The sequence below is a fragment of the Trifolium pratense genome, linkage group LG2 (genome assembly GCF_020283565.1).
Source record: "Trifolium pratense cultivar HEN17-A07 linkage group LG2, ARS_RC_1.1, whole genome shotgun sequence".
NCBI lineage: Eukaryota > Viridiplantae > Streptophyta > Magnoliopsida > Fabales > Fabaceae > Trifolium > Trifolium pratense.
The window spans coordinates 4810910-4932310 of NC_060060.1; the positions used below are offsets into that span (position 1 = coordinate 4810910).

Below are 121401 nucleotides of genomic sequence, written 5' to 3' on the forward strand. Positions count from 1 at the left end.
GTCACACTGTTACATACTGGTGTGGTGGCTTGAAGCATCCAAGGTTAAATTAAATCAATATTTTTCACTAATGAATAATTAATAATTCAAAGGTGCATGCATAAGTAGAAATGTAACTGACACGGTTTTATAATTATTTTTTCGCAGTTCACACACAAAATAATGACTTAATCAATCGAGTAAAAATTAATCAATCGAGTAAAAATTACGTGAAATTTGTACCAAACAAAAAATAAAAAATTATTTAATTGTCGCAGTTTGACTATGTGTATTATTTATATAATTTAACTTTGATCATAATATTTTATTAATATATAAAAATAAACGTTAACATATAAAATATTATTCAATTTATCTGGACGGATATACTTTTCTATAATAGATAATTGAATTGATATTAATAATTAAAATTATGCATTAACATGTGTATAGTGGTAAAAAACAACACTTAAAAAGGAACTGATAAAGTACTAAATATATTTAAATTTATTATTTTCTTAATATGTGTGTACAAATCTAAAAAAACAAAAAGTTAGGGATGGAGAGAGTAATTTTTTAATATGCGTAAATAATCTTAAAACTTTACTAAAAAGAAAGTAGTCAGATGTTTGATTTTTCTAAATGATTTTGGGAATTCGAACATGTGACTACATAGATTACAACTCTAAAATCGAGTATCTAACTATCTCAAATTATTATTAGTCTTTAGATTTTGAAGATCCAATTTTCTGCTCTAAGAGCGATACACATTTATAGGCACTACACAATCCTAACCATTAATTTGATATCATATTTAAAATAAAGACTAACAAAATTAATTTTAAATAATATATTTTATAATAATTTTAAATAATATCTACCGTTGATTTAGATCAGACGGTCGAGAATAATTTACTTTCAATTTTCATATTTTGTTTGGGGGCCAAACAATAGGTAGATAAAAGAAACACATGAGAAAGTTCCCAATGGCAAATTCCAACAACAGCAGTTGAATGTTCTAACTTAGTCACATGAAAATGACATCATTAACAAAACCGCGTTTCATTATTTTTTGTCTTTGTTTCATTTAAATACACTTTCCTTAACCCTTTTCTCTCATCTTTCTCTTTTTCCAAATCCTTAATTTTTTTGTTCTTTCAATTCATTTTTAGTTCTTTCAATAATCTTCTTCTTTAGTCTAAGATATAGTGATGTTATTTCATTCAAAATCAAATCTTTTTGTGTTCATCTTTCTCTTCTTATATTCTTTCCTTCTCTTTCAAGTTAATGCTATTAGATCTCAACCCAACAAAATCATAAACAATGATTATGAAACTAAGATCAAAGTTGATAACTTTATGCAATTCAAAGAGGCCCCAGAATATAGAAATCAGCAAAAATGCAAAGTAGTTGATAGAAAATTTGATCTTGAATTTGTATGTGACCCTTCACTTGTTCATATTTCAATGACTATTGATTGGGATTATTTGAGAGGTTCTATGGCTGCAATTCATTCTGTTCTTAAACACACTTCATGTCCTAAAAATTTATTCTTTCATTTCATTGCATCAGATTCAAGATTAGAGAACAAAGATGAGTTTACTAAGATTGTTCATAGTTCTTTTCCTTCATTGAGATTCAAAGTTTATGTGTTTGAGGAAAAATTAGTGGAGAATCTAATTTCTCCTTCAATAAGACAAGCACTTGAGAATCCTTTGAATTATGCAAGAAGTTATCTAGCTGATTTACTTGAAGAATGTGTTGAAAGAGTTATATATTTAGATTCTGATGTTATAGTTGTTGATGATATTCAAGATTTATGGAAAGTTTCATTGACTGATTCAAAGGTAATTGGTGCACCAGAATATTGTCATGCAAATTTCACAAGATATTTTAGTTATGAGTTTTGGTCGAGTCACGAATTTTCTGAGACATTTAAAGGAAGAGCCAAGAGTCCTTGTTATTTCAACACAGGTGTTATGGTAATGGATTTGGTGAAATGGAGAGAAGGTGAATATACTAAGAAGATTGAGAAATGGATGGAAATTCAAAAGGAAAGAAGGGTTTATAAGCTTGGATCGTTACCGCCTTTTTTGATGGTTTTCGGTGGTGATATTGAAGCTATTGATCATAGATGGAATCAACATGGTCTTGGTGGTGATAATGTTGTTGATAGTTGTAGAAATTTGCATTCTGGTCCTGTTAGTTTGTTACATTGGAGTGGTAAAGGGAAGCCATGGAGAAGACTTGATGCTGATAGGCCTTGTTCTGTTGATTTTTTGTGGAAACCTTATGATCTTTATATGCATCATTTGGGATATGATCATTCATCATTTTAGGAAAATTTAATTTATATTTGTTGATTTTTTGTTTTGATTCATTTGTAATGAACAATTTATTCATTGAGTATATATATAGAACAACCAAAAGATTTTGTTGATAGATCTTCACAATCAATTATACTTTTACATTTTGATTCATCTTATGTCTATGTATGGTTATTAAGATGATAATTTTTACAGATGACAGTTTGCAGTTGCGGCTCGAGTTAGATTCTACTCACAATGCTACAACATTGAATTATGAGAACTATTTTTGATAGCCTAATTTTGACACTAATTACATAGATTGTTAAAGAATTAAGATTGATTTTACTTAACCATAATATTACGGTTACATTTTAATGGTTAAGATTTACTCCTCTCGTGCTCGTGCCCGTGCCCTCACATGATGGAGTCTCTGTGCACATTGAATTCTTAAAATGATGCCAGTATCCTAGGTAGATTGAGAATGACGCCCTATTTATACCAAGAGTTAGTTCAATAATAAGGGCATCGACAATGAGATTCACTAACCAGAAATGCAACTTTGCTAGATAATTGCAAGAAGTGGCTACTGTATCACTCAACTCATCATCATTGTCGAAATATTTTGAACAAGTTGGTGAATTATATCCTCCACTTATACTGACAAAGTTCAAGACACGATGTGATTCACAAAGTTGAATCAGACTCGGTGACTAATGGTAAGCAAATCTTTCAATGACAAGTTGAAATTCAGTGCTGTCAATCGAGATTCAAGAAACAAAGCGGTTTGTTCAAATTCTCCTGTGTTATAGTGCCGTAATGTTGCTAAAGCCTAAAACTGCTATTCGATAATACTTTGTACTATTAAGTAGTGTATTGCAGAACTGTGGCAGTTTGTTTAAATTCTACTACGCCATAAGGTTTCAGAGCCACTATAGTCGCTATTTGACAACACTTGGTTGATATAAGTTAAACATAAGTTGTGAGGCATTACCATATCAGGATCAAAAGAGCGAAGATTTCCAGCAAATTGTTTCGAATTCCCCTGTGATGTTCTAATTGCATCATCTCCTGCTTCTGTGCATTCAGCTCCTGAAAGAAAATGAACATTCTCACATTATGTTTGATTCTTTGAGCTGGTTCATGAGTAAAAAAAATCATTTCTTTTGATGAACACATAGACAGGCGAAAATAGAACGAGAGAAACTCCGCAGAAGCTGAAAGAAACTTAAGACAATAAGCTATCTGACCAAGGTGCGATCCTTGTTCCAAATTCCAATACACATTAAAATTTCAATTTATTCGACACATACTTCATAGGCACAAAAAGAAAATCACACATTAAAGCGAGGGAATTTTCTTACCAAGCCCTCGAGGGAATTTGTTTTGGTGAAATTCTAATTCATTTGATTATGTATCATTTTGAATGGCATGAATGCATGATCAACAGAATATGAGAAATAGAATTGTACACAATATCACATAATTTTTACACACAAAAACACAAACTTGCATTTCATCTGTCACAATCAAACATCTGACCATGTAATGTCAAGGCCACCCCATTGATTTTCAGGCACACCTAAAGCTTTCCGCAAAACCTTGGAAGCATCAACAATGTTGTTTGGACAAGGTTGATAATCATGATCTTTGTCACACCCCTTTGTGGAGTCACACTCATCAACAACTTTGGCCACCACACTTCTTCCATTTGTTGAAGTATAATTCAAATGTTGGTAGTTTTTACTGTCATGACAGTTAGGGAAGTTAGTTTAGGAGAGTTAGTTATGATTTTAATAGTTGTGTATTGTTAGTTAGTTGTTGCTTAGTGTGCAAGTAACACAATTGTATATAACTAGCAATGTAACTCTCTTTTATGTGATCAATAAGAAAACTTTCCCTTAACTTTCTCTCAATCTCTCTCAATTCTTCACTCACTTTTCTTCACCATTCTCTCTAAAACTCTAACAACTGGTATCAGTAAGCCTTAAAAGGTTCTTGGGCAAAAGATTCATCAAGATTTTCACTTTTCCATTGATTAGATCGTTGATTGAAGATGACTAGTTCATTGGAGAATCTTAACAACAGTTTTGGAGGAAAACTCCCAGTTCTTGATAGCTCAAACTGGGATTGATGGCATAAGCAAATGAAGGTTTTCTTTGGGTTTCAAGAAGTGCAAGAAGTTGTTGAAACAGGAATCCAAGATCTTGCCACAGATGCAACTGAAGCTCAAAGAATAGCACACAAAGCATTTAAGAAGAAAGGTTATAAGGCCATGTTTTTCATCCACCAATGTGTAGACTTGATCAACTTTCAGAAGATTGAAAATGCAACAACTTCAAAGGAATGCTGGGATATTTTAGTGAAAGGACATGCTGGTAATGCAAAATTGAAGCAAGTGAGACTGCAAACATTGAAGAGACAATTTGAGCTATTACAGATGGAGCCAAATGAAAAGGTTTCAGAGTATTTCAATCGAATTACGCAGCTATCAAATGCTATGAAGAGCTGTGGTGAAGTGGTGACTGATCACAACATCGTAAGTCAGATTATGCGCACTCTTTCTTACAAATTTGATACCACTGCTGTGGCTATAGCGAAGTCCAAAGATCTGTCCACAATGAAAGTGGAGGAATTGCAATGTTCACTTGAAGCTTATGAAAGATCCAAGGACAGAGGTATTGATCAAGCATTGCAAGCTCAAACATTCAAGAAAAATGGAGGAAACAAGTGGAAAGGCAAGAACAAGTACAAGAATGGAAATTCACAGTCAGATAGTTCAAAGAAGGAACAAGACAAAGGTGAATCTTCAAAGAATGGTAGCAATAACAAGGGTAAGAAGAAAATGAATAAGAAGAACATTCAATGCTATAACTGTCAAAAAAGTATGGCCATTTTGCAAGTGAATGCAGAGGGCAAAAAGTTCCAAGACAGTACAATCATGAAGAATCAAAAGCAAATATGGCAAAAAATGATAGTGGTTCAGAACAAGATCCATTACTGATGATGGCTACCACAAATGATGATCTTGACAAGCAAGAGGGCTGGTACTTGGACACATGTTGTTCTAATCACATGACAGGTCACAAAGATTGGTTAGTCAACTATGATTCTTCAAGGAAATCAACAATTAGATTTGCTGACAGTAGAACAATCAAATCAGAAGGCATTGGTTATGTGCTAATCAAGGGAAAGAATGGTAATCAAGCACGGATTACTGGTGTGTTATATGTGCCACACATGCAATCCAATCTTCTCAGCATGGGGCAATTAGTTGAAAAAGGCTTCACCGTGACCTTAGGGAACAATCAAATGAAGGTTTACAATGTGGAAAACAAACTTAAAATCAAATGAAGGCTAAGGCTACAACGAGAGTTTGTTCAAATGTAAGGGCATCGACAATGAGATTCACTAAATAATCGCGAGAAGTTGCTACTGTATCACTCAACTCATCATCAAATTCGAAATATTTTGAACAAGTTGGTGAATTATATCCTCCGCTTCTACTGACGAAGTTCGAGACATTTCAGTCACCTGTCAAGACACGATGCGATTCACAAAGTTGAATTAGACTAGGGATCTAATTGTAAGCAAATCTTTCAATGACAAGTTGAAATTCAGTGTTGTTAATCGAGATTTCGAGAAACAAAGCGGTTTGTTCAAATTCTCCTGTGCTATTCGATAATACTTTGTACTATTAAGTAGCGTATTGCAGAACAGTAGCAGTTTGTTCAAATTCTACTACACCATAAGGCTAGAGCTTGACCCCTAAGACAACCAGTCCTGCTAAAGGTGATAATAAGAAGTTTAGATTCTTAGAATAATATTTTATTTTGCTTGGTTTTCAATTTTGTTTCTTGCTAAACCGTTTCTGTCTTGTTTTGGTGAAATTCTATACAATTTGCAAATATTACTCCAATTGAAATATTGCAGTCATGTCATAAGGTGACACAGTCGAAAATGTACTGAATTTTCTTAATATATATATCAGAATGATCACACTGTTACCATGAAAACAACAAATGCACTGCACAATATACATAATATGAGAAATAAAAGTAAAAATATTCACATAATGTTTACAACACAAACATGCATTTCATCTTTTACAATCAAACATCTGACCATGTAATATCAAGGCCACCCCATTGACCTTCAGGCACACCTAAAGCTTTCCACACAGCCTTGGAAGCATCAACAATGTTGTTTGGACAAGGAGGTTGATAATCATGATCTTCATCACACCCCTTTGTCGAGTCACACTCATCGACAACCTTGGCCACCACACTTCTCCCATTCGCACTGATTTTAATGTTGTTAAGGCACCTACTTCTGTGGTTGAACCATCCGGTGGAAAGTGCAACTACTGGAGTGTCGTCGGAATGATACTGATTATCACATTCTGAAGGGCCACCTCCATCTCCACCTTTCTCGAAACTATTAATTGTGAGATATGCTTTAGTGTTAGTAGACACTGATGGTGAACATTCATAAGTTGTGTATAATTTTCCTTGAACACAACAATCAGAGTCATTTTCCTTGTTGCATTGTCCCGGTGGAGCTTTCTTTCCCCTAATTCTACCATTTGGACGACACTTTTGAGCTTCGGAATACACAAAACTTGTTAAAACAAGAGTAAACAATAAAAGAAAAGAAACATTGGGGCAAAAGCTCTTCATTTTGTCAATGCAAGTTATGTATACAACCCTATGTTTCTCTTCTTAGTTCTTCTTAGTGTTTGATGCTAAGATGGAGCTTTTAGTAGGGTATATATAGGATACATGCAAGGGGTGGGGGGAGGTTAATTTTTGGGTCAAGGTAATGAGTTTTATCCTGCCGTGTTTAATACAATTCCCTCAAACAATTAAATAAATAACTAATTGATCGCTATGTTGTTTTTATCATATTTTTTTATTGAAATCCACAACATGAAATATAATAAAGTAATATGAAACTCTTTCAAAGAACCAAATACTAGTCAAATTGTGGTTTGTCTTTGTCATAACTGGCAAACAAAGTAATGTAAAATTAATTCTTTGACCTCAAAAATGTTACAATCCGATCCTAGATGGTGGAGGTTCATCATATTATGATAAATATTTGTTGGAAGAGGTCAACCCCTTAAATAGATCTCAGTTACCTCAAGAGATTAATCTCTACAATTGTGCGCGAAGGAAACCTTAGTTTACGGAAAAAAATAATAATAAGAACAATTCTCTATTTACATCTGTTCGTGGTTGAAATGCAAGGCTATTTTTCGAGTGAAACTTCTCTCATCCCAAAAATACTTCAGATGTACGCGTCTAAGAGCCACCTGTCAAGACACATAATGCGATTCATAAAGTTGAATTAGACTCTGCACCTAAACAAATAGAAAGAAACTAACAGAAAAAGGGAGGTCTTTTGCAGTCACTTTCAATTGCAAGTTGAAATCCAGTGTTGCCAATCGCTCATCAAGAAAAATAGCTGTTATTTTAAATTATGCTATGCTATAGTGCTATAACGACGATATAACTGCTATTTGACAAAACTTTTGTACTAAATAGTGTATCGTGGAACAATATCGATTTGTTCAAAATTCAAATGGATGTTTGTGATTTTAAAATCTTTTTCACAATAATAACCTCCCAATTACTAGTAATTATTCTTTTTTCGTGTACAAAGTATCCTATTTTTCTCAATTTGAAAATGAAAAATTATGTCTCCCTTTTTCACCAAACTCCTTCAACGAAAACCAGTGTTGTCAAATATAGGCCATAGTGCATTGCGGTGGCAAATTTATTGACGACTATCATGGCCAATTTATGAAGGACGGCGGCGCCATGGCACTTTATGGAAGCTTAAAATGGATGGATATTTACTTTCTTTAATGGTCTGTCATCCACAATCAATAGTACTGATGAAAACATAGATTTGTAGCAGTTGAAATTAAACTCAAATTACTATCAGCGGCGATAACCATACCGAACCAAACATACTTGGCAAACACGTAAGAGAACATTTTATATTCTCAACTAACAATTCCAATTAGTTCCAAATTACAACACACTCGGTCAGGTTTCAATATCTTCATGATCCTCTCTTCCACCGTTCACCTCCAAAGTCTCCAAAGGCATTTCACAATCCGAACCTCTATCTCCACAGGACATTTCCAGATTCCGCATCAAGAACATCCTGTACTCTGCAATCTGCATTCCACAGTGTGTACCTAACAAAAACAACTGATTCAAAATTCATCAATTTCACACTCAAAAAATCACCAAATTTGCACAGAAAACCTGAAACCTGTCGGTAACAAAAATAGAGCAATTTAGCACTCTACAATATCCTTAATCCTCTAAAAGTTAAAAGTATTCAAAATTAACAAATTGACACCAAATTTCATAATGGATGACACAAAGAGGATGCATTTGGTGACATCTTAATATTAATTTACGATGTGCACTTAATATACAACAACAAAAATGGCGTACAGGTACAGCCAGTACTGGTAAACAGCCGATTGATTGTTCTCGTCATGGTGCCATGACTGCCATCCCAGAACCACTGCTGCCATCATTTGCCCCAGGCTGCCTATCTCTACCTCTCTAACATTGCACCATTGCGCCCCAGCATCCGTCTCCTATTCCAGATAATCTCGTATGATTTTGTGAAATTCACTCTAACCGGCCCACACCTCGCGGCCAACACCACACTTGAGGTGCCTCACCTTGACATTGATCAATAAGCCCATTTTCAGACCAGTCCCGCCTCCCTAATCAACCATTTGTACACCGGTACCCAACTTCATATTTTGGGTACCATAAAGAAAGAGCACCTTAACTTGGTGATCATATCTTTGAATAAGACTAATTCAACAAAAACATTAAAAGTTAGAGGCAACCCAAATGTTTTGAGTGCTAAATTCAGAGTTTTGGTTTATGAGTTTCCTCCAAACTCAACCACAAAAACTAATCCCTTCGAGTATCTTTGCTTCACTGACACTTCTTATGAAAGATGTGTCCGGTGTCCAACATCAACACGACACCAACACATGTAATTAATTACATTCAGTTAATTCATTTTTTCAAATTACTTCCACTTTCGACGTGTCAATGTTAGTATCGTGTCAGGTGTCTATGTTTGTGTTGGTGCTTCATAGCTCCTAATCACAAAAGACTCAAACTACTTACCACTTTGAATCACACTAGTTTCGTGCTATAAATCAATAATTTTTTTATTTCTCCAAGTACCCTCCACAACACTGAACTACAAAAACTAATCCATTCCTTTAAATATCCAAACCACAATTAACAACCACCTCTCCTAACCATGCATATAGAACTCTAGCTCCTCACCACTTAAATCTCAACAATATGATACTAAATTGATGATTCATTTTAACTCATACACCCTCAATGTAAAGACTTTTTGCAATATCATTTCATCATAACCATCATATCATTAAAAATACTCAGACTTTTATCATAACCACTTCTACACCACACAGATGATAGAAATACTCTAATTATGTCACAACCATCACATCATCAATTTAATACACCGCCAAGAAAAGGACGATGATCATTGGGACGGTGGTTGGTGAAATTCTATTTCAATTGATTATGTATCATTTTGAATGACATGAATGCATGATCAACAGAATATCTATACAATTTGCAAACATTACTCCAATTGAAAATATTGCAGTCATATCATAAGGTGACACAGTTCACATTTTAAACCCATGAAAAATGTACTGAAATTTCTTAATATATAATAGAATGATCACACTGTAACAACATATTCATAATATACATAATATGAGAAATAAAAAGGACATAATATCACATAATTTTTACAACACAAAAACACACTTAAATTTCATCTTTCACAATCAAACATCTGACCATGTAATGTCAAGGCCACCCCATTGACCCTCAGGCACACCTAAAGCTTTCCACACAGCCTTGGAAGCATCAACAATGTTGTTTGGACAAGGAGGTTGATAATCATGATCTTCATCACACCCCTTTGTCGAGTCACACTCATCAACAACCTTGGCCACCACACTTCTCCCATTCGCACTGATTTTAATGTTGTTAAGACACCTACTCTTGTGGTTGAACCATCCGGTGGAAAGTGCAACTACTGGAGTGTCGTCGGAATGATACTGATTATCACATTCTGAAGGGCCACCTCCATCTCCACCTTTCTCGAAACTATTAATTGTGAGATATGCTTTAGTGTTAGTAGACACTGATGGTGAACATTCATAAGTTGTGTATAACTTTCCTTGAACGCAACAATCAGAGTCATTTTCCTTATTGCATTGTCCCGGTGGAGCTTTCTTTCCCCTAATTCTACCATTTGGACGACACTTTTGAGCTTCGGAATACACAAAACTTGTTAAAACAAGAGTAAACAATAAAAGAAAAGAAACATTGGGGCAAAAGCTCTTCATTTTGTCAATGCAAGTTATGTATGCAACCCTATGTTTCTCCTCTTAGTTCTTCTTCTTAGTGTTTGATGCTAAGATGGAGCTTTTAGTAGGGTATATATAGGATACATATTGTTTGCATTGGCTTTGAAACAATATGCAAGGGATGGGGGGAGGTTAGTTTTTGGGTCAAAGCAAGAGTTTAATCTTGCCGTGTTTAATACAATTCCCTGTGTTGTTTTTATCATAACTAATTTTGATCTCTGTGTTGTTTTTATCATAATTTTTTATTGAAACCCACAACATGAAAGATAATAAAGTATTCAAGTTGTGGTTGTCATGTCATCATTGGAAAACAAAGTAATGTAAATTGTAAAATTATTCTTTGACAGTTTGAACTCAAAAATGTTACAATCCTAGATGGTGGTGGTACATCGTATTGTGATATTCTTAATTTGACTTATTTGAATTTATCTATCTACCATCAATAAATTGTAAGATTTCTCAAATGCGCATGAAAAAACATTTGTTAGAAAAGTTCCCCTTAAATAAATCTTAGTTACCTCGAGAGATTATTATTTGTAAATTGTACACAGAAGATACCTTGATTTACCAAAAAAGAAGAATGAGAACAATTCTCTATTTACATCTGGTATTGGTTCAAATGCAAGGCTCTTTTTCGAGTGAAACTTCTCTCATCCCAAAAACACTTCAGATTATGCGTCTAAAAAAATCATGATTTTTTAACGTCTGAATGTTTTCGAGAATCATGTGTGGATTTTAAGAAATGTCAGGTGAGTAAAGTTTCTCTCTTTTTCCATAAAAACATTATCTTTTCCAAGCAATATTATGATAATTGATACATTACCAAATTCTCAAAATGACATGCTTTAATGCTTGGTATAATGAATCAAGAGAAGTACTAAAGCAAGGATTGCACTTGATTATTCTCATTTTCAGTTTTACATTGAACTAGTGTTACAGAAAATTTAGTATAGGGATTTCGGGGGTTGGATGAGAAAAAGGGAAAGAAAAGAATATACAAGGCTTCCATCATTATTTCTCTATAAAAGTCCAACAACACAGCTTAAATGCAATCTGTTTTCCAATCCTCTTAAGTGATGACCCAATAACATACACCTGCCAATGCAAAGAACACATCAACATGATTAAACATAATTATGGACTTTACTTGCTATAAAAGAAAGCTTAGTTAACTAGTGAATCATCGATATCACAGATGAAATTATTATATACGACTCTTGCAATTTCAGGGACTAAGTTTGTGATTCATTCTTCAATTGACTTATTTGAGTTTATCTACTGGCGTATACATTTGTGAGACTGTTTCAGAGATCTTGTAGAAACAACTAAGACATGTGCATAAATTGTTTTCACCTTATTTCTATAAGCTCTCCATGAAAGTTTATGAAAATAGTTTATAGCTTATATCAAAATAATTTGACTTTATTTTATCATTTGTTATATAAATAAGTAAACATAAGCACTTATAAGAAAAGATAAACGTTTATGTTTAGCCAAATAGTTTGAATTAATTACTGCGGCAAGAATCATGCAGAACCAAGCAAAAATTCTTGTAAGGGTATGACAATGAGATTTACTGACCAGAAAAGCAACTTTGCTAGATAATCGCGAGAAGTGGCTACTGTATCACTAAACTCGTCATCACTGTCGGGGTGATAGTCTTCTACTGATTGTTCAATAAAGTTAGAGCTAGCATCATCCAGCAAGAATCTTCTCAAAATGTTTTGAACAAGTTGATGAATTATATCTTCCACTTCAACTGATGAAGGCCGAGACATTTCAGCCACCTGTCAAGACACGTTATGCGATTCACAAAGTTGAATTAGACTCCGCACCTAAACGAATAGAAATAAACTAACAGAAAAAGGGAAGTTTTTGCAGTCACTTTCAATTGCAAGTTGAAATCCAGTGTTGCCAATTGCGCATAAAAAAAAAATAGCTGTTTGTTTAAATTATGCTATAGTGCTATAACGCTGATATAACTGCTATTTGACAGGACTTTTGTACTAAATAGTGTATCGTGGAACAATAGCGATTTGTTCAAATTCCACTACGTCATAGGACTGCAACGCCGCTATTTGGCAACACTTAGTTGATATAAATTTAACAGAAGTTGAGCCATTACCACATTAGGATCGAAAGAGCGAAGATATTCCAGTAAGTTGTTCCGAATTCCCCTGTCGTGTTCTAATTGCATCATTTCCTGCTTCTGGGCATTCAGCTCCTGAAAGAAAATGATCATCGTCACATTATGTTTGACTCTTAGAGTTGGCTTTTAAATGGTCTATGAGTAATAAAATAATTTCTTTTGATGAATACTATATTGGTGAAAATATAATTGATCTTTGAACTACATAACAATAGTGGTGCCTCCTTAACATTAAGGCATTTATAGAGCATGTTAATAGCGTGTCATTAATCATTTTAGATTCTAGAGGGAAGTGATGAAAAGAACTTATAACAATTTGGAGAAGCTTAAGAAAATAAGTTGAAAATAGTTTATGGACACGGACCCTATTTGGATAAATAACTTTTATCATATAGGTTCTTATGTATAAGATACTGCTATAACAAAAGATAAAATAAAGTCAATTTGTTTTCGTATAAGATATAAACTGTTTTCATATAAGCTATAAATTGTTTTCATAAACTATTCTAGAAAGTTTATCAAAATAAGTTCAAAGCAACTTATAACACATCATAAATTGTTTCCAAAGTTATCGCAAACAGTCTAACAAGTGTTTGAGTTAGTATATAAGCCCAAATATACCAATCAAAAAGTTATTGTCACAAGCTATTCAAAAACTTGCGCAATTGTTTATGTCAAAAATTAAGTCTAACTTTCCGAATGCCTCTCCATAGTAGGGCTTTTATAGGTTTCTTTCACACATGGATAACTGCCTTGATTGTGATTCTAAAATCATTTTCACAATAATAACCTCCCAATTACTAATTATTCTTTTTCTCATAATTTTTCCTATTTTTCTCAATTTCAAAATGAAAAATCATGTCTCCCTTTCCAACGAACTCCTTCAACCAAAACCAGTGTTGTCAAATATAGGTCACAGTGCAATGCGGTGACAAATTTTTTGACGACTGTCATGGCCAATTTGTGATGGACGGTGGCACTTTATGCCGGCTTAAAATGGAGGATTTTTTGTATCAAAAAAAGAAGGAGGATTTTTACTTTCTGTAATGGTCCGTCATTCACAATCAATAGCGCTGATCAAAACATAGATTATTCAAATTACTATCGGCGGCAATAACCATACAAAACCAAACATACTTAGCAAACACAGAAGAGAACATTTAACATTCTCAACTAACAATTCACCGATTAAGCTATGATTTTTGTTCCAAATTCCAATACACGGTCAAATTTCAATTTATTTGGCACACACATAAGAAGCAAACATTTCACAAGCAAAAGTGTGATTCACCCGATACACAAACTCAAAACTCAAGCAAGGCACCTCCTTGGAATAGTAAAAACATGCATATACTCAAAACTGCAACTATTTCACAACGATAGCAACAAAAAGTTCAAAGTAAAGAAAAAAATAAAAGAATGTTTACCTCCGTCATGTTTGTCAGCTCAGATTGCAACTGCTGAATGTATTTCAGAGCCTGAGGCGGCAAATCTCCAAAGACTCCCGCGCCACTACTGGTGCTGCTGCTACAAATTTCCAAATCCTTGAATCCCAAATCAGAAACAACCTTCTCAATTTCCTCACCATCCTCTCTTTCCTCACGATCCTCTCTTCCACCGTTCACCTCCAAAGTCTCCAAAGGCGTTTCACAATCCGACCCTCTATCCCCACAGGACATTTCCAGATTCCGCGTCAAGGACATCCTGTACTCCGCATTCCACAGTGTGTACCTAACAAAAACAACAACCAATTTAAAACTTATCAATTTCACACCCAAAACCAGAAACCAGTAAGCAACAAAAATAGAACAATTTAGCACTCTACAATATCCTCTAAAATTTGAAGTATTACAAAATTAATTGTTACCCGATCTTACAAAAACGCACATAGTGACACCAAATTCATGAGTTATGACACACCAAGGGATCCATTTGGTAGCAACTGAATATTAATTTGGGGCGGCACTTACACACCACCATAAAATGGTGTCCTCGTACATAACTAGTCGGTTTCCCTTATCACGGCACCATTTCAGCACCATTGCTGCCATCATTGCCCCAGAATGCCTGGCTCTACCCCTCTAACGCTTTGCATCCCATGTCGTCGTTGCACCATTGCACTCCAACATCTTTCCCCTATTTTAGATAATCCCTCCTCTGTTTTTGTGAAATCATCTCCATCCCGCCAACGCCTCCACCTTGGCAACAACCACACTCAAGGTTCCCCACCTTGATATTGATCGAATAGACCCATTTTCCGACCAGTCCCACAACTCCATTCTCCCTAATCGACCATTTTTGTACCAGTACCCAAATACATATTTTGGGTACCGTGAAGAGAACATGAATTTGGTGATAATATCTTTGAATGAGACTAATTCAACAAAAATAAAAAAGTTAGAGGGGACCCTAATGTTTTGAATGCTAAGTTGAGAATTTTGGTTCTATCAGTCTCCTCCACAACACTCGCAGAAACTAATCTCTTCGAATATCCAAAACACAATTGACAGCACATCTCCCAAATGTTCAAACTTCTGATCACATAATACTTGAGCTGCTTACCAATTGAATCACACTAGTTTGGTGCCAAATTAAGAGTTTTCGTTTCTCAAGATATCCTCTCATAATTCAACTACAGAAATTGCAAAAACTAATCCCTTCGACATCAGAACACGATTAATGCCACATCTTCCAATTGTTTGAAATCCTAATCACATAAGACTCTAACTCCTTACAACTCGAATCACACAAGTTTGATCCTAAATTGAGAAGTTTGGTTTCTCTGATATCCTCCGCACTCAGCTACAAAAACTAACCCCTTCAGATATCCAAACCACAATTAACAACGACCTCTCCTAATCTTATATAACTCAAGCTCCTTACCACTCGTTTTAATTCATATACACCATCAATGTAAAAAGATTTCACAATATCAATTAATCACAAGCATCACATCATTAGAAATACTCAACTTTTACAATATCAATTAATCATAACTATCAAATCATCAAAAATACTCGACTTTTATCATAACCGCTTCTAAGGTCACTGTCATGAATCAAAATGACATGGGCCTAGATGAAGAAATACAAGAGAATTGGGCTCAAGAGAATGAGGAAGAAGTGTTGGGCCATCAGCCTAAAGTCAAGAGGAAGATTGTTAGGCCCAAACACTTGGATGACTTTGTGATTCCAACACTCAAGAAGGGGGGTAGAAAGTAATTAATAGCCTAGAAGGTTCTCTACTAGTGAGTCAGCTTATTCTGTTAGAATAGGTGATGTAAGAAATGCCTGAAATTGTGGAACGAACTTGGTGTATTGCGTTGGTAATCACACTATATATGTATCAATTGGCATATGAAATAAAGCAGAGAAGAATTTGGAGAAAGTTAGTTTCCTTTTATTACTAGTTTGTTGTTATCTTTCTTATTCACCACTTTATTCATTACAATTTGGTGCTTTCATTGAGCCATGGCCTCACCTCCTTCCATCAGCGATCTCGCTGCCTCCATCAATACTCTTCTTCAGTCACAACAAACATTCCAAAGCCAGGTTTCCACTTCCATTACTGCTCTAGCTACGGACGTTAACAATCTCCGTGCTCGCATGGGTCCTCCGGGCTTTCCTCCACCACATCCAGATCCACCACCGATTCACACTACCTCCATTAAATTGGATATTCCTCGGTTTGATGGAACCGATCCTCTTGGGTGGATCTTCAAGATCACTCAGTTCTTTGATTATCACCTCACTCCCGAAGAGCAGCGACTCCGTATCGCTTCCTTCTACATGGAAGGCGCTGCGTTGACATGGTTTCAGTGGATGCATCAGAACGGACAACTTCTGACGTGGGCAAATTTTCTTCATGCTCTTGAGATCCGATTTGCTCCGTCTCAGTACGAGGACCCCAAAGGTACGTTGTTCAAGCTTACTCAGACAACGACGGTAAAAGAATATCAGGCTCAGTTCGAATCTCTTGCCAATCGCATCACCGGCTTACCTCCGGCGTGTTATTTGAGCTGCTTCATCTCCGGTCTCAAACCGGCGATTCGTCGCGAGGTATTAGCCTTCCAACCCGTTACTTTGATTCAGGCCATTAGTCTTGCCAAGTTACAGGAGGAAAAACACTTGGATCGAATTCCGTCGTTGTCCAGACCTTCGCCATCTGCGACAGGTTCTTCTTCGTCGTTTAAACCCACTATGACTATCATTCCTCCGAAGCCTCAGCCGGTGGTGAAACGACTCAGTCCTGACGAATTGCAAGCACGCAGGGAGAAGGGTTTATGCTATAATTGTGATGAGACGTATCAACGAGGCCATCGTTGCAAACGTTCATTTCATATTTTGATTGTTGAACCTGATGATGTTGTTGAAGATGCATCATCGTTTCAACTTGATGGTACTCAGGTGGAATTAGAACCTGTGGTGGACCCCACCATTCAGAATACGGATCCGGATCCTGACCCGGCCCAGATTAGTCTCCATGCCTTGATGGGTCACACTATCCCACAAACACTGCGGGTCATGGGCCAGATCCACAACAGCCCAGTAGCTATCCTTATTGATAGTGGGAGTACCCACAACTTTCTACAGGATCGGGTCGCCCGTCAATTGGGCTTGAAGACTGAACAAGCCCATTCCTTCCGTGTGTTGGTTGGCAACGGTGAGGAGTTACAGTGTACTGCTATGTGTCCTCAAACAAAATTGTTATTGGGCTCTCATTTGTTTACAGTGGATCTATTTGTTCTTCCTATCAGTGGAGCTGAGTTGGTTTTGGGTGTTCAATGGCTTAAGACATTGGGCCCTGTTATTACTGATTATGAGAAGTTAACTATGAGTTTTTACAAGGAGGGACAACAAATCCAATTGACTGGGGTACCAAAAGCAAGTCCTGCTGAAGCCAACATTCACCAATTGCAGCGTCTCCTAGCCACAGACGCCATTGACACTTTTCTCCACCTTCAACTTATACAACCTGAACCACCACATAATCCACCATCCCACTCTGACCCTCGTGTGGAGCAATTGCTTCAACAATTTGCTCCTCTCTTCAACTCACCTACCCACCTTCCACCACAAAGACCAGTAGACCACAAAATACCTCTTCTCCCCAATACAAACCCTATCAATGTTCGTCCGTATCGTTACCCTCATTTCCAGAAGCGTGAAATTGAATCCCAGATCAAGGACATGCTTGCTAATGGTCTCATACAACCTAGTTCTAGTGCCTTCTCTTCCCCTGTGTTGTTGGTGCGCAAGAAGGACGGTACCTGGCGCTTCTGTGTGGATTATCGTGCTTTGAATACTCTTACTAGTAAGGACCGATTCCCTATTCCTGCAATTGATGAGCTTCTTGATGAATTGTATGGTACGCAGTGGTTTTCGAAGCTTGACTTACGCTCGGGGTACCATCAGATTCGAATGGCACAAGAGGATATTCACAAGACTGCTTTTCGCACACACCACGGGCACTATGAGTTTCTGGTAATGCCGTTCGGCTTATGCAACGCTCCCTCTACTTTTCAGTCTACTATGAATTTGATATTTGAGCCATATTTGCGTCGTTTTGTGATCGTCTTCTTTGACGATATCCTCGTTTACAGCCCTACCTTGGATAGTCATTTAGAACACTTAAAGGTTGTGTTCCAATGCTTGCTTACTCATGACTTTTGCTTAAAACAATCCAAGTGTTCATTCGCTCAATCATCTATTGATTATTTGGGTCACATAGTCTCGGCTGAAGGTGTAGGTCCAGATCCTACCAAAATTGAAGCCATGGTTAGCTGGCCAGTTCCATCCAACTTGAAGCAACTCCGTGGGTTTCTAGGTCTCACAGGATTTTATCGCAAGTTTATCTGCAAGTATGCTTCCATTGCTGCCCCTCTTACTGCTCTTTTAAAACGTGATGCTTTTATATGGACCGATGCCTCTCAACAAGCATTTGATATGCTTAAAAGGGCAATGTCTGAAGCTCCTGTTTTAAGCCTTCCCAACTTTGAGGACCAATTTATCTTAGAGACTGATGCATCCGGCATGGGAATGGGTGCGGTGTTGATCCAAAAAGGTCACCCCATATGCTATTTTAGTAAACAATTCTGCCCAAGAATGTTGGTGGCTTCTACTTATGTCAGAGAGTTGTGTGCTATTACTACAGCTGTGAAGAAATGGCGCACTTACTTGCTGGGCAATACTTTTATTATATACACGGATCAAAGAAGTTTGAGGGAACTAATGACACAAGTGATCCAAACACCAGAGCAGCAGTTTTATCTTGCTAAATTGTTGGGCTATTCTTATGAAATCATGTACAAACCTGGTCCTCAAAATCGCGTTGCAGACGCTCTTTCACGTGTCCATTGTTTAGCTATAACAGTACCACATTTGGATTTTCTGCACACACTCAAAGAACAATTGTTCCAAGATGATGAATTTCAGCAGCTCTTGACCAATGTGAAGGAAAATCCGGATGCACACATGGGCTTTGAGATTTTAGATGACTTGTTGTTCTTCAAAGGGAAACTGTTTATTCCATCTAATTCTCCTCTCAAAGTTACACTATTGGAAGAATTTCACTCTTCTACCATAGGGGGACATAGTGGAATCCATCGCACCTTTGGACGTCTACAAGAAAATGTGTTTTGGCATGGAATGCGTAATGATGTTACACAGTTTGTCAAGTCTTGTGCTATTTGTCAACAAACTAAGCCACCTACACATTCACCCTATGGGTTGCTGCAACCATTACCAATACCAGACAAAGTGTGGGAGGATATATCCCTTGATTTCGTGGTAGGGCTCCCTTCTTTCCAAACACACACAGTGGTCTTGGTGGTAGTAGACAGATTGTCGAAAGCTGCTCATTTTGGCCTTTTACCAACCCATTTCACTGCAGCTAAAGTAGCTGATCTGTTTGCAAAAATGGTGTGCAAGCTACATGGCATGCCTAGGAGCATTGTCTCGGACCGGGATCCTATTTTTCTGAGTCACTTTTGGCAAGAGTTGTTCCGCTTAAGTGGTACAAAGCTTCGTATGTCTACTGCTTACCATCCTCAAAGTGATGGACAAACGGAGAATGTCAATAAGGTGTTGCAGCAATATCTCAGATGCTTTGTTCATGACAAACCAAAGCAATGGGGTCATTACTTACACTGGGCAGAATGGCACTACAACACAGCGATACATACTTCTACAGGAATTTCACCTTATGAAGTAGTGTATGGTAGACCACCACCTACCCTTGCTGATTACGTTCCAGGTTCATCTAAGTTGCAAGCTGTGGATGCAACGCTGACAGAACGCGACATAGTAATTGAAGTATTGAAGAACAAGCTGTTGAAAGCCCAAAATACCATGAAGGAGTATGCAGATTTGAAGCGAATTCCTCATCAATTCAAAGTTGGAGACTGGGTATTTGTTAAGCTTAGGCCTTATCGCCAGAATTCGGTTTTGGGGCGCAGGTTTCACAAACTTTCAAAACGCTTTTATGGTCCTTTTAAACTAGTGCGTGCTATCGGGGAGGTAGCCTTTGAGCTGGAGTTACCCGACACTAGTAGGATCCATCCAGTGTTTCACGTCTCACAGCTGAAACCTTGCTTTGACAACACGGTGGTTCCGTTAGCATTACCACCAGAAACCGTAGATAATCAGCCTTGCATCACTCCCATTGCTATACTTGATTGGAGGACCAATGAGGAAAATGGCCAGCAGGAAGCACTTGTTCAATGGGAGGGACTTTTTCCAGAAGATGCAACTTGGGAGAACTATCAAGACCTGAAAAATTCATATCCAACATTTGACCATGAGGACATGGTCAGTCTTGATGAGCAGAGGGATGTCATGAATCAAAATGACATGGGCCTAGATGAAGAAATACAAGAGAATTGGGCTCAAGAGAATGAGGAAGAAGTGTTGGGCCATCAGCCTAAAGTCAAGAGGAAGATTGTTAGGCCCAAACACTTGGATGACTTTGTGATTCCAACACTCAAGAAGGGGGGTAGAAAGTAATTAATAGCCTAGAAGGTTCTCTACTAGTGAGTCAGCTTATTCTGTTAGAATAGGTGATGTAAGAAATGCCTGAAATTGTGGAACGAACTTGGTGTATTGCGTTGGTAATCACACTATATATGTATCAATTGGCATATGAAATAAAGCAGAGAAGAATTTGGAGAAAGTTAGTTTCCTTTTATTACTAGTTTGTTGTTATCTTTCTTATTCACCACTTTATTCATTACAGTCACACATGATTAATTCTAATGTGCTGACAGAGTAAAACTTTCTACACCTACACTGCTAGTGCATCAAAATTAAACTCTTCAATAAAATACATAAATATATACTCCCTCCGGACTTAATCATGTTTAATTCACTGAATAAATAATGTATCCGGTCTATATTAAATACAAGATACATCGGTTATTCGATGAATCTAAAAAGAAATATTCGCTTATAATTAAGGCCGGAGGGAGTAACAATATAGAAAAATGGAGTAGGTAAAGATTAAGGTAGTTACCCTGTGATGATGGAAGAAACAAGTAACCGATGAAGAGGTTGAATATCAAGATTAACAGTAACTTGAAAATGATCAGAAGGTAACAAACCAAGCATAGTAGAAATAGTTTGTTTCATAGAATCTTTAGAAATATCAGAAACACCTTTAGAGATAACGGAGTTATCAAGGGGTTTAATACGCCGAAGCATGTTAGCAATAACTGTGAAGCCTTTATTGAACGTTGATTTCCGCGTCGAAACGACGTCGTCAGCTCCTCCTCCAACTCCTCCTCCGTCTATGTGGTGGCAGCAAGTTGTGAAGAGAAAAGGACGACGGTTGTTGGGACGACGGAGGAAGAAGATAGATGGAAGAAGTGGTTGTTGTTGATGATGTGGTGTGTTGGTTATGCGTGAGAGGATGAACGGTTGAGATGAAATTGATGCTGTTACCATGTTGAATTTGATGATGATAATGGAAAATTGGAATTTGGAGATTGAAGAAGGAAGAAGAAGAAGAACACGAAGTAACGATGGAATCTATCTATTGTTACAAACAAAAAACATATCTTAGCCTTTACCTTACCTTTAAATTAGCTTATTTTTCAGTTTAGGTAAATAACTTATATTATAATATAAATTAGGTTTTACTCCTTTTTTTTTTTTTGTTGGGCCTTAGTAATCTAAAGTTCGGTTGCGAGGTAAGTAAAGTCTGACCAAGAAATTATTCCGCCCAGGAATCGAACTCGAATTCTCCCGAAATCCGTTTTTTTGGTGAAGCTTATTAACCACTTAAGTCCAATAACTTCCTTTAGTCTTGAATATAAGCGACTAAAAAAAACACATCCTTTAAGAAAGTGGAGTAAATGATTAGATAAAATAAATCATTTTTTATTTTACCCTTTATTGAACAAATTTTTAATTTTACCCTTACTTTTTGTTTTAAATTAAATTACTATTTATTATGGGTAAAAGTGAAACTAAGGGTAAAATTGGAATATTGATGATAAACATAATGATTATAGTAGCTTTTGCTTATATTTGAGAGTTCTAATTTTTTATTTTTTTTTGCTTATATATGAGACCAGAGAGAGTATGTTATTTTATAAGTTGATACTAGTGAAAATTGTATTTTTATAAGCTATTTTATCAAAAATTACATTGACAAACTTATAATATAATATATAAAAATTACATAAGCGGTTTGCATAAGCTAAAAAATAAGTTTCGTCTCGAATTTACCTAAGAACGCTTATATAAGATGACACCTATCTTTTTTTAACTTAACTAAGGGTTCGATGTACCAAAAAAATAATATTATGGGTTCGATCTTGGTTTGGACATGCAGTGACATTAGAATTTTCCTCTTATTTGAATCCTACAATGCTCAAGAGAATATTCTATACAATTGCGTTCAAATGATATTTAGTTTATGCCAAAAAAAAAATTTAGTCTAGAGTTTACAGGACGCTCTTAAATAGATTTATGAAATTATATATTAAAAACAATTTTGACTCTGTAGAATAAGTGACTTAAAGTTTCGTGTGAGCATAGTTCATACAGTAAAAATATAGCATACGCAAAATTAAAGACCAATTTGATTGTGTAATAGTCTAATAGAGTCGGTTAATTTTCGAAATATTCATAATTTCAAAGATTTAATTAAGAATGTCCTACAAAAGTTTAAGGTCTAATTTTACGTTTCCTTGTTTTATTTTCTTCTTATATTTACATTCTAAACCCTTCAAAGGCACTCTCCCACAATTAAAGAAAGTGTTTGGCATCCTCTTATATACAATTTAAATGAGTTGTTTTCGACTCTTTTTGATGAATTTAAAAAAAAAAAAAAAAAAAAACTTGCCCTTCCGAGTTATAGTTTTACATCTTTTGGTTTGATCCTCTTCTCTTGTATATATCTATCCATTCAAACGCATGAATATTTGTTGGTCAAAGTTTTGATATCCTTTTTTGTGAGTCAGTGAAAAAATTCACATATGTGCCTTTTTTTTTTAGAGTTCACATGTGCCTATTTATTCATAGATATTCTCACACACCTACAACGAGCTTCCATTTTATTAGTTTGATGTTTATTTCTTAATTTAATAATATTTTATGTGTATTATATTACCTTAATCTTAGGTTATCATGTTTCATTTTTATTATTACAATTATTATTATGATAAATTATTTTTAATATCTACTTTTTTAAGGCATATTTTTAATGTCTATTTGTCAAAAAAGGTATTCGTCCATTGATTTTACTTTGACCAAGGTATTGAATATCAATACAGAAAATTTATTGAATGATTTTTTTTTTTCAAAATAAAAATTGAATTATTATTTGACCAAAAAATTGAATTATTATATTTAGCCCTTAGAATATTTTTTTGACAAACTTGGATTTTTTTTTATATATAATAGAATTATTATTATTATTATTATTATTATTATTATTATTATTATTATTATTATTATTATTATTATTATTATTATTATTATTATTAGGAAAAGGCTAACATATGCCCTAAGGACACATTTTAAAATACTTCAAATAGAAAATTAAATATCACCACAAAAAATAGACAGTTATGAAATATATATATTTGTAACTGTGATTTTTTAAAAATGTTTTGAAAATTAATGTAATAATAATCTTGAAATTAATGATATTTTTGTTGTGTTTTTTTTAAATAGGGGAATTTTTATTAACTAATGGATCTGTACAAAAAAAAAATGGCACTAATGGACATTTACAATTATCTCACAAGATTCGAATTTGACAACTTGAAGTTATAAAGTTAACCTCTTACCACTGAACTACGATCTCTTATCATCATGTTCAATTTCATATTTTTCTTATTTAATTTATCGTAGTATTTTCGAACACAAATTTCAACATAATCTAGGTGAAAGTCTAATAAAACATTGAAACTAAAGATAAAACAAACACATGTTTGATTTATAGCTTATAAGAGCATGAAATTATATCTAGCATGACCAATAAGATCTCAAATTTTAAAGGATGACAATAACTTATCAACCAAAGAAGTATAGGAAATGAAAATGACATTAAAAGGAAACAAGAAGTACACATCTAAGGTAGGTCCATGTCCCTAAACGAAACACAAAAAATAGATTCAGGACTGGAAAATGAATATCAAATATATTCAAAAGTTGTGGCTTTGTTTAAAAGAATATTATGTCGATTAAGGGACAAATTGAGTAATAAATAAGGGCAAATATTAACGAGTGTCTTCGGGCACTTTTTAAGACCTTAAATAATAAGTTTTTTTTATATAATTTTTATAAAAATACGTAAAGTAAACGAATTGAAAATTATAGTATTTAATTTTTTTAATAATTTATTTTTTAAAAATAGAATACTTAAAGAGTATTCCAAGAACATTCATTAGCAAAATCCATAAATAATTAAACATATATAATATATTATAGTGCGACGGATGGAGGGGAGGAGATATATAGAAAGAGGGGCAAAATCACTCGTGAAATTTGGAGTGAATGAGAGTCTAATAGATCTTGTTGAGTTATTAGTAAAATGGTTTCTTAAAGATATTTTTGGTTTTACATTGGTCCCTTAAAGAAAAAAATGACCAAATAGATCTCTTAAAGAAAAAAAGGTTCCAATAGGTCCCTTAATGACATATCCGTTAATCAGTTTGGTCCCTTAAAGACATCTCCGTTAATCAGTTTGGTCCTCGAAAAAATGGACGGAAATGACCAAACTGATTAACGGATATGTCTTTAAGGGACCTATTCGAACTTTTTTTTCTTTAAGGGACCTATTCGGACCTTTTTTTCTTTAAGGGACCAATGTGAAACCAAAAATATCTTTAAGGGACTATTTTACTAATTAAGCCGATCTTGTTCTACAACTAAAGATGAACAATATAATAATGTGCTCATTCATCACATCTTACAATGGAGATGAATAAATTATTGTTTTAAGTTTGTGAATTCAAACCACGACGACATTGTTGCAAAAAATTAGATATATTCTAATAAAATTAGATTTTTGAATTCCCGAATTTAAAAATCTAATTTTTCTACAAAATAAAAATAAATTAGATTTTTGAATTCGGGAATTTAATTCAACGAAAAAGAAGTGAAGTAAGAAATGAATGTGACAAGTTTGACATGTTTATGTGAGTTGTCTCAAAATAAAAATGTCATACGTTTTTTTATTTAACGAAACTGCTATTGGGAGAACATAATGGTTCCTCTGGTGAGATCGTGTTGTTCATTGTTCTTCAACTTCAGGCGTTCCTCTTTCTGTTATGTATATCGCAAACGTTGTTCAAAGCATCCACAAAAGTTTTTTGTGGTTTATCTTTGTTTTTGGCTTCCACGGTTGGTTCATCGACTACTTGAAGGCAAGGCCATGTAATTATGACATAAACCTAGATAATCAGAGGAAGAAAATTGGTGGTGGTGATGAAGATGAGCTTACCCTAATATGAAGAAAGCTGGAATAAGGGTGATAGATGAACAATGTTATTAGCAATGTTTTTTATTGCATATTGTAGATAAACTACATTTGTTTGTCATCCCATACATTTATTTATTATTTGAACTCAAAGAGTCAATGTCCTACAAACATAAACATAATACTTCATAACAACAATCCAACATTAAATCACATGAGGCATTGAAGGAGGTCAATGATGTATTTGACGCTTTTTCGGGTCAACGGTCTCTCGGTGATGCCATTAGCTCCTGATTCATGAAACATTTGTTTATCATGATCATTGATGTTTGTTAAAATGCCCACCACCTTGCTTGGTACACCCATTGCACGCATCTGTCTCACAAACTGCATAAATAAGGCACAACCCTTTTAGTGGTAGAATTTTGTGTGTTTGTGTGATCACTATGAAAGCAATTAAGAATATTACATTAGATGAGTTATTTCTAACTAAATTTTTTTTCGTTTGAAGAAGTTGAATTAGTTCACCCAAATTAGCACCTGAGAGAATCAAACCTGAGACCTTAAGGAGGAGCATACTCTCAAGTCTCAAGCCAATACCATCAGACCAACTTAAGTGGGTTGAGTTATGTCTAACTAAATGATTGTATTAATTATCAACGTTTGCTTAAATAAAAATTTGACAACTCATTTTCCGAATTAGATTATGTTGAGTCAAATTTATCATGTTGCCGACCATAGGAATTTGATTGAGAGATAAAGGAGTATTTTGCTCATGTATGATAATAGGTGACTATATTGCTAATGAAAATCAGTGTAATTGATAATAATTCATCTCGGGTCTAGAAAGGATGCAAATTTCATATATATCGTCAATATGATGTTGTTAGTGCATAATTTTTTTTTTTTTGTGTAGTCTTTAAATCTTGGGAGTTCTCTGATCTGGTCGACCCCAAGATCCACCATCAATATGAGGTTAACTTTTTTTTTATTTAATTTGCTACCTCGGTCAACTAACTACTAATTAGTTTAAAAAGTGACATGTGGGATTAGCAAAATGGAAAAAAGGGAAAATAATTTTTTTGGTACCTCAGGTCCACTGGTACTGGACAAATCAAAATCAACAAAAATGAAATCAAATTTAGCACCAGTCAACAAAACTTGCATTGCCTCTTGAGCACCAATTGCAGACTCTGTTCGAACACCTATTGATTCAAGCATATTACGCTCCAAATGTCTAGTTGCAGTTACACCATTTACTAGCAATGCATTGATGGTATACTGAGTGCTGCTTGATTCATGCTTTTTGATTTGGATTTGCTTCTCCTCAGGATGCCTCTGTCGTTTATGTCCTATGATTCTTGCGTCCATCGTTTGATTAATTGTAGTTTCTGCACAAAAAGAAATACAAAGTAAGTAATCTATACAAAAGATCAAAATGGTGAGAATAGGAATATGATTTTTTTAAGCAAAAAAAAAAATTATAAAAAAAAGAAGTACAAAGAGTTAGGGCATAAACCTAACCAAACAACCATTGAATCAGCCCTAAAAAGGGTATTACAACAAAGATTAACAAAAATGGTAAAAAATAAAAACATAATACAATCCGGTTAATGAACTCAAATGTGTAGCAGATAAATACACACAAAAAAACAACCTCGCAAACCCAACATGGGGAACAAAACCAGATTGAAAAACAAAGTGATGTCTAAAAGGCCGCAAGCATTAAATCAAATTAGAGACGAGCCTAAATAAATTCAAATCGATCTTTTTAAAAATGACGAATGAACCGATTGTTAATACGGACAAATTCATGTACTAACATCCCCTGCGACAAATCACAACACGTGTAATAGCTCTTTCAAGCCAAACAAACTAGACCACCATGAATCAGATCTAAGACATTCGAACCACATCTAGACAAAAATAAAACAACATGGCGGCGGCAAGGTCTTGAAGAAACCACGAGCAATGGTGTCGTGTGTCTCGTAGAAGTTCACTTGGTAACGATGATCTATTACACGATACGCAAGATTCCACCATAATTTCAAACATGTTATTCTTTTACGAATATTAAAAAGAGAATATATACATATATAATCAACAGGAAACCATAATGTACAACAGTAGTAAGTAATCGAAAAATGAAAGCACAATTATACGATATTGCAATTAGCAACCTCACAAAAAGCTTGAAATTTATTAGCTTATAAAAATGTAACCGAAAATTCGCCCCTCTATCCTTAGATCTGAAAAATTGTTATCTTCAAGTAAATTCGAGGATACGCTTATATAGACAATGCCAAGAAAAAGAAAATTTAAATTATTTACATATGTAATATAATATCATTAATTTTAATTATGCAAATATTTGTCTTTTTTTGTAATATATTTTGTCAATTTTTGTTGTTGTTGATAGACGAAATGACAAAGTCGTTGAAAATTCACAAACACACAAAGTGGAATGACTGAAGTTCGAACTCAGATAATGACGTCCGACACTAGCAATTTCGGTATTTCTGCCGGTTAAGCTGGAATTCGTGAACTATTTTGTCAATTTTTTACTTATTAGGAAAAAGAATAAAAAAATCACACATTAATAAATTCATATATTTAATATACGCTAACGTGCATATTATTATTCTAAGGATTTAATTTGTAATTCATATATATTCTCAAATAAGAATTGTCATGTTACTCATGTATATAGGATTTATTTTTGGTCTGTAAATTTGGTTTTATTGGTTCCTCCAAATTTGATGTTCCGTGCGGTTTTATTTGTAGCGTCAACTAAAATCCACGAAAAATAGAAAACATTTGACGCTACATGCATATTAGCACAAGCTTTAAGTCAGTTGAGATTGTCGCATAACTTCTCACCATAACGATTTCATGAGCACACATGAGACGGTCACTAGATATTAGTGTCGGTTAATCCGTAACTTTCGAGTGTCACTATACAACATTCGCCAGTTTTGAAAATTTGTTTTTATAGTTTTGCGTCTCATGAAGCCGACACTACTACATCTATCTTAAATACTCCCTCCGTTTCAAAATGTAAGTCACTACTTACATTTTGGAACGGAGGGAGTATAAAACAGTACTCCCTCCGTGACACTTTATAAGTTAAATTATATTTTTTATCTATTAATGTATATGATCTATAATACTCCATCTTATCCTTTTTATAAGAAACATTTTATTTTTTAGGTTCATTGAATAATTAATGTATCTAGTTTATATTATAGACTAGATACATAATTTACTTAACGAACCTAAAATATTGATTGTTTAATTTCTTATAAAAATGACTGAAAGTTATATTATAGATCAAATACAGAATATACAATATTCAATGAACCTAAAATCTAAAATAAAATATATAGTGGTCAAAGTCTAAAATAAAAATAAAATAAAAAGATAGATACGGACAATTAAAAAGAAAAAGATGAAAGTTTATAGTGGTCAGAGTCTAAAATAAAATAAAAAATAGTGGTCAACATTAGTTTATGTCTTGGTGATTTAATTTAATGAAAAGTTAGCCAAAATGATTCATTTGAAGTTATTTTAGTTCCTTAAAAGAAAGTTGTACACACATACTTGAATTTTATTTGTGCTTAAATTATCAAATTTATCTCTAATTTTATTTATTTTTTGATGTCTAAATACTTTTCGTGTAGAAAAAAAAAATCAAGTTATTTTAACATTATCCGACACAATATATCTCACAACTTCAGAAATTGAACTCCTTTGTTATTGTTGTATTCACACATTCAAAGTATATATATGTGATTATTGAATCTTGATCGGACAATTTAAGAAGAATTATATTTTACTTTTTATTTTATATTTTTAAATATCAAAATTAAATCTAAACCATCCGATAATAATTAAACAACCAACAATATTTTGAATGTGTGAAAAAAATAGTATTTATAAAATACACTCATTTTAGTACAAGAAAATAAAATCGCAAAGAGGGTCGAGTTTAATAACACATGAAACTACACAAGATGTTTGATTTATAGCCCATTAGATAATGAAATTATATATAGCATGACCAATAAGATCTCAAAGATTAAAGGATGACAATAACTTATCAACCAAAGAAGTATAGGAAATGAAAATGACATTAAAAGAAAACAAGTACACATCGAATGGTAGTTCTATGTCTCTAAACAAAACACAGAAAACAAATTAAGCACTAGAAAGCCATTAAAAAAAAATCAGCACTAAAAAATTCTTAATGTGCAAACCTTAATTGTTTTAAGATATTATGCAAATAGTTTATGCAATATAAATTAAGTTTTATGTTATTTTATAAGTTCACACTAGTGAAAATTGTAATTTTATAAGCTATTTTATCATAAATTACCTTGACAAACTTATAATAATATATAAAATTTGCATAAGTTGTTTGCATAAGTTCTAAATAAGAGGAAAAAAAGTCAGGTCAAACGATACCTAAGTATGTTTTTTATGTCTGTTGACTAACTTTTTTTTTTTGAAAAAACCAAGAAAGTTTATTGACCAACTTGATTATATAATACTTTATTAATTTATTTGACTATACTCTCTAACGATATATTTTAAGAATAATTTTTATGATTCATCATTTTTACATGCATATTTATCTATGAGTCTGAATATATATTACAAGTATTATGTTTATATTTATAAAAGATAATATTCCAAGTTATTTTTATAGGATCTTAAGCCTTATAAAATATTTTTAATACATATAGTTGAATATTTAACTTTAAATATTTGAATATTATAAATTTAACAATAAAAGTAATTTATAAAAAGATGAATTTGAATTAACTTTTACTATTTTAATCAAATTATTATAAAAATCATTTTTAAAAACACAAAGAAAAAATTACTTTTTTTCTTCGAGGGGTGAGGTGCTTAAGTACTCGTGGGACAATTAGAATATGGAGATTATGGTCTCTGTTAGAGTGGAAGAGGGTGATAGAGATGAGAGAAAGAGATTATCAAAAGCATTGATTTTATTATTGACTTTGGTACAATTTATAGAGTTACAAATTGTACAATTACTTAACAAACAAGCTAACTAACTCTAACTGACATAGTTAGTTAGCAACTAATCAACAATACACAAAGTAGTTATAACTAACTGTTACAACTAACTAACATCAAATACTAACTTGCAAAGCAAGTAACAAACTCAATACAAACAGTGAAGACAAATGTGGTGATAGATGCTCCAACATCTGTTGCAGCATTGGAGGGATTGAATTGCTTTCTCAACACTCCCCTTCAATTCAATTTCTCTGTCTTCACAACGCCTAACATGCTCCTTAGCTCCTTGAACCTATCAGCCCTCAGTGGCTTGGTAAGGATATCTGCAATTTGAATTTCTGTCCTGCAATGCATCACATTCAGTTTGCCTTTGCTGACTTGGTCTCTTAGAAAGTGATACTTGGTTTCAATGTGCTTTGACCTTCCATGTGCAATGGGGTTCTTTGCCAAGCTGATTGCAGATTTATTGTCAACATTCAATCTCATAGGCTTCACATAGTTGATCTTCAATTCTTCTAGTAAGGATTCAAGCCAAACTGCTTGACAAGCTGCTTGTGCTGCTGCTACATACTCAGCCTCACAACTAGATAATGCCACTATGTTCTGCTTCTTTGAAGACCATGAGATAGGTGAATTTCTGAACCTGAACCAGTAACCTGATGTGCTCCTTCTATCATCTTTGTCTCCACACCAGTCAGAGTCTGAGAAACCTTCAAGTTCAATTTGAGTTTCACTGTTGCTTGTTGGAAAAGCTAGACCATAATCCTGTGTACCCTTCAAGTATCTTAGGATCCTTTTTGCTGCAATCAAGTGAGAAGTTTTAGGCTTACTCATGAACCTACTCACTGAGCCCACTGCATAGTTAATGTCTGGTCTTGTATTGCAGATGAACCTCAAGCTGCCAACTACCTGCTTGAACAAAGTAGCATCTACTGCTTGTTCATCTTCATTTTTTGACAATTTCAAATTTGCATCCATTGGAGTTTCAGCTGCTTTGCAATTCTCCATTTGAAATCTCTTTAATACATCTTCAATGTATTTTCTCTGATGCAATACAATACCATCTGAAGCATAGTGAAATTCTAATCCAAGGAAGTAATTGAGTTTGCCTAAGTCACTCATCTCAAACTCACTTTTCAATCTCCCCTTGAATTTCTCAATGCTAGTTGTGCTGTGACCTGTAATCAGCAAATCATCTACATACAGGCAAATGACAATAGCATCTGAGATATCACTTCCCTTCATGTATACACCAAATTCAACAGTGCACTTCACAAAACCTTCCTTTTGCAGAAATTCATCAATCCTTTTATTCCAAGCTCTTGGAGCTTGTTTAAGGCCATATAAAGCTTTGTTAAGCTTATACACTTTGTTCTTTTCTGATGCAAGTTCAAACCCAGGTGGTTGCAGTACATAAACCTCTTCTTCCAATGGACCATTGAGAAAAGCAGATTTTACATCCATATGGTATAGTGACCAATTGTATGAACTGGCTATTGCAATCACTAACCTGATAGTTTCCATTCTTGCTACTGGTGCATACACCTCAGTGTAATCAATTCCTTCTTGCTGAAGAAATCCTCTTGCAACCAACCTTGCCTTGTGTTTCACTATCTTGCCATCTGGATCCTTTTTCAATTTGAACACCCATTTCACACTAATAGCTTTTTTCTGTGGAGGTAGCTCAACCAATTTCCATGTGTGATTCTTTTCAATTGAATGGAGTTCTTCTTTCATTGCTGCATTCCACTTTGAACTTACTACAGCTTCTTTCCAGTTAATTGGCTCAGCATCTGCCATGAATGCTAAGTGTACCAAGTCACCATCTTCATTCACTGCACTATCTGAGGTGATTTCATGATCATTAAGCCTGACAGAGGGAAATTTGTTTCTAGTTGATCTCCTTGGAGCTTGAGCAGGCACTGATGATAGTTGAATTCTATCATCATCATCACTTGATGTATGCATATCTTCTTCATGATGTGTGCCCTGATTTTGATTATCTACTGGTTGATGTGTGATTGCAGCATCATTCACTCCATCTTCCAGTTGCATTGTGACTTGTTTGTTTGCTTCTGAGCTCCATTTCCATTGTGATTTTTCATCAACAATCACATCTCTGCTAATCACAACTTTCTTATTGTTGGGATTATACATTCTGTAGGCACCTGTAGCATCATATCCAATGAAAATCAGCTTTTCACTTTTATCATCTAGCTTTCTTCTTTTCTCATCTGGAATATGTCTGTAACACAGTGAACCAAAGATTCTCAAGTGTTTCACACTTGGTTTGTGACCTGTCCATAATTCCTCTGGTGTGTTATCCTTCAATCTCTTTGTAGGACACCTGTTCAACACATATGCTGCAGTGTTGACAGCTTCACCCCAATAGCACTTTGGTAAACCTTTACCCTTCAACATACATCTAGCCATATTGACCAGAGTTCTATTCCTTCTTTCTGCTAAACCATTATGTTGAGGTGTGTAGGGAGCTGTTACCTCATGAGTGATACCTTTCTGAGTACAGTAAGTTTGAAATTCCTTAGAATTGTACTCTCCACCTCCATCAGTTCTGAGTACCTTTAGCTTATTTTCACTTTGTCTTTCAGCTAGTACACAGAAATTCTTGAACATTGAAAATACTTCACTCTTTTCTTTCAGCAGATAAATCCAGACTTTTCTGGTGAATTCATCAACACAAGTCATAAAGTATCTGCTACCTCCTAGAGTTGGAACTTCAATTGGTCCACACACATCAGAATGGACTACATCAAGTGGTTGTTTTGACCTAGAGTACACTGAACTCTTAAATGAATTCCTGGGTTGCTTGCTTACAAAGCAACCTTCACACAACTTCTCTGGTGTGTGAATCAGTGGTAACCCTACAACCATCTTCTTATTACACAAGTGATTCAAACTTTTAAAGTTCAAATGTCCATACCTGTAATGCCACAGCCATTTCTCATCTTCAGTGATCAAACTTGAAAAACACTGAAATGCAGAAGCTTGAAGATTTACTCTGAATGTTCTATTCTTTGACAATGGAGCTTTCAGAATCAACTTGTTCTTAGGGTCAAATACTTCAATGCTGTGATCTTTTGTGGAATAATTGAACCCTTTCTCAAGTAACTGTCCAAGGCTCAACAGGTTGTGCTTCATAGATGGTACATACAGCACATCAGTGACAAAAGTGTGATTACCATTCTTCCTCTGAACCATCACTTTGCCTTTGCCTTCTACTGATACAGTGCTGTCATCTGCAAACTTCACTTTGCTTTTGAAGTTTTCATCAAATTCCAATAACCAATCTCTATGACCTGTCATGTGATTGGAGCATCCAGTGTCAAGGTACCATAGCTTTGAGGTATCTTTCTCTGAATTTGAAGTCACCATCATCAAAACACCATCTGAATCTGAATCATTGTGTCTTGCATGATTTGCCTCATTCTCTTGCTTCTTCTTTCCCTTGCTTCTGCACTCAGAAGCATAATGACCCCACTTATCACAACTATAACATTGAATCTTGCTCTTATCACCTTTCTTTCCACCATTCTTGGTTTTATGCTTTGAAGATTCAGATTGATCCTCCTCACCATTATGATGATTCTGATCATGACTGCCATCACTCTTTCCCTTATTCTTATTCCATTTATTCTTTCCCTTACCATTCTTGTTCCAAGAACCTCCATTCTTTGCATACAAAGCCTGATCTTGATTTGCCTTGTTATCTTTCCTTTCTTTCCTTTCTTGAAGCCTCTGTTCATGTGCCTCAAGTGAACTGTGCAGTTCATTCACAGTCATTGTGGAAAGATCTTTGGATTCTTCAATTGCTACCACTATGTGATCGAATTGAGGGTTTAATGTTCTGAGAACCTTCTCAATTACTTGCTGATCAGATACAGTTTCACCATAGTTTTTCATTGAATTAACCAAAGTCTGCAGTCTAGTAAAATACTCACCAATGGATTCCTTATCCATCATGCCTAGCAATTCATATTGCCTTCGAAGGTGTTGAAGCTTCACTTTCTTGACTTTATCTCCACCACCATGAGCATTACTGAGTATATCCCAAGCTGCCTTAGCTGTTCTAGCACCAGAAATCTTCTCAAAATTCGATGAATCTACACATTGATGAATCAAGAACAGAGCCTTACTATCTTTTTTCTTCACTTCTCTGAAAGCCGTTTGTTGAGCTTCAGTCGCATTTGCTGCAAGAGGCTCAAACCCAGTACTGATGATTTCTTCAACTTCTTGATAGGTAAAGATGACATTCATCTTCACACACCATTGATCCCAATTCTTTCCATCTAGAATCGGAAGATTTGCAGGCAAAGAATTACTGTTATTGTTCATCGTGATGAATCAATGAACAATGAAACAAGAGAGAACGAATTACTGTGTAAAGGGAATGGAATTGATCGAAAACCTAAAGGCTAACTGATACCACTTGTTAGAGTGGAAGAGGGTGATAGAGATGAGAGAAAGAGATTATCAAAAGCATTGATTTTATTATTGACTTTGGTACAATTTATAGAGTTACAAATTGTACAATTACTTAACAAACAAGCTAACTAACTCTAACTGACATAGTTAGTTAGCAACTAATCAACAATACACAAAGTAGTTATAACTAACTGTTACAACTAACTAACATCAAATACTAACTTGCAAAGCAAGTAACAAACTCAATACAAACAGTGAAGACAAATGTGGTGATAGATGCTCCAACATCTGTTGCAGCATTGGAGGGATTGAATTGCTTTCTCAACAGTCTCTAACAATAATTAAAAGAAGAACATGATAAAAAAAATAAAATTGGAAGCATGAATTTTTTTATTAAAGAAGTATTACCCATGCACATGATGTGCTAAAAGGCAACACCTAACAATATCTCTTCCTTCGATCTCTCTTTAGGCCCTCCCATATTGCCTATAGCCCTCCACTCTGACCAAATTATGCTCAAGAGGGCTTTGAATTGTAGAATCTGAAATTGAACAATTTTGGAACTTATCTAATAGGTTCCAAAATTTTCAATTTTTTTTTCTCTCTCACATTCTTCACTAACCGCTCTTCATAAAATTGCATATTTTACCTCTCTTTTTTGAATAGTAAACAAATATATATTCCTTCCGTTTCAAATTACTTGTCATTTTAGAAGAAAAAAAATTGTTACTGGCAAGACTAAAGCCAATTTCAAAAGCTTATAAACCAAATCATATGTGTTGCACTTATTTGTTTCCACAAGTTTTGCACAAAGATCTAAAAGTCCTTTTAAATTTGCAAAATTTGTGTCCTCTCGAACATAAGAATTAAAGTGGTACAATTATTTTCGTTACGACTAAAAATTGTATTTTTTTTTAAGAAACTACTTTCTCCTACTTTAATTATAATCAAATATTCACTTTTTAAACTAATTGAATAAATAATATATTTTTTTTGACATTAGTCCTCTGATTTCCGGGCGAAGGGAGTCCGATAATACAGAGTCCGGCCGCGAGGTTAGAAAAATTTGGCTAAGAATTGTTCCCACTAGGAATCGAACTCGAATTTTACCAAAAGATCTGTCCTAAAACAATAAATGATGTATTTGATGAATAATAATATAGTAAAGACCAAATCCATTGAATAAATATGAAAAAGGTTGTATCCAACTTGTACCGACGGTTGGGCTAACCAATTCCACACGATAACTACTCACATAATTTTTCTCTTTCACTGCATATATTTTTATAAAAAAAAATGAAAATCTGGTATGGCTTTAGCCACACATAGCCCCTTAGTGTGTCCGTCCCTGGTCCTAGACGAAGAAGAAAATTGCATTGCCACTGCAAAAACTCAAGAAATACGAACTACCAGAATAAGAGTTACGTTCCTGTATGTGTTCATGGACTCTTTGGAGGAGTTGTGCAAACTATGCATCTCCATTTGAAATTTCATGAAACTGGGCAAGTTTGTTGTGACAACTTCCCCAAGGGAAAGAATAAAAGAAATGGCTTCAATGCTTGCAAGGTTTTCAATACTGTTTTTCAAACAGTATCAAAGGACCAAACAGTATCAAAGGAGGACACTGATTTTCAATACTGTTTTTTTGGATTTTTTTTTTTATATATTAGTGTTTTTAATAAAAAAAATTTATAAGCAATATATATTATAAGGGAGTACAAGGGGTACTCAATCCCTTATAACTCAAAACAACTTATAATATGTTTCACATACAAACTAGGGGATTATGACATCAATCAGAAAAAGATGAAAAAGAATTGCGACCAGACCAACCACTAATTAAACCACCCAATAAATAAATTTGATGTCATCCAACAAAGACAAGCATTCGGTATAACTCCATTGAAAACCACATTATTTTTATACATCCAAATACACCAAGTAGTGGCTAACCAAATCAAGTGTCTAATCCGTGTGCCTTTTTTTGAATTAACCATTTCACCAAACAACAAGAAGTGATTCCAATCTTTTACACATGTTGGTAAACTCTTTTCTAACCATCTAGAAACTGATTCCCACACTTTTTTACTAAACATGCAACGAAAGAAAAGGTGGGAGCAATCCTCGTTATATAGAAAACAAAAAATGCAAGGTAAATTATGTGGATTAAGCTACATTGAAAATATTGCATAAAAAAAAATAACATTGAAAATATAATAGTTAAAGATAATTTGTTTTTATCGCATATTGCAGATAAACTACATTTATTTTGCATCGCATGCAATTATTTATTATTTGAACTCAAACAGTAATTGTCTTTGATACCAACATAAGCATAACATTTCAACATTACATTCATAAGATGCGTTGAAGGATTCCAATCATGTGTTGTAAGCTTTCTTGGTTGAAGGGTTTTGTAATGCAGGCATCAGCTCTTGCTTGTTGAAACATTTGCAGATTTTGATTATTAATGTAATTTTCTAACATCCCCACCATCTTGCTCCGAATCCCCATTGCACGTATCTGTCTCATCAGCTACATAAAATAAAATTACAATTCATTTTAGTTTGACATAATAAATAGGCATAACATGAACACATTTTCAACATAAAAGATTCATAACATTAATATTAACATGAAAATAAATTGTTCATTAGGAACAAAAAACAAAATAAATAAAAATTGTGAGGACGAAAAATACCATTTTTTTTAAGGATTAAAATCAAAATTCGCTGTATTTTTTAGAGATGAAAAACGTATTTAACCATTTATTTAAATAAAAGTTTGACAACTCATGTTCCAACTTTGGAGTCCAATTTATTATCTAACTATCTACAAGTGGCTATACCGAGGGACGTCTCCGAATTTTAGGAAGCTCTGTGCCAAATATAAAAGTGATCCCTTAATAAAAAAATATAATTTTTTTAAAAAAAAATTGACGATTTAAATTGCATATAATATATAAAAAAATCATTCTGATTCTTGTAAACATAAAAATTATCAATATTAAACCAATTGCATTAAATCAAATGGACAAAAAATATAAAATAATTATCTTATATAACGTCAAAAAGGAACATCCTAATCTAAGATTAAATTTTATGCAAAGATTAAAATGGACTAGAACTAACTTTATGAGTATAGATAACTAATCTATTGATACTCATGATATTTTATGAACATCAACAATATATAACTATTATTTTAGGGCCTAAAATTTAATTTATTAATATACATCTGATATTTTATAGGTATAAATAATATATAATTAATATTATAGGACCTCAAAATTTTGAGTTGAGGCCCTCAAAATTTTGACGCCCGATGTCGTCGCACATCCCGCACATGTGTGCTGGGCGCCCCTAGCTATACCATAAATATGATGACAAAAGACTATTTTGCCCATGTATGATTACATGTGAATATTGCCAACGAAAATCAGTCTAATTGATAAGAATTCATCTTAGATCTAGAAAAAATGCGAGTTTGGATTCTATCTCAGTATGATGATGTTGTTAATTAGTGCATAATATAAAAATAATTTTGTGTGTGATCTTGAAGTCTCGGTACTTTCTCTAATCTGGTCAACCCTAAGATCTATCATCAATACGAGATTAACTTTTTTATTTGATGCACCGGTCAACTACCAACTAATTACTTTGAAAAGTGCGAAAGGGAATTAGCAAAATAAAAAATAAAAAAAGAGAAATAAAGAAATTGATGGTACCTGAGGTCCATTGGTAATCGGCAAATCAAAATCAACAAATATGAAGTCAAAGTTGACACCAGTCGACAAAATTTGCATTGCTTCTTCAGCACTATTTGCAGGCTCTGTTCGAATGCCTATTGATTCAAACATATGATGCTCCAAACGCCTGGTTGGAGTGACACCATCTACTAGCAATGCAGTGATGGCATAAGGAGTGTCATTTGATTCATGCTTTATGATTCGCATTTTATGGTTCGATTACCACGAAAGACAATAAACTGATATACTAGAAAGGGGGTAGAAAATATCGTGAGGTACAATGTCGAAATTGTCTACTAAATACGTAGAAAAGAGGCCTAAACTATTACATATTTGATTGACATCATAATAATATAATAGTGACGCCCTTTATATAAAAAAAGCGTTATATAAAAAAAATACTGACACTATGGTATAATTTTATTGAAAATATACGTAAAATAATTATAATGCCAGTGCATATAACATTAATTACTTATTTTTTTATTGTATTCATCGATATATTGATGTATCTATGAATTATTTCAATCTATCTTATCTATAGATGAATTTTCTAAAAGAAAATCCACCAATTTATATTAATGATCATTAATGAATTTTCCGTTCAAGTGCAATAATTATACTTCTTTTTCTTTTTTGGTACACACGGGTTAAATAAGTTTTTTCGTTTTATAAATGTAGAGAATTAAATTCTTCAAAAAAAAATGTAGAGAATTAATATTAACTTTAGTCTCTTAAAATAAAAATGAAATGTTCTGTTTTATTTTTTGTCCTACAGAACATAATTTTGACACGCCATTAATTTTTTTTAACATAGTAACATACAAGGATTTGGATTTGACATAATGAGAAAGGTGGATGATGGGGTGAACACATTTTTTTCATCAATCTTTGGGTGTGGCATTCCTTTGTGCGAGAGGTTTCGGTGCTTATTCGATTTGGCAGAGAATATTTTAATATTTGAAAGAAGGGTTAAATATGTTCATGATTTTTTTATATTTGGCAGGGAATGTTTTTTTCATATAAATATCTCAAATTCTATTTTTAGTTCATATAAAAAATTTCATCAACTTTTGGCCACTCAAATATTTTCTGTTCATGATTTTTTGTCATACTTTTAAATCAACTCGTGTATATTATTTGAAATTTTAAATTTTTCAGCGATCACTTTTAGTATATTATAAGAACCTCTTTTGAAAAAGAGAAATTTGTTTTTAACAATAGAGGAATTAATTACAAAATGTTAAAAAACAAATCATATTTAATTATAGGCTTAAATGATCCATTCGTCCCTATAAGTTCATGAGTTTTTGATTTTCATCCCAGTATCTTTTTTTTGTTTTGAAATAGTCCCTAAATGTCAAAGTCATTTGGTTTTAGTCTTTAACGTTAAGTGTCGTTATTACAAAAATGATGATGTAACAAGCAGAGACTAACGTGACAATGTATGATGTGGCAAACGAGGATGATGTGTCAATAATGATGCCCAGTCATCCACTTAGAGAGACCAAAAATCCAAAAATAAAATTGTAGAGAGGGACCAAAACCAAAAAAACTAAATTAAACCCAAGAACATATTTTTCTTTTTTTTTCTTTCTCTAAACTCAAAAATGAACTCATATTTCTCTAAATCTAGAAATTTGTGTTGAATGTACTAAAACGATATTTTCTTCTTCTTTCTTCTCCCCAACCTAAAATTCTATAAAACTTTTTAACCATAAAAAAATTGAGTTTCCTATACACCATTTATTTTGATTTAACCAAAAGACCATATTAATTTACCAATCACCATCTTCAAAATTTGATATGAATTTTTAATCAAATAACTTTATATATTGTAAAATTTGAGTTCCATTATATCCTCACAAAAAATTCACAAACTTTTAAGATAAAATGACTCGTTTTCATTCCTTTATTTCTTTTTAATCTCTCAAATCGCATCTGATGACAGTCAATTAAAAGCGATTTCAAGTACTACTTTAGGATAGTTTTAGAGCAATTAAGGATCAAAAGCAAGCAAAAACCTATAAAAGTGAAGTTACTTGGCCAAAAAACAAGAAAAGTGGAAAAAACATAAAAAAGGGCAAAAACGGAAGAAAATACGCAAGCCACCCACGATGAGAACGATCGCAGCACAATGAAAGGCGGTGAAATAAAACGAGAAAATCTGTAACAAATCTTCATCGTGCCATGATACGATCCATCGTGACCACGATGGGACGATTCTGAACGTCATCGTGGCCATGATATGATGGATACGATGGAGTGCATGAAAAAGCCCAAATTCAGCTGAAAAACTATAAATAGAGCCTTCCTCCTTCACAATTATTCATTCAGTAAATATTGAGAGCTATTCAATATTCACCTAGGAGTTAAGGAGTAGGCAAAGAGGGCTAAGGAACTCCAAGGCTAACAAGGTTATTTTCTTTTATTGTTTTTGTAATTTATTTTTCTAGGTTAGGTCGAGTAGATGAACTCCCTTATGAATGCTTGACAAATGTAATCACGGTTCGAACAAGTTTATGCTCGACTATTATTCAGTTATTTCCAAATTTGTCTTGTTTTAATTCTCCGTTCTTAATCTTGATCAAATTAGAATGAACCCATAGGTAATTAGTAACAAACTAATACGCCCGAAAATAAATATAAATCAACCAACCTATATGAAACCATTAAATTTAGTATCTGCGAAAGATGGTAGGATTAAGAATCACACTTAGCTAATTTATGCTTGTTTAGGGTTAATCAAACAAGGTAGGCCAAGAACAAGTGACAACTTGTTAAACATTGAACTAGCCGAGGGTAAGGACGTCTCTCCTAGGTTGAACCATCGGAGGTGATTATATTATAAAAACATGGGTGAAATTTACCTAGCGGGTAACTTAGCTCTTTTCAAATTGAATAGAAATAAGAGAGGGTAACTCTAAACTTATTTTAATAGAAATTAATCCGACAGACTATAACTAATAGTGAAGAAAAGTATAACGCTGGTTACTAAGCAGGAGTAAGGAAGAGATTCAAAACACTTAACCACCTCGTGTGTCTACTCGCACACCCTTTTATTTTAACTAGGAATAAACCCGTGCGTTGCACGGGTTCGATTAAAATATATAATTAAAATATTTTTATAAATAAAAAAATAATGATTGTGATAACTATAATCACATATAGTTAAATAATATATATTATTTTAAAATATGATTATGTTTAATATTAGTATATGAGTAAAAAAAAAGGTTGTTTAGAAATATTAAATTTTTTATTATATCGTAGTTTGTTTATATTTTAATGTAATAGATCTCTTATAATATTTCATAAGTTTGAAATGATGTATCATTTTTTATTTTATTAGTGTAATCATATAAGATTTTAGTTTTCTTTATATGAGTTGCAATTTTATAGTCAAATGTCACTTTGTTTTTTATTTTTGATGTATTCCTTATTTTATTATTTTCAATAAGAGTTGGAGGCATACCTAATTATACTTGTAGACAATATTGCTCATGAGAAATGTTAAAATAAGTTTTGATTATAGAATATGATTCATATATGATGGCTTTGCCTATTTGTTCCGCGTGATCTCATTTTTTGAAAATTATGTATCAAATAGTGTATTTGCTTACTACGTTCTATGCAATTTAAGGTTCCAAATAGCTTATCTACTTACTCATCTCTCGTTCTCTTGGAGTTTATTCTCACTATTCACTTGGTGAAATTTTATTCCAACTTTATTAGTCCCAATGTTTTAGTCTATTGTTTGGTTCACATTTTTTTTTTGCTTGGTCCTTTTGTTTTTGGTTTGTTTTTCTTTTTCTTGGCGAGGTTTGTGTCTCTTCAAAATTATTGTTAGTTTTTGTCCCTCTTATTTAATATTTTCTTGAACATTTATTTTATTTTTCTTATTATATTATATAAACTCGAATATTTGTTGTTGTTAATATATAAGTTTGGACGAAGATTTTATATATTTGAATTTAGGTTTAGTTATTTGGTTAAGGTAAAGAAAGTCTTATAGATGAATTTAAGATTTAACATGTGTCATCTTCTTATTTGCTTAAAGAAATGTCATCTTATTCTTATAAATATTCCACTATTTTATTTTCAGCCGTAACGTAAACAATCTTTTAGAATATGTACTTAATTTATCCAAAAAATTATATTATTATGTAAATTAAATTAATAATTTTTTAATTATTGGTGAATTTTAGTTGTGTGTAAATATGTTTAAATATATGTGTGATTATATTTTCTAAATATATGTAAATATATTTTAACATCTACGGTTTTAATAATTTCTAAAATTTATAAGAGATATATATAACTCATTTGAAAACAATGAGGAAAATACATTTGAAAATAGAATTACATTTTTCCTTGAAACAATAAGATAGTGTAGTTGATTTACTCAAGAGTAGAGATGACTTGATGAAATTACTACAAAGAAGGTTAGAAAACACAAAAAAGAAAAAAATAAGATTACAAAATATGAGATCATGGGCAAGTAGTGATGTGTGAGTATCAATATTTATAAAGACCATTATGGTAAAACATACAGTTTTTTTTTATATATAATTATTGAAAGGAACTCCAACAATCATGAGGGTTAATTGTATAATATAATAATAATAATTTTGCAGTTATAGTTGCATCATATGAATACCTAAGGGTCAATCATAATTGTTTTTATCCCTTGTAATTAATCGTTTGATTGTTTTTTTTTTTTTGATAAGCTAATCGTTTGATTGTTGATTTAACCTCTTGCAATGTGTAATAATATATTAATATGATTTATCTTGGTTTTTTTAGAAAATTAGATTATATATATTTAATAACAATACTAAAAATTATATACACATATAAATTATATGTACATATTTTAGTGACATATGGATATATTTTTTTGGTTTTTACGTATGAATGTTTTATTGATCCATATATACGAATTAAGTTTTTTATTTGGGCAAGTATATGGATATTTAGGTTACTCTTAATTATTTAGTCATTTACGTTTTCTATTAATCCATATTTATCATTTTATATATGCCAAAATATAGTCTTTTGGAATTATGGGGGTTTCTTTTTCTATTCATGTATTAATCATTAGAGATGAAATTTAATTTGTGGAGGATAAATTTTATTTTAGATATTTTTAATAATAATTAAGAGAAGTTGATAAATTTTCAATAAAAATATGGAGTTTTTTAATAATAATTAAGAGAAGTTAGTAAATTTTCAATAAAAATATGGAGTTTTTTTAGAGGTGCCACATCATCACAATGAAGGCCTATGAGCAATTCAACCTTCCTTTTACTAGTAAAAGATAAAAGATTGCTCATTACTTTCATGTTCTTTATATTATTGTTATTTACTTTTGAATGCAAAACTATCTCAAAACCAACAAAAGCGAATGCAAATCACCTTTACTTTCTAAATTCCTAAGCAAAATTAGAAATTTTGGCACAATACTTGTGGAGAACGATAAACTTACTACTTTATTACTTGGTAGCGATTCTGTTAACTTGTAAAGCCACCATCAACATCCATTAAAACATGTTTTGCAATTTATGGATTGAGAGAAATATGACTCAATTTTTGAGTTTAGAGAAAAAAGAAGAAAAATATGTAATTGGGTTTAATTTCATTTTTTTTGGTTTTGGTCCCTCTCTGCAATTTTATTTTTGGATTTGATCCCTCTAAGTGGATGAGTGAGCATTATAATTGGCGCATCATCCTCGTTTGCCACGTCATTCGTTGTCACGTTAGTCACTTTTTGTCACGTCATCATTTTTAAAACGACACTTAACGTCATGGACTAAAACCAAAAAAATTTACACATTCATAGATTATTTTAAAACAAAAAAAATTAAGGACGAAAACCCAAAACTTACGAAATTATAAAATAAAAACTTGCTGAGAATGTGGTAATGGCTGGTGCTGGAAACCAAGTCCGTCGGCACAAATGAATATTGTTAGTTGGAACTGCCGGGGAGTGGGTCACCCGCGTGTAGTTCCTGGTCTTAAGTACCTCGTCCGGGTGTATAAGCCGGATGTTCTGTTCCTCAGTGAAACTTTATCAAATACTCGTAGAATGGAGGAGTTGCGTCATTTGTTGGGTTTTGATTCTTGTTTTGCCGTTAATCGTGAAGGTAGAGGGGGTGGTTTAGCTTTTATGTGGCGCTCTTCTTTCCATTGTTCTGTTACAAATTTCTCTTCTAATCATGTGGATGTGGAGGTAGCTGATGCAGTTAATGGTAATTGGAGGTTAACGGGCATCTATGGATTTCCTGGAAGTGGTCGAAGGAGAGACTCTTGGAATTTCTTGAAACAATTGTCACAGATTTCTAGTCTTCCTTGGTGTGTGCTTGGTGACTTTAATGATATTTTATCTCCGTCTGAGAAGAAAGGTAGGAATGACAGAGCACCTTGGCTGATCAATGGTTTTAGATCAGCTGTTTTGGAATCTGGTTTGGCAGATGTTCATATGGAGGGTTATCCCTTCACTTGGTTTAAGAGCCTCGGCACTTTTCGCGCAGTGGAGGAGAGGCTTGATAGAGCATTGGCTAATGATGCATGGTTCCATAAATTCCCTAATGCTGTTCTAGAAAATTTGCCTGCCCCAACATCTGATCACTATCCTATCCTTCTGGTTCGTGAGCCTGAGTCTCGTACTAGAAGAGCTCGGTCTCGTTTCAAGTTCGAAAATGCTTGGCTTGTTGATCCCGAGTTTAATGATTTTGTTAGCAACCGCTGGGTCTCTTATGGTGACAACCAAATTTTGCAAAAGCTGGATATGTGTGCATCTGATCTTTCTTCTTGGAGTAGAAATTATTTCAAGCGGCTGCTGCGGGACATTGATACTTGTCGAAAAAGAATTGATCGTATTCGTAGTCAAGTGACCCCTGATAATGTGAATTTATTTAATGCTTTGAGAAAGCGCATGGCTTTTTTCCTTGTTCAGGAGGATGCTTATTGGCGTCAGCGTGCAAAAACTCATTGGTTACGTGATGGTGATTTAAATACAAAGTTTTTTCATGCTGCATCTACATCTAAGCGAAAGGTAAATCGCGTTAATTCTTTGTTGGATTCTGCTGGCAACGTGGTTACAAAGGAGAATGAGTTATGTGAGATAGCTCGTGATTATTTTGTTGACATCTTCAATAAACAAAATAGCATTATTTATCCTGTCATCAACATTATTGATCACTCTATATCCTTGGAAGATAATACTATGTTGGTAGCACCTTTTACTATGGAAGAATTCAGGAATGCCATGTTCTCTATGCAACCAGATAAATGTCCAGGACCTGATGGATTTAATCCGGGTTTCTTTCAACATTTCTGGCATCTGTGTGGTCAAGACATCTTTGATGAATGTTGTAAATGGCTTACCACAGGTTCTTTCCCTTCTACACTAACTTTGACAAACATTGCTCTCATTCCTAAAGGGGATTCACAAGTATCTATCAAAGATTGGCGCCCTATCTCTCTTTGTAATGTTATCTACAAATTAGTGGCAAAAGTCTTGGCGAACAGGTTGAAGCCTATTTTAAGTAAGTGTATTTCTGATAATCAATCTGCTTTTGTCCCTGGTCGATCTATCCTGGATAATGCGATGGTAGCTATAGAGGTGGTGCACTATATGAAATCAAAGTTAAGAGGTAAAGTAGGAGACATAGCTCTTAAACTCGATATTAGCAAAGCCTATGATAGGATTGATTGGGATTATCTTCGCGGAGTTATGCTAAAGATGGGTTTCTGTACACAATGGCTAACGTGGATTATGATGTGTGTAGAAACAGTTGACTATTCCATCCTTGTGAATGACAAAGTGGCTGGGCCAATTACTCCTAGCAGAGGTCTTCGACAAGGAGATCCGCTTTCACCTTATCTTTTTATTATTTGTGCAGAAGGGCTCACAGCTCTTATCAGACAGGCAGAGGCTCGTGGTGACATACACGGCATTAAAATTTGTCGGAATGCTCCTATTGTTTCTCATTTGTTATTTGCAGATGACTGCTTCTTATTTTTCAGAGCTAATATTAATGAAGCTGAGGCAATGAAAAATATTTTAAATACTTACGAAGCAGCGTCAGGACAATCTATAAACTTTCAAAAATCAGAAATCTTTTGTAGCCGAAACGTTTCAGGTGATATCCAAAACTCTGTTGCTACGTGTCTTGGAGTACATGCTGTCCTGGGTACTGGAAAATATCTAGGATTACCTTCGATGATTGGACGTAGTAAGAAATCTATTTTCAGCTTCATTAAAGATAGAGTGTGGAAGAAGATAAACTCTTGGAGTAGCAAAACTCTTTCTAAGGCAGGGCGTGAAGTTCTCATCAAATCTGTTCTTCAGTCTATACCGACATACTTCATGAGCATTTTTACAATCCCTTCCTCGCTTTGTGATGAAATTGAAAAAATGATGAATTCTTTCTGGTGGGGTCATTCAGGTGTTCGTAATAAAAGTATTCATTGGATGTCGTGGGAAAAACTATCTATGCATAAAAGTGATGGTGGGATGGGTTTTAAAAGTCTCCCTGCATTCAATCTCGCTATGTTGGGCAAGCAAGGATGGCGAGTGATGTCCAATCCGAATATACTTATCTCCAAAATCTACAAAGCTAGATATTTTCCTCATTGTGACTTCTTTGATTCTAAGGTGGGTCATAATCCTAGTTTTGTTTGGAGAAGTATTTGCAATTCTAAATTCATTCTTAAAGCAGGTAGTCGTTGGCGGATATGAAGTGGTAAAGATATTCCTTTATTGAACGAAAATTGGTTATATGATGCTTCAGCTGTGAGCCTTCAACAAACCAATGTGCTTCTTGATGCTAGACTTACAGTGGCTGATATCATTATTCAGGATGAGAAGTGTTGGAATATGCCCCTTATAACATCAATTTTTGAGCCAAACTGTGTAACGAAAATTCTTGATACTCCTTTATATAAATCAGTGGTAGATGATATGCGTATTTGGCGTGTGGAGAAAAATGGTATGTATTCTGTTAGAAGTGCTTATCGCCTTTGTGTTCAAGAATTACTAGATACTTCGCATTTAAAGGTGAACAGTGCTTGAGTTTTGCTCTGGAAAATTAAAGTCCCTCCGCGTGTTAAAAATCTGTTGTGGCGCATATGTCGTCGATGTATTCCAACTCGTGTTAATCTTCGTAGAAGAGGAGTAAATTGTATTGATACTTGCCCTTTATGCAACGAACACGAAGAAGATAGTTACCATATATTTTTTGACTGTCCAAGTAGCAGGAATGTGTGGAGTATGTGTACCTTCTATCCAATAATAGTAGCAGCAATGCAAAATGGGTATGATGCTGCTGAATTGATATTTCACCTGCTGCAGCAAATTAATGAGGAGGATGCTTCTCTTTTGGCGTGTGTTATATGGAGTATTTGGAAGCAAAGAAATAATATTATTTGGAATGATGTTACCGACGCGCAAAATTTTGTTTTTTCACGTGCAAATATTACTCTACATGATTGGCGGGTTGTGCACACAGCTAGGACTGGTGTGAAGAACCAGCAGGTGCGACACGAGAGTAGGTGGAAAAAACCTTCTAGCGGGCGGGTGAAATGCAACATTGATGCTTCCTTTTCATCTCTAAACAATAGAGTTGGTATTGGTGTTTGTATCCGAGATGAGTTTGGCGCTTATGTGTTGGCTAAATATGAACAATTTACACCTTTATGTGATGTTCGTTTTGGTGAAGCTCTCGGTTTACTTTCAGCTCTCAATTGGGTTCACGAGTTAAACTTAGGACCAGTTGATTTTGAGCTCGACTCAAAGATAGTGGTGGATAGTTTTCATTCAAATAAGTGTGATGCTACTGAGCTCGGTGATATTATTTCACATTGTAAACAGCTATTCTCTAATTATTACAACAACTCTAGTGTTGAGTTTATTAGGCGACAAGCCAATGAGGTTGCTCATAGTTTAGCTAAGGCGGCCACATATGCAGCTAGTCCCCGTATTTTGGTTGATATACCACATTGTATTGAACACCTATTGATCAATGAAATGCTATAAGTTCATTTTCTTCAAAAAAAAAAAAAAAAATAAAATAAATTGATCATTTAAGAGTATCCAATATGCTACGAAAATTGCTTGTTTGTCCATAGTGCAAACTTTTCCAATGTCTTAGTAGAAACTTGAACACATTAAAGACTTTTCATTCATTCACACACTTCATTGATTGACAATTCCAAAGCCCTCAAACAAAATCTCACCAATTCAATCAAATCCTTCGCAACACACTCATCAAAACTTGATTTTGAAGATTCCACTTCAAAGTCCCTAAATGGGTTTCAATTTTCATCCCCTTTTTCATCAATCACCATAGATCCTTACTATCTAACCTAAAAAAATCGCTTTTTTTTCATCCCAATTGGAAAAAATCACTTTTTTTCCCATCCCAATTGAAAAAAAGCACTTTTTTTCATCACCATAGATCATGCCTTCTTCATCAAGGCGTAGTGGAAATTGGGCACAATCGGTTCTTCCATCTTCAAATCCAAAATCAAAGATACCCAGAAAAGGAAAAAGAAGAACATTGCTTAAAGATTTCATTTTTTCAAATTTCTTCATCATTGGGTTATTGATTTCACTGTTTTTGTTCATTATAATTCTTCTCCGTTATGGTGTTCCAAAACCCATAACAAGCCATTTCAGAAACCGTTCACCACGTTTCAGAAAAGCTTTTACAAGGAAACCACTTTTTGGTGAAATTGGTAACCGTAGTACTACACTTTTTGGTGGTTCTGCTACTGTTGATTTAACCACAAAAGGTTTATATGATAAGATTGAGTTTTTAGATGTTGATGGTGGTGCTTGGAAACAAGGTTGGAGTGTTACTTATAGAGGGAATGAATGGGATAATGAGAAGTTGAAGGTTTTTGTTGTTCCTCATTCACATAATGATCCTGGTTGGAAGCTTACTGTTGAGGAGTATTATGATAGACAATCTAGACATATACTTGATACCATTGTTGAAACTCTTCATAAGGTGAAATTTTGATTATTTTTGTGTTTTGTAGCTTTTTATGTTTATTGCTGTTTGCTCTTTGAAGTACTGATATGACACTGATATTGGCACGTAGATACTGATAATAATTTAAGAAAATGGAAGTAACTGAATGTAACCATATATGTTGGTGTCTGTGTTGGTGTGGACACCAGACAACTTGTCTTCAATTCGAAGTGTCAGTGCTACATGAGTATATATGGCTTGCTTGATTTATTTAGGACTTCACGAATTATGACATGATTTTGTGGATAAGCTTACATACATAGATATCACATACTTTAAGTTAACCAAAAATCATAATTAATCAGTGATCCTATCTCAGTGATCTACCTATAACTTTTTTCTTGAACCAAATGAAGTGATGAGGCAATGCGAAAAAGTGAAGTGAAGTGAAGAGTGTGTGTGTGTGTAACTCGCATTGCTTTATTTTTTGTGAATAAGTTGGAGTGGATGAGTTAGGGCCCGTTTGGATTAGCTTATTTTTGAGCTTATGCAAACTTGAGCTTATGCAAACAACTTATGCAATATAAATTATGTTTTATACTATTTTATAAGTTCACACTAGTGAGAATTGTATTTTTATAAGCTATTTTATCCTAAACTACCTTGACAAACTTATAATAATACATAAAAATTGCATAAGCTATTTGCATAAGCTAATCCAAACGGGCCTTTAATTTATGTTGCTGGATTGTGACTTGTCACTTGTGTAAGTGGAAAATGGTTGCAGACTTGCAGTTCTATGTTACAAAAGTTAATTTGTTGTTTCAAGCCACAGGATAGATAGGGGGTATTGTCTGAGATAACAAAAGTAGTAGATAACTACATGTTAAAAGTAAATATTGTTCTTTTTCTTATTAATGTAACCATGTTTAAATGTTACATTATAAGATATTTAAAAGCTCCACTACAATGAAGAAAATATTGATTGTAGACCAGGCCTGTCAGTTCCATCATTAGCTTTTATATTTATTATTTCCTGTCACAAGTTTGAGGGTAACTTGAGTTATGGTTTTTGACTATCCGACTTGGACAATTAGGATTCTCGCCGGAAGTTCATATGGGAAGAGATGTCATACTTAGAGAGATGGTGGAGAGATCCTAGTACTACAGATGTCATGAAGGACACATTCATCAATTTAGTGCAAAATGGGCAGCTAGAAATTGTTGGAGGCGGCTGGGTGATGAATGATGAGGTAATGTGATGTTGATCGTACGACTCTTATCTTGTTTTGTTACATTCTTTTTGAAATTTAAGCAGCTTCTAGTTTTCTATCCTGTTAATGAAGTGCATGTTTGAGAAACATGGCTGTGCCTCAGGAATAAGAATAATTAATTATGTCTAAACATGAACATCATCAAAGCTTTACTGCTAATGAAGCTGACAAAATCTCCAATTTATGTATGGAAATTTGACTTTTAAATTATTTTCTCCTTGTTGCAGGCCAATTCCCATTATTATGCTATAATTGAACAGGTATGCTGAATGCTTCATCTATCCTTCAAATTGTATATACTATTTTTGTGTTTGGCTGTTTTGTTACAATATTTTACACCGATAATTATTTCACTAGCAAGGACAGTCTAAATATGTATAGGTTTTCTTAATAACTTGTATCATTATGCCTGATATTTGGTGGCTTATTGTTGAATTGTGAATAAGATCACTTTCATGATTTCTTTGCTATTCAGTAAAACTACTGAGGAACACAATATGTCTTTAAGCTTGTGTATGTGGTAATGCACTCAGTAATAGATCATTTGACTTTTGAAGGGGTAGTTATTTTACCATGTTTAAATTAGTATTGTCAAATAGCGACTGTAGCGCCCAGCGTTGTCAATCACGGAAAATAGCGTTTTATTAAAATTCTGGTACGCAACAGTGCTATAGCGCCGCTATTTGACAATACTCTGTACTAAACATGTCGCGGAACAATAGTGGTTTGTTCAAATTTCGCTATGTTATGGCATTATTGCGCTGCTATTTAATAATATTGATAACACTGTAGCGTAGCATAATTTGGACAAATTGCTATTGTTGCGATACACAATTTAGTATAAATTGTTGTCAAATTGCGGCAACAGCGGCGCTATAGCACTTTAGTGTAGCTTGAACCAACCACTATTTTCCACAATCCTAAAGGTTGACAACACTGGTTTAAACCTGGCATGACATGTGATTTCATATTTTCATGTTCATACTGGATATGATCATTTTTTCACTTTAGATTTGTATACTATTTTGTGATGGTCTTAATCATATGGAATTCATGTATCAGATTGCAGAAGGAAATATGTGGTTGAATGACACCATTGGGTTTGTTCCTAGAAATAATTGGGCCATTGATCCATTTGGTTATTCATCTACCATGGCATATCTTCTACGTCGTATGGGTTTTGACAACATGCTTATCCAGAGGACTCACTATGAGCTAAAGAAGGAACTTGCATGGCATAAGAATTTAGAATACGTATGGCGTCAAAGCTGGGATGCAGAGGAGACCACAGATATCTTCGTCCATATGATGCCTTTTTATTCTTATGATATACCTCATACATGTGGCCCTGAGCCTGCTATCTGTTGTCAGTTTGACTTTGCACGCATGCAGGGCTTTGCTTATGAACAATGTCCGTGGGGACAATATCCTGTGGAGACCACTCTGGAAAATGTTCATGAAAGGGCACTCAAGTTACTGGATCAATACAAGAAAAAATCTACTTTGTACCGAACAAACACTCTTCTTGTTCCACTTGGAGATGATTTTCGCTATATTAATGTTGAAGAAGCTGAAGCGCAGTTCAGAAATTACCAAATGTTGTTTGATTATATCAATTCAAACCCCAGTTTGAATACGGAGGCAAAGTTCGGTACTTTAGAAGATTACTTTCTAATGCTTCGAGAGGAAGCCGAAAGAATAAATTATTCATCTCCTGGTGAAGTTGGATCTGGTCTAATTGAAGGTTTTCCTTCCCTGTCTGGTGACTTTTTTACTTATGCTGACCGTCAACAAGATTACTGGAGTGGTTATTATGTTTCACGGCCTTTCTTTAAGGCTGTTGATAGGGTACTGGAGCAGACACTTCGAGCAACAGAAATGATGGTAGCTCTAACACTTGGTTTCTGTCATAGAGCACACTGTGAGAAGTTTGCAATGGCGTTTTCGTATAAGTTGACTGCTGCTAGAAGGAACTTGGCACTTTTTCAGCATCACGATGGAGTAACTGGTACTGCAAAAGATCATGTGGTTATGGACTACGGAACTCGAATGCATACCTCGTTACAGGACTTGCAAATTTTTATGTCTAAGGGAATCGAGGCACTTCTTGGAATCCGCTATGATAAATTAGATCAAAGTCCTTCTCAGTATGAGCCGGCAATAGTTAGATCTAAATATGATGCTCAGCCTGTGCATAAAGTTCTTAGTATCCGTGACAGTTATTACCATTCAGTTGTGTTTTTTAATCCTTTAGAGCAAACCAGAGAAGAAGTTGTGATGGTTGTCGTTGACCGTCCTGACATTACTGTTGTTGACTCTAACATGAGTTGTGTTCAAAGCCAAATTTCTCCTGAGTTGCGATATCACAATAGCAACATCTTTACAGGGAAGCACCGTGTTTACTGGAAAGTTTCGGTTCCTGCAATGGGGTTGGAAACATATTATATTGCCAATGGTTTCGTCGATTGTGAAAACGCCAAGCCTGCAAAGTTGAAACTTTTCTCCAAGGCTAGTTCAGTCACCTGTCCTTCACAATATTCTTGTGGAAAAATTGAAGGTGATGTTACTGAAATTGAGAATCAGCATCAAAAACTAACTTTCGATGTAAGATATGGTTTGTTGCAGAAGATAACAGCAAAAAATAGCTCCCCGAATATTGTAGATGAAGAAATCGGGTTGTATGCCAGTTCCGGTGGGGCATACTTGTTTAAGCCGAGTGGTGAAGCTCAGCCAATTATTGAAGGAGATGGATTGTTGCTGATCTCAGAGGGCCCTTTGGTGAAGGAAGTATACTCTTATCCGAAGACGGCTTGGGATAAATCCCCAATTTCTCACAGCACCCGAATATATAGTGGTGAGAGTGCAGTCCAAGGGCTTGTCATTGAAAAGGAATATCATGTTGAGCTCACTGATCATCATTTCAATGATAAGGAGTTGATAGTTAGATATAAAACTGATATTGACAGCAAAAAGGTGTTTTATTCTGATTTAAATGGATTTCAGATGAGCCGAAGAGAAACTTACAATAAGATTCCTTTACAAGGCAATTACTACCCTATGCCATCTCTTGCATTCATACAAGGATCCAACGGTCGACGGTTTTCTGTCCATTCTCGACAATCGTTGGGTGTGGCAAGCCTTCAAAGTGGATGGTTAGAGATAATGCTTGACCGCCGTTTGGTAAGAGATGACGGCCGTGGTTTAGGCCAAGGAGTGATGGATAACCGTGTAATGAATGTTGTCTTCCACTTAACAGTCGAATCCAATATTTCCACCACATCAAATTCGGTTTCAAGCTCTTTCCCTCTTAACCCTTCCCTCTTATCACACCGTGTTGGCTCTCACTTGAACTATCCATTACATGCATTCATTTCCAAGAAGTCGCAGGACTTGTCGGTGAAGCCACCGCCGAGATCGTTTTCTCCTCTTGCTGCTCCCTTGCCATGTGATCTCCATATAGTGAACTTTAAGGTTCCCAAGCCTTTAAAGTTTTTGCAGCAACCATCTGAAGGTTCTAGATTTGTTCTGATTTTGCACCGGCTACATTATGATTCTTCGTACTGCCGGAAGGGAAGGTCGTCACAATGCACTAGACTAGCCGATGACCCCGTGAATCTGTTCAGCATGTTCAAGGATCTTACTGTCTTCAAAGCAAAAGCAACTTCATTGAATCTTCTCCATGAAGATCCTGAAGTAATAGGGTTCACAGAACAGTTTGCTGAATTTGCACAAGAGGGGCATGTTTCCATATCTCCAATGGAAATACAAGCTTACCGGTTGGAGATGCGGACGCAACAATAGATTTTGCTTGTTGCATAATTGTTCCTGCTGATCGATGCTGAACCTCAACGAAACATAAATTTTGTTACTCCCACATTAATGGTAGGAATGAAATTATTTCTTGGACTTAATTATCTAAACACTTAAGTTTAAGATGGTGCAGGTAAAGAGAATGTAAGGAAACATCCATGCAAAAAGTGTTGTTAACAATCTTCGATGGGGAAGCATTGCACGATAATTTTGTAGATTGATGTTATGAGGACATGGATGAGACTGTAGGTTCTGCGGCACGGCTTCTTGTTTGTTTAGTATGTTTTTGTAGCATTTTGATTACTTTTTCTGAACTAGAGTTGAAAGATGAGTTTTGTTTTATTGACTTATAATTTTATATTGTATAACAAGTTTCTTAGAGGCTAGTGATACATTCATGTACATATTTAATACCTCTATTTGTGCAAAGGAGTTTGTTCTTCTTTGAATGTGGAATCAACAATTTGCAAAACTAATGCTTATCATGGCAGTGTATTTTTTTATTTTATTTTAAATGAACTCCCTAAAATAGCCGAAGTTTCTCCTATTTATAAGAAAACAAGAAATTTCAAGTAACCGTCTTCGATCTTTGCATGTTTGCCATGTCACAATCATGAAATTACAAGAAATACTGAAGGAGTAATTTTTTTATGTGTGGCTTATAAATTATGCTGGATAGGGATTAGCATATTGGTATTGCATGTGGAGTTACTGAACTTGTTTCTTGTGGTAAAATAGTCTCAGAAGGGTTCATTTAATTTTACTCGACCGGTCGATCGGATACATGAACTAAATATCGGCATTGTAAGTTGAATTTGTATAACAGTTAAAAAAGTAACCACAAGGGTTGAACATATACTACTAAACAACTTGTGTTTTTAAGAAAAATGTTATATTTTAGTAAGATAAAAAAAAATTATGTAGTAAAACAGACATGATTAGTTTAATTGCCTAAGTTTAGTAATTCAGTGTCATTAAAGTTGATTGCTGCAATTATGTGCAACAACTTAAATGTGAAAAAAAAAAATGGTTAGTTACTTAAATGTGAAAAAAAATGGTTAGTTTTTTAAAAAAGAATTCATAGTATTAACTCTTTAATCAGATCGTTTGAATATAACACTGTAAAAAAAATGAACCACAACCTCTTAAGTATATGGTTCATAGTTTGTCAAAAAAAAAGTATATGGTTCATAGTTTGAATTTCATATTAAACGTCATAATTAGACTTCTTTTTTGCTTAATTACTGTCATTTTAGAATACCAATGAAAATATAAATGAATTTATTAAGAATTCAGGTCCAGCATATTTTGACAACATAAGATTGAAGTAACAACACAAGGAATTATAGAATTCACCCACAAAAAAAGGTTTGATTTGCACTTAAATAATTGACTTTATTGGTTCAGTTGTGAACAATAAACAAAATTAGAAGGATAGATAAATAATACATTGGAATATTCATACATAAACCAAAAATTCTTGCCACATTCTGTGATGGTGTATTAGAAGTGAGTAATGGCTTTTACTTTAATTTATCATCACTCCTATAAGAAACCAAATTCTAGATAGAAATGAGAAAACCAATATGGTACAAGCCTCTTCTATTGATGAGTGGCTAGTAAAAATCTCATTTCTCATGCATGATTATAAGATGATTTCTTCTTGCACACTGACATTAAGAGTCTTGTGAGGAAGAACAATGCTGTTTACCACCACTATCTCATCTTCAACAGTCACAGCTTCTCCTATAGTTATTAATATTATAAGAAAAGAGGAACTAAGGTCAATACCAACAATTGCAACTAGACAACAATTTTGAGAACCAGTAATACTCCCTCCGGTCCTTATTGTGAAAAAGTTTTCTTTTTAGATTCGGTGTTTGATGTATCTGGTTCATATTCATAATATGGACTAGATACATCAAATATTAAATGAACCTAAAAAGCAAACTTTTTCTTATCATAGGACTAGAGGGAGTAATATGGAACAAAGAGTGAATAGGCAAATTGGTCCTAGTCCCGAAATAGTGTATTATTCAACATAGTCCCTAAGTGAATTTTTTGCCGTTAGAGGCTACGATACGGCACGATAAAATTGACATGTCACATTACACGTTGATCTCACATAAGTGCATACTCACCATAGGAAAATTAGTCTCCTGTATGGTGTCATTGATGTGGTATCGACGTGGAGGAACCACATATTCAGTTAACGTGCCACATCAGCCTCTAAAGGTAAAAGTAACAAAGACTATTTTGACCGACATTTTACAATTTCAAGAATGTCTTTGCAAATTCACTAAACTGGCCGATGCTTATAATTTCAATGACCAATTTGCCTATTAGCTCAATATACAAAAAGGTAAATAAGCAGGGAAGAATGTCTACCTAGGATGGTTATGCCAAGCTTTGCATTGTAATCACCATCAGCCTATAAACCACTCAAATTAATACATATAGTCAGCAACAGTAAGTTTGAATTGTTAAAACCAACCACAAAGAATTGAAGAAACTTCATTTTTTTCTGTCTTTATCATTAGTTCATAAAATGCGAAGAACTTGCCTGTACACGTGACCATCTTCCGAGCGACGACTTCCATCCAACAATAGAATTTATGACTACTGCATTTTCCTGTCAGAAAAAAATGTTTTGTTAATATTTTGACAATATCACACATGACACATCTCAAGAATCCACTTCCATACCTTAATTTCAACATCGTCCAAGATTATACAACTGATTAACCTAACACCGGCACCGACACGAACATTTGCTGAGATAGAAACATTTGGACCAATCTGTTCAAAAAAGAAAACATTTTATAATTCATGCAGAAATATTCAGATCCATATAACCAGAAAAATTGGTTTTCTCCACCAATTTTTACTTTAGTTTTACTTACAGCCAATATCTATAAATGCAATATGTTTTGTTCACCTAAACTTCTTATGATCCTCTAAAACTAAATCCTGCCATCATCAATTGTCAATGAAACTTCCCAATCTACCAGTAATTATCATTGCATTTGCACTCATAAAATGTTTTATTTGTACCGATGCCATTGCCATCAGCACTTCACTTCAGTAGGTTATTACTATTAGGCCGTTTGTCACAGCTTATAAAAAGTGATTTTGGCATTCAATAATTTAGATATTTGTTTTTTAGAGCTTTTTAAGAAACGCAGAAGCTATTATGTGTCTGTTTACCATAATCAAAATAAGTTTTAAAAAAATGATCTATCAAAAAATAATTTTCAAGAGAAGCTACTTCAAAACAGCTTCTGATTCGAAGCGGTATTTAGTTTTTTTTCTTCAGATTCTCGTTTTTCCAAAAGATGTAACAAACTGATGAAAGTTGTAACAAACAAGTCCTATAACATTCTCTAAAGTAGGTTACAACAGAAAAAGATATACATGCACTTTTGCAAATGGATGAATGGAACTACCTTTGCAGATGGATGAACTTTGGCAGATGGATGAATATATACATCACCAACAATTTTAGCATTCTTTTTACCATCTCCACTGGCCAAAAGATGCGGGGAAGTATACCGGAATTGAGCAAGATACAATTCCGAGCATTTCAAAGACAGTCTGTTCATGCAAAGTGTATACCATAAGTAAAATCATATAACAGTCCAACATTAAAGTTTAAAGCAGTGTTAAGAACTTAAGATACTATAAGTAACCTTACCCTGGAGTTTTAATTTGCTCCCAGAAATCATTTGTCTCATATGTATACAATTTCTTCTTTCCAGCTAGAGGTGATAGAATATCTTGATCAAGTCTTACAAAATCTTTAGGAAGAGTCCTAAAGTAAAAAATATCTACATCAGCAGTTGAAGATGTACAGTTTTCAAAGGGACAAAAAAAAATTGAAATGCATAAAGTATGAATGCTTTTAAGTGAATGCGAGATGGTCAGGACTTTCATTGAATCGTCAGGAAGTAGAGGAATGAAGAGTAACAGAAATCAGATTTGTATTATACATTATACCGAGGAACATTATTTTAATCTCTATAAGAGAAAGTAACGTGTAGAGACTCTTTCATGTTCAGAGTTGTCTATCGTGGATAGAGGAAAATTGTAGTTTGTTCAAATTCCGCTACACTACAGTGATATAGCCTTGTTGTAGCCTCTATTTGACGCCATAGTAATATAGCAACGCTATAGCTGGCTATTTGACAACACTGCTCACGTTTCAAACTCAAGAGTCAACATGAACTCATGGATTCTCCATAGACTTGACTTGTTGTGAAGTTTTAAGAGCTTACATAATACAAAAATAAAGGTTAAAACAACTAACATAGTATCCAAATACAATGTAATACCATGTGCATAGTAAATAGGCAACACTCTAATTAAGACAAAGCAAACCACATAACGAACTGTAAACTATTACAAGAACAAACTAGAACAAACTAAAGATTTCAACTCATTTTGATTGTGTTTGTTGACCTCGTTGGCATAATGGATTCATTGCAAACTTGCAACATTGGAATGTTCATGTTTTCTGGTTTATGACTTCTAAACTAGGAGCTACGGGGTTGAGACTCGATACAGCATCATTCAACTCCTTTGCATCGGTTCCCATAGGAATGGGTGGATGCTCTCATGGAGTCGGGTGGGGTGTTAAAACTACGAGTTTGATGTTTCGTGCACTGTGGTGCATTATCATTTTGCTGCATTTAGGGTTTTCTAAAGAGCACTAAACTATAATCATTTATGCTGTTGATTCATCCAGTCATCCTCAAACTCACAATTCGATGTATGTCTATGAGTCTATGCTTAGTCTACCCAAGTTTACACAGAACAGATTTCGTAAGCAAGTCAACTCGATTTCGACAACTAGAGTCATTAACTTGTACAGTTAACAGTTGTAGGAGTTAACTCGAGAGTTTGACATCCATGCACATTTATACCAATATGCTAGGAACATGTATTCATATATGCCATTGAAAAACTTTCATGAACGTTTCTAAAGAAATTTTTAAAAAAGTGACATTTAATCAACCTCGTTGCAGATTGGAGAGCTTCAAAGCTGGAAAGACGTCGCATATTAGCTGTGGTACAGTCAACATAATCAAGTCAATTTTCAACGGCGCAAGTTTATTATGAATAGAAAACAACATAAGCAAAAGCATGTAGATTTTCTAGCTCTCAGATATTCATGTCATAGATACATGAAAAAAAGGTCATGTTATATATCATCAAATTTAAGGCAAAGAATTTAAAACATAACTATTTAACCAGTTTACTATGTAGAGATTCTTATTGTCAAACTCAAACATGATGCATCACATGTGTTCTTCCCTGATTAAAGATGCAGAACTCGTTAGTCATTACGAAATCAGGGAAGGGCTTGGTTCGTGCTATTTGTTTCAATCAGTATCTGTTTTAACTTCAATCATAGGCAGTAAGAATATAAATTGCAAGTTGTAAAAGAAAGAATCGAATAAGGAGCTGTACAAAAAAAACATGCAGTGTCACGTGGACGAGTGTGATAGTGAAGTGAAACAAGAATGAAACTGTGTTCCGTGCCATGCTTATTGTTTAAAATTCTAACACGTTGAAGACAAGTTAAAGAGACGAACCTCTTCCTTCTCGGTTCACAGAAACATCTTCAATGGCGGTAAAAATATCAGGTGTGAAAATGTATACACCGCAATTTATCAAATCACTGACCTGCATATGGTAAATGGTTATTCTTCACCTCTAGGTATAGTCAGAAGCAAAAGAGAAACAAACCAAACAGATACTCACAAATGTCTCGGGTTTCTCAGTATAATGCAGCAACTCATGAGTTTCTGGATCAGCCACCAACTCGCCAAATTGGTTAGCAGATTCAGCTGAAACCTATACAAAACACCCAAGAACCCCGGAAGGAGCATGAAAAAATGGTTTCCATCAACAAACTAGGATGCTCTATAAGGTGACATAAGGTAGTATCTATCACTGTTGTAAATCACCGATGACAGAAAATGGCGGGTTGTTCAATTTCCGCTACACAATAGTGCTATAGCGCGTCAACAACTATTATTTGACAACATTTGGTACCAAATCACGTATCACAGAACAATAGCGATTTTTTCAAATTCCACTACACGACAATGCTTCTATTTAACAACACTGCTATCTATGTGAAGTCAAAAAACACCACTATCTATGTTTGTGTGCGTGTGAATAATTAAATGCACATAAATATACGAATTATTTTTATGCACCAACCTTGATTACCAACATTGTCCCCATTCCACCATACTTTATATGAGCATCTGCAAAAACACAAACAAAATATTTTTCAGTAGCGTCATGCTTTTGAAAAACTACCGTCAGTGACTTAATAGCAATTAGCAACATACTTACCAAGCATGGATGGTAGTGGAAAACTACAACAAACGTCACAATTTAGCAGAAAGATATGTGACTGCAATAAACAAATGTAACCTATCTGTTAGAACATAGACATGTAAACATTGAAAAGCCGTGATAAAAGCAGTGTTCCTAACTGGACTGTCTTCCATGATAATATCTCTGAAGTAGTAAAGACCACCTGCTGAGCCATGTGGTTTATCCTCCTTCAAATATCTAGATTGATATCAGTAACACACTATGGTTAGGTCCAGCATTTAACAAAGCATGCAAACATACATTTTTATTGTCATCATTATTAAAGCTCTCAGAGTAATGCAGTGATCACCTTACTGGTAATTTCAGCTCATTCGAAATTGAAGAGACGTATAGAGCGAAGTCTCGCTCCTCATGGAATCCAACAAGATATATTTGAGCCAAATTTGGTATCTGTACAATAAAAAAACCATATCTTTTAGGTTATAATAACTTATATCATCACCCCTCCTTTAAATCAGTATCTTTTAGGTTATAACCATATGCTTGCTTTGCAAACATTAAGGTCCATATATGAATGACAATATTAAGGTCCATGCTTTCTTTACAAACATAAAAAATCACAACCGTTCAACTTTACGAAAGGGTCAACAACCATTTTGGTCCCTGAATGTGTAAGGTGCTGTCATTATAGTCCCTAAATGTATCAAAATTGCAAATATATCCCTAGTGTGTTTTTTGTTTGTAAATTGTAATGTCATGGACTAAATTGATCATCGAAAAATACATTCGAGGACCAAAATAACTAGCAAAAGAAACATTCAAGGACTGAAATGGCTAACTAACAACACATTTGAGGATGTGTTTTCAATTTTGATACATGTAGGGACCAAAATGGCAGTTTACCCATTTTATGAACTGAAAATAATAAAATACCTATAAGGACTAACATACTTAACAACTGTGAGAAAAAACAGCATCGACAATTATCAATCACAGGTCGTAAAAGATAGCATTTTGTGCAAATTCCACTACACAGTAGTACTAATACTATAGCACAACTAATAGACGCTGTTTGACAACCTTTTGTACTACATTCTACATAACATATCACAGAAAAATGTGGATTGTTCAAATTACACGACAGTATAGCCGCCGTTTAACAACACTGGTAAGAATTACATATTTAACCCTATATTTTCAATGTAATCAGATCAGTATTATAAATTTATACGCATAAAGTATGCAAGTCAACATTGAAATTGAAACTCCCATTTAGTGTTCTCAATGCAATCAAGAACATTATGAATGATAATTGAGAAGAAAAAGAAGCATACCCTTTTACAAGCAGAAATTGGATGATGAACCATTGGTTGTCCAGCCAAAGGAAAAAGGGGTTTTGGAGTATTGAATGAAAGAGGTCGAAATCTAGTACCTGCAAAATCAATTCAACAAAAATGATGAATACCCAAAATCTTAAATTTGAAAAAGAATTGAAATTTGATGAGAAAATAAGCAAAGAAACGAAATACCTTTGGTGGGTCCACCCACCATAATCACAGCAACAACCTTTTCTGAACTATCCATTGATAAAGCACAGATCTTTGAACTCAAAATTGAAACTTGACAACAATGTTTGATTGAATTGTAGTGTTTGAGATTCAACAAGGTTTTTTGTTAAATAATAAGGTTATTGGTTCCAAGACAAAGTTTCATGTGATGTGTAGTGTTGTGTGTGCTTTTTGTGTCGTCCTAACTTAAGATGCACGGTTGGTTGCAGTGAGTGACAGAAGCAAGATGAGATACCTAGTATATGCTGATTGCATAAATCTAGAATAGGAGAGTAAAAGTAAAAATTGTAACAAAAAAAAAATTCTAAAAAATAATATAGTATTCAATAAAGTGGACTTTTTATATGCAATTTGTGTTTGTATGCAAAATACTTTATTATTTTATCATCATAATATTATTTTAAATTTTTAAAAGATAAACAATTGAATTGATTTTTAAGAGTTCAGTTAGATTAAAAGAAATTACTATGTTCGTAGTTAAAATCTCGATTTAAAACGTAAAATTTATAAACTTTATATTTTTAGGTCAGTATTTTGAATTAAATTGCAGATAATTTTTTTATGTTTTATTTATAAAATCGTAGCTTGAAACAATTTTAAACAATTTAATGCATTTTAAAATGGTGTAAAATAGTTGGTTTCTACACTTTAGTACGAGATTTCACCTGTTTTTTTTTTTTTTTCTTTCAAATTTTTATTTTTGACGCTTTCTTTCAAATTTTAAAAAGCTTATTTTTTGGAGGTTACTTTGATGATTTGGTGGGCAATTTATATAGTTTGATTCAAATGTATGAATATTACATATTTTCAGTTGATAGAGATATCACATTATATATACAGCAAACAATGTTCGATCTCCAGACTCCCCACTTATTCACTTTAAAAAGTTAGAACTTCTAAGTTCTAACTACTAGAATACTTGATCAAAAAAGTGCATATGTGTCGTGTATATAAATTTAATATTATTTTAGTAAGAGGTTTTTATATTTAGATTTTACCTCGAAAAAACAAGTCAAGATAAAATCTGGATAATCTTGCTTCTGTTGTTAAATAATTTATTTATTTTGTGGTGTAATGGTGAAAATTTCACTATTTAAAATGAATGAGAATTTTTTGTCAAAAAAGAAAAATAATGAATGAGAATTTTAGAGTTCACTAGTAGAAAAATGACTTTTGGTTTGGAGATACCACTACCGGTATGTGAATACCAGTAGTGAAATACATTTGACCAAAGGATTCCACTACTGATATTTTTAAAACGGTAGTGGAAAGTTCAGAGACAAGGGATTTCACTACCGGCTTTGCTAAATCCGTAGTGGAAAGTAGACACGGTGGCAATGTCGTAATTACGTACAAATTTGTTTTAATTATCTTCCACTACCGATCTAGGATTCACCGGTAGTGGAATCCTAATAGTGTTATTATTTTTTTCATATTCCCACTTTTCACTACCGATCTAGGATTCACCGGTAGTGGAATCCTAATAGTGTTATTATATTTTTCATATTGTCATTTTCATTCCCAATTTTCGTACGCGTTCAATCTCCCTCCCACTGCAAACTCTCCATTCTCAATCGTCCCAAGTCCTTCCAAATCGTCCCAAGTTCTTCAAATCAAACACTCCAATTTCCCAATCATTCTCCAATCTCTCCATTCTCCATTCTCCATTCTCCAATCTCTCCAATTTCATTCGGTTTCATTCTCCAAACCCTAGAATGCTTGAATCGCCTCCAAATTTCTTCGTTTTTATTCGGTAAAGGTATGAATAAATCAAACTTCCTCCAAATTGCATTCGTTTTCATTTTCATTCATTTTCATTCTTGTTCATTCGTTTTCATTCGCTTGGGTTTTCATTCGTTTTCATTCACGTCGTTTTCGTGGGTCTGTGATGTTCATTTCTGTGTGGGTCTGTGTTTTTTTGTGTGGGTTTTCATTCTTCTTCTGCTTGATGGCTTGATGATGAGAATGTCAATATAAAAATACAAATTTGCATGAGATTTGGAAGTCTGTGTAGGTCTGTGTAGGTCACTTTAGCATGAGATTTAATGAAAAGTAAAAAGATATATGGTCATTTCTGTTTATGATATTTATTTTGCTGCTATTTTGATTATTTTTTACTTCATAGATGATATGTAATGTTTTAAACCAAGCCATGTTTTGCTGCTATTTTGCTGCTATTATATCAGATTTTATTGTTGAAGCTAAACTCCAAATAGGCAAGAAAATTCAAATAACCAAGCCATGTTTTAATGTCAAAGTGTGATTCAAAATTCGTTATGTTGCTGCACATGAGGGTGTTAGGTATAAGCAAGTATATAGAAGTCACTCATGTTAACCTTGTGCTTAATATATTCAAGGTATATAGAAGTCACTCAAGTTATAGTGCTTAATATATTCAAGGTTGGCTAAGGAGTGAAAATATGGAGTTAGAATAATGCTTAATATCTCTGCCATATAATATACTTACTCAAGGTGACCAAGTTTGATGTAGTTAGAATAGTAAGGGAAAATATGGAGATGGTCAAGAGGGTTTTGGTATGAGCCTAAGATAGCTGAGTAGTGTCTCTCCAAATACCCTTCAGCTTCACCACATAGCCTTATAAGATGGGATCTTTTTTCTTGCAAATACCCTTCAGCTTCGGCTTCAAGAAAACATACAACTTGGCCATGGGCAGGGGTCAATATTTATGGCCAATTGTATAAACATACAACTTGTTTTGATATTAACTAAGTTGTATAAACATATTTATAAAATTATCAATGCTTGTGCTGTGCAGGGGTTGCTGTGTTAGGCGGTGATTGCTGCTCCTGCGTTAGGCGGTGATTGCTGCTCCTGCGTGTTGCTTGTGCTGTGCAGGGGCTGGTGTTGCTCTTTTTTGGTGTTGTCATCTTTGTTTGAAGTTAGAAGGTTCAATCACGGTCTCATCTACAGGTACCGATTCTATTTCAAAACATAGAAGCTATAGGCTATGAATTTTTATTAAAATAGAATGCATAATCTAGTCATTCTGTTATAGGCTATGAATTTTTATTAAAATAGGGCGAGAGAATGTTTCGCAATAGTAACAACCTAGTCATTCCTTTAACTTAGAATGCATAAATTTCGAAACGTAGGTATGGACCGTAGTTGGATGAGAGCTAATCGATTAAGTACTGAGTACAGACATGGAGTGATGGAATTTCTACAGTTTGCGGAAAGTAATGCTGAACTAGAACGTCCTCCTCCTGAATTTCCTCCACTTTTTCTATGTCCGTGTATAAATTGTGCAAATAAAGAACCAAAACGTACTAAGAAAGAAATCATGAATCATCTAATTTGTGACGGGATTTGTCAAAATTATACACAATGGATATGGCACGGTGAAGTAGTTGCAACGCCAAGTGTGTCCCATAGAGAAAGTGGTAGTGTGGATATCGATGATCGACTGGAAGACATGATGCGTGATATTGGAGAAGATTCGTTTAAGAGGGCGCATGTGTATGAAACTTTATGCAGTGACAAGGATGAACCATTGTATCCGGGATGCACAAATTTTACCCGTTTGTCTGCGGTGTTAAAATTGTTTAATTTGAAAGCAAAAAATGGGTGGACCGACAAAAGTTTCACTGAATTGCTTGAATTGTTGATACAAATGCTTCCAGAAGGTAATGTAATGCCAAATCGTTATTACGAGGCGAAAAAAGTATTGTGTCCAATGGGTTTGGAGTATGAAAAGATACATGCATGCCCTAATGATTGTATATTATACCGAAAAGAGTTTGTAAACTATAATCATTGTCCGACATGTAAGGCGTCTCGCTACAAAAAGAAAGATGGTGATTCTAGTGATGATGAGGTGACCAAAACGGGTCCTCCCGCGAAAGTCGTATGGTACCTACCAATAATTTCAAGGTTCAAGAGATTGTTTGCTAATGCAAATGACGCAAAGAATCTTAGATGGCATGCAGAAGAGAGAAAATGTGATGGCCAAATTCGCCATGTAGCTGATTCTTTGCAATGGAAGAAAATTGACTCTTTGTTTCCAAATTTAGGAATTGGTATTTTAGGATTGGTATTTTAGGAATTGGTATTTTAGGACTGTTTATCAGGTGATGGAATTGGTATTTTAGGATGTGCATACTGTTCTAGAGTTTTGATTTTTCATATTAATATGCAGGCACAGGAAGCTACAAAAAAACGAAAAAAAAAAAAAAAAAAAAAACTAACATACCACTACTGATATTTATAACAATCAGTAGTGAAAACTAACATACCACTACGGGTATTTGTAATTACCCGTAGTGGAATCCTCAATTCTAAAAAAAAAAATGGAATAGCATACATACCACTACCGGTATTTACAAATACCGGTAGTGGAATCCCAGATTCTAAAAAAAAAAAAAATGAAAACCATACATACCACTACCGGTATTTGTAAATACCGGTAGTGGAATCCCAGACTCTAAAAAAAAAAAAATGAAAACTATACATACCACTACCGGTATTTACAAATACCGGTAGTGGAATCCCAGACTCTAAAAAAAAAAAAATGAAAACCATACATACCACTACGGATATTGAAAATACCCGTAGTGGAATCTCATACATACCACTACCGGTATTTGTAAAAACCGTCGTGGAATCCTCATAAATTTAATTAATAATACAGTAGAAACCTGACATACCACGACGGGTATAAAAAGACCCGTCGTGGAAAGTATTGACTTACAACGACGAGTGTGTTTACTACCGGCCGCGGCCAGTAGTGGAATCCCTATTTGGCCGGTAGTGGAATCCCCTTTCTGCACTAGTGGTTGGAACTCTTAACTTCTAAATATTAAAATATGTCCCTACTAAGTTAGGCTAACGTAAATCACGCTTAAATAGTATTACTCTCATATTATGTGTTTCATTTACAATATTTACTTCATGGAACAATCAGAAGAAGAAGGAAAATAGACTATCTGATAAAGAGTTGCAACTAATTTACTGGAAACATAAATAAAAAGCATAAAGAAAGCATCTAGGATTGTAACATTTTTGAGGTCAAAGAATTAATTTTACATTACTTTGTTTGCCAGTGATGACAAAGACAAACCACAACTTGACTAGTATTTGGTTCTTTGAAAGAGTTTAATATTACTTTATTATATTTCATGTTGTGGATTTCAATAAAAAAATATGATAAAAACAACATACAGATCAATTAGTTATTTATTTACTTGTTTGAGGGAATTGTATTAACCACGGCAGAATAAAACTCATTACCTTGACCCAAAAACTAACCTCCCCCCACCCCTTGCATGTATCCTATATATACCCTACTAAAAGCTCCATCTTAGCATCAAACACTAAGAAGAAGAACTAAGAGGAGAGACATAGGGTTGCATACATAACTTGCATTGACAAAATGAAGAGCTTTTGCCCCAATGTTTCTTTTCTTTTATTGTTTACTCTTGTTTTAACAAGTTTTGTGTATTCCGAAGCTCAAAAATGTCGTCCAAATGGTAGAATTAGGGGAAAGAAAGCTCCACCGGGACAATGCAATAAGGAAAATGACTCTGATTGTTGCGTTCAAGGAAAATTATACACAACTTATGAATGTTCACCATCAGTGTCTACTAACACTAAAGCATATCTCACAATTAATAGTTTCGAGAAAGGTGGAGATGGAGGTGGCCCTTCAGAATGCGATAATCAATATCATTCCGACGATACTCCAGTAGTTGCACTTTCCACTGGATGGTTCAACCACAGGAGTAGGTGTCTTAACAACATTAAAATCAGTGCGAATGGGAAAAGTGTGGTGGCTAAGGTTGTTGATGAGTGTGATTCCACAAAGGGGTGTGATGAAGATCATGATTATCAACCTCCTTGTCCTAACAACATTGTTGATGCTTCCAAGGCTGTGTGGAAAGCTTTAGGTGTTCCTGAAAATCAATGGGGTGGCCTTGACATTACATGGTCAGATGTTTGATTGTAATAGATGAAATGCATGTTTGTGTTTTTGTGTTGTAAAAATTATGTGGTATTGTATACTTTTATTTCTCATATTATGTATATTATACATATGTTGTTACTTGTGTGATCATTCTGTTATATTTTAAGAAAATTCAGTACATTTTGAACTGTGTCACCCTATGACATGACTGCAATATTTCAATTGGAGTAATGTTTTCAAATTGTATAGACATTCATGCCATTCAAAATGACACATAATCAAATGCAATAGAATTTCACTAAAACAAGACAGAAACGGTTTAAATTAGAAACAAAATTGAAAACCAATCAATAAAGTATAATTCTAAGAATCTAAACTTCTTATTATCAGCTTTAGCAGCTCCGGCAGTTGCTTGACCCTTAAGACGACCAGACCTCTCGGCCAATGCGACCAACCTTCTGTCCTTTTGGAGTGTTGTGGCTGTGAAGAATGAATAGTAGAGCAGTTACTTGTCAAACAAGTAACTGTCACAAGCTGTTAGTTTCTCATTGCTTTAGCTTACAACCATTTCTGTTAGAGGTTGTTAGAGTTAGTTATGTCTTAATCATTGTATAAATACTAATATATGCACTTGATGTAACTTGAACTAGTAAAATTCGATTAAGCTCACATAGGCTTATTCTGTGCCTATTACTTGTTCCCAAATTTCCTTGCTTCTGCATTCACTATGACCTTATCTTCTTCTTTTACTCATAGTCTCAGCATTCATCTATGCCCTTCCATGGAGTCTCAGCAACATTGTTTACAGTGGCTAAGCCGAAGGAATTTGGTGGACTAGGCATGCGTAAATTGGATGTCACAACAATAAATTCGCTAAATCATTGAGGTTTATTAGGGTACGTTTTTCAGTACTCCCGTAAACCATCACGCTAATAAGACTAGTTTTTTATTAATAGTTTTCTTATAGTAATTTTTTAGTAATAATTAAAAAACTGAATCTCTAAATAAAATATGCTGATCTTTTTTTTTTTTTTATAAGCAATAAAATATGCTGATTGAAAAGAAACACAAATTGTCCTAGCTGGCAATCCGCAACTCAACAAAATCAACCAATAAGAAACAAGCACACGGATCACAATTAATATTTCTTATTAAAAAAATGATCATGACCGTTGATGTATTCAATTTCAAAGTCCACGATCTTTCAATCTCTCTCATCCCAAATTCAACCGACCTAATCATAATTAATCCACTCATATATAAACACTTCTATTCATTCTTATTCCTCATTCCTCATTAGAGTTTCTTCCTTGCAATAACACTTGGAAAACCTAATTAATCTTCTTCTCAGCTTTCTCTATTCTCCGATTCCGATTCAATGGCTCGTACTAAGCAAACTGCTCGCAGATCCACTGGTGGCAAGGCTCCAAGGAAGCAAATTGCCACCATGGCTGCTAGGAAATCTGCTCCTACTACTGGTGGAGTCAAGAAGCCACATCGTTATCGTCCTGGAACCGTTGCTCTTCGTGAGATTCGTAAATACCAGAAGACTACTGAACTTTTGATCCGTAAGCTTCCTTTCCAGCGTCTTGTTCGTGAGATTGCTCAAGATTTCAAGACTGATCTGCGATTCCAGAGCCATGCTGTTCTTGCTCTTCAGGAAGCTGCTGAGGCTTATTTGGTTGGATTGTTTGAGGACACCAATTTGTGCGCAATTCATGCTAAGAGGGTGACGATCATGCAGAAGGATGTTCAACTTGCACGCCGTATTCGTGGTGAACGTGCTTAGGGTTAAGGATTCATATGGATATATATTACTATTTTAGGATTATATGATTTAGGGTTTATTTCAATTCAATGTTTTCTTATATGCGTTCTATAGTTTTGAACCATTATTTAGATGATGATATCTACCTGTTTAAAATTTTCATGGCTCTTCATTTTTACGTCAATATGTGAAGTTTCTTTATTTTTCCATATTTTACTATTCTAGCTGCATATAAAACATACCTAGATAGTGATGATGTTAATCTTAGGATTCAGAGTCCAACAAAGATTACATAGTCAAACTTGATCTTGTTTGGTTAATTGATTTCATGTGAAGAATCAACAATTGTGTTGGTTGGTCTTCTTTGTAGACTTACACCTAGAGCAATTATAAACTCAAACATTTGGAGTCGGTCAAAAAGTAAGACATCACTTAAATCCTCTCATCTTAGACGCACCAACAAAAAAAAAATATTTTTCGTTAAATTTTATAAACAAAAATATCTATTTACTATTAAAAAAAAGTGTTTTTGACTAAATTATATTTTTGATAATTAGTAGACACTCCGGTCTCTTAGTTAAAAATAACAAGTAAGACCAAAGTCTCGGTCGTCTAGTGTTTATAAATAAGACAGCAATGTTGATTGTATACGTAGAAAATTTTAGAAGCCAAGACATAACCATTTAGCCTCTTCTCAATTTTCTTTTCAATTTCACACATTATCACAACAACTCAATCATCAATTCTTCTTTATAGTTTCAACCTTCAAACATGAAAAAACTTGATCTTGTTTATTTAGTTGATTTCATGAGAAGAATCAACAATTGTGTTGGTTGGTCTTCTTTGTAGACTCACCAAAGAGTAATAAGCTCCACTTTGTCCTTTAGCCAACAAAGATGAATGTGTTCCTTTCTCAACAATACTTCCTTTATCCAAAACAGCAATCAAATCACAATTTTGTATAGTACTCAACCTATGAGCCACAACTACACTTGTCCTTCCAATCATAACTCTTTCTAAAGCATCTTGCACTATTTTTTCTGATTGACTATCAAGTGCACTTGTTGCTTCATCCAAAAGCAACACCTCTGGATTCTTCAATATAGCCCTAGCTATTGCAATTCTTTGTTTTTGACCACCACTAAGTTGAACTCCTCTTTCACCACACAATGTTTCATAACCTTCTTTTAAGCTTGATATGAAATCATGAGCATTTGCAGCTTTTGATGCCTCAATAATCTCACTCTCATCAACTTTATCATCATAAGCTCCATATGCAATATTCTCCCTTATGGTACCACCAAACAATGTTGGCTCTTGACTCACAAGTGCAATATGTTTCCTTAATGACCTTAGATTATATGACTTTATGTCTCTACCATCAATTGTCACTGTCCCTTTAAAAGGATCATAGAATCTCTCAATTAGTCCTATGATTGTTGATTTTCCAGAACCACTTTCCCCGACCAAAGCCGTGGATTTTCCGGCATCAATTTTAATTGAGAATCCTTGAAAGATCATCATATTAGGTCTAGCAGGATATGCAAAATGTACATCATGAAGTTCAATTTTTCCTATTAGATTTTCAACCTTGTAACCTTCTAAATCATCTGGCTCAATTTTCGTTGACCTATCGAGGATTGCGAAAACTGACCCAACGGCATCGGAACCTTTAGCAAGATCATTAGTCATGCTACCAGCAACATCAGCAATAACTTTTCCAGTGCTAACAAAAATCATTAAAGTCTCAAATAATGCTTTTTTTGTTATATAACCATGTGACACAAGATATCCACCATACCAAAAGTGTAAGGCCCTAGTACAAAAATTGAGGCTTTGGAAACAAGCAAGCCCAATACCTGCAAACCAAGATTGTCTAATGTTTTCATGACTTGGGCCTTGTTGAGCATTTTCAAGCATTTTGAGGATTCTATTTTGTGATGAAAAAGATGTGATGGTTCTTAGATTTGAAACAGCTTCTGCAGATATTTTGCTACTATCATCTTGAGCCTTAATTGCTTTACTTGATAAGTTATTAAGAAGGACTCTTCTTGTGTAGAAACAAAATATGTTAATTGGTTGAACTGCTATCATAACAATGGATAATCTCCATGCAATGATTAGACCCATTGTGAATGTTGTTACCACTGCTGATATAGTTTGTATCATTAGTGACAATCTATCACCCACCAAAGATCTTACCTGTATGATCAATTTGAAAAAGAAAAGCAGAAGTTACAAAAATAGATAATGCACAAAGTATATATACATAGGATTACATTTTTGTTTACTCATAAAGATGGTTGCTCTTTGACCCCTAAATTGATCAGAATCCCCCTCATGTCCCCCTATCCATCTACCGGGAGATATCTCCAGGCAGGGTCGTCTCCGAGTTTTAGGAGACTCTGTGCAAAATATAAAAGTGGCCCCTTAATAAAAAAAATTGGCGATTTAAATTGCATATAATATAAAAAAAAATCATTCTTATTCTTGCGAACATATAAATTATTAATATTAAGCCAGTTGCATTAAATCAAATGGGACAAGAAATACAAAATAATTATCTTTGTATATAACGTAAAAAAAGGAACATCCTAATCTAAGATTTAATTTTATGCAAAGATTAAAATGGACTAGAACTATATTTACGAGTATATGATATTTTATGAACATTAACAATATATAACTATTATTTTAGGACATAAAAATTAATCTATCAATATACATTTGATATTTTATAGGTATAAATAATATATAAGTAATATTATAGGACCTCAAAATTTTAAGGACCTATTTTGAGTTGAGGCCCTCGAAATTTTGAGGCCCGATGCTGTCGCACACCCTGCACATGTGTGCAGGCCGCCACTGTCTCCAGGTAGTGCAAATCTTACCCGGAGGTATCTTCCGCTAGTGCAAATCCTACCGGAGACATCTCCATATCACGATAGTGCAAATCTTACGAGGAAATATCTTATAGTTGTGTGTTATATAGTGTGAGCAATTAAGGAGTGCCAAGAGCAACTATCATAATAAATGCACATAGGAGTATTTTTTTTTTAATATATATAATACATGGAAGTAGATTAATTTCTTGTTTTTTTTTGTCAAAGAAATAGATTAATTTCTATTCACTGGCGATATAAAACTTTTTACCCATGCACTCAATTGACACTTTGGTAGGTTAGTTTTTAAAATGTTGGTGATATTTAAATGGATGCATGTGTAAAAATATGTTGGTGATATTCTAAAAAATTTATTTGAAATTTTATTTAAAATTCATTTTATATGTGAATCTTAGTATATAGATTTTATACTAACATGAAATTTAAAAAGAAAATAAAAATTGAGGAGAACATACCACATTGGCTTCTTTGGCAAGTCTAGAGCAAATAGCACCTGTAGAATTTTGATCCTCATCAAACCACCCAATTTCAAAAGTGAGTATTTTGTAAAAAATTCTTTCTCTAACCCTCTTAGTCAAATACTCTCCCATGTAAGCAAAGCTATAATGTTGAAGCACATTAAAAATCATTGAGGACAAAGCTAACCCTAGAAAACAAAATGCATATATCCTAATTTCTTTCTTTATCTCATCATGGTCATTTAGAAAATAAACTCCAGCAACTGACCCTATCACAAATGCGGATATAGGTTGAACCGCACCAAATAAAACCGCATTCAAACACCCTAAACACGCTTGCTTCCACTCCGGCACATTCATTTCCATCAACCTTCGAAACGAAGGAACCTCTACCTTCTTCACCTTATTATTAGTACTACTATTATTTTTATCAACTACAACAACATTATTAACAACATCTTCAACAACATTGTTATAACGAACATTATCATCATCAGCACGACCACAACTACCACCACGTGTCATTGAGTTGAAAGAGCTAGAACGACTCACGAGTCTACCACTACTCGTGTTTTGCATGTGATCTCTACTCAATATAGACGAAGTGTTGTCATTTTGGTCATTTTTGTTTTTTTGGAGATGAACAAGGGATGTGTAAAGAGAATTGGCATTTTGCATTAGGCTTTCGTGCGATCCTGATTCCACGATCTTACCATTTTGAACGACTGCAATGATGTCAGCATTTTGGATGGTGGATAAGCGGTGAGCAATGATGATGGTGGTGCATCCAACCGCGGCTTTGTCTAAAGCTTCTTGGACTACTCGTTCGGATTCAGAATCGAGTGCACTTGTTGCTTCGTCTAGCAAAAGAATTTTCGGCATTTTTATTATGGCTCTTGCAATTGCAATCCTTTGCTTTTGTCCCCCTGACATTTGAATTCCCCTCTCCCCAACCTGTAGTACAACATACAATTAACATCTTAATTTTAACTTAACACAATTCTGTGATTTAGAAGAATTAGTTTGATTCATATATGTAATTGATGTAGAAGAATTCCCCTCTCCATTCATATCTGGATCACACGGATCTTTAGTGAATGCATTTAAGTCTAGTAAAAAAAAAACACATTTTTAATATTTTTGTACATATATTTTTTTTATATGTACTAGTTTAAATTACAAAATATATATGTAGTTATGTTTTTTTCTTTGACAGAATATATGTAGTTATGTTATGTACTACCTTTATCAGGTTTCTGAGCGAACCATCCATCATTTATATTTGCGCATCAAGTCCCATAGTATTTTTTTTCTTTTTGACTTACCTAACTTAATCAAGTCCCATAGTGTTAAGCGCGATAGAGTGTGTTAAGAGTCTCACATCGATTACGAGATAGCTTGAATATATGTTTATAAATGAGGATATTTTTCACTTTACACTTTAATTTTTGTAGGATTGAATTTGACCGATTCTTATACTTATTTTTTTAGTACATAAAAATGGTGCGCAGAGGCCAAACTTAGAAATAATTTTCTAACAAGTTGGAAATAGATGTCATGTGGTGATAATTTCATCTAAATTGGTCAAGAGATATGTTGGCCATGAATGAAATTTTTGTCTCCTAAAAGTCATCATTTGCGGTGAATTAGAAGGGAAAAGATAAGGTGATTCATTTATATGTACGTGGACAATTTTAGTCAAAAATAAAAATAAAAATTATAATGTACGTGGACCACCAAAATATTAGTAAATTTGTTTTTAGATTGATCTAGATAATAAGATATTTGAGTCCTTTAAAATAAATAGTATGAGATTAATTTTAGACATGCATAAAACTATTCATGCCATTACTACTTGATATGTTTTGTGATTGATTCTGTTAGCATCTAATATATTTTAATTTTTATAGTAGCATCTCCAATGAAAATTCCTAATTAGTTGCTTAACTATTTTAAAAAGTATCTTATTGAGTTTTATTATTAGAGCATACTGCATAGACATAAAGTTGTGATGACAACATGCAAATTACACTTCCTTATAGTCTATAGAATTATATATAAAGAATATATGAACAATCGTTACTTTTTGGAGTACAAATATAAAGAATTCCAAGCCCATTTTAACTTATTTTATAGTAGTATATACCATTGGATTGGAGTATATACATGTTCCTTTTTGTACCAAAAGAAAAAGAAACATGTTCTTTTTTTTGGACTAAAAAGGTAGAAATTATGTTGATTAAGTGGTTAAAGTTGATGTAATATTATATGATATGATACCACTAGCCAAAAGTTGAACAATAATAACTTTATCTTTTGGGTAAAGATAAAATAATCGTATTATCTATAAGCATAATACTTTTACCCTTTAATTACTTTAGGGGGCACTAGTTAAGGATACTAATTATAGTAAAATTATATCAAAACTTGTGTAGTCAATGTTTGTAAAGTATAAAAAGTGTCATTTCCAATGCAAAAATTGTTTTTTTTGTATCCTTAACTAGTGCCCGGGGGCACTAGTTAGCATGACCCTACTTTATAATAGAATAGTTAGTTCCACTCATTTTTGGCCATTAGCATAATGACAAAAGTAATTAGCACTAATACCAATAGTAAGTTGGTCCAATGGTGATTGATACTAGACTTGGTAGGGAAGACCACAGTTCGATCTTGCGCAATTGCGATCAGGAGGGGTTGTAATCACTTGATGCCATAACTCACCACGAACTAAATTAGACGGTCCAGTGTGCCCCGGTGGTGAAAATAAATAAAAAACAAAGAAAGTAATTAGCACTAATTACCTGAGTATCATATCCTTGTGGCAACAATGAAATGAAATTATGAGCATTAGAAGCTTTGGCAGCATCAACAGTTTCTTCATATGTTGCATCCTCTCTTCCAAAAAGTATATTCTCCTTAATACTTGTTGCAAATAAAGCAGGTTCTTGACTCACTAATCCCATTTGAGATCTAAGCCATTTAAGTTGCAACTTATGAATAGCAACTCCATCAACAAGAATTTCTCCACCAATTGGATCATAAAATCTTTGCAAAAGTGATACAACTGTTGATTTTCCTGAACCACTTCCTCCTACTAATGCCACTGTTTTTCCTGATGGAACTTTTAAGCTAAAATCATTTAAGATTACACTTTCTGGTCTTGATGGATACACAAATTCAACATGGTTGAACTCAACTTCTCCTGTTACATTCTCTAGAATTTCACCTTCCATGTTTTCTGAATCTATCTTCGGAACTCTTTTTATCACTTCCATTATTCTTTCTCCTGCAACACTTGCTTCTGAAAAGTACCTCACATTTGATAAACCAGTTCCTAAAGCCCTGTCACACAAGGAAAAAAAAATTTAAGCGCAAAGTTTTAAATCGTGATCATGTTAAAATCCTTGATATTGTCGAGAATTGCAGTCAAATACAACTCACGAGGACATGAATATGGTCGTGGAAAATTAAAAGCCATGATGACACGACAACAATTGTGACCGTGTACCATTTTTCAAAACATTGTTTAAACCTTAAGTTACAAAGTACGAAACTTTTGACCTACTAGTATTGGAAAAACTTGAATGAGTAACATAAATTAGAGACGAAAAAAATAACCGGTCTGCAAACATGACATCTCTTGCATTTACAGACTAGCTTCATTTTTTTTCGTCTCTAATTTTCCGTTGCTGATTCAACTTTTTTAAAGTATGAATTAAATGGAATGGGATAAAGGGTATTAGTGTAATTACAATCCACCAAGTGCTAATAATGCTCCAACTGCAAATACATTACCACCTTTAGCACCATGATACATAACCATTCTGCTTCCATAATAGCATATTAAAGACCACATAGCATAAACAACACCATTGCTTCCTAAGGCTAAGCCTTTAGCCAAACCTTGTTTCAATCCCAACTTCACTGATCCTTCTAAAGCATTAGAAAAAGCAGCCATGGTTTTGCTTTCTCCTACAAAGGAATAAACAGTTCTTATTGAAGATATTGTTTGTTCTGCTATTGTACCAGCTTGATTGTACTCATCTCTAATCTTTCTAGCTAACCTCATCAATGTTCTCTTATACATGTAACCAGGAACCACTAGTAGAACCACAAAAGGGATTCCAACAATTGCTAATCTCCATAACAATGCTAATGCCACTATGTAGCTCCCAATGAACATTGATGCATTCATCAAAAAATTTGGAACCTACATAGTTTTCAAGTTAGAAGAAATTAACTAATTGTTAATGTTACAAATTTAATTATATAAACTTTAGTATGAAATAGACACTTTGAAAGAATACTTTAATGTGAAGCAGGTCTACGAAAGTATAGTTCTGGACAAAAACACAGACCATTGTTTTTGCCCCCAGAAACACGTGGTTTTTTAGAAATGCGGGGTGGGAAAAGTGTTGTGGAGTCTGAAGAAGCTCGGGAGAAACATCGGGTCAAATGTTAGAGAACCAAGTTCTCGTTCCCCACCAAGCTGAACCACAGCTCTGATACCACTTGTTAGGGAGTCCGGGCATGGGCGGATCTACAGCCGGGCCAGCCTGGGCACTTGCCCAAGCTCTGGCACTGAGTCCGGGGGAAGCTCAAGAGAAACATCAGGTCAAATGCTTCAGGACCATAAGAGAGGACGACACCACTTCTCCACCCAAAACCTTAAGGCATTTAGGTTAACGAGTCACCCTCTTATAAATTCAATATTCTTCCTATTTATAGTTGATGTAGAACTTAATCATTCACATTTAAATCCAACGACGAAACTCTCCTAAAGAATAAAGAATAGTCACATAGATCTTATACTTTTATAACCTATTTAATCAAAGTATGGTCTTATTTAACCTGACCTATTTTTATCCTATATGAATGAAAATCAAAATTAATATAAAGTAAAATGAATTATATTTAATTTTTGATACCTTGTCACTAAGAACATCTTGAATTACTAGGCTGTCACTAGAGACACTAGTGATGACTTCTGAAGTGCTTGTAACATGCAAATCAAAGTATGCTACTTCCTGTCTTAGAACTGCTTTTAAGTACCTAACTCTCATTCTTGTAGCTTGTCTTTCAGCTGTTCTTGTCCAACAATAACCCTCTAAAGAGGGTGCAATGTTAATACTTTTGTATCATATATCATACATGTTGTGAATTCGTCTTAAAATCACACCAATAAAAGAACTTGATGTGTGGAGCAATAGAACGGCAACCAATAATTAAGTGGAATAAACAATAATAATAACCGATAAACAAGATAAAGGAGAAGAAAGAACACAATATTTGTTTACCCAGTTCAGTCCAATAATGACCTAGTCTGGGGGAGAGAGCAGCCCCTCCGTTCCACTATATCAAAGAGTAACGCTACAAAGAAATTCCCAATTGGGTTACAAGAATTAATCCTAATTCTACCCAAAACCCGAATCTCTTCCCGTGGCCAAGAGACTCAATTTGATAAGTGTTTCCCAAGGTGTAATCAATCCCCTTTGCCCAACCCTAGAGTTATACCAAGAGACAACCCCTCTTGTTTCTCTCTAAAACCCTAGCCTTGTGTCGGCGGCAAATCCTAATTGAAAACCCTACATTGTTGCTCCTTTTCTCTCTCAATTTTTCTATGAATAAAACACTCCCTATTTATAGAAAAATATATGCCAAAAAATTAGTAACAAATCTATTTTAAAATAAAACAAATCCAAGTCAAAGTGGCCTCCAAGGAAATATATTTTTTTTTCACAAAAATATATTTTTCCACAAAAAATATATTCTTTCACAAAATATATTTTTTCCAACTTTTTGTTACCGAGATTTCAAGGCATATCCAACAATTCTCCACCTTGCCTTTAAATCGATGGTGATCCCATATCAACCACCGTGCTGCTCTCTCCATCTTGAATCTTCTATTCAAGATCACCGGATTGTACCTCCCTCTTCATCCTCGGAATGCCTTCCGCTCTCATGAAGATCTTGCATCCACTACCATAGGATTTTAGGTAGTCCCACAAGATTCACCGCACCCTCTTCAGACTCCGAACTGGTCAAGTCCGTACCTCCCTGAAGAAACGCTTGCTCCCAACTATCATCGGAATTTTAGATAGCTTAACAAGCTCCACCATCCCTCTTCAGCCCCCGGATTGTGCCTTTTCCGTCCTCCTGAAGAATCGCTTGCCTCCGACTATCCATGGGATTTTGCGATAGCCCTACAAGCCTTCACCACTCTTCGACCCCGGAATGCCTTCCGTACTCTCGAAGTTTTGCTTGGCTCCAAACCAACCTTGGAATTTTAGGCGGTTCCACAAGCTGCAACATCAAACTCTCCTTGTATCCAACTACCTCCAGCAGTCTCACAAGTTACCAAGTTTGATCACTGTTGCTTTCAATTGCCTCCCTGAAGATCCTCTCAAGGTCTTGCACTTCTTCAGCCACAATTGAAACATAACTCACAAGGTCTTCATGGTCATCCCCCTTTGGTTCAACAATACCACTCTCCTCCCTATCTCCGATTAGATAGCCAAGAGCTAATGTTGACTGTCTACCACTATTGGAAGACTTCACCTCAAACTGAGTTTCCACCAAAGTATACCCACCATGATTTCCACCTTGTAACACGCAAGACCTATTCAACTCCTCTGAAACTTACTTCAAGCTATTGTTAGTCTCCAACAATTCCAGTTCAGTTCAACACCTAGTAAACCTTGTTCACTAGTCCAACTAAACTCATGTCACTAACAGGTCCACCCAAAGTCCCACAACTCAACTACATTATGAGAGTCACCACTAGTTATAGATGCATGACCAACTGTCTTTGCATCAAAGTTCAGAAACATACCTCACATCGTGTAAAGAAAATCACGATTGTCAAACTTCGTAAGACAAACTGAACCCATACCTTGAACTTCAAGCTTTCCGTCTTCAAGATGAACAACTCCACCTTCAACTAGCTCTAGAGCCTCAAAGTATTCATTCTTTGACCACACGTGATAGGAGCATTCAACGTCCATGACTCAACACTCCACCGAATCTCAACTTCCACTAACACCTCTGCATCCTCATAATAAAGTTGTTGTTTCAGAAGTAACCTGAGTATTATTACCACCGCCTCTCCAGGCCGACCGTCTTCACCATCTCCATTAACTTTTTATCTTCGAGGCACTGGGTAACAACACTCCATGTTTTACCCATCATCCCGAACATTAAAATTGCTTCCATCTTCACTTTCCACAATTCCAAATTGCTTTTGGAAAGTCCCTCGATATCCGACTTAGAACCCATGGTGCTCACTTCAAATTGTTCCGATTGCCCCACGGTGGGCGCCAATTGTTGTGAATTCGTCTTAAAATCACACCAATAAAAGAACTTGATGTGTGGAGCAATAGAACGGCAACCAATAATTAAGTGGAATAAACAATAATAATAACCGATAAACAAGATAAAGGAGAAGAAAGAACACAATATTTGTTTACCCAGTTCAGTCCAATAATGACCTAGTCTGGGGGAGAGAGCAGCCCCTCCGTTCCACTATATCAAAGAGTAACGCTACAAAGAAATTCCCAATTGGGTTACAAGAATTAATCCTAATTCTACCCAAAACCCGAATCTCTTCCCGTGGCCAAGAGACTCAATTTGATAAGTGTTTCCCAAGGTGTAATCAATCCCCTTTGCCCAACCCTAGAGTTATACCAAGAGACAACCCCTCTTGTTTCTCTCTAAAACCCTAGCCTTGTGTCGGCGGCAAATCCTAATTGAAAACCCTACATTGTTGCTCCTTTTCTCTCTCAATTTTTCTATGAATAAAACACTCCCTATTTATAGAAAAATATATGCCAAAAAATTAGTAACAAATCTATTTTAAAATAAAACAAATCTAAGTCAAAGTGGCCTCCAAGGAAATATATTTTTTTTTCACAAAAATATATTTTTCCACAAAAAATATATTCTTTCACAAAATATATTTTTTCCAACTTTTTGTTACCGAGATTTCAAGGCATATCCAACAATACACATATACTAGTAGAAATTAAAAGAGAAGTAAAAACCAAAAATAGTGACAAAATTAAAATTCACCTAGGAAGCAAGCAAAAAAGGAGGCAGCAGCCACATATAACACAAAAACTGCATTCTGCATATATAAAGTCAAACCAAATAAGTTATGTGTGAAGAGGAAATCTTGAAGAAATTTTTATAGAATTTATGTGATTAAAAGGTCACAATTTTTCCTATTATGCCCTTAACTATTTATTATTCTCTCTTCTTTCAATTCTTCAATTTATTTTTTCCATACCATAAATGAAGGATAATTTTGTAAATCAACTCATAATCTCTCTTTTCCATATAACATTAATTACCTTTCTTAATATGTGTAAAAGTGTCAAAGCGACATATATTGTGATACGAAGGAGTACAATTATACAATTTTATTGAAATCTTTTAGCCCCATATAATTTAGAAAAATGTTAACACATATCCATAATATCGTAATTTTGTCTCAAAATTAAGTTGTATAATTAATTTCTTAAAAGCACCAAAACTGCTTTTTTAATGGAAAAATATTTTTACTTTTAATACATACTTTTAGACACAAATTAGTATGCATTAATTGGCTACCCAAAAAATATTTTTTTAATAGAATGAATTAGTATATTTTATAAATTTATAGGTACCTCAATAATATATTTAGCTATCACAAATGTGTTTGTTTGTGAAAAAATAGTAGAAATAGAAAAAGTTAAAATCCGTAAAAAAAAAATAAAATTAAATGATATTCACTTGTTTGATAATGTATTTTATTTTAACACTTTCGGAATCCTAAACAACTATAAACAGAACTTTGTTAATAATAAAAATTCTAACAACACTCAAAATATATTATGGGTTAAATATGTTTTTGGTCCCTATAGTCTTTTTTCCTTCCTACTTTTATGTATAGATTGTTCTGATTTGTTCTTCTATATTTTTTTTTATGGTTTTTTTTAGTGAATTTACAAGGAAAGATATAAAACTTGTAACGTGGTTAAAAGTAGTAAGGATAAAATAATAACTTTGGTGGTAATCGATTTTAATATATTAGTAATAGATACTAGTTGAAGCAAGTTTTATTTAGCCACACTAAAAAACTTTTCTAATCCGACACTACTTAATTGTAATTACATATTAAATAATACTTTATTCGGTTTTTTTTACAAGGAACACTTTGAAAAATTGATTATTTTTATAAGAAATTTTGGTAAATTTTCAAATGTTTCAAATGTTTAATTTCACTTATGTCCTTATTTATTTTGGAAAATTGATCATTTTTATAAGTAAGTTAGTTGAATTAAGAGTAATTAAATAACGGTATATATAAAATAAATTTAAATTTATAACGGTATTAAATGAAAATAACTATATACAATATGTTTTCTTGGTATATGTAATTTTTTCAAAATGTTTCTTATATAAAAGATTAGAGTTAGTAAATAGGGTAAACTAAGAGCATCCACAATGGAGATACTCATTTTTGAGTACTTAACTGACCCCACGTGTACATATCACTTATTTATAATTTTTTAATAATAGTACCTAATAAGTACCCAATCCCTCCAACCCAAATCTCTTAAAAAGTTCTAAATAAGTCCCACCAATAACACATTCCATCAATAACTATACATCATTATAAATGGGACCCACAAAAACAAAATAGGTACCACTTCTTCTTATTGTAGAACCAGTACCTATTAGGTACTCTTTGTGTTTTGCTCCAATGGGAGTACCTATTAAGTACTGGTACTTAAAAAAATAAGTACCCACCATTGGAGATGGTCTAAGACCATCTCCAATGGTGTAGTACCTATTAGGTACTCATGGTACTTATTAGGTACTACCATTGGAGCACAACACATTTTAGTACTTAATAGGTATCAATTCTAATATAAGAACTCTCTCTCTCTCTTCTTTTTATGGGACCCACTTTATTTAATATATTCATAAAATAAAAAAATCACAATTTTTAAATTGGCATAAAAATTTAATGTCAACCATATATAGACGTTGGTAGTCATTGTTTGTTTCTTTTTACTGTTGGAAAAAAAATAAATACTCCTATCATATAAATTATCATTTTATTAATTATTTTAAATTATTTTTTAATTATGTAATCCTTAAAATTTGGCAATATTATTTTAAATTAAATTTCGAATTTTAATTATTTTTTCGAATTATAAAAAAAATAGTCCATACTAATTTTGTAATTTTATCATTAATTCAATCAATTTATATTATAAAATAGATAATTAAATATATTGTAATGATGTGAAGTTATTGATGGGACTCATTTTAGAACTTTTTAAGAAATGTTCCATTGGAGGGGTTGTGTACCTATTAGGTACTATTATTAAAAAAATAATAAATTGATGATGTGTCCATGTGGGACCATTTAAGTACTAAAAAATGGAGTGCTCCATTGTGGATGCTCTGATTATACTTTAATATCTCAACAAAGTGTGACTATAGTTAAAGCGAAAATCAAAGTGTCACTCTAGTTTAAAAAAGTAAAAGAGAAAATTAAAATTGGGAACCTTATCGATGTCGTGGACAAAATTGCTACTTGTTGGTCCAGAAAAGCCACCAATAGAGTTCATAACTTTGCTTGTGATAAACAACACCAAAGGGATCATTATGCCATCACCAATAGCCCCAAACAAACCAAAAACCATGAAAAACCAATCTAGAACATCAGCATGCATGAAAATGGACTTAAAAGAGCCATTTTTCACTTTCTTCTTCTTAGCCATGAAATCATTTTTTTGATCACCGACACCCATAATTGCCACAATAAGTACCCCCTTTTTTCTTTTCCTTTTCTTTTTATGATAAGAAAGAAAACAAGCAAGTAGTACACTATATATTTGTGACTTGGTCCATATCGATCTAGCTTTTATAATGGTCTTCTTTGTTATTCAAAGTTGTAAAGCTTTTGTGGGAATTTATATAGGGAAAGATAGAGGGGGATGGAGTGTGTAGGGTGGTGGGGACAACAAAACAAGACAAGGGGTACAAGGGTAATTTGGTTCAAGTGATTGGAGTGGGAACGGGTTCTCTCCCGTGAGAATCCAAAATGAGAGATTAATGTGTGTATCCTCACTCTGTATAATTTTTTAAATAATTAAAATAAGATGTGATAGAAAAAATGAATGGATGAGATTTCAATGGAGGGTAATGTCATGGGAGACAATCCCCTCCCGATTGGAGTGGCTTATGTAATGCTTTCCCAGTCTGCCAATATAGAGGAAAGACAAGCACTAAAATCTCTTTTATAGGTGGATGAGTATATGTTAAATATGTTTGGATCTTAATAGTCTCGAAGCCTAAGTAATGTGAAACTTTAAATAAACTTCAACAACATAACTACACATTCAACGGTATATTGGGAATTTAGGATGATTAACATGATTTTTTAGTCTTTGTTTTTGTTTGATAAGCAAAATAGCAAATATCAACAAAGAAAAACATAGAACAAACTTTTAAGATCCTACACAGATTTTGTTCTTATAATATTTGATGAGAGAGAAAATGTAGAGAAGGTGAGGGAGGTTCTTTACTCTTTTTTTTTTATTTTTATTTTTATTTTTTTTATTTTTAAATTTGATATTCAATTTAAGGATGGACTAATTTTAGAAGACCAATTTTGCCGCTACTTGCAAAGAGGGGTTCTTTATTCTAACTTTTAAGTCTTGTTGCTTATTCATTTTCTAAATTTCTTTTATATATATAAATATTTGATTTGTAACAAAATGAAGTATTTGATAACGCAAAAGTGTATCCATGTTAAGTCATTTTAAGAAAAAAATTTATATAAAATTATAAGTCACTTTACATTACCAATGAAACATTTAAAACAATCTTTCTTATTATACCCTTAACTATTTATTACTCTGTATTCTTTTAATTCTCCCATTTATCTTTCCTATATCATTAATGAAGAACAATTTTGTAAACTAACTCATAATTTATCTTCTCCTTACAACATTAACTAAATTTCTTAATTTGTATGATTTGACCAAAATGACTTACATTGTGGTACATAATGAGTATATATAATAGTTAAGGGTCCTTTTTTATTTATATAATCATTGTATTTACTACTCCCTCCGGTCCTTTTTATAAGGAACACTTAGGGCAAACAATTTGGTCCTTTTTATAAAAAACTTTGACCAATTTTCAAATGTTTTAAATGTTCAATTTCACTTATGCCTTTATTTTTTATGAGAGAGAATTTAAAAATAAGTAAGTTAGTTGAATAAAGAGTAATTAAATAAGGGTATGCATGGAATAAATTTAAATTTATAAGAGTATTAAATGAAAATAACTATGTTAAATGTGTTTCATTGGTCTGTGTGATTTTTTCAAAGTGTTCCTTATTAAAAGGACCAAAGGAAGTATTTTCATCATTCTAATCGGAACTTAGCCTCTTTATTCTCTCTATATTTTCTCTTTCTACATAAATCTCTATTGTTAATAACGATATTAAAGAAAAGAACTTAGTTGATGCGTAAAGAACTTAGTTGACTTAGAGATTTTGTTTTCCGCTGTTTTTTTGAATTGGTAAAGTACTATTTGTACTTATCCGACAATTGTTGATCGAAGTTTTGTTTCATTTTTTTATATCAATATATTCATATTTTGCTTGGCTGTTCAAAGTTCAAACAAAGAAAAACATATGCAAGCTTTGTGTGGTACAACGGATTCCATTCTTGCCTCCTTGGTCAAAATCTAAATAGGTCGGCTTCTATTCACATCATTTTTATCATTTTTTATTTATTTATATTCTCGTTTTATATAAATCTCTGACGTTAACATGATATCAAAGAATTTGATTGATATGTAAGATTTGTGTTGTGCGATTTTCATCCTTGGTCACAATCTAAATAGGTCGACTTCTTTATTGATGTTGTGGATATATTGTTGGAGAAGATTCAGATCCTAATCTAAATAGGTCGATTTCTTTGCCGATGATGTGGATGTGTTGTTTTATCTTTACTTGTTTCTCATTGGTTAGTCAACATATGAAGCTTGAAATGTTGAATCATTATTATGCCATATCTTGCATCATTGAATGATTTGCGTTGTGTTTGCCAAAAAATGGGTCCACCCACATCTTTTTGGCAACAAAATAAATTGGTGAAGATGTATTTGCAATGCATTATTAGAACTTGTTTGCAATGTATATAATTTTGATTATTCACACAATTGAGTTTATACAAAGTGTGGTAAATGGCCTCTTATAGCCTTTAGAAGTTACAACTCCAATGCTAAGTAATTTGATCAAATTGTAGTGTCGTACTATAGGGTGTGCTTAATTACCTAATTAGATCAATTAAGATACCCTTAATGGCTTAAGGAAATCAAGTTGGGCAACTGATGGCTGTGCCTAAATCTTGGTCTTATCAAATACTACTACTATTTAAAAGTCAACATTGGTAGCCATTCTTCTAGACATGCTTTGATTTGTTTAATTTACATTTAAGATATTGTGTGTTCTAAGTGTAAGTTTTTCACAATTTATTTTTAAAAAGATTTTTTTATAAAGTGAAAAGAGCGAATATTATATATAAATTATTCTTAAACCCGTTAAAGAATATAAATTTTTTAAATGTATGAGAATGTAAAACAAAATAATCTATAAGAATATCTTCTTCTTTTTCTTTGCATCCCAAGAACTTTTTATTGAATAAAAGCCCCACTTCTTAAAATAAAAAAAACAGCAAATAAGCATTTGTTTTTCTTTTTTCTGCTACTCACCATCTTGCTCGATGGACTATCTCAGAACCTAATTGTTATTGGGCTTATAACTTTCCTTTGTGTATTATGAGCTATATCCAAAAAGATATTGAGGGTGTATCTTAATTTTGCTTCTTTAAAAAGAAAAGAAAATGGTAGTCTATAATTTAGTGTAGTACAAAGTTAATTAACAAATATATACTGATTAAAGTCATAAAATATTATTTAACCAAAAAAAGAAGTCATAAATATTATTAATTCAAAATGGGCTCTTTCAAGAGTTAGCTTTAGGTCCATATAATGGTTGGACCAGCCTTATAAGTAATCAATAGTAAAGCCAAGTTCTGAAGAAAAATATTTGGATAATTACTCTTCCCCCCACCCCCCTATATCTTTTATCCCCTCCAAACCAAGGCAAAAATAATTCGGGGAATAAATCCCGAAGTGGGTTTTTTAGTGCATTTTTTGCGTCACAAAAAGAAATGTGGGGCCGGTTGAGTAATTATCATTTTTAAAATTTAAAAGAAAAAACTTATTTTAAAAATTCTAAAAGAGATTAACTTTAATAAAACATGATAGATATTTTTTATACTATTAATACAAGTAAATAAGCTAACATATATAACTTACGTAAATAAATAAATTTTTATGTATCATTTTATTAAAGTAATTTATGAAAAAAAAACTTATGATAATATATTATCGATAACAAGAACTTATGAATTAACATAAAAATTTATTTATTTATATAAACTATTTTTCACAAACTAAAAAATAAATTAATCTATACGAGCCCTAAGAATAAATGAACCGGGCGGTAAAATGTAAATCACTAACACAAGAAAAATCTAAACAAAACTCTAACTAAAAATAAAAACAAAATAGGAATAAACTAAAATAAAATAAAATAAAATAAAGCCGAAAAAAAAAACTCTCCTCTTGTGATTGACGAATTTTTTTATGGATTCAACATAAGGAAGTAAAGAAAATTTCCCATCATCTACAGATGATTGAGTTTTGATTGCTATTGTCTTTTCTTTATTACTTTTGTTGTGAATTTGATTAAAATCACATGAATGAAAAATTTGATGTGTGGAACAAATAAATCAAGCAATTAAAATTAAGTGGAATAGAGATAATAATAATCCATAAGAAAGATAATCAGGCGAAGGAGAGAAAGAGAACAAGAAGAACACACAATAGTTTGTTTATCTAGTTCTATCCAAAAATTACCTACTCTGGACGAGAGAGCATCTCTCCATTAATAAAGTAACCTTACACAAGATTCCTAAAAGTGGGTTATAAGAATTAGCCTTCAAACCTAATTCTACCATTTTCTCGAATCTCTTCCCGTGGCCAAAAGACTCAATTTGATATAGTGTTTCCCAAGCCGAATCAAGGATAATTCATCCAACCTCTAGTAGAATTGTACCAAGAGAAATCCCCTTTTGTTTCTCTTTAAAATCATAATCTTTGTGGTGACAAATCTTAGTCCTCTCTTACTTCACTCTTATTTATCTAAGAATAAAACAACCTCTATTTATGGAAAAATATATGTCTTTAAAGTAGAAACCAATATGCTTTAAAAAGAAACAAAATCCAAGTCACAAACAAACAAACAAAATACAGTGCTGAAACCAACAAATGTGCACGTGATTGCGCCGTGTGCCTGAGCTAATGCGCCGCACGCCCATGACAGTCCTACACTGCTAATTCTGATATGACCTTTTGGAAAGCTGAGATTTCAAGGCATACTCAACAACATTGCTTTTAAATTGATGGTGATGTCAACTTCCAATCAACCATCTTGCTACGATCTCTTCGTCTTGAACTTCTATTCAGGACAACAGATTAAGATTAAGTCCAAGTCTCATTTGAACTTTGATCTTGACACCAACTTCCACTCTCTTCCAACAACCATTTCTAAACCCACAAGCTTCCCGGTTTGATTCTTCCTCTTGCATCCAACTGCCTTTCGTAGTCCCACAAGATTTATCTTCATCTGCAACCCTCGGAATGCCTCTCGCCCTCTAGCTCCACAAGCTGTTTCACCGTAACATCTTGTAACCCTTTGAGAATCCTTTTTTTTTTGAAGAAGCTAAATTAGCTCACTCAAATTGGCACCACAGAGAATCAAACCTGAGATGTTAAGGAGGAAGACACTCTCAGGTCTCAAGTCAATACCACCAGACCAACCCATAGTGGATTACCGTTTGAGAATCCTTTTGTAACGTTACTCTCTTTGATAGTGGAACGGATGATTGCTCTCTCCCCTAGTCGCAGGTCATCTTGGACCGAACTGAATAAATAATATTGTTCGTTTTTCTCTTATTCTTTTTCCTCTTTCATTTGTTTATTTTGTTTGGATTATTATTATCACTATTCCTCTTAATTTTAGTTGTCACTCTTTCGCTGCACACATCAAATTATTGGTGTGACCAGAAATTCACAACACTTTAATCGATAAAGAAAATTATTCTATTATAAAGATAATCTAATGCCTTATTAATTCAATTTTAAATACGATATATTCAATTTTGATGAGGATAGCTAAGAAACTGATCTCTTTCTTAATTAGTAAAAAACAACTAACTCAACAATTCACAGCAACAATTGCTAAATTTTATCAACATTCTCATGTAGTATATGAGTATTACTTTGAGGGATGTAGTATAGTTTTAACGAAAAAACAAAAATTTGACAAGGAGAGAAAATTAAAACAAATATCTCTTAATTTGAAATATTCCAACATGCTTTCAGCATTATTAGGAGATATTATAGTATAAAAACATTCATTGATCACTATCACCGTTCATCAAATTAAACAAAGTTTTGTGTAATTAGTACACTAAAATTGTGATGACCCTAAATCTTTATTGTGCCAAGAAGCCAAAGAACAATTATATGAGATATTCTATGATTCTTGATTTGTCAACATATCTATCTACTTTGATCATGCCAACTTGAATTTTGTGAATCCAAGAGGAGTGAATTCTTCCAACATTGTTTAAGGTACACATATTATATCTTTATTTTAACTTATAACAATCATTATTACAATTTCTTTAGTTAATTCACATTTCATAATAATAATTTCATCATTTCACATGTGTTTCTACACCTTATAAAAGATTAAATAAACAAGCTCATAATTAATTTGATTAGTGTGATGATGAGCATTGTGCAACACTTTTGTAAAAGAAAAAAAGTTATTATATGTATTTCAATTTTTGTTCTTTCCTTCTTCTTTTCTTAATTAATCTTTGAAATGTGGAGATATAAAGTGTTTATGATTTTCATGGAAAGATAGTGATGTAGATTTTTCAAGCATGGATACCCTTATACCAAAACTTTAGTGGTCAATGTTGGCATCAATCATACATACAAAGATGGTAGAATCAATCTATAGATTCTGATCCCTTTGAAAGAAAAAAAAAGATCCTATAAATTTAAAGAAAAATTCCAAAATGAGAACCTCCTTTTTGTTCTTGTTTAGTGGAAATTAAAGTTGTTGTAGCCATGAATTCCTTTATGAACATATATATCTTGATAAGACTCTTCACAATTATTTGATAAAAATCTTACTAGGAAGGCATCACTTTCTGTCCTCAAAAGCCTTCCCATTACACATTCCATTCATGTTGTTTTGCTTTGCTTAATAAGATATTACTTTGCTTCCTCTATCACTCTTTGCATCTTTAATGCCATTGTTAATGGCTAGAATTAGCCCAAACATAAGGCCAAACCATGCCATTACATTAGGTCCTCACCCCACTGCACTTATTGGAAAAAAAAATCCAAATCCCACATATATTAAAAATAATGTTTGAAATAAGTTTATAAAAAAATGACATTATTAATCTTACAAATCGATTTTGTAAGAACTAATTAAGATTAACATAAAATTTAATATGATAACAGAGTCTATGAATTCATCCCACCTAATTAAGTTTAAATTTGACTCAAAAAATATATATAATACTATATTGGAGTTTATCAATCAATGTCGTTGAGCACGATTATATTTACACATTAATTAAATCCCATAAAAAACCAAAATCCCATATAAAAAAAGAAAGATAAGATTTAAAATTAGTTTATAAAGAGTGGCACGTTGACAACTGTTGGACCATAAAGGGGAGACTCATATGATTGAATCAACACATTGGACATTAGACAACTTTACAATTGACTTTTGACACCACACTTTCACTCGAAACTTTAAGACATTAGGTTTATGGGTCATTTCACTTATAAAGTGTACTTAACTCTTCCAACTAGTGTGAACAATTGATATATCTCAACATCTCCTCTCATGTGTGAGAGTCCCTTCGTGTCCACAATCCATCAACACTAACTTATTGCTCTCCCAATCGGGCTCTGTTCGACCGTGAGAGAGAACCTTACTGGATTGAATCAACACATTGACATCCAAAATCACACTTTCATCCAAAACCTTAAAACATTAAATTTATGGACTCTCTCAGTTATAAAGTATCCCACCTTTATGACCTTGTCAACATTTTGATACTAATAAAAATTGCACATATGAGTTTCTTTCCTCTGCATTTAGTTCTCTCACGAAACATGTTATGTCCATATATGCATGGTATGATGTAAGATAATTTTGTTTCCTTTTTATGATTGTTTACTTTGTGTGTAGATAACACTACTCAAAGATTAAATGCACCATATATATAAATAAAGTATTTGCTTGTATACAATAGTATAGTTAGGAAAGAAAAAAAAGTTTGGATGATGCTTCTTTCTCTTTTATTTTTTGTTTTTTGTTTTTAAAGTTCTTTCTCTTTTATTTTGAATACACCTTTTGCTTTATAAAAATAAAAAAGAAGAAGCAATAGGACTAGTTGCGTAATTTTGTTTGTTGCTAATATGACATTATCAATTGGTTATAGGACTAGTCATTGTGTATCAAAAAAATGGGAAAATATGAAAATGGAAAACCATGTCATATACGTGTAGTTTAGGTATATATTCTATATTCTATAATTTGGTTGTAGTACGTGCATAAAGTGTAAATGGCGTGGAAGTAATAAAAAGCTAAGTAGTGATATGAATTTGGATAATTACAAGAATGTGTGATTTCATGTAGCCACGTTTTACGAATGTGAGTTTAAAATTGGCTTAGGAGAAAGGTGGATACAAATGAAATATAATTTTATGCAGTCACAAAGTATTGTAGTTTTGGATTTTGACGATTGAAAGAAAATTTAGAAGGTTGAAATTATTTTGAATATATATAAAATTAGCAAATGAACAATTCAATCATAAAGTTGATTCTAGTAGAGAGTATAAGGGATACTCCAAGTTTAATGAAGTGATGGACAAGATGGATTCCGTCTTTTTTTAACGGCGGTGTATATATGTTGGTGTTCCTGATCTTTGATACACTGAATGTTAATTGATCTGTTGAGATCTATAGGTTCATGGAGTTAGGTTTGTCTTCACTAACGTTCATCTATATCCATTTTCTTCATTAGATTCAAAATGACTCTGATATCCGTATTACTCTCTAGGGTTGACGCGAGACTGTTTGACTCAAAAGAGTTTTGAATGCTTGTTGTAATTTATCATATGTGAGTAGGATGACCTAATCATGTTAGCAGCCATGTAAGTGGACACATGGAAGAGTTATAACATATGTGGCAAACACTTACATTCATGATATTTAAAGAGAATATAAATAATTTTTTAAATAAAATATATATTTTATGATTAAATAAGTTTTTGGCCTTTAAAAATAAAACAATTTTTATTTTTTTTATAGAGAAATAAATTTTAATTTTAATTCCAAAATAAAAATGGAATATTTCTGTCTTCCCAAAATTGATGGTCGCTATCAAACGTTAGTTGGTTTAGTGGTGATTGACACTGAATTTAGTAGAGAGAATCACAATTCGATCCTCGTAACTACAATTGAGAGGGGACTTGAATCACTCATTCAAAATTGATTTATAAATTCCGACTGAAAGAATCTGAGAAATTTTTATTGCAGAAGAGTCGGACCCCTCATGATCACATTCCCTCAGAGTGTGACCTAAAACATGTACTTAGTGACCTTATCTTTGGGGCAAAAAGTAGAAAATATCAACTTAGTGACCTTACCTTTGCTCAAATACTCCCTCCGGTCCTTTTTATAAGAAACACTTTGGAATTTTTATTTGGTCCTTTTTATAAGAAACACTTTGACACAATTTCATTTGTACCCTTATTAAATACAATCAAATAATTCATTATAATGCTAGTGCATTAATTAGAGAAGTCTATTTCTCATGCTAGTCAAAGGTTAGTTTTGGAATATAACATAAAATGTTAGAATCATTAATGAGAAAATTTACCTTCCTTGGTCTGTGTGATTTTGTCAAAGTGTTTCTTATAATAAGGACCGGAGGGAGTAGTAGAAAACATCAACTATACACGTGGTAGTGGTAGGTTTAATATGCACATATTATGTCACCCACTATATATAACTCCCCACTTCAACTTCTTGTTATCATATAATCAATCAAAGTGGTATACATCTCACTGAAGCACCAACCTTAAAAAGAAAGTACACAAAGAAACCGTGATAATTTGTTCATTGGGTAGTTAGATAAAATATCAATTAAAATGTTACATTTATACTCATGATCATATATTTCTAATGTTTATTTATCTTCCCACATACTATCTTTCTAAGTATGTGTTCATGTTGTGATTGCTTGTGGAAATTGTGTGTCTGCGTGTGTTGCATGTTTGCCCGCAAGGGTTAGGTTGCCATGTCTTGCTCCTATAGTTGTAACGACAAAAAAGAATAAAATTAAAATAACGATAAAAGTTAGAGAAAAAAATAAAATTATTCATTAAATTTAGTATCTTTAACACTTAGTGATAAACAAAAAAAAACCATTAGGTTTGATTTAGTGGTGAAAAATTTGAATATTATGCATGAAGCCTTAGTTTCGATATCATTGCCAACATTGTAAACCAAAAAAACACTTAGTGATAAAATTAGAGATAAATTTTGCATTTTTTTGGTTTCTAAATTTTCATCTATATTTCAAAAAAAAAAATTATAATGACGATCACACGTTCAAACCTTGACAAAGAAGAAAAAAAATTAATCTATTAAGTTATTAATATTTCTATTAAAAAAAATATAGTGGTGGATCTTACTTCTTATTTTAATAGTTTAAAGTTTCTGCGAAAAAATTATTAAAAAATTATTATATATAATACAAAAAAAATGTATTTGTTTACTTATTTATTTACATTACGTGAAGTACAAAATCTCATTTTTCAATTTAAACATTATAAATACTCTACTACAAAAAATAGTCTCATAAAAACAAATCATGTCAATTATATCAAGGGTGTGATTGGAAAATAAAGGTATATTATATCTTAAATTTCTAAAATATCCAATGTTTTTGAAACATAATATAAACAATAGAACTATCAAAGTTTGGAATTTATTATTAAATAAAAAATCCAAAATTTTGGAATGCAGATAGTAGATGAATTGATCATATAGTATTGTGACTGGTCAACTCCAAAACTAGTTAAAAAAACATTAAAGATTGGATTAGAAAGGGATTTATTTTTGGCTAAACAAAGAGGGTCAAAAGCCAAAACAGGATTAGAAAGGCAATTTACTTGTGGTAAAAGGACAAAACATAAAGTTGATAATGGACACTACGATAGCACAAAGGCAACAACACCGAATCTTAATTAATTTATTTTTTATAGCTTGACCCATGCATTTTAATTTCCATTAAAAATTGCTTCAATATTTTAATTTCCATCTTAATTAATTTATCTTTATTTTATTAATAAAAGAAAAAAAATACATATACATAAACTGGGGAGACATAAACCTAACTCAATGAATCCACACGTATCGTATCATAGGACAATAAAACAAATCAACGGCAAAAATGGACCAAACGACCATAATAAATTGAGACATTTGATTATAATGAAACTCCAAAGTTTAGCAAACACGGTTCCTAATCGATCGATCTCTCCATGCGTAACTCAATTCTTCACATGATATTACCATGCAAGAGCATAAATCCAATTTCCAAACACATGAAATATACACATTCATACAATGTACACATGAAATATGAAAACATATGGATTCAAGTTCTTAACATTTATGTAATTATTACGCAACTCATTAATCTTAAATTTAGAAATGATTGACTTACGAACTCTAAATGGATGGCAATATAACCATGATTTATTCATCATACAAATAAACCATATTACGAGAATTAAAAAAAGTTGATATATTATAGTATTTGCGATTAAGAGAAGAGATAAAATTATTTCTTCTTCACATCATAATATTTATTGTTAGCTACAAAAGAAAAATATATGTCAGGTATTGTATTATGACTTAAGAGACAGAGATATTAATATCTCTAATGTTGTTCACAAATTCTAACTTAATCATTAATCAGTTAAAATGTCAAAAAATTTAGGTCAGTCCTGTGATTAAAATTTGAACTCCGACTTTTCTATTTATGCGTGTGTCAATTTATTATCGTTATTTCATCTATTTATAAAAAAATTATTATATTTTGAACATTACATTGAGATAAGTAGAATAAATCCGAATTCTTTAATTTGCCGTAATAATAGCACGCAGTCAATCTCGCTCATTAACTTGACAATCAGACGACTCAAAGTACATATTTTTTAAATCATCAAATTTAAACGATTTTAGTTAACGATTTAAATCAAACTGTCGAGATCAGTAACTGCGTGACACATGAATCTTGTTTCCAAGTGGAACAATATGTGGCAATCGACCTGTGTCAAGCATGCAATGGTACGTGTCTAAATGAGGCACAACTTTAGAGAGCTGATAGGTTTCACAGAATCCACATGATGCAATTCACATCTTTGAGTAACGCAATAATTATTATACAACCTACCATTTCTCAAACAGAAAGTGTCCTCTAATTAAGTACTGATCGTTAGTTGATTCAGTGGTAATTAACGTTGAACTTAGTAGGTAGAATTACGGTTTGATTCCCTGCAACTGTGATAAAAAGGACTGAAATCATTTAATGTCAGAACTAACTTCCAAACCAGATTAAACGGCCCAATAGACATAATACTAGTAGAAACAAAAAAGGAAAGAAAATAAAGTGTCCTCTAACTTTTTCATATTTATCTTATGACTAAGTAATCATAATCATAATAATAACAACAAAGTTAAAATTTAATAATAAAGCATTATCTTTATTTTTGTAACAGAAATGCATTTGTAACATATTTTTGGTCATGCTTTTTGGTATGTCATACAAAGTGAAAGTCTAGTGTTCCATTATGGTTGCTAAAGACAAATCATTCTTGCTATATATGTACTATACAATTTCTAATGCAATTTAAAGCCTAAACTTAAGGACTCAAATAAATTTGAAACAGAGTTGGTACTATTGGTATCTTCACAATAATTTGGTGAATATACCTCCTATATATTTTGTATAGTACCTTAAAAAAACCAAAACATAATCAATTGTGTTTTTGATTCTCTCTTTGCTTTGGCTCATTTAGTAAGTAAATTTCATATATAGTTCAGATTTGGATATTGATTGCTTCATTTTTCTAGAAGCATTTTGTGACTACTCATAATGGCTGGACAGAAAACCAAGAGGCTCAACAATTCATGCATTCTACTCATAGGTAAATTCTTTTGTGTATTTTTTATATAAGTTTATGTTTATCTTTGTAGTTGCATTTTCATGTTTCAACCTTATTATGGCTCAAGATTGAGCATAATGGTTTTTGTATTATTAAAGAATATATGCCTGGATGAGAAAAGGGAAGTATCATCATATTCATAAGTCACATAAATGATCTTGTCCTGTCTTTAACTTTATCTTAGTTTCTTTCTTAGATCTTGTCCTGTCTTTAACACAATGAGCCTCCATAGTCTTGCATAGGAATGTTTCCGCAAGTACAATCTCAATTACGATATTATGGTTTTTTATGTCTCTGCATCCTCAAACCGCTATTGAACGAATAAAGAATGTCTGCAGTTGAATTCAACCGTAAGACCCTGCAGTAAGGATTTTGCCTAAATGCAGGACGCTATAGTTGAATTCAACTGCAGATAATCTTAATCCTTATTAAATATGTGTCAGACTCATTTAGCTGCAATTCTCCTCAATATCTACACTCACAACACAACCGACTTTTATCGCGGTTTAAAGCCATAGAAGAGAGTCAAAGTCAAGAATCCAACCAAGATTCTATTGTTTTTTCATGCCCAATATTTTATCATAGGGGTAAAAATTAAATTTTTACATGTTTTTGGTGCACTTTGACAGCCATTGCAGGTATAGAGAGGTTTGCATTCAAAGGGGTAGCTTCAAATTTAGTAACTTATCTAACTGATGTTGTGGACTTAAGCAACTCATCTGCAGCAAAAATGGTTAATAGTTGGGTTGGTTTCACATCCATAATGCCATTGTTAGTGGCGCCTATTGCTGATGCTTATTGGGCTAAATATTCTACCATAATGTTATCATCTTTTCTCTATGTTATGGTGAGTCACCTTCCACAAATATATATACTTTCCCCCTTATAGAGATATAGTGAAGTTAGATAAAGAATTTTATGAAGGACTAAATTTAGATACAGTGCTTAAGTTATATCCTTTAATGAAAAAGTTGACATGTAAAAATTGATTTCAAACTTATACCGAAAATTGTCATATTTTATAATCAAAAGCAAGATCATTTCATTTTTTTTCTTTTCATAATGTATATTTGTTATAAAGCTTAACTCAAACTTTATGTGCAATGCAATGCTACTATACATGGCTGAAAATTTAGATGACCTACTTTATATATAGTATAGTATTAGCATTAGGAGATCCATTAAGTTTGTTGGAGTCTGAGTCATAACATAACCCCAATCATATTTAAGGATATATGTGACTAAAGTTTTCTAGTGTTTTGTGGTGTAATTGGAGGGCTCCAGTAGCAAATATAACAGTAATTTACTGTTTTGGAAGAGTTGAGAGAGATGACCCTTCTCAATCAATGAAACTACGGAGCACATACACTTCAGATTAAAGACATGTCCAAGCGTTTAACATGTGTCGGTGTTTGACACTAACACCTATAATTACATAAAGTCACTTTTATTTTCAAAACTTATTATAGGTGCATGTTCGGTATTGTTGAGAGTTTAATAAAATTAAAGCACACCACTATGATTTTATAAAAGCCGGACTTTGTAGCTTCAACAAAATCACAGTGCTATTGGAATTTTGTACAACCCACCGTGATACCAAACATGCACTTAATTGTTGGTGCTATGCAGCTTCATGGAAATAATACAAGTGAAAGTTGTTGCCAATATCTATACAGTATAATTAATAGATAAGGCAATGATGCCTGTATGATTATCAAAATCTATGTCTTACTTTACTTTGAAAAAAAAAAGTATTCCACTTATTTTTTAGGCTATTAAACAAAGCACCATATGCTGAAAGGATATCATAATTGGAAAAAGCCTTAAGTAAAATGAACTAAAGTTATTTAGCAATTATAAAGGCATGAAACCATGATTCTGATGTCATGATCTGTATATCAGTCCTATATAATAATTTATTCACACAAAGCATTTAGTAAACCCCTTTTTTAAGAGATTTTTTGAATTTTTGATGTTTTCATGCACATATTGTTGCTATCTTCCTATACATACAACAACAATGAAGTAAGTGCCTAGTGAACAAATGTCATAATGGAAATAAGCTGAAATTTTCTTTTGTATGTTCTTTATATAGGGACTTGCAGCATTGACAACAACGGCACTAGCAAGATCATGGCATAATAAAAACAGAACAATGTCTTCATCATTTCTTTCATTATCTCTCTATTTAATTTCATTAGGCCAAGGTGGATATAATCCGTCTCTGCAAGCTTTTGGAGCTGATCAACTTGGTGAAGATGAAGAATTACCTTGTAGTAACACAGATGATACAAGTAGCAAAAAAAAAGCACTTTTCTTCCAATGGTGGTATTTTGGTGTTTGTGCTGGAAGCCTAATGGGTGTAACAGTCATGTCTTACATCCAGGACACATTTGGTTGGGTCATAGGGTTTGCAATCCCTGCAATTTCAATGCTTCTTTCAATATTGATTTTCTCTAGTGGAAGATCTATATATTCATATAAACAACATGATGACGATGACGATATTCAAGATAAGAAACCTTTCATGAACATGTTTCAAAGTATAAAAGCATCTGCAATGAAATGCTTCCATTGTGAAATTACATTACCAAATGACAAGTCTGAAGTTGTTGAATTAGAGTAAGTTTCACTTTCATACACATAAAATTACATTTCCTAAATTATTATCGATAATTTACGGAAAAATACATCTTGCGGTTATTTAAGTTGTTTAATTGAACCAACTTAAAAGATTGTAGGGTGTATTTTACGTAGTTTATGCAAAAGAGTGAAGTGCTTACAGAAAAAACATTTATTTTTCTTGTGATACAGGCTTCAAGAGAGACCACTTTGTCGCGAAAACTGTGAAGGCATTAAGGTTTCTAAAATCAGCATGTGTCTGCTACCAAATATCAAGGTTATGATTAAGCTATTGCCAATATGGACAATGCTTCTCATGTTTGCAGTGATTTTCCAACAACCTGCAACATTTTTCACCAAACAAGGCATGACAATGCAGAGAAACATTGGTTCAAATTTCAAGATACCACCCGCCACACTCCAAAGTGCAATAACATTGTCGATAATACTATTGATGCCATTATACGACCGGATTTTCATACCGTTCGCCCAGCTGATAACACGACAGGAAAAAGGTATAAACGTAATGCAAAGGATGGGAATTGGAATGGTTCTATCAATCATAGCAATGGTTATTGCAGCACTAGTTGAAATGAAACGGCTTGCTATCGGACGCCAAATGAGAAGTGAAGGTTTGCAATCAGAAATAGTGCCGATAAGCATTTTCTGGTTGTTACCACAGTACATTCTTCTTGGTATTTCAGATATTTTCACAGTTGTTGGTATGCAAGAATTCTTTTATGGTGAAGTTCCAAAGAATATGAGAACAGTGGGAATTGCATTGTATACTAGTGTTTTTGGAGTTGGAAGCTTTGTGAGTGCGTTGATGATAACACTAGTTGAAGTATACACAAGTTCAAAAGGAACACCAAGTTGGTTTTCTGATGATATGGTTGAAGCACGTTTGGATAATTACTATTGGCTTCTAGCTTTGTTAAGTTCAATTAGCTTTTTGTTGTATACACTATTGTGTAAATATTACTATAGGAAGAGTAATCCAGATATTGAAAATTGAGGTTTTTTTTTCTTCTTTTTCTGATATAGTTTTCAAGTGTAATTTTATCTTAGTTTGCTCTTTATTTTTGGGACAAAGTTTGTTAAACTAGTAACCCTTGTCTTAATATAACAATAATTGTATGATGTTCTATTTGTAAGAAGGAAAAAAAAAAAAAACTAACAAGATATTTTTTTATATAAAAAACAATAAGATAGTAATTTATTCCACAGTTTCACGCGCGTATTATGTGTGACCGTGTAACAATTTAAGTGTTAACTTGAGAGTTTGACAACCCTGATACTCAATTCATGGATTAAATTTGATTCCAAATCTAAAGTGATATCAGAGGATTGTGATGCAAAGTTCCGATTAAGAAGTCAATTATTCAAGACATGAAACAATTAGGATATGAGGATTATGTTAGGACAAAGAAGTTCTCTAGACTTGATATAACATAAAAAAGCATAGTGATTACTATATATATACCTTCTGCATAATGCAGATAGTTTCTGATACAGAACCAAGGGATACAAGGTAAATTAATATCTGAGACACAATTCATGGATCTCCAAAAGAAATACATGAAGGTCTAGTTGAAGATAACAAGATGATGAATCACACCACAAAACTACTCATTATTTTCAAGTGAATCACCAAAGTCTTAAATGATCCTTGTGACCGAAAATGCTTGATCACATTAGTCATTTCAGGTCGGATAAGTTAGTTCCCCCAACCTAAGCATAGTGGTTTTTTCTTTGAAGAGAAATAAACTCACACACATGATGACACACAAGAACACGATGATGATTGATTTGGAGTGACTGATATATGGAGCAGCACACCTTGCCCATTTGAACAATTTCAAATAATCCATCTTGATTTTATTTGGACAATTACCACCAAACTCGTATTCGCAAGACTTTGTATCATGTCTTAGCTTGTTCATCCCTGCACATTGCACGTTTGTTCTAATTTCAGTAAGTCATTGTTACAAACAAGTAGGAGGTATTATTATAACACAAGAAACAAAGTTTGGAAATGAACTCTAATAAATAACAAATAAGAGAATGAAAACAACCTAGATGATTTAATTTCCACAAGTTCTGTATCTAAAACTTCTTCGACGTCCAACAATCTTTGATTTTTCAGAAGTGGCTGGGATTGTGATAGTGAAGTATCTTGATATATATGTTCCAGTTCATCTAATTTTCTCTTTCTATAAGGATTGGTGAACCGAATATGGTCCGCATTGTTTTCCTCCACGAAATACAAAGGCAATATAGCCATAAACGGAAACCTAATTTCTGCATGGATCCATTCATTTTTTTCAAATGCTTCATCCAGTTTAGGCAATGTATCATCAATTTCCCTCTCTTGTTGCATACCCAGATTGAAAAGATATATATGACTTGGTGGCAACCGCCCATGTCGAAACAGACTGTCATTGATGAGCAGATTGAATGACAATACAGAAGATCAATTTCCATCAGACTGTCGTTGGTTGTTCCTCTAGTTTGGTGATTAAACCACTCCGGAATCATCTCACCTTCTGCTGATGGGAAAAAAAACCAGTTGGTTCTTCCAGACTCATGCAATTTCTGATGGGTTTAACATAAAGGTCACCACTGATGGTGTTAATATGAGTTTATATATAACTCAACCCTCACTAGCAATTATTATGTTGGCTTAATTGCACTTTTGGTCTTCTATTTTACATGTTCCACAATTTTGGTCCTCACATTTTAAAATTAAATATTTTTGCCCCCTATTTTAATTCTTTTTGCACTTTTTGTCCCTCACCTTGTCAAAAACGCTGATGTGGCATTTTTTATTAGGTGGAACATAAATAGGTTGATGTGGCCATATAAATGACACATAAGCAAATCAATCACTATTTTCTTTTTTATAATTTTTTTACTTTTGTTAATTATAAATCAATTAAGAATCATTTTTTGCTTGTAACAAAAAAAAAATAAAATCATTTTTTGCTTTGTTTTTTAAAATGCATTATATAATTATGGTGAACACTATATTTTTGAGGAGGTGGATTAAATTTATACACTTGGATTTGCCACATATATATATATAGGGGAGGGATCAAATTACACCGGTGTAACATTTGAGTAATGTTACACCGCTCAATAACGCTTTAACGAATTGAAATATTACAAAATCCACCGTTGGATTGAAAGCTTATATCGTATAGATCATCCATGTTAAATTTTACAAAAATCTAAAATCGTTTGATATGTTATTGAGACCGATGAAAATTAATGGTTTATGTGTTTTTATTGAATACCGTTAATCTTGATCTATCTCAAAAACATATCAAACAATTTTAGATTTTTATACAATTCAACATAAATGATCTATACGATATAAGCTTTCAATCCAATGGTGGATTTTGTAAAATTTGTATTCGTTAAAGCGTTATTGAGCGGTGTAACATTACTCAAATGTGCCACATTATGCCTTGTATTATAAAAAATTTGTGTTAGAACTAAAACTGCAATAACTGTTAAAATAGAGGACAATAATGTTTGATTTTAAAATAGGGGGACCAATTTCGTGAGATTTGTAAAATAGAGGATAAAAAATGCAATTAATCCTATTATGTTTTGATCCTTATAGAAAAATTGATTTATGACATGTTTGGATTAACTTATTTTTTAGTTTATGCGAAATAATTTATGCAAATAAATAAATTTTTATGTATTATATGCTTTTCAAGGTGGTTTATGATAAAACAACTTATAAAGATACAAGTTTTTTCAGTAAAAACTTATAAATTAACACAAAAGTTTATTTATTTGCATAAACTATTTTCATAAACTCAAAAATAAATCAAATCCTGCCTTTATATATCCTTGTATGTTTTAGAAAAATTAAAAAATATTCTTGATGAATTTTTTATAATAAAAAATATTCCGAAGTGTCCAATTCTAATTGAAGTAGTCTAAGGTGATTGCGTTAAAGTTGTTGATAGGACTCTTCAACATTTTTTATTATGAAAATCATATAAACGAATTTTTTGAAACTTCCTAAAAATTGCAAGTATAAATCATTTATTTTTACAAAACCATAATACAAATAGTGAGATTTACAAGGACCAAAATCATATTTAAATTATAAAAAGGCTTCGGCTACTTGTGCATGTTAGAATTGAACTTATAAAAATATCAAATCAATATTTTGGCAAAAAATACAACAATACCTTATTCAGTAACATGCTTTTACTTGAGGAATTCAATGATTTGCAGTCTACTGCTGACAATCTTTGTAGATTTGGCGGAAGTGCAGAAATATCCTCAAGAGAATAGCAATAATTTAACATAAGTTCATGAAGAGAGGTACATTCTTTAAGGCATTCTGGAATAACTCTGATATCGCTACGAGATAGGTCTAGAAATCGCATATTAGCAAACCGCATGATAGCTAGCGGAAGAAATAATGAGAGGTTGCTAATTGCTTTGAGGCTAACATCCTGCACATTTGGCATGTTGCAAATGCTAGGGAACATTAGCTTTCCATTTGCATCAAAATATAGTGAAACAAGCCCAATTAGATTTTGAATTGAAACTGGAATCTCTCGTATGGAAGTTCTAAGAATATCAATTACTTTTAGTGTTTCGATCTTGTCTAATATTTCTGGAAAATTCTGGAGACTCTCACAATCCATAAGATCCAGATGTCGAAGAGAAGGTAATTTCAAGGGTGGAAAACTCCTAAGCTTCTTGCAACCCTTAGCATTCAAGAATTCAAGTTTGCTCAGAAACCCAATTGAGTTGTCAATTGTAATTAAATTCACACAATTTTCAAATGAAATTTTTTCTAAATTTGGGAGACCGGAGACATTTGATATCTCTGTTAAATATTCACATTTGTCAAACTTCAAAACATTCATATTCTCAAATTTCTGCATAAAAAGAGAAAGAAAAAAAAATAAGTATAAATAAAATCAAGGTGAATTTACAATATGCATGATAAAAATTTAACTTATTTCACTTGCCTTGTTCAAAATACTAAATGGTGTTGAAGGATATTTTTCCCATTCAAGTACTCTCAAACTATTTGGAAAATATCGGAACCCTTCGGAAAAATTAGCATTTTTAATGACAAGTGTTTTTAGATTTGTCATCTTCTTGAAGGCATCTCCATTCAAATTTTTTACGACTTCCTTTGAGGGGCAATCCAGATATATCATTTTAGTTTCAATAGTTCCCTGTTAACAAAAAGAACATGAAATAACCATAATTAATTATGATGATAATTCAGGACACATATAGAGAAATTTACGTATAATCAAGACTAACAAACCAATATGACTTGATAAAAAAATATGTCCAAAAAAAAATATCATCAAGCTTACCTTGTTTTGTTCTAAAACTTCAACTATATCTTTGTGAAACCACAATCTAGAGCGTTTTTCAGGATGATCGGGTGATTCTTTTCGAACAATTTCTTTACCCATATGCTCTATCAAGTCATGTAATATCACATTACCAAATCGATGAATCTTTATGAGAGATTTATCAACCAACACTCTAACATCATGTTTTATGCAATGATCGTAATTAGCACGAATTTTTCCCAAATCAAACCATTTAGAGAAACATGCAATATCTAGAAAGAGATTTTTCTGTTCTTCATCCAAACCATCAAAGCTAACTTTTAGTATATTTTGGATATCATGAGGAGGAATCCTTTTATATTTATCTAATATAGATTCCCATTCTGTTATAGGCGTTCCTGCCAAATTGGAACCTATGACATCTATAGCTAATGGAAGGCCAGAAGCATAACTAATTGCACGGTTGACAATATCATCATTAATTGAATCAACTTTCTTAGTTTTAAAAGCCACCTGCTTAAACAATTCAAGAGATTCACCACAATTTAAGCCTTCTACTTCATATATTCTTTCAATCCCATGACATGTTAACAAACTTTTGTCTCGAGTGCTAATGATGACTCTGCTGTTACGACCAAACCAATCAAATCCTCCGGCCAAAAATTTTAGCTGCTTCAACTCGTCAACGTCATTGAGAATCAATAAGACCTTCTTTCGACGTAGCCGTTCTTTAATGAAGATAATTTTACTCATGACTATTTTGTACTTTTGTTGCATCATTATTGTTCGGGAAGTCTATAAAAAATAGTTGCTCATGTAAGTATATGTGTGTGTGTGTGTGTGTGTGCGCGCGCGCGTGCGTGCGTGCGTGCGTGTGTGTGTGAGATAAACGCTTCTATTTTCACTTTTGTTACATCCTTACTTATGAAAAATGGTAGCTCATGTAAGTATATTTTGTCATCTTTGTGTGTGTGTGTGGGTATGTGACTTAGGAGAAGCAGATAAACGCTTCTATTTTCACTTTTGTTACATCCTTACTTATGAAAAATGGTAGCTATATTTTGTCATCTTTTTAAGTGATTTTAAGATTATTTTATACAAACTTTTGAATATTTTATTTTGAGAGATTCATATAAAGATAATGTGAAGTATTTTCATTTTTATTGTGAGCCGCAATTTTATATCTATTTTACTTTAGTAGTTTTCTTTTATTTGGAAATTGGTTTTTAACACTTTAGTTTATCATTTCTTTATGAAGAAATTTTAATGATTTGATGGATAAGCCGGTGCACATGCCATGTAAAGAAAGATAAAATTATTTATAAAATTGTTACTATTGTATTTTTTTCACGTTATAATATAAAACAACGCATCACACCCGTGCATCGCACGGGTAAGAGTCTAGTATTCTCAAATTTCTGCAAAAAAAGAGAAAGAAAAAAAAATAAGTATAAATAAAATCAAGGTGAATTTACAATATGCATGATAAAAATTTAACTGATTTCACTTGCCTTGTTCAAAATACTAAATGGTGTTGAAGGATATTTTTCCCATTCAAGTACTCTCAAACTATTTGGAAAATAATGGGACCCTTCGGAAAAATAAGCATTTTTAATGACAAGTGTTTTTAGTTTTGTCATCTTCTTGAAGGCATCTCCATTCAAATTTTTTACGACTTCCTTTGAGGGGCAATCCAGATATATCATTTTAGTTTCACTAGTTCCCTGTTAACAAAAAGAACATGAAATAACCATAATTAATTATGATGATAATTCAGGACACATATAGAAAAATTTACGTATAATCAAGACTAACAAACCAATATAACTTGATAAAAAAATAAGTCCAAAAAGAAATATCATCAAGCTTACCTTGTTTTGTTCTAAAACTTCAACTATATCTTTGTGAAACCACAATCTAGAGCGTTTTTCAGGATGATCGGGTGATTCTTTTCGAACAATTTCTTTACCCATATGCTCTATCAAGTCATGTAATATCACATTACCAAATCGATGAATCTTTATGAGAGATTTATCAACCAACACTCTAACATCATGTTTTATGCAATGATCGTAATTAGCACGAATTTTTCCCAAATCAAACCATTTAGAGAAACATGCAATATCTAGAAAGAGATTTTTCTGTTCTTCATCCAAACCATCAAAGCTAACTTTTAGTATATTTTGGATATCATGAGGAGGAATCCTTTTATATTTATCTAATATAGATTCCCATTCGGTTATAGGCGTTCCTGCCAAATTGGAACCTATGACATCTATAGCTAATGGAAGGCCAGAAGCATAACTAATTGCACGGTTGACAATATCATCATTAATTGAATCAACTTTCTTAGTTTTAAAAGCCACCTGCTTAAACAATTCAAGAGATTCACCACAATTTAAGCCTTCTACTTCATATATTCTTTCAATCCCATGACATGTTAACAAACTTTTGTCTCGAGTGCTAATGATGACTCTGCTGTTACGACCAAACCAATCAAATCCTCCGGCCAAAAATTTTAGCTGCTTCAACTCGTCAACGTCATCGAGAATCAATAAGACCTTCTTTCGACGTAGCCGTTCTTTAATGAAGATAATTTTACTCATGACTATTTTGTACTTTTGTTGCATCATTATTGTTCGGGAAGTCTATAAAAAATAGTTGCTCATGTAAGTATATGTGTGTGTGTGTGTACGTGCGTGCGTGCGTGTGTGTGTGAGATAAACGCTTCTATTTTCACTTTTGTTACATCCTTACTTATGAAAAATGGTAGCTCGTGTAAGTATATTTTGTCATCTTTGTGTGTGTGTGTGTGTATGTGACTTAGGAGAAGAAGATAAACGCTTCTATTTTCACTTTTGTTACATCCTTACTTATGAAAAATGGTAGCTCATGTAAGTATATTTTGTCATCTTTTTAAGTGATTTTAAGATTATTTTATACAAACTTTTGAATATTTTATTTTTAGAGATTCATATAAAGATAATGTGAAGTATTTTCATTTTTATTGTGAGGCGCAATTTTATATCTATTTTACTTTAGTAGTTTTCTTTTATTTGGAAATTGTTTTTTAACACTTTAGTTTATCATTTCTTTATGAAGAAATTTTAATGATTTGATGGATAAGCCGGTGCACATGCCATGTAAAGAAAGATAAAATTATTTATAAAATTGTTACTATTGTATTTTTTTCACGTTATAATATAAAACAACGCATCACACCCGTGCATCGCACGGGTAAGAGTCTAGTATTCTCAAATTTCTGCATAAAAAGAGAAAGAAAAAAAAATAAGTATAAATAAAATCAAGGTGAATTTACAATATGCATGATAAAAATTTAACTGATTTCACTTGCCTTGTTCAAAATACTAAATCGTGTTGAAGGATATTTTTCCCATTCAAGTACTCTCAAACTATTTGGAAAATAATGGGACCCTTCGGAAAAATTAGCATTTTTAATGACAAGTGTTTTTAGTTTTGTCATCTTCTTGAAGGCATCTCCATTCAAATTTTTTACGACTTCCTTTGAGGGGCAATCGAGATATATCATTTTAGTTTCACTAGTTCCCTGTTAACAAAAACAACATGAAATAACCATAATTAATTATGATGATAATTCAGGACACATATAGAGAAATTTACGTATAATCAAGACTAACAAACCAATATGACTTGATAAAAAAATAAGTCCAAAAAGAAATATCATCAAGCTTACCTTGTTTTGTTCTAAAACTTCAACTATATCTTTGTGAAACCACAATCTAGAGCGTTTTTCAGGATGATCGGGTGATTCTTTTCGAACAATTTCTTTACCCATATGCTCTATCAAGTCATGTAATATCACATTACCAAATCGATGAATCTTTATGAGAGATTTATCAACCAACACTCTAACATCATGTTTTATGCAATGATCGTAATTAGCACGAATTTTTCCCAAATCAAACTATTTAGAGAAACATGCAATATCTAGAAAGAGATTTTTCTGTTCTTCATCCAAACCATCAAAGCTAACTTTTAGTATATTTTGGATATTATGAGGAGGAATCCTTTTATATTTATCTAATATAGATTCCCATTCTGTTATAGGCGTTCCTGCCAAATTGGAACCTATGACATCTATAGCTAATGGAAGGCCAGAAGCATAACTAATTGCACGGTTGACAATATCATCATTAATTGAATCAACTTTCTTAGTTTTAAAAGCCACCTGCTTAAACAATTCAAGAGATTTACCACAATTTAAGCCTTCTACTTCATATATTCTTTCAATCCCATGACATGTTAACAAACTTTTGTCTCGAGTGGTAATGATGACTCTGCTGTTACGACCAAACCAATCAAATCCTCCGGCCAAAAATTTTGACCCTAGCTTTAAGGCATGGTCTTGATGCAACATAATCGTTCATTCATGGATCATGAATTCGGTGGAAGAGTTCATAGCTCAGAGTATTGTGAATCTCAAAAAAGCAATAGAGTGTTTTTTGCAGGGTGACTTCAATCATATATCTGAATTACAGATCGAGATCTATGGACTCAAGCAGGGTTCAAGGTCAGTTTCAGAATTCTTTACTGCTCTCAAGGTTCTTTGGGAAGAACTTGAAGCATATCTTCCTATATCGGTTTGCAAATGTCCTCACAAATGTGTTTGCATAACTGGTATTAGCAATGCTACAACTAAACATGATTTGATTCGTACTATTAGGTTGCTTACTAGTTTGAACGATAGTTTTGATTGTTAGATCACAAGTTCTCCTAATGGATCCTTTGCCTCAGATTAATAAAGTATCCTCTATGGTTATTCAACACGAAAGGCAATTTGTTAATGTTAATCTTTGCTCAGACATAGAGGATTCTAAGGCATTAATCAATGCTTCAGATGCAAGAAAACCACAAGGTCGTGTCAGAGGAATAAACTATGGCTATTCAAGATCAAAGAAACCTCATCGTGTGTGTACCTACTATGGTAAAGATGGTCACACAGTGGAGACTTACTGCAGAAAAGCATGGATTTTCTCCTAATTTTGACAAAAATGTGAGTGTAAATAGCTCTATTGCAGAAGATCAAGAGGATAATGATGATGCAAAAAGTTCTAAAGGCATTGATTCATTTGTTCTTACTAAGGATCAATATGAAAAACTAGTGAATCTTCTGCAAACTGCTACAATAACTCATGGTGCATCCACTTCAGCTCAAGTGAATGCAACCTCAAATCATTAGTTCATCTAGTGACCATATATGTTCTGGCTTAGACTTCTTTGATAATTAGTTCATATAAAGAACTTCATGCATTGTACCTGAATTTTCTCATAATGCATATTCTTGATTTTGTTTGGAGAATTACCACCAAACTCTTGAAATCTGACACGCAGTGAACACAATGCTGCACAAGATGCTATAGCATACGTTGCAGCAAGACAGTCGCAGAACACAGGAAATAAATAAATAAATTGCAGAATAATAAATAAGACAGATAGTTGTTAACCTAGTTCAGTGCAACGTCACCTACTCTGGGGGATACCAATCTAGGAATGAATCCACTATAATAGCTCTAGTTGAAAGCCCTCGACCAACACCCGGTACTTGACTTATCACCTAGACACTACCCGTGCAATCCTACCTAAGAACCTCTTAGATAATAAGACCCCGTCCCAAATTCCTTCTAACAACACGTACTATGTTGCTGTAAATAATAATAATCAGGATGGAGACACTCTCCTAGAAACTAGACCACACTCTTGCTTAAAACCTTATGAGTGAATCACACACACTAACTCCGTGCTTAAAAGCTTAGGAGCAGCTTACAATAAACAACACAAACCCAGTCCTAAACTTGCATCAAATCGACACAAGAAAGGCTCACAAAAGACACACACACTAAACCTTAAAACCGCACACTTTTGTAATACAAGGTTTAGAATACACGAGTTGTAAAGGCTTGAGGCTTCACATATTTATAGTCTTCAATTGTCTTGATGTCCAAGTTAGGTCTTCAGACATGTACAACTGTAGGAATTGCGGCCCAACCCTAAATTAATTTCAAAAATATAATTTGTTTGTTTCATGTTGTACCAAACAAAAAAAACGCCAAAAATATAATATAATTATATTTTTGTTTTAAATAACATTCCTTCAGCCGACTTCAATAAAACTTGCTGAGCAAGGCTCGTTTTGCCCAGGCGCACGTGCTTGAATATATAATTGTAGCAAATCTTGACTCAGATTTGAAATAAAAATTCTGCACGAAAAACAGAGCATCAGGATGCTGTACTATGATGCTACAGCACCTCAGTCCAGCATCTGGCTGGTTGGCTTTTGCAAAATTGTAGCCAATCAAAACACCAACAATCTCCCCCTTTGGCAAATTTTGGCTAAAACAACCTTAGGCCAGTGCATAGAGAGATACAGTCTAGACTTTCCTTCGAGTCAACATAAGCACACAACTAGGAAAGAAAGTAGAACGATGCTAAGCTATTTAAACTTTCCTTCGAGTCAACATACGCACACAACTAGGAAAGAGAGTAAAGAAGTTCATCAGATGAATAGATAGCTAGCACGTAAGCATCAGAGGCATGCAACAGCGGAATATAACACATCTAGCCTCAAAGTACAGATAGAGAGAAATAAACTCTCACATAGCGGATTCAAGATCGGAGAAATAAACTCCTTAATAATTAAGCAACGCCACAGAGAATAGGAAAAATAAATTCCTATGTAAACATGCATATCATAAGTAGTAGAAAAGTAAATTCTACCTACTCCCCCTCAAAACTTGGATATCACATAGAACAGACATGCTATACTAGATGCTATAGCATTATGCATCACATCATGCACAACATATTACTCCCCCTTTTTAGCCATAAATTCTGACAAATAGTAGGAGCAAAATACATATTTCCACAGATTTATCAGATCATAGAGAACATAGAGTGCAAAGAGAATCAGAGCATAGGAAATCATAAAGTGCATATACAAACCATCAGGGCATAGAAAACCTGGAGTATCGGACCCAAAGACATGGATTATGCATGTTACAATCCAGAGAGCATCAGGGCGTAGCCCAACAAATTAAAATCCAAAAGGACATACAAATAAAGCATAAGCAGGTCACATAGAAGGACTTGCGTCAGAGTCCTCCTCCTCTACCTCAGTATCACCACCTGCAATATCATTAAGAACACCAGGATTGACATTGAAAAAACACCTTGAGGTCAACAATCATTTTCTTCCTAGGCAAAACATCAGTTGACTGATTGACAGATGATGCAGCACAGTCTGCAGCATGTGTACCCTCAAACAGTCTAAAATCAAAAGACAAATCACAACCTCTCTTACTAGGAACACCAGCCTTAGTACAAATGTCAGGATGTTGAGCTAGAATAATGTCATACATCAGTGTAGGAAAGACTATAGACATCTTCGCAGTACATGACTTACCATGCAGAACAGTTTCATCAAGAATATAAGAACCAAAGGCAAAAGGTGATCTGGTCCCTACAACATATATAAACCTAGCCAAACCTGTAGCCACAGTATTGGAATGAGTAGTTGGAGCCCAGTTGCAGTTTTCATCAATCCAGCTGCATTAATCAAATCAACAAGCTTTTGGCATTGTAAAAAAAAACTTCACTTAAATTCCTTTCCACAGCAAGCCTTCTTTTTATCACAAATTTCCACCTGTCAACATTTTCAAAACGATGAAAGGAAATGTTGTCAATGGGTACAGGGGATACATCTTGAGGGATCCTCTTTTTCTTCACAGACTTCTTTGAGGATGCTGCAGGCGATGCAGTAGCATGTTGGTCTTCCTCAAACTCTGAATCACTAGAGGAAATAGTCTTCCTCCTCAAAAGCTTCTTCTTTGGCTCAGAGGGCCTAGTAATCTTACTCCACTGTCTTTTAAGACCATAGATTTTCTTTTCCTTGGCAGTCTTGACAGGAACATTAGAAACAGCTACACCTTTACCAGCATTGCTCCTTAACCTCCTAGTACTAGAAGCAGGAGTCCTCTCAGTAAGGTTGAGATTGTCCACATAAATAACATTTGAATCTTTCTCAGCAGATTCATCAACATTCAAAGGAACAAACATAGTTTTACCACTATCATCAATATAAGGGATCACATAGATATCATGAACAAAAACATTATCAGTAGTAGTTGCTTCAAAACCCTTTTCTTTGTCATGAACAATAACATCATCTGGAGACTCGGGTATCACGATGTTATCCAAATTTTCCCGTGCTGCAGATGTTGTAGCATCATGTGCAGCATCTTGCTCAGGAACACTCTTCTTGACATGTTCCAACACATAGTCATCTTTGACCTCAGTTGGAGCGCTAATATCATTACCAACAAATGTTAAACACAGCAGGGGAGAACACCACATAACTTTCTCTGACAAATACTTTCTCACCACAAGAAACATCCTTATCATCAACAAACACACAATTCTTACCAAATCTTCAGATGTTTCAACATTACCCATAACAGCGTGCATTACTAAATAAGTTGAAGAGAAAACTGCACGCCACACTTGCAATAATTGCTATAACTCTTCAGATAGGCAAATCCCAAGTTTGCCTCGCAATTTTTCAAATTGGACCGCATCTAGAGCCTTAGTAAAAATATCAGCCAGTTGTTCTTCAGTGGCAATATGCTCAAGAGTTATAATACCTTCTTCAACAAGATCTCTGATAAAATGGTGCCTAATATCAATATGCTTCGTCCTGCTATGTTGGATAGGATTCTTTGAAATATTGATGGCACTAAGATTGTCACAGTACAATGCCATAGCATCTTGTACCACATTGTACTCCAGCAACATTTGTTTCATCCATAATAGCTGGGAGCAGCTACTACCAGCAGCTATGTACTCTGCTTCAGCTGTAGATAAAGATACACAATTCTGTTTCTTGCTGAACCAAGATATAAGATTGTTGCCCAAAAAGAAACAAACTCCTGAGGTGCTTTTTCTATCATCTGCACAACCTGCCCAATCAGCATCACAATACCCTATTAGCATAGAATTCTCACCATGAGTATACAGGATCCCATAGTCACATGTACCATTCACATACTTCAAAATTCTTTTCACTTGAGCAAGATGACTCATCTTTGGCTCAGCTTGGTACCTAGCACATACTCCTACAACAAAGGTAATATCAGGCCTGCTGGATGTAAGGTATAATAAGCTTCCTATCATGCTTCTATAAAGACTTTGATCAACATCAACTCCCTTTTCATCTTTGGTAAGCTTTAAATGGGTTGCTGCAGGTGTTCTTTTATGAGCAGCACTTTCCATATCAAACTTCTTCACTATATTTCTTGCATACTTGCTTTGGGAGATAAAAATAGTATCTTCCATCTGCTTTACCTGGAGTCCAAGAAAGTAGGTTAGTTCACCTACAAGACTCATCTCAAACTCAGACTGCATTTGCTGCACGAAATGTTGTACCATCTCACTAGACATTCCTCCAAAGACAATGTCATCAACATAGATTTGTGCTATCAGAAATTTGCCTTGATCTTCTTTCACAAATAGAGTCTTGTCATTTCCTCCCTTCCTGTAGCCTTGACTAATAAGAAACTCAGTCAATCTTTCATACCATGCTCGAGGTGCTTGTTTTAATCCATATAGAGCTTTCTTTAATTTGTAAACATGATTTGGAAAGCTTGGATCAACAAACCCCTTTGGTTGTTCCACATACAATTCTTCATTCAAGTACCCATTGAGGAAAGCACTTTTTACATCCATTTGGAATAACTTGAATTTTAGAATGCATGCCACTCCTAGAAATAATCTAATTGATTCAAGACGAGCAACCGGAGCAAAAGTCTCATCAAAATCTATCACTTCAATCTGTGAGTATCCTTGTGCAACCAGTCTTGCCTTGTTTCTGGTCACAGTTCCACTTTCATCAGACTTGTTCTTGTAGACCCATTTGGTACCAATTACATTTGCATTTTCTGGTCTAGGAACCAAGTCCCAAACTTCATTCCTCTTGAACTGGTTTAGCTCTTCTTGCATAGCATTTATCCAGAACTCATCAGTGAGAGCTTCCTTCACATTTTTTGGCTCAAACTTAGACACAAAACAAGCATTAGAAACTAAGTCAAGTGTCCTTCTAGTAGTAATTCCTTGATTGGAATTACCAATAATCAGGTCTGTAGGGTGATTCTTTTGAGTACGAGTAGAAGGGCCTTTCTTTGGAGTAGCAGAGATTTGTTCAGATGCAGTAACCTCTGTATCATTCTTGGATTCATTAATAGTTTCACAATCTACACCACCTGTTATAGATGCTATAGCATCTTCTGTATCATCTTCAGCAGTTTCACTTGAGGTGTCATCTATTACCACATTTATAGACTCCATCATGGTTTTGGTTCTATTATTATATACTCTGTAGGCTCTGCTATTTGTTGAGTATCCCAAGAATATGCCCTCATCACTTTTAGGGTCCATTTTGGTTCTTGGTTCTCTATCAGACAAGATGTAGCATTTACTACCAAACACATGGAAGTGCTTAACAGTAGGTTTCCTCTCTTTCCATAATTCGTACAGAGTAGTTGTAGTTCCAGATCTCAGGGTGGCACGATTATGGATATAACAGGCAGTATTCATAGCTTCTGCCCAAAAACCATGTGAAAGCTTCTTTGCATGTAACATTACCCTTGCAGACTCTTGTATAGTTCTATTTTTCCTTTCTACTACACCATTTTGTTGTGGTGTAATGAGAGATGAGAATTCATGTATGATGCCTTCAGAGGCACAGAAGTCAGAGAACCTGGAGTTTTCAAACTCCTTACCATGATCACTCCTGATCCTTAATACAACATTGTTTTTCTCCCTTTGAAGTTGAATACATAGATCTTTGAACACATCAAAGGTTTCTGATTTCTTTCTAATAAAATTTATCCAGGTATATCTAGAAAAGTCATCAACAACAACATATGCGTACCTTTTACCTCCTAAGCTTTCAGTTTGCATAGGACCCATCAAGTCCATGTGTAGAAGTTCAAGAACTCTGGTGGTGGTAAGATGCTGCAGCTTTGGATGTGGCATCTTGGTTTGTTTTCCAATTTGACAGTCTCCACATATGCTACCTTCTTCAATTTTGAGATTTGGTAGTCCTCTGATGGCTTCTTTAGATATTGCTTTCTTCATGCTTCTTAGATTAAGATGACCAAGCTTTTGGTGCCATAGTTTTACTTCATCTTCTTTAGTGATTAAGCATGTTGACATATTTGCTTCTTCTTGGGGAACCCATAGATAGCAGTTGTCTTTTGATCTGACACCTTTCATCAAAATCTCACCTTCGTTATTTGTAACCAAACATTCAGACTTGGTGAAGTTTACTTTCATTCCTTGGTCGCATAGTTGACTAATACTTATCAAATTTGCAGTCAATCCTCTTACTAACAGCACATTGTTTAGGCTAGGCAAGCTATTACTTCTGAGCTCCCCTATCCCAACAATTTCTCCTTTTGCACCATCACCAAAGGTTACAAAGCTGGTTGAATAAGACTTTATACCGACAAGAAATTTACTTATTCCGGTCATGTGTCTTGAACAGCCACTATCGAAGTACCAGTCTTCCCTTGATGAAGCTCTAAGTGATGTGTGAGCAATCAGAGCAGTAATCTCTTCTTCAGGTTGAGTTGTATCACTTTTCTTCTCATTTTCACCTTTAGGTTTCCATTCTTGTTGAGTAGGGGCAGTTATGGAAACAGGTTTGTGCTGACGACGTCTGTTAGGGTACCCAAATAGTTTGTAGCAGTAAGGCCTTATGTGCCCTTTTCTACCACAGTAATGACATCTCCAAGCATGGTGTTTTCTTCTATTTCTTGACATGGGATGCTGCTGATGATGTTGCGGCTTCTGATAAGGCATCCTTTGCTTCTGAGTTTCTCTAGGATCCATGTACATGAGATCAAGACTGTATTTTTGGAATTTGTTGACATTCTCATAGCTAAGCCCAATATTCCTAGGCTTTCGAACATTTTTCTCTAAGATTTCCTCTAGTTGACCATCAGCCTTATGAAGTTTGTCAAGATGCTCATCATCTTTATACAACATGTCAGAGAATTTTCTCAGCCGCCAAATGTCAGCATTTAATTTTTCAATGACTTCCTTAGCTTCTTCAAGATCAGAGGATAGATAATTTACCTTTTTTTGAAGTTCCTCCATCTTTGATATATTCTCAAATTTTTCTGCTTTTAACTCATTGATGGTTACCTTTTGTTTCTCAATAACCCTGCAGATTTCTTCACTCTTAGAACAAAGTTCCTTGTAGGATTCAGCAAGCTCTTCATAGGTTACCTCTCCATCATCAGATTCTGTATCAGATGTAACAATACCTGTTAAGACTGAGATGTGTTTAGCAGTTACAGATGTTGTATCATCTTCTGAATCATCATCCTCAGACCAACTGACAGTTAGCCCTTTCTTCGTTCTCTTCTGATATGTTGGACACTCAGGTCTGATGTGACCATATCCTTCACATTCATGACATCGAATGTTTCTGTTTAAGTTTGATTTTTCATCACTTTTAGGCTTTCCTTGATTTTCATTGCTGCGCATAGTGCCTGGAGCATTGTTTTTGAAATTTGATCTGGGTCTCTTATCCATTCGTTTCAGAACTTTGTTGAATTGTTTTCCCAATAACACCATAGCCTCAGAAATGCTCTCATTAGATTCTTCTTCATCCTCCAGTTCTTCTTCATTATTTTTAGATGAGAAGGCAATGCTCTTATTTTTCTTTTCACTTCTTCCATTTGCAACACTTTCATAAGTTTGGAGTGATCCAACCAGTTCATCCAGCTTCATCTGAGATATGTTTTTGGCTTCTTCCATAGCTGTGACTTTCATATCAAATTTCTTTGGAAGAGATCTGAGCATTTTTCTTACCAACTTTTCTTCGGGAATTTTCTCCCCCAAAGCATCAAATTGATTATCATAATCTAGAATAGTCATATGAAAATCTTGAATTGTTTCCTCATCCTTCATACGTAAATTTTCAAACTGAGTAGTAAGGATCTGTAATTTGGACATTTTTACCTAAGGAGTACCTTCATGAACAGTTTCAAGAGTCTTCCAAGCTTCCTTTGCTGAGACACATTTTTTGATCAGTTTGAAAATGTGTTTGTCTACCCCATTGTATAATGCATATAATGCTTTTGAGTTTCCCAAAGCAAGCTCATCTTCTTTCTTAGACCAGTCCTCCTCAGCTTTTAGTTCAAGTGTTGGCTTTCCATCCTTGTCCATGACCACAGGGGGGTCCCATCCTTTCAGAACAGCTTTCCAAGTTTTGCTATCCATAGATTTTAGGAAAGCAATCATGCGTGATTTCCAATAATCATAGTTGGAGACACCAACGAGAAGCGGTGGTCTGCTTACAAGCCCTCCTTCTTTGTCCATGTTGCCAGACATTCTCCCTGGAGCTCACCCTATAACCAGAAAGGGTGCCTGCTCTGATGCCAATTGAAATCTGGCACGCAGTGAACACAATGCTGCACAAGATGCTATAGCATACGTTGCAGCAAGACAGTCGCAGAACACAGGAAATAAATAAATAAGTAAATTGCAGAATAATAAATAAGACAGATAGTTGTTAACCCAGTTCAGTGCAACGTCACCTACTCTGGGGGATACCAATCCAGGAATGAATCCACTATAAGAGCTCTAGTTCAAAGCCCTCGACCAACACCCGGTACTTGACTTATCACCTAGACACTACCCGTGCAATCCTACCTAAGAACCTCTTAGATAATGAGACCCCGTCCCAAATTCCTTCTAACAACACGTACTATGTTGCTGTCAATAATAATAATCAGGATGGAGACACTCTCCTAGAAACTAGACCACACTCTTGCTTAAAAGCTTATGAGTGAATCACACACACTAACTCCGTGCTTAAAAGCTTAGGAGCAGCTTACAATAAACAACACAAACCAAGTCCTAAACTTGCATCAAATCGACACAAGAAAGGGTCACAAAAGACACACACACTAAACCTTAAAAACGCACACTTTTGTAATACAAAGTTTAGAATACACGAGTTGTAAAGGCTTGAGGCTTCACATATTTATAGTCTTCAATTGTCTTGATGTCCAAGTTAGGTCTTCAGACATGTACAGCTGTAGGAATTGCGGCCCAACCCTAAATTAATTTCAAAAATATAATTTGTTTGTTTCATGTTGTACCAAACAAAAAAAACGCCAAAAATATAATATAATTATATTTTTGTTTTAAATAACATTCCTTCAGCCGACTTCAATAAAACTTGCTGAGCAAGGCTCGTTTTGCCCAGGCGCACGTGCTTGAATATATAATTGTAGCAAATTGATGACAAATCGTCACACTCTCTAATCCATGCCTATTTTAGCAACATTAGATACATTTTAGTAGGTTTTTAGCAATAAAAATGAGAGAAATCTAACCATTAGCTTGATTACTTGTGTTGCAAGAAAACAGGAAAAAACTGCAGGAAATGAATGATTTTCACTACGCTGGGGGCGTAGCCCATCACGCGCCGCGTGATGGAGCTCACAGGGAGCCAAGATTTTAACTCTGATCACGCGCGGCGTGATAACTGACCACGCGCGGCGTGAACCTTTGTGCAGGAACTGGATTGCTCTCTGACTTGCCCACGCGCGGCGTAGCTTTGGACCACGCGCGGCGTGAAGTCTTGATTAAAGAAGAAGATTGCCTCTGACTTGATCACGCGCCGCGTGATTCTGTTACCACGCGCGGCGTAGTTGATGGATTTGCAACCACGCGCGGCGTGATGGATCTGACGCGCGGCGTGGTTGCCTTCTGTATATATATTTTCTGCATAATTCTGTTTTTAGGTTGGAAAATTCTGCGAAATTGGACTACATTCTGGTCTTGGAACTTGAAGATCGTGATTCAACACTCCAGTGGAGAGCTCCAAGCGCATCAGATCATGGATTCACAAGCCGTGGCGATGAAGCGAGGAAGCGAACGAAGAACGATGAGGAGCTAAACTCCTTGGAGGTAGGATCTAGGATAGTCTAGAATGTAGGGAGATCATGTGTAATCTGTTATATGTGTAAGAATCTACTCTTCTCATAGTGTTGATTTAATGCAATTTAATGTTTAATGCTTTACAATCCTTCATTAGTGTTGTAATGATTTTGAGTTAAGTCACGTGCGAGAGTATTGATTTAATGTCTGAACTGAATTGTATTGAGCGCTCGAGTGTCTCCGGTCGAGAGATTGAGGCATAGAGTGTAGCGAACGATTGACGCGCGTTAAGATCATTCGTTGTAGGTAGCTTCCGCCCGAGAGATCGGGGGAGTATCGACAACGAATAGAGTGGATTTTGACAAGAGATTGCGATTCACTATTTTGTCGATCTAGTTGTTAACACTTGAGTAGATTCCTATGATATAGTAGATTGCATGTGGTTGAACTATAGACTAGGCGATTCCGATGATTCTACCTCGCTTTTCCATTATATCAAGCATATTTTCTAGCAATTCATTACTCAACATACCCCCAATTTATGTGTATTTTCTGTATAATGGCTATGAACACCATTCGATTAGTTTGATCACACAATCCCTGTGGATCGATATTTTTATTACTACGTGATTTTCGTGCACTTGCGAAAGTTATCATCACAAATCTTGACTCAGATTTGAAATAAAAATTCTGCACGAAAAACAGAGCATCAGGATGCTGTACTATGATGCTACAGCACCTCAGTCCAGCATCTGGCTGGTTGGCTTTTGCAAAATTGTAGCCAATCAAAACACCAACAACTCTGATAATGATTAGCTTCTGATCAACATCTCCCACATCACACGAATATCTTTGATTATATATGTTC

At 33.7% G+C, this 121401-nt stretch overlaps 15 protein-coding genes across 19 annotated transcripts; 7 read left to right on the forward strand and 8 right to left on the reverse strand.

The window, feature by feature from the left end:
• Positions 1-1190: 1190 nt before the first annotated feature.
• On the forward strand, positions 1191-2421 carry LOC123906477 (probable galacturonosyltransferase-like 10). The gene has a single exon (XM_045956394.1). It carries the CDS (start codon positions 1191-1193, stop codon positions 2316-2318), a length of 1128 nt encoding a protein of 375 aa, XP_045812350.1. The 3' UTR covers positions 2319-2421.
• Positions 2422-5291: 2870 nt separating this feature from the next.
• On the forward strand, positions 5292-5639 carry LOC123904014. The gene has a single exon (XM_045953714.1). The coding sequence runs from the start codon at positions 5292-5294 to the stop codon at positions 5637-5639; it is 348 nt and encodes a 115-aa protein (XP_045809670.1).
• Positions 5640-6368: 729 nt separating this feature from the next.
• Positions 6369-10858, reverse strand: LOC123906478. Its single transcript, XM_045956395.1, has 2 exons — positions 10168-10858; positions 6369-6880 (listed from the first exon to the last, which is right to left on the reverse strand). The coding sequence occupies exons 1-2, from the start codon at positions 10726-10728 to the stop codon at positions 6398-6400; spliced, it is 1044 nt and encodes a 347-aa protein (XP_045812351.1). The 5' UTR covers positions 10729-10858; the 3' UTR covers positions 6369-6397.
• Positions 10859-11627: 769 nt separating this feature from the next.
• LOC123906479 lies at positions 11628-21971 on the reverse strand. The gene is made up of 5 exons (XM_045956397.1): positions 21407-21971; positions 14326-14629; positions 12875-12973; positions 12331-12536; positions 11628-11844 (listed from the first exon to the last, which is right to left on the reverse strand). The coding sequence occupies exons 1-5, from the start codon at positions 21835-21837 to the stop codon at positions 11769-11771; spliced, it is 1116 nt and encodes a 371-aa protein (XP_045812353.1). The 5' UTR covers positions 21838-21971; the 3' UTR covers positions 11628-11768.
• Positions 21972-26035: 4064 nt separating this feature from the next.
• On the reverse strand, positions 26036-27196 carry LOC123904015. The gene is made up of 2 exons (XM_045953715.1): positions 26915-27196; positions 26036-26212 (listed from the first exon to the last, which is right to left on the reverse strand). Exons 1-2 carry the CDS (start codon positions 27194-27196, stop codon positions 26036-26038), a joined length of 459 nt encoding a protein of 152 aa, XP_045809671.1.
• A 10446-nt stretch (positions 27197-37642) lies between these two features.
• On the reverse strand, positions 37643-39269 carry LOC123906480 (two-component response regulator 24-like). The gene is made up of 2 exons (XM_045956398.1): positions 39042-39269; positions 37643-37849 (listed from the first exon to the last, which is right to left on the reverse strand). Exons 1-2 carry the CDS (start codon positions 39267-39269, stop codon positions 37670-37672), a joined length of 408 nt encoding a protein of 135 aa, XP_045812354.1. The 3' UTR covers positions 37643-37669.
• A 9885-nt stretch (positions 39270-49154) lies between these two features.
• On the forward strand, positions 49155-55618 carry LOC123906481 (alpha-mannosidase 2). Of its 2 annotated transcripts, XR_006808932.1 has the most exons (5): positions 49171-50080; positions 51142-51297; positions 51546-51578; positions 52381-55200; positions 55262-55618. XR_006808932.1 is itself a non-coding variant. In XM_045956399.1 (4 exons), exons 1-4 carry the CDS (start codon positions 49529-49531, stop codon positions 55117-55119), a joined length of 3480 nt encoding a protein of 1159 aa, XP_045812355.1. In that variant the 5' UTR covers positions 49155-49528; the 3' UTR covers positions 55120-55618. The 2 variants fall into 2 exon arrangements, 1 of the variants encoding a protein (XP_045812355.1); XM_045956399.1 differs by having other exon boundaries at positions 49155-50080; positions 52381-55618.
• Positions 55619-56476: 858 nt separating this feature from the next.
• On the reverse strand, positions 56477-63375 carry LOC123906482 (mannose-1-phosphate guanyltransferase alpha-like). Its single transcript, XM_045956400.1, has 15 exons — positions 63009-63375; positions 62814-62911; positions 61829-61929; positions 61638-61716; positions 61495-61555; positions 61357-61403; positions 60892-60984; positions 60723-60813; positions 60143-60191; positions 58823-58939; positions 58575-58722; positions 57835-57927; positions 57692-57760; positions 57517-57559; positions 56477-56874 (listed from the first exon to the last, which is right to left on the reverse strand). Exons 1-15 carry the CDS (start codon positions 63061-63063, stop codon positions 56774-56776), a joined length of 1245 nt encoding a protein of 414 aa, XP_045812356.1. The 5' UTR covers positions 63064-63375; the 3' UTR covers positions 56477-56773.
• Positions 63376-65489: 2114 nt separating this feature from the next.
• LOC123904016 lies at positions 65490-67184 on the forward strand. The gene is made up of 3 exons (XM_045953716.1): positions 65490-65979; positions 66162-67099; positions 67158-67184. The coding sequence occupies exons 2-3, from the start codon at positions 66164-66166 to the stop codon at positions 67182-67184; spliced, it is 963 nt and encodes a 320-aa protein (XP_045809672.1). The 5' UTR covers positions 65490-65979; positions 66162-66163.
• A 1232-nt stretch (positions 67185-68416) lies between these two features.
• On the forward strand, positions 68417-69057 carry LOC123906483 (putative ripening-related protein 1). The gene has a single exon (XM_045956401.1). It carries the CDS (start codon positions 68438-68440, stop codon positions 69002-69004), a length of 567 nt encoding a protein of 188 aa, XP_045812357.1. The 5' UTR covers positions 68417-68437; the 3' UTR covers positions 69005-69057.
• A 1208-nt stretch (positions 69058-70265) lies between these two features.
• Positions 70266-70838, forward strand: LOC123906485 (histone H3.3-like). The gene has a single exon (XM_045956407.1). The coding sequence runs from the start codon at positions 70347-70349 to the stop codon at positions 70755-70757; it is 411 nt and encodes a 136-aa protein (XP_045812363.1). The 5' UTR covers positions 70266-70346; the 3' UTR covers positions 70758-70838.
• Positions 70835-85211, reverse strand: LOC123906484 (ABC transporter B family member 15-like). 4 transcript variants are annotated; one of them, XM_045956403.1, is made up of 8 exons: positions 84654-85081; positions 82165-82219; positions 79026-79204; positions 77850-78307; positions 76899-77439; positions 74095-75051; positions 71592-72938; positions 70835-71112 (listed from the first exon to the last, which is right to left on the reverse strand). In XM_045956403.1, exons 1-8 carry the CDS (start codon positions 84897-84899, stop codon positions 71053-71055), a joined length of 3843 nt encoding a protein of 1280 aa, XP_045812359.1. In that variant the 5' UTR covers positions 84900-85081; the 3' UTR covers positions 70835-71052. The 4 variants fall into 4 exon arrangements, with proteins under 4 accessions (XP_045812359.1, XP_045812358.1, XP_045812361.1 ...); XM_045956402.1 differs by lacking the exon at positions 70835-71112 and having other exon boundaries at positions 71243-72938; positions 84654-85211; XM_045956405.1 differs by lacking the exons at positions 70835-71112; positions 82165-82219 and having other exon boundaries at positions 71243-72938; positions 84654-84791.
• An 11994-nt stretch (positions 85212-97205) lies between these two features.
• On the forward strand, positions 97206-101251 carry LOC123906487 (protein NRT1/ PTR FAMILY 5.8-like). Its single transcript, XM_045956410.1, has 4 exons — positions 97206-97554; positions 98202-98419; positions 99668-100194; positions 100387-101251. The coding sequence occupies exons 1-4, from the start codon at positions 97503-97505 to the stop codon at positions 101207-101209; spliced, it is 1620 nt and encodes a 539-aa protein (XP_045812366.1). The 5' UTR covers positions 97206-97502; the 3' UTR covers positions 101210-101251.
• Positions 101252-104051: 2800 nt separating this feature from the next.
• Positions 104052-108148, reverse strand: LOC123904017 (disease resistance protein RPP2A-like). The gene is made up of 3 exons (XM_045953717.1): positions 107414-108148; positions 107054-107266; positions 104052-105107 (listed from the first exon to the last, which is right to left on the reverse strand). Exons 1-3 carry the CDS (start codon positions 108146-108148, stop codon positions 104376-104378), a joined length of 1680 nt encoding a protein of 559 aa, XP_045809673.1. The 3' UTR covers positions 104052-104375.
• Positions 108149-108879: 731 nt separating this feature from the next.
• On the reverse strand, positions 108880-109941 carry LOC123904018 (TMV resistance protein N-like). The gene is made up of 3 exons (XM_045953718.1): positions 109558-109941; positions 109258-109488; positions 108880-109110 (listed from the first exon to the last, which is right to left on the reverse strand). The coding sequence occupies exons 1-3, from the start codon at positions 109939-109941 to the stop codon at positions 108880-108882; spliced, it is 846 nt and encodes a 281-aa protein (XP_045809674.1).
• Positions 109942-121401: the final 11460 nt, after the last annotated feature.

What these genes read in the sequence shown, in the direction of transcription:
- LOC123906477 (XM_045956394.1), top strand. Translation starts at nt 1,191, where the DNA reads ATGTTATTTCATTCAAAATCAAATCTTTTTGTGTTCATCTTTCTCTTC.
- LOC123904014 (XM_045953714.1), top strand. Translation starts at nt 5,292, where the DNA reads ATGGCTACCACAAATGATGATCTTGACAAGCAAGAGGGCTGGTACTTG.
- LOC123906478 (XM_045956395.1), bottom strand. Translation starts at nt 10,728, where the DNA reads ATGAAGAGCTTTTGCCCCAATGTTTCTTTTCTTTTATTGTTTACTCTT. An exon ending in TTGACATTACATGGTCAGAT is followed by an intron (nt 6,881 to 10,167) that starts GTTTGATTGTGA and finishes GAAGCTCAAAAG; the next exon opens with TGTCGTCCAAATGGTAGAAT.
- LOC123906479 (XM_045956397.1), bottom strand. Translation starts at nt 21,837, where the DNA reads ATGGTAACAGCATCAATTTCATCTCAACCGTTCATCCTCTCACGCATA. An exon ending in AGCTGACAAACATGACGGAG is followed by an intron (nt 12,974 to 14,325) that starts GTAAACATTCTT and finishes ATTTTCTTTCAG; the next exon opens with GAGCTGAATGCCCAGAAGCA. An exon ending in GCTCTTTCGATCCTAATGTG is followed by an intron (nt 12,537 to 12,874) that starts GTAATGGCTCAA and finishes GTGTCTTGACAG; the next exon opens with GTGGCTGAAATGTCTCGGCC.
- LOC123904015 (XM_045953715.1), bottom strand. Translation starts at nt 27,196, where the DNA reads ATGGACGCAAGAATCATAGGACATAAACGACAGAGGCATCCTGAGGAG. An exon ending in CCAGTACCAGTGGACCTGAG is followed by an intron (nt 26,213 to 26,914) that starts GTACCAAAAAAA and finishes TTATTTATGCAG; the next exon opens with TTTGTGAGACAGATGCGTGC.
- LOC123906480 (XM_045956398.1), bottom strand. Translation starts at nt 39,269, where the DNA reads ATGCGAATCATAAAGCATGAATCAAATGACACTCCTTATGCCATCACT. An exon ending in CGATTACCAATGGACCTCAG is followed by an intron (nt 37,850 to 39,041) that starts GTACCATCAATT and finishes TATTTTATGTAG; the next exon opens with CTGATGAGACAGATACGTGC.
- LOC123906481 (XM_045956399.1), top strand. Translation starts at nt 49,529, where the DNA reads ATGCCTTCTTCATCAAGGCGTAGTGGAAATTGGGCACAATCGGTTCTT. An exon ending in GCTGGGTGATGAATGATGAG is followed by an intron (nt 51,298 to 51,545) that starts GTAATGTGATGT and finishes TCCTTGTTGCAG; the next exon opens with GCCAATTCCCATTATTATGC. An exon ending in ATTATGCTATAATTGAACAG is followed by an intron (nt 51,579 to 52,380) that starts GTATGCTGAATG and finishes TTCATGTATCAG; the next exon opens with ATTGCAGAAGGAAATATGTG.
- LOC123906482 (XM_045956400.1), bottom strand. Translation starts at nt 63,063, where the DNA reads ATGGATAGTTCAGAAAAGGTTGTTGCTGTGATTATGGTGGGTGGACCC. An exon ending in CTGAGAAACCCGAGACATTT is followed by an intron (nt 60,814 to 60,891) that starts GTGAGTATCTGT and finishes TACCATATGCAG; the next exon opens with GTCAGTGATTTGATAAATTG. An exon ending in GCTCTCCAATCTGCAACGAG is followed by an intron (nt 58,940 to 60,142) that starts GTTGATTAAATG and finishes TTTTTACTTTAG; the next exon opens with GACTCTTCCTAAAGATTTTG.
- LOC123904016 (XM_045953716.1), top strand. Translation starts at nt 66,164, where the DNA reads ATGGACCGTAGTTGGATGAGAGCTAATCGATTAAGTACTGAGTACAGA. An exon ending in GAATTGGTATTTTAGGATTG is followed by an intron (nt 67,100 to 67,157) that starts GTATTTTAGGAA and finishes TTGGTATTTTAG; the next exon opens with GATGTGCATACTGTTCTAGA.
- LOC123906483 (XM_045956401.1), top strand. Translation starts at nt 68,438, where the DNA reads ATGAAGAGCTTTTGCCCCAATGTTTCTTTTCTTTTATTGTTTACTCTT.
- LOC123906485 (XM_045956407.1), top strand. Translation starts at nt 70,347, where the DNA reads ATGGCTCGTACTAAGCAAACTGCTCGCAGATCCACTGGTGGCAAGGCT.
- LOC123906484 (XM_045956403.1), bottom strand. Translation starts at nt 84,899, where the DNA reads ATGGGTGTCGGTGATCAAAAAAATGATTTCATGGCTAAGAAGAAGAAA. An exon ending in TTATTAGCACTTGGTGGATT is followed by an intron (nt 77,440 to 77,849) that starts GTAATTACACTA and finishes CTTGTGTGACAG; the next exon opens with GGCTTTAGGAACTGGTTTAT. An exon ending in CACAAGGATATGATACTCAG is followed by an intron (nt 75,052 to 76,898) that starts GTAATTAGTGCT and finishes GTTGTACTACAG; the next exon opens with GTTGGGGAGAGGGGAATTCA.
- LOC123906487 (XM_045956410.1), top strand. Translation starts at nt 97,503, where the DNA reads ATGGCTGGACAGAAAACCAAGAGGCTCAACAATTCATGCATTCTACTC. An exon ending in TTCATGCATTCTACTCATAG is followed by an intron (nt 97,555 to 98,201) that starts GTAAATTCTTTT and finishes GCACTTTGACAG; the next exon opens with CCATTGCAGGTATAGAGAGG. An exon ending in TCTGAAGTTGTTGAATTAGA is followed by an intron (nt 100,195 to 100,386) that starts GTAAGTTTCACT and finishes CTTGTGATACAG; the next exon opens with GCTTCAAGAGAGACCACTTT.
- LOC123904017 (XM_045953717.1), bottom strand. Translation starts at nt 108,148, where the DNA reads ATGAGTAAAATTATCTTCATTAAAGAACGGCTACGTCGAAAGAAGGTC. An exon ending in AAGTTTTAGAACAAAACAAG is followed by an intron (nt 107,267 to 107,413) that starts GTAAGCTTGATG and finishes TTTTGTTAACAG; the next exon opens with GGAACTAGTGAAACTAAAAT. An exon ending in CATTTAGTATTTTGAACAAG is followed by an intron (nt 105,108 to 107,053) that starts GCAAGTGAAATC and finishes CTTTTTATGCAG; the next exon opens with AAATTTGAGAATATGAATGT.
- LOC123904018 (XM_045953718.1), bottom strand. Translation starts at nt 109,941, where the DNA reads ATGTTGCATCAAGACCATGCCTTAAAGCTAGGGTCAAAATTTTTGGCC. An exon ending in ATATCCAAAATATACTAAAA is followed by an intron (nt 109,489 to 109,557) that starts GTTAGCTTTGAT and finishes TTCTCTAAATAG; the next exon opens with TTTGATTTGGGAAAAATTCG. An exon ending in AAGTTTTAGAACAAAACAAG is followed by an intron (nt 109,111 to 109,257) that starts GTAAGCTTGATG and finishes TTTTGTTAACAG; the next exon opens with GGAACTAGTGAAACTAAAAT.